Source organism: Numenius arquata, chromosome 6, assembly GCF_964106895.1.
Source record: "Numenius arquata chromosome 6, bNumArq3.hap1.1, whole genome shotgun sequence".
Taxonomy (NCBI): Eukaryota; Metazoa; Chordata; class Aves; order Charadriiformes; family Scolopacidae; genus Numenius; species Numenius arquata.
The window spans coordinates 31760238-31885992 of record NC_133581.1 but is presented as its reverse complement, the minus strand read 5'-3'; the positions used below and the strand labels follow the sequence as shown (position 1 = coordinate 31885992).

The window sequence follows — 125755 nt, the reverse complement described above, 5'->3', positions numbered from 1 at the left end:
AGCCAAAGCAGGAAATACAAGCCCTGGGAGTCTTCCTGCCCTCTCTCTCACTGTAACTCAGGTTTGAATATGGGGTAAGATATACTGATTTCTGACACAGTCGGTCTGGCTGGGCACACCAACTACAGCACAGGAGCAAGGGAAGCTGAGCTTCAAGACTCAGTCATATAACTTTTCCAGCCTTCATATAACAGGAAAGTATTGTCGGAAATCAAAGCATTGCAGGACTGTTCCAATTGCTGTTCAGGTTAAAAGAGCTACAACAAACTTGAGAAATTGGGTGCTGTGCAGAATACAGATATGACTCATCACAAGGAACCTTGCAGCCTATACGCTCCAAAACACACCAGGAAGAAAAAAAAAAAAATTCAACTGTATCACCACTCCCGGCGTCCAGAAGGGAAATCGAGGCACAAAGAAATCCACTAATTTGCCCCTGCTCACCTGACATGTTTATGGCAGAGCCAAGAGCCAAGTATAGTCCCCAAATTGTATGATCGTGCCTTCTCCATATCTGCACCTTCTCCTTTCTGAGCAGGTAGATGCAACCATCTTATACATGTAGAGTAAAACTCCTTTCCCTTGTTTTTAGGTAGTGAACGTCGTGCCAGATTAAATGTGCAATGGCAAGTGACACATTTAAGAGGTCCATATTGCAGTCTGTGAGGATTTTTGTCTGGTGCTGGTGGTCAGTGTCCAGGTAAAGGGGACAACCAACGTGCTACAAAAAAGCAGTAGGGGTTTTCATGGGAGACGCGATAGCCTCTGTGACAAACACTCCTTGCAAACTTGAGCACCAAAGACAGAAGGGCTGTTTAACTGCTTTGGACAGGTGGGATGGTGAGATTTAAATCCGTGGCTTTAAAGAGCATTAAAATGCCCTCAAGGAGATGAAGGTTGCCTGGGAAGGGGCTTCTCATGCTCTGAAGTGTGTGGGCTGTTCTGACTGGCTGAAGATTCTGAGCAGGACATACCATCCCAGCTGAAGCATAAAGGATGCATAAGCCAAAACACCTGGTCACAAGTATCAAAATTGCTGGGAATTCAACAGAATAAAGACCTAGTAGTGTAAGGACTTTTGGAAAAGACCCAGATTTGCAATTACCAGAAGCAGGAATGAAGTTGCTTCCTTGAAACTCACTGTGGTGTGCCCACCTGTGGGAATCCAGCAGAGCTGGACAAAGAGGGGTTGGCACCAGCCAAACGGGTTGGTGGGCTCTGGCGTTGGCTGTATTTTGTCATCCACAGCAAATCCACAGCACCTCCATTCACTTTAGCTCTCTTCCTTAAAAGAGCATCTAGGCGCGTTAGCTTGGTTTCACTCAATACATCTTCCCACTCTCCCTCTTCTGCCTCCCAGTCTGGCTGCTACCGCATCAGTCAAAACCCTCCTTCATACCCAGCAGCATTTCCTTCTGAACACTTTCACTGAATTTCACTGAATTTTTTTAGAGTTGGAAGGGACCATATAGATCACCTAGTCCAACTCCCCTGCTGAAGCAGGATTGCTTAGAGAATGCTACTCAGGACTGCATCCAGGCGGGTCTTGAAAATCTCCAAAGAAGGGGACTCCACAACCTCCCTGGGCAGCCTGTTCCAGGGCTCTGCCACCCTCACCGTGAAGAAATTCTCTCATATTCGAGTGGAACCTCCTATGTTCCAACTTGTGCCCGTTGCCCCTTGTCCTGTCACTGGGAACCACTGAAAAGAGTCTGGCTCCCTCCTCCTTCAACCCACCCTTGAGATACTTATAGGCATTAATAAGGTCTCCCCTCAGCCTTCTCTTCTCCAGACTAAAGAGTCCCAGCTCTCTCAGCCTTTCTTCATAAGGGAGATGCTCCAATCCCTTAATCATCTTTGTTGCCCTTCGCTGGACTCTTTCCAGTAGTTCCCTATCCCTCTTGAATTGGAGAGCCCAGAACTAGATGCAATACTCCAGTTGTGGCCTCACCAGTGCAGAGTAGAGGGGGAAAATGACTTCCCTCGACCTACTAGCCACACTCTTCCCTATGCAGCCCAGGATTCCGTTGGCCTTCCTGGCCACAAGAGCACACTGCTTGCTCATTGTCATTTTGCTGTCTACCAGGACTCCCAGATCTTTCTCTTCAGAACTTGACTCCAGCAGGTCCATACCTAACCTGTATTGGTGCCTGACATTCTTCTTGCCCAGGTGTAGCACCTTACACTTTTCCCTGTTGAACCTCATGAGGTTCTTCCTTGCCCAGCTCTCCAGCTTGTCCAGGTCTCTCTGGATGGCAGCACGGCCCTCCGGGGTGTCAGCCACCCCTCCCAGTTTGGTATCATCAGCAAACTTGCTGAGGATACACTCGGTCCCCTCGTCCAGGTCGCTGATGAATATGTTGAACAGGACTGGACCAAGTATTGACCCCTGGGGGACACCACTGGTTACAGGCCTCCAGCTTGAACCTGCTCCATTAATCATTACCCTTTGGGTCCTGTCACACAGCCAGTTACCCATCCACCTCACTGTCCCCTCATCCAGCCCACACTTCCTTAGTTTCCCAATGAGGATGCTATGGGAGACAGTGTCAAAAGCCTTGCTGAAGTCAAGGTAGATGACATCTGTTGCCCTCCCCTCATCCAACCAACCAGTTATGGCATCATAGAAAGCTATCAGATTGGTCAAGCATGATTTACCCTTGGTAAACCCATGTTGCCCACTTCCAATAAACCCCTGCTCTTCAACTTGTTTGGAGATGACATCTAGAATGAGTCTCTCCATTACCTTCCCAGGGACGGAGGTGAGACTAACTGGTCTGTAGTTCCCAGGGTCCTCTTTCTTGCCCTTTTTGAAGGCTGGTGTGATGTTGGCCTTCCTCCAGTCTTCAGGCACCTCTCCTGTTCTCCATGACTTTTCAAATATGATAGAGAGTGGCCCAGTGATAACTTCTGCTAGCTCTCTCAGCACTCGCAGGTGTATCCCATCTGGGCCCATGGACTTATGAATGTCCAGTTTGGCCAAGTGGTCCCGAACCTGGTCCTCTTCTACTGAAGAAAAAACTTCCTCTCTCCATATCCTCCCCGTGGCCTCCAAGGCCAGAGATTCATGAGGGGCAGCCTTAGCAGTGAAGACCGAAGAAAAGAAGGCATTCAGCAACTCTGCCTTCTCCATGTCTTCCACCACTAGGGTGCCCATCTCATTCCTCAGTGGGCCCACATTATCCCTAATCTTCCTTTTTCTGTTTACATACTGGAAAAAACCCTTTTTGTTGTTCTTAACTGTAGCGGCCAAGATGAGTTCAGCTTGAGCCTTGGCCCTTCTAATTTTCCCCCTGCATATCTTCACTGCTTCCTGGTATTTCTCCTTGCCTACCAGGCCCTTTTTCCAAAGATCATAAACCTTCTTTTTGTTCCTGAGCTCCAGCCAAAGCTCTCTATTTAGCCAGGCTGGTCTTCTTCCCTTCCCGCTTGATTTTTGGGACTTGGGTATGGCTCTTTCCTGCGCTTTTAAGAGTGCCTCCTTGAAGTGCGACCAGCCTTCCTGGGCACCTTTGCCCTTCAGGACTGTCTCCCAAGGGAGACTTTCAACCATGCTCCTGAAGAGGCCAAAGTCTCCCCTTCAGAAGTCCAACGTGGCAGTTTTGCTGGCCCCTCGCCTTGCTTCAGCAAGAATTGAAAATTTTATCATTTCATGATCACTCTGTCCAAGACGACCTCCAACGTTTACATTCCCCACAAGACCTTCTGAATTAACTATCAGCAGGTCCAGTATGGCACTTTCCCTAGTCGGTTCCCTCACCAGCTGTGTTAGGAAGTTGTCTTCCATGCACTCCAAGAATCTCCAGGACTGTTGCCTCTCTGCTGTGTTGTATTTCCAGCAGATATCTGGGAAGTTGAAGTCCCCCATGAGTACAAGGGGGAGTGATCATGAGGTCTCTGTCAGCTGCTTATAGAATATTTCATCAGTCTTTATATCCTGGTTTGGGGGTCTATAACAAACTCCCACAACAAGGTCTGCCTTATTGGTCTTCCCCTTGATTCTTATCCATAGGCACTCAACCCTGTCTTCATGTGTATTGCCAAGTTCTAGGCATACAATACTACTCTTAACATAAAGGGCCACCCCACCACCTCTCTTTCCTTTCCTTTCCCTTCTGAATAGTTGATAGCCATCAATCACAGCACTCCAGTTATGCGAGTCCTCCCACCACGTTTCTGTGATGGCAACCAGATCATAGTTTTCTTGCTGTACGATGGCCTCCAGCTCCTCCTGTTTGTTGCCCATGCTGCGTGCATTCATGTAGATGCACTTCAGCTGGGCTAATCGTCCCACTATTTTTCTGGGAGGGCAGGCACTAATTCCCACCTGTCCATGTGCAGACATTTCTGCAGTTACCATCTTATCACTACTCCTTATGGCTTCACAGCTGCATGTATCTTTCTCTCCCACATCGACTGCTGCAACAGGCTGCAAGGCCTTACTGGCACCTTTACCCACTAGCACACTACTCCTGGGCACCACTTTAGTAACCCTGGTTCCAACCCCGTCCCCCTTCAAATCTAGTTTAAAGCTCTCTCAATGAGCCCTGCTAATTCTTGTCCCAGTATCCTTTTTCCCCTTTGGGTTAGGCTTCCCCCACCTGCTGCCAGCATGCCTGGTGACCTGTAGATCAGCCCGTGATCAAAGAATCCAAAGTTCTGCCGTTTACACTAGTCTTTTAGCCACGAATTGATCTGTTGAATCTTGCTTTTTATCCCTTCATCTATCCCTGTGACTGGTGGGATAGAAGAGAACACCACTTGTGTTCCTGACCCTTTGACCAATTGTCCCAGCGCTCTGAAGTCCTTTTTCATTGCCTTTTGGCTTCTGGTGGCTACCTCATCGTTGCCCACTTGAAATATCAGTAGTGGGTAATAATCTGAGGGCTGAACCAGGGAGTGAATTTTCCTCTGTATATCCTTAATCCTGGCCCCAGGGAGGCAGGTGACTTCCCTGTGGGATGGGTCTGGTCTACAGATTGGGCCCTCTGTTCCACTCAGAAGGGAGTCACCTATTACAATCACCTTTCTTTTTTTTTTTGGTTGGTGAGGTCCTGAGGCAAGGGGGTGGGTGACTAGTCCTGGGTGCCTCACTGGGTAGATCGTCCTCTCCGTTCTCATTTACCTCGTCCCCAAAATCCAGAACTCCAAACCTATTATACAAATGCAGCTGGGAAGGTGAGGGAGGCTGTTGGGGGTTCCGCCTGCCTCTCCGAGGAAGGACCAGCTTCCATTCCCCCCTTTCTATTAAGTCCCCTCTCTCTGCCCGGTGACAGGGTGGGAGGGGATCATCTACTTTTATTAGAGCCTCTTCTTGCTGCCTTTGCCTCAGGGTACGGCTCCACCAGTCTATTTCACTTTCGCATTCCCTAATGCTTCTTAACCTTTCCACCTCCTCTCTCAGTCCCACCACCTGCCTGAGCAGGTCGTTTATCTGCTCACATCGCGCACAATGGGTGTCTCTGGGTCCCTGTGGTACCACAGCCAGGCTCAGGCATTCGGCGCAGCCAGGGCCCTGCACGGACGCATCTTTGCGCGGGAGCTCGGTCTGAGTTCCCACATTCTTCTTCACAGGGGCTTTGGGGCGATTCGTTGCCATTTTCTCTCTTGAGCCTGAACGGACCGTTTGCCCTCAGCCTCGCGTTCCCCTGTGAGGTTCCTGCCTCCTTTCTTACTCTCCGCTCTCCTTTGGCTTCACCGTCTCCGGGAAGCCCCCTCTCCGCCCTAGTCTAGCTCTCCGCCTGCTCTGATGGCTGCTTCCCACACACTCTGTGCACGTGCGCCTGCGCGCTAATATACTCACCCTTGCGCTCGCGCGCGCCCGCCTCGTGCTCTGAACCGCTTTTAAATTTGCCGCGGCTCGCCCGGCCCGCCCCGTCAGCCTCTCGGCTCCCTCGCGAGATTCCCGACTCGTTTCGGGTCTCTCCGCTCTCCCTCGGCTTCTCCGTCTCCGGGAAGCCCCCTCTCCGTCTCGATCTAAATCAAATTTAAAGCCGCAGCACTCACCCCTGTCGCTCTCCGCGTGTACCCACAGTTGGTTTTTTTTTTTTTTTTATAGCCTTCGGCCGAGTTCCAACCACGATTCAAAAAAATCTCTTCTGCCAAGTGACTACTTTTTTTTTTTTCCCCTCTGTGTCGCGCGCCGCCTGCCAGACCGGTGCCGCCGCCTCGCCGACCGATCCAGCGTCTGCTCCGACCGCGTTTAAATCCCCGCGGCCGCGCCCCCTCCGCGCCTGATTGGCTGACGCGGACTTCCGGGTTCCGGCTGGGGCTCGGGCTGTGAGTGGGGGGTGTCCCTGAGCTCGGAAACCCCTCCGTACAGCGCGGTCCGACCCTCCCCGCCTGCTCACCTCAGGCCTCGTCGCCGGTGCTGCTGCCGCCGCCTCGCCGACCGACCTTGCTGAGGTTTCTACTGTCTCACCATATCTGGGTACAGCCCATATTTCCTGTTGGCTGCACAGGGAGGAAGTTTGCCCCTTTCTAACCCTATTTCTAAGGCCGAGGTGATAGCACAGCCAGACTCGGTGAGAGAAATCCAACCGAGGAAGTGATTGCACGTCAGGATCGAGGAGGTATTTTGCAGGTGTTCACAGCTCTAGCAAAGAGTTTGTAGGAACTTATATGCATTCTACATAAGAAACCTCTGTGCATAAATAAAGAGGGACACATTGCTTTAAATTGCTTTCATACTCCAATTTTGAGGTTTATTAAGGACAAAAGATAATTTGCAGGTTTCCCATAATAGTTGTGATGCCAGTTAGAATAACAACAAGAACAGATGGACTGTAAGATGCAATTTGAAAAAAAAAAAAACCAAAACATAAGGACTCTTTTAAAGGCAGCTAACAGCAGCAGCAAACTGCTCCTTCTGCTGCTTGACACAGCAGGATCTATTCAGAATTACAGAAGGCAGAGTGATAAAACCACCTCCTTCCTATCGAACCACAGTGCAGCTTTCACAATTCCACAGGCAGAAAAAAAAAAAAAAAAGAAAAAGTGACAGCAACTAATAAACTACAGTTTAAATTAAATCTGTCTCAGTGAGGACAGGGCACTTGGGGAAGGTTCAAGCACGTATCCTTGAAATGAAGACCCAGAAGACAAGGCACTTAATCTGGGGAAGGCAGGTGCTGGTATTACTCTCAGCAGCAATCCTCTCCTAATGGCTATCTGAGAAGGTGCCTTTGTTGTGTAAGCTCCTGCGAGCCCCTCTCACTTGGCAAATCTTCCTGTTTTCACATAAATTCCCATTTTGTTCCGGGGAGGAATGAGATATGAACATGGAACTTTCCTCCTCCAGGTGGGAACCAGAGGACAAAGGCACTTAGGTGGCTGTGGTCACCAGGGGGCTGTTGCTGCGCCTCCCAGGTGTCCCCTAGTTTGTAAATAGTGCATCTGAGGAGGTGTGAACCACTCTTTAGTGTGTCTGCTCTCATTTCTGTCCTGGGCTTGTCTCACCCACGTTGACTACGTTACTTGGCCACTCCACAGCTTTCCTGTGAGCACATCTAGCTGCCCCCCAGCTCTCTGCACATCCCTGGAGGAACAGGTCTCCACGGAGCTGAGCAGCGCAGGGAAGAGTGGGAACACCCTCTGTAGTCCTCTGTTTCCCACCACCTCAGCCAGGGGCTCACTGGAACCGGACCATTTTGGCTTGGGCCCCTGAACTCTGGAAATTGTCAGGAGGGCCTCCCTGTGCTCTGCAGAGTCTCTCTGTTTTTGTATGAAGTCAATTCCCCCCCTATCCCTAGACAAAATCAGACGGGAAAACATGCAATTTTGGGTTTACGGATTTAATGGGTTTCTCTCTTTTTTTCAAGGAATTGTCTCTTGCAGAGCAAGATTTTTTTCAACAGAATAGCTCCAATTAAGCAAATCACTGGAATACGTACTTAGCTGTGAAATTTCCACTGATGTTAAGCAAAACACTTAATCATGAGCTTAAGTACTTTGCTGGGTCAGGGCTGAGTATGCATTCACCCTACTTTCAAGTTAACAATCTGGATACCTATTTCCATTTCATTGGCCTTAAGGCTTTTTCTTTGACCGTTATTCCTGACAGAGTTCAGGGCAAGAAGAACTAATGGCAGGGGCGAGGTGGCGGAAACGTTGGCATTTACACAGCCAGGAAGGAGCTAAAACCAGACACAAATAAAGAGGCTGTTACACAGGGTGCAATGCCTTTGCGGCCAGTTTTCACTCCCCGCAGTGACTGTTTAGTCCATTGTGCTTTGGACATGAAGAAAGGCCATGCTGTGTGAAAAGCCGGTAAGGAAGGGAAACTACATATATATTTATTTTTTTTTCCCCCATGGGATTTGCTATTGTAAGGCTGTGTATTACATTTCTACAGCAATAACACTTTGAACAGCAGGAGGAGAGGGGATTAAGCCTCGTCTGCCCAGAAAAGTCAATGATTAGGAGCATTACAGGGTGAGGTCAAATTCTGGACTGACTTACACCCTCTGTAATGCCTGAGGGGTGTGAAGCCAGGGAAGAATTTGGCTCTTCCTTGCCTGACCTGGGAAAGGAGAGCTCAGGCAGTTTCACACTCGGTCGTGGCAGTGGAACAGATGTCACAGTCGCAGCGGATGGCCACCGGGTAGGTGTACAAGGGATCCACGTCGGGGGCACACTTGGGCAGCTTCACTGTCATCATCTTGGTCTCGTTGTAGGTGCAAACACGGTGGTAAGATTCAATGTAAGGTGGTTCCAACACTGGCTTCTGTGGGGGAGAAATGCTGGCCTCAGGCAAGAAGCCTCAAGTCACGCCAGGGGAGGTTCAGATTGGATATTAGGAAAAATTTTTACACTGAAAGGGTTATTAAGCCTTGGAATGGGCTGCCCAGGGAAGTGGTTGAGGCACCATCCCTGGAGGTATTTAAAAGACGGCTTGACGTAGTGCTCAGAGACACAGTTTAGTGATGTGGGGTTTTTTTTTAATACAGTTTTCTTTTGTTTTTTTATCAGAGTTAGGTTGATGGTTGGACTAGATGATCTTAAAGGTCCCCTCCAACCTAGACAATTCTATGATTCTATGATTCTAAGACAAACATCTGGAGTCCCCAGTTTCCTCAAGGGGATTTAGTGTAAATAGGGGAGCCACTGGATAAGGCAGAAGGGGCCGTGGATGGAAATAAGTTTTAGGTTACATCCTTCAACACCTGCATCTTGGAGCCCTGCCATGGAGGGGAGTGGGTGTCTGTGCATGTTTCTGTTTGTTTAAAGCACAAAGCTCCAATTAAAGCTGCCTGAAGGAAGACAAAAACCTCTCCAAAAAGCTGGTTTTCAGCAGAATACTAGTGTTTTGACCAAATGCGTGTTTGTCAAAAGCAGCTGCCTTCTTCCAAAAGGTTTGATTTTCCCTCGAAGAAAATGTGTTCTGCTGGAAACCCTTCCATCTGCATGAGCTGCCTAAGAGCAGAGCTGTGTCCCAGTGCCAAACGGCTGTTTTTTTCCCAGCCAGACGGGTCTTCCCGGTCAGGCTGCACATCCCACAAACCCCCCAGTGGACGTACACCATGGGGGATGCACTCAGCGCAGCAGCCAACACAGAAGTCTGCAGGTCCTCATGAGACAAACAACTCGGCCAGAGACCTCAGGAGTCGATGGGAGCCTGAAGGCCCTGGAACCCACACTCCCTCATGGTATCACAGTGGCATTGCTTTTGCCAAAAAGTTTTTCCTCCACAGGAGCACCCGTTTTCCAAAGACCCCAAGAAGGGGCAGCGCAAACAGGAATGCCAGCCCGCTGTCATCCTCTCCCCTGTGCAGATGGGAAACGGCATAAGGTAAAACAGCCAGGAGACATTTTAATTTTTTTCTTTCTTTCCCTCTGCACTGTGTAAAGAGCCCACCCTGGGAGCTGAAAATGATGGCATGGAAAAGAACAGATGCAATGTTTCAGCAAGAAGATATCCAGACACTCTCCATCTTACCAAATCCCCCTCCCCCTGCATCCCAATATGTCATGGTGCTTTCTAGAAGCTGTTGAGCCTACAACCAGGTGCATTCAGTTTAACTACATCCCAGTGGTAGTGCAGTACAGTAAGAGAGCCTGCAAGGTCTGGGCTGCCAGAGGAGTTTGGATCCAAGTGACAAGAGGTCCCTCGAAGGAACCTTATCCCACTGGGGAAATCTGGCCACTGGTGGCCTTTCCCCTCATCCCGCCAAGAAGCGAGAGAGGGCAGTCAGAACTGGCATGCAGACCCCTTACTCCTCCTCTCCTCACTTATACAGAGCCCTTGTCTTCATGTGGACAAAATACCTCTGGAGTCCCTAGAAGCTTCCCTGAATAAGTTAAACTGGGTCTGGCCCCTTGAGCCTTCTAGTGGCAGAGAGAAGATGACGGTCAGAAGCTTGTTCTCTGAAGTGTGTGTAGATGTACTTATGCTCTTTCGTTCTTCCCCTGTACCCCCCCTAAATCATAACTACTTCATATTTATACAGGGATGTGACTCAAAACAGGACCAAATTAGAAACAGACATTACCTTTGGGATTTGCTTTTTGGAACAAAATATATTACCCATCAATTGGGAGCTCCATCTTGATCTCAAAGGATTTTTTTCCAGTAAAGTAATAAAGGCCTCTTCTTCTATGGTGGTTAAGCTGTAAGAGGCTTTCAAATTGCATAATAACAGTATTACATAAGTGATTAATTAATATCATCACTTGATGTGCACCCCCCTTCGAGGCAGTGGAAGGAGGGAGGAAACAACCTGCAGCAAAGCGCTCTGCCGCCGACAGGGGTAGCGAGGAGGTCGTGGAGTGGGACACAGCCCTTGCCTGTTTATATAGACAGCTTCAAGCCATTATTTAATGTTTAGCAGGTTTCTATCGAGGGCTTTTCTTGGTGGGGGAAGCACCATTTGGGGGATGTCGGTGCCAGCCAACCACCCCCCCCACGTCCCCCCCCCCAGCCCAGGGCACAGCCTCACCTCCCAGGTCTCGCAGCGTCCCCAGCACGCGTCTGTCGTCACCCGCAGCCCCCTGCAGCCGGGTTTCTTGGCCAGGAAGGTGAACTCACGCACAGCGCAGCCCAGGAAGGTGCGCAGGTCGATGGCGGAGGTTTGGAGCGGGTCGTTGCAGCCGGCCCGCGGCAGGAGAAGCAGAGCGCCCAGGATCACACAGCGGAGCTTCATGCTGAGGCAGAAGGGAGAGGAGCGGAGGGATGGGAGAGCCGGCACAGCCCAGCAGGCAAGAGTTGCCCCTTCCTCCCCTCAGACACACTGTTCCCCATCCTCATTCAGCCAGAGAGAAGGCGGGCAGGCGTACGAACGAGGGGTCACCTATTCCCAGAAGGGGAAAGTCTTAGTGAAAAGGTCTAACGGAAAGCAAACCTTTCCTGGCAGAGCAGCAGGGTTTGCCTGGAAGAGACAAAGCCACCTGGCAGTGCCTCAGATCCACCGAAATTTCCATATTGCAAGTTTACTTTGCAGCAAATGCCTTCCCAGCGCCCCAGCTGGGATGCCCTGAGCTTGTGCCCACTGGTGGTTGCGTAGGCCTTTGGGTTGGTTGCCCTCTCGGTGCACATACATGTTGTTGGCTGAAGACCATGGCGTTACTGGCCCTGGCAAGGTCAGTCTGGAAGGGCTCTGTCTGTCTGTGTGTCATACACACCTGTGGGAGGTGCCAGGTTCCCTACTTTGCTGCGTGGGGAGACAAGCAGCACAGCTGCAGCTCCATGCATTCGTCAGGGTTAGGTCTGCAGGTAACACCAGCATTTTGACAAGGACATCTAATTCTGGACACTCGCCATTAGCCCAAGTTAAGAGCCAGGCCTCCCTCAATTTGTGCTATAATCTCTGGAAAGGTCAGCATCTCCTGAAAACGTTACTGGACTTGCCATTACCAATACCCTGAGTACTGGACTTGTGCTGGTCCAGTCCTGGGGCTGCAGCCAGAGAGGCAAATGCAACCGTTGGTTGTCCCTCCTGCACGCACTGCCCTACCAGCCAGCTCAGACACAACCAAGGCTGCTAAGCTGGTGGGGAGAGCTGGTTAGATGGGGTGGACATGGCCAAGGTGACCAGAAGAGGCTTGAACTCACATTTTCCGAGCAGCCCAGCATTGGCCAAGTCCCTTTGACACTTGCTGCCTTTCTATATCAAACCTTTCTTCACTCCTCAGTGAAGAAAGCAGCCAGCCTCTCTGGAAAACTTTGTCTGTCACAAAAAAAAAAAAAAAGAGAGCTGGAGAGCAACTCTAAGCCATCAGATCTATTTTGCACCTCATGTGCTTGCATTGCATTTAAAAATGCCAACCTCAAAACCCCAGGCTTGACATCTAACTTTGAGAACGTCAGCTCCTGCATGGGGCACACAGACTTGGACGCGTTGGCCTGTGTCCTCAGCTGGGTAGACTTAAGTTCAAAGAGCTTGGCCTGCCTTTTGCCTGACTGATGTTTGAGTCCCTAGGTTCCTGTTAAACCAAAAGCTTTAAATTTGCTAAATCAGAGTTTTAGATCAGCACACGAGCTTTGCTACAGTTTGCCTTCATAGACACGGCCACTATAGTCTCACATGTGATTAAATGCTGATTACATGTATATTTCTATATAAGCTTCAACAGAGAAAAAAAAAAGCTAAAATTCCTTATTTTTAAAAGCAGACATTTGAGAGCAAAAGAGACAAACTTCAGAAGAAATGGAACATTTATTCTTTGCCATTTTAGCAAAAGCTGCTGCTTTATTCATGAGCCAGACCGATGACCCGGGGTAAACACAGAAGCGCACTCACCTAACTTGTTGGAGTCCCATCTCCTTTTGCAGTTTTAAACTGCAGAGGGTGTTTCAGGATGTCAGAGTGAGCAGCAGGAGACCTGCACAGCAGTCTCTTTCAGCTTTGTGCTCAGTAGGTCTCCCTAGCAGCTGCTAGTGGGTTGCTTAATTGTGCAAATTTATAGAAAGGGTCTTGTCAATCAAGACAAGACAGAGGCAGATCCTTACTTGAACTACCCAAGGCATCAAAGTCATTGACTGTGAATTAAGCCTCTCCTTTCCAACAGTGATTATCTTAAAGGGTATTGTTTCATAACACCAGCCCTGAAACAAAAGGAGTATATTCCCGAGTGAAGTAACGAGCACGCACTGGGGCAAAATGGGTCGTCTTTTCATGGTGGAATTGAAACACCTTTGTGAGGAGATCAGGAGGCTCAAATCATCATTACCTCCCTGATCAACAAGCCCTGAGTAAACACCCTGAAGGGAGCCTTTTCAAATATTTCTGCTGAATTTTTGTCAGCTGCATAAGACCTTTTTTGACTCGATTGCAAGTAAGGGCAAAGGGATGGGGGGAGGCGGAGGTGTGAGTTTGTAAGACAAGCGAATGTTCTCGTGACGAGCCAGGCAGATGTCACGCAGGTAAGCACCACTGTGCAAAAGAAATTTGGACATCATGACCATTGCCTTCACCGTGCAAACACTATTTTCAGCTATTCATAGGACAGAAAGAAGCCGAGGAACCTTGTTACTATGAGCAACTTGCTGGTCGGTGAGTTCATAAAAGATGAGCATAAAAGAGAAGTCCGGACACAAGCTCATGCAGCAACCTCAGGGAAGTCATCTCCCTTCCCTGCCACCAGCTCGCAGCTGGACATGTCCTGGACACGTATTTCTCCCATTGAAGCCAGTGGGGAAAAGCAGGAGATTCAAAGCCAAATCAGATCACAGCGAGGTCAAGAGGAACTGCCAAAGTGTTGTGCCGCTGATCTAAAAATATCAGCAACTTTCAAAAAAAAAAAACCACAGCAAAGCAAAACAACCCCCCCCCCTTTTTTTTTTGCTGTAATTATCACTGACCAGAAATTAAGCTAGAAAATAAACCTTTAAAATCTTTTAAAAAATGCACAGTTTAAAAGTTCCTGACTTGCAGAGAGACCAGGTAAAAGTGAAAATACTGGTCATAAGTTCTCTTTGTTTGATTCTGGAAACGTGCCAGCAAAACTCAGACCAAGATTAGAGATAAGTACAGGAAATCCATGCCAGATGGCAGATCAACCTGCTTTGACAGATCCTTCTTCTATGGATTAGAAAACCAGGTGCTAGACTTTTGGTTTGTTCAGTTCATTTTGGATTTACTGACTTCAGCTAACCGAGATGGTGTTCTCTCCTCTCCATTTATACTGAATAACCTCATAGAGTAAAACAAAAGGCAAATTGCAAACTGACCCCTCTCACTTGTTTTCTCTTTTGGAAGTCCTGTCTATTCATGGGACAGACACTTATTTCTGACGGATTTTCATTATGTCTCATGAAAAGCACGAGTATTGGCTTTTTCCCAGGCAGAGTTTTGTTGGCGTATTGTTTTGTGCGTTTTCAGAAATTTAAAAGCTGCCTATGTTTTCTTTCCCAGGATCTTTTAAATTTATTTGAAATAAAAGGTGACATACAGATAAAACTTCTAAAGATTAATATGTCCACCATGTACCTGCCTGTTCCCTTTTTGAGACACACAGGAGGCGGCAGAAACAGATTGACCAGGAGACCACAGCTCATGAGGGTTGTGCATCCACTCATCCGTTCAGGCTTGTGTGGCTTTTCTTCTGAATTCTGGACAGACAGAACACAAACATCAAGTGTGATTTTCAAGGTGTCAGGGTTATGAGCGCTTGTAGCTTACTGCCTTGAGTGCTCCTCAGCCACGCTCAAGTGAATCTCACCATGGGGGACTCCGTAGCTGCAAGAGACCTCATAGGCTCGTCACTGCCTTCTGGGTGCAGCTTCATGCTGTCTTTCCCCCTCTTGCCCCCCATGCACAGAAAACAGAGCAATACTAGGTGCTCTTCACATAAAACTCCCAAATTAAAGTTATCCAAACAGATTATTAACATGAACACCCACATTCTCAGCTATTCAGGGAATTTTTAATTCCATCCTTGTCCTTCAATGACAAGCCTCTCAACTTCAAACATGCCCTAATGCATTTTTCCTAGTGTTAAACATCTAAAAGGACTATTTATATTTCCATAGGTCTCAAGATACTCCAGGTACTACAAGCAATCTGTCTGTATACTGATTAATTCACAACTCAGGAGAGAGAAAAGCAAATAGTGGGGGGAGGTGAGACCTCATACACAAGCAAAGCAGTATTATCAATGGTTATGTCAGTATTTTGTGTAGCATTTGGAGTAAGTTAAAAAAAATCGGCACTATTTTAACAACAACAACTGGAAAAAAACAAAAAACAAAAAACAAAAAACCCCACCAGGTTTTCCAATGAAAAATTATTGCGTTTCATATGAGATTCCAAACTTCTTGTTTCAGATTGAAAACATGGATATTTTTTTCAGCCTAGTATTACAAAAACCTCTAGGTTTTACCCCAGATGTCTAGGTCTTTCTGGCAGAAGTGAAATTTCTCACAAAATTTTGAGGAGGGAGGAACAAAATGTAGGAAATGCTTCCACATCAACTCAGTTCACCTGCTTCTTGTGGACATCAACGGCATTGCTGAGTTTGGAGGAGGAACTGAAAAACAAGAGTTTGTGGAAGTCTTACTCTTCTTGGATGCCTTGCAAGAAATGGAAGAAAGTGTGGAGGGGAGAGGACCACGGATAACTGAGGAAACACTACTGTGCAAACAGAAATGGGAGGAGGAAGACTGTAGAGGTAGGCAAGGAGGCACAGTAAGCAACAGGGAGTTAATGCCTTAGAAGTTTGAATCATATCGGTCATGAGAAAGGAGCTGAGATGTGCTATTTAATGAGACCGACCAAGGGAAATAACAAAGTTGAGTCACTGCACATCGTAAGTACTGCAGAGAACTACATAGACAGCTGGCAGGCCAAGAAGAAACTGGTAGCCATTCAGGCAAGTCAAGACAATGACTGGACAGGAGATATTTAATACACTGCACACGAGAGGTCAGGAAGGGTGGTTGTAGCTTCAAAAGTAACAGAGAAGGAGAAATGGATGAAGAAACAAGGTGGTCTGGGTTTACTGGCCAAGTTCATGGGAGTAGGAGTCATCCAAGAGAGATGAGGATTCAGGTTAGAGCAGAGCTAGTTATAAAACTAGGTAGGAAATGAAGCTATGTATGCTAGCTGTAATTTGATTAACTCACTGGAAGAAATAGCAGCAGAATCATCTTTCCCTGTATGAGCCAACATTAGACTTTGTCTCAATACGTTGCTTACTCTTTGCTGATAGTTCTCAAAGAAAGATACGTCCTGAAAACAGCATTACAAACAAGTATTTTAATATTCTTTAATCTGTCCTCACAGCTGCTGTGTATTTGTCTTGGAGCGGGACTTTCTAAAATTTGCTAAATTTCTAAAGACTGTGAAAAATTGATTTGCAAGGGGACAGACAAAGTAGGTTTAACCTTGAGACGGCGTGGCTGATCTGCAAATTAAAATCAAAGGAAGTGAATAAAGCTCATAGAAATGCTATGACAGAAACACTGCCAACTGTAAGTACAGAAAGCACAATGCAGTAATCAGGAAATGTGTTCTCTCATGGTAACTAGATAAATGTGGACTCTCCTGACTAACAATGGGACACCACTCCTGGCTGAAGGTCTCGGGCATAAAAAGCCACTCCTCCAGCTTTAAAAGACTTTCATTTCACTTCTTGAGCTTAACAGAATACAAACTGGCACCAGCTGAACGAGCATTGGGATGAGAAGAATGAAGTCAGGGAAGAGGATTTGTCAAGGCTGCTGTGGAAGTAAATCACGCCACGCTGAGTACTAACGGGAATGACCTGTCTTACAAAAAAGATGGGGTACCTGCGCTACAAATGGCCCAATGAGCAGACCTGCAAAAACAGAATCACAGAATGATATGGGGTTGGAAGGGACCTCTGGACATCATCTAGTCCAACCCCTTGCCAAAGCAGGTCCACCCAGAGCAGGTTGCACAGGAACGTGTCCAGGTGGGTTTGGAATGTCTCCAGAGAAGGGGACTCCACCACCTCCCTGGGCAGCCTCTTCCAGGGCTCTGCCACCCTCACAGGAAAGAAGTTCCTCCTCATGTTTAGGTGGAACTTCTTAGATTCAAGTTTGTGCCCATTTCCTCTTGTCCTGTCCCTGGGCACCACTGAAAAAAGACTGGCCCCGTCCTCTTGACACCCTCCCTTGAAGTATTTATAAGCATTGATCAGATGCCCCCTCAGCCTTCTCTTCTCCAGACTAAAAAGCCCCAAGTCCCTCAGCCTCTCCTCATAAGAGAGATGCTCCAGGCCCCTCATCATCTTTGTAGCCCTCTGCTGTCCCCTCTCCAGCAGTTCCCTGTCCTTCTTGAACTGGGGAGCCCAGAACTGGATCCAGTGCTCCAGATGGGGCCTCCCCAGGGCAGAGCAGAGGGGCAGGATGACCTCTCTCCACCTGCTGATCACACTCTTCCTGATGCACCCTAGGATGCCATTGGCCTTCTTGGCCACAAGGGCACATTGTTGGCTCATGGTCATCCTAAACACACCTCTGCTTTTCTTCAAGCATGCTTTATGTTCAGCAGTCTTTGTAAGCTATCTCTACTTTAATTACATTAGACAGATAAATCCTAATAAAACCAAAAAGCTTTTGTCATGTAAAGACACTTTCGAACCAGAGATTAATTTGTGAAGATCTAACAGTCTAACAAGACACATTTCATACTTCCCAGGGTTTTATACTGTATTGGATTCTGATGATGTCTGCTATATCCTTTTATGCTCAAAGGTCAAATATGTAAATCATGGCCCGGTATAATAATTTCTTGCTTTGCTGGCAGCTGGCATGTGGCAAACAGACGCTGAAATCCAGCTGTTTAAATCCTCATTCAGCCATTTAAGTTGAAACCCAGCAGCGAAACAACTAAAAGGTATGTTTTCACAGCAGTGTGCCAAACTGTACCCCAGGGATTCCTACTCAGCTTGAAATACTAAAAGACTCTGAACCCCTTTGATACATAAAGAATACATACAGTTGCTTTATAAGGAAAACGTATTACAAATAGCTCATAGGTTAAGCTGGAAAGATAACAGAATATTGGGTTTGACCCTACAAGGGTCAGATACCTACAGGTATCAGGTGCTACAAGTATAGATCCTATAAGGCTAGAAAATTAAAGTCAAGGTTTGCCTTTTTAATTAGTATCAGTGATGACTGTATGAAGGCATCAGACAACTTGCAGACTCCAGCTGTATGGAACTGAACTTCTGAGCCTGTGGCCCTTTAGTGTCACTCAACAGCAACACACCTCACACTACAGGCTAAGTTTTCAAGAGTTCAGCTACGGTCAAGCCTCCAGACACCGAAAGGGGAAAACTATGTTGGCCTACACTCCTTTTAGAAAACCCACCCCACAGAGACTGGTCCCGGGGTGCTGAGAAGGCACAGGTACTAGTACAATCCCGAGGGCCACAGTCCAACAGTTATTAATTTTCCTGCTTTGGGTGATACTCTCTGCACAGCACGGAGAACGGTGGTAGACCTAGCAGTGTGCCTCAGTAACAATGACAGCTTCTGTACGTCACAGTTTCACAGTCTTTTTCAACTGAGAAAGCACATCTTTTTTTCTTCTTTTCTTCTTAATCCCATTTTGGTTGGTTGGTTGCATGTCAGGACTGTGTCCGTGCAGGGGTTTCTGTTTGAGGAAAAGGTTCCCCAAACCTCCTTCTAATACACAGAAATAGGCAGTGACTTCAAGCTGAGCAGCAAAGATTTTGCCCTGCCTGACCCAAGGGCATCTCTGGAATCAGAAGGATTCTCCATGTCACAGCAATGTGGGAACTTCAAACAATGGTCCAAAGAAACCTGCTTTGGGGGTTGTTTTTGTTACCATCATTGTCAAGGGGTTTTTATCACTGAAGCCACTGGGCACCGAACCTTCATACGTCCCTAAAGAAGGCTCGTGGCATTTCATCCAGAGATGGTTTTATTCAGAATCTCTCTTTTGCCAGACCTTTTCGGTGCATGGAAGGAGGAAATGACTGGACACGATAAACACAGCTGCTCCTTCTGTAACCCTGTCTTCAGCACCGAAGAGAAGGACCCAAAGGAGAAGGTGCTGCAGCACCTCTGCTATGAGGACAGGCTGAGAGAGCTGGGGCTGTTCAGCCTGGAGAAGAGAAGGCTCCAGGGAGACCTCATAGCAGCCTTCCAGTACCTGAAGGGGTCTACAGGAGAGATGGGGAGGGACTCTATCAGGGAGTGTAGCACTGGGACGAGGGGTAACAGTTTTAAATTGGAAGAGGGGAGATTTAGATTAGCTATTAGGAAGAAATTCTTTCCTGTGAGGGTGGTGAGACACTGGAACAGGTTGCCCAGGGAAGTTGTGGATGCCCCATCCCTGGAGGGGTTCAAGGCCAGGCTGGATGGGGCTTTGAGCAACCTGGTCTGGTGGGAGGTGTCCCTGCCCATGGCAGGGGGGTTGGAACTCGATGATCTTTAAGGTCCCTTCCAACTCTAACCATTCTATGATTCTATGACCCCAACCTCCCTAACTCCCACACAGAGGCCAGCTTAAAGGAGTCACACACCTATGGAGATTGGGGAAGGACAGGTAACATCTCAGGGTGTTCTTCCTTCCAAACTCCTATCATATGGCGTGATGTTTCTTTAGGGCTACTGCTGGGGAGGTGTCAGACGCACTAACCTTGTATCAGCGAAGTGCTCATTCATACCCAATAAATTGCTAGCCTGTGAGAAAAAACTGTAGTGTCCAACCACCAGAATAGCACACACAGTCAGAGCAAGAGACCCAGACTGGCTATTGCAACCCTACCCTGAGACACTGGGAGGACTGGAGTTAAGCCTTTTCCTGGACACAGATTTGACATGTTCAAAAATGACTTGTTTCCTTAATTTCTTAAACATCTGATCATCCCTGAAGGAAGGTAAATGTTGGAACGAGTTTTGCCTGGTCTTTCTTTTCACCTTATTTTAGCACTCCCAATTACAAAACTTCATTCCAAACCGCTGTTTTTCCCCAGTGTCCCTTCTCCTCTGCACGCGTAGGTCAGAGCAGTGCACTTCACGCAAGCTACCTTCTTCCATGGTCTACAAAATGTCAGTCCACTTCCACTACAGGCTGCCAAACCAGACAGTACAGACCTTGCTTCTCAGCATCACACTGATGTTTACTGCAGCCCGTACAAAATACCTCTCCTGTATGCGATTGGTATTACCCAGACAAAGAAAGTCAAGGTACACTGCTTAATTTCCTTTTTTTTTTTCTCACATCAGAGACTAGGTAAGCAGAAGAAAAACCAGTATCTTAGTAACACTGGTCATGAAATGACAGCTGCACCATGAAAGGGTAGTTCCCTGCCCTTGAAAGCAAAAAAAAATTGCTTTCAATTTCCCCAGGAGCAGAATATCATCTTGTGAACAATGGTGCCCTGTTCATAACCAGATTCTTTTGTACGCAGACATTGTGTCTAGACAGCCTTAGAAAAACCTGTCTCTACTTAACATCAAGGGGATGGATTTTATTGTATGGTCCTAAGCTTTTAACTGTGTGCTCACATATTGTTCACAAATAATGCAGCATAAGTTTATTTGTTTTTTTCTGTAGAACTGATGGGTGCATCATTGTAAGACAGGCAGGAAGCAAATGGGGACCACACATTCTCTCTAAAGCTTATATTCATAAAAGCTTGCTAGAGGTTGTCCAGCTAACACACACACAATAGTAGATGATATTTATAGAGTAAGTTTACTGCAGGAAGAGGAAATGAGTCCACATCACTCTTGTTAGTACTGACCAGTTTCCCATATAGACACAGCGGATTTGTCCAATCTCCTCACAGATCTCTCTTTTACTTTTGGTGACAGCCACAGGACTTCCATCATTGACTCTAGCAGGAAGAGAATGCAGTTTACAGAAGAGCTGTACTTAATCTGTCTCCTCATGTTTCTGTGCTTAGAAGAGGGAAGATCTCCATCATTTAAGCAAGTATGAGTGAGCCTAAGGTACAAATAATAATTTTATTATTCCTTTTAACATCCATGGGTAAGAAAAACATGTTTTCTATTTTTGAGATAAAACCAGAATCTTCTCCTGCACAGGGCCAAATTCTGCCCTGGACTAACACACACCTTTTTTCTACACATCCTCCCCTCTAAGCATCTGATTGATTTGGGGCCATTACTGATTTGCTGTGTCCAGGTCTTTCACATCCTCGTGTTAGCAGAGGAGAGGATGTCTTTCTTCTAGAGGAGCCAGGTGAGAGGCACAACTTGACCTGCCAAGGGATCCCACAGACGAAAGAGTGGCTGAAGAGGGTATGAGCTCTGGAGGGCATGAGGAGCCACCTCAAACAAAACAACTGGAGCCTACATGAGGTCAGAGGCATGTATTTTGGGGCTGCAGTGGTTTTGGCAATAAGGAGTAAGGGTTGCCTCTCGAGGGAGAGGGAAGAGTTTAGGATGGGATGAAAGATGGTCTGTGATGAGGTGAAGAAAAGGAAAACTGTGAACGAGAGAGGGAACATGCCAGGTTGGGGCAACTGGGACAAGGAGGGACCAGGAGGTGACCAGTCCCTGAGGTGCTCAGGGAAGTGATGTGGGATGGAAAACCTAAGAATAAGGGAGCCCAGGGGGAGTGGGTAAGGGTTACCTCTGGACCTGGGGCAGGGAGGAACCATGCCTGTACAGAGTGGCTATGTCCTCCCTGCATCGCTCACACTTCCATCCCACCAGCACGGGGATACCAGAAACCCTTTCTCCTCCCCACCTGCCCAGTCCTCATTTTGTAGGCAAAAAGATGACCACCCCAACTCTGCAAAGAGACATCTCCAACAGCAAGACTTTGCTTGGAAAACATATTAATACGAATAAACTGATAAGGATAATGGATGGGGATGACAGAATGCGAACACACGGAAAACAATTCAAGGCTACAGCAAAGGAAAATACATTTCAAAGCTGTGTTTCGGGGTCTTCAACTCCTGCCAAGTCAGGCAGCACAGAAGGAGAGAAGGCAGTATTAAAGTAAGGTTTTAACTTAACTGGCTGCTAGTATTTCCTTCCATAGCAATCTCGAAATCACTGCTCCTCAGCCTTACCCGTATTTTGCACATCCTGGGTACTGTTGTAAGGGGAAATGTTCCCCTTTCTTCTGTCTCTCCTGTTGCTGTTGTTCTGTTCAATAAAGCACTGAGGTATAACACTTTTCCCAGATCTATAACACTTTTGCCACATCTGCCTTGCAACTACCCTTCCATAAGGAACGAAGGCTGCTCAAACAGCCGTCCCACGAAATCAAGCCTATGCAGAAATGACAACTTAAGCACCGGAAATCGAGTTGTCTGGATTGAGACCTGGATTTCACGCTCACACTCCCTGCTGCAATAATGGTACACCTGTAACAGGATATTGTACATCAGTGACTAACTGAAGCCCAATCAAAAGAAAATACCAGTATGACATTAAATGGCTTATGTAAAGGTTCTGTTTTCCTAGACAATGAATCCAAGCATTTACATTTAATTATTAGATTTCAAATCCCAATAACGGGTTGGATGTTGTTCCATTAAGTTACATACTGCATACATTTCGTTGCCAAAGATTTGAAACTGGTTTGGCAATTCAAATGGAAAGGAGAAAGCAGTTTAATGATAGTGGATTCAGCAGGGATATAAATTACGCTTGATTAAAAGGGAAGAGGGGGGGAGGGGCGTGTCTTAACAGTCTAATTAATGTGGTTAATTTTCATAGGCACTGAATTAATCACAGAATCTTCATAGTTGGAAGGGACCTCTGAGATCATCGAGTCCAACCATACACACAAAAAAAATAAACAACCCAACAGTCTCGGGCACTAGAGCATGCCCTGAAGTGCCACGTCTACACGTTTCTTAAATACCTCCAGGGATGGCGACTCCACCACCTCCCTGGGCAGGCTGTTCCAGTGCCTGACCACCCTCTCAGGAAAGTCATTCTGCCTAATATCTAATCTAAACCTCCCCTGCCCCAACTTCAGACCATTTCCTCTGGTCCTGTCATTATTCCCTTGGGAGAAGAGGCCAACACCCACCTCTCTACACCCTCCTTTCAGGGAGTTGTAGAGGGCAATGAGGTCCCCCCTCAGCCTCCTCTTCTCCAAACTAAACATGCCCAGTTCCCTCAGCCTCTCCTCATATGACTTGTTCTCTAGAGCCCTCACCAGCTTGGTGGCTCTCCTCTGGACACGCTCCAGCAGCTCAATGTCCTTCCTGTAGTGAGAGGCCCAGAACTGGACACAGCACTCGAGGTGTGTGTCGAGGGACAATCACCTCCCGAGTCCTACTCACCATGCTGTTCCTGATACAGGCCAGGATGCCTGTGATTCTGTTATGTATACCTGACTGCTGGCAGTCCACTCCACAGCTTCTGTTCCAGTTAAGTTCAACCACGTGTCAGAGGAGCCAGTGCCTCAGACTTGGCTCCTGCAAGCCATACCTACGAAGCCATGCGGGAGAGAGGTGGGAACCCAAGCGTTGGTGGTTGTGCTGCTCCTGGAACTGCTCGATCTTTGTTACTGAAGTGCATTTGGGCTGCACAGAAAGTCACTAACATGCGCTCACTGAGAGAAAAACAGATGAAAATTCAGAGTAAAAAAAGAGAAAGATGACAGTTGGTGGACTGAAATGCCATGGGACAAGCAGCCATCTCTGCTCTCATGGAATCACAGAATCACAGAATGATACGGGGTTGGAAGGGACCTCTGGACATCATCTAGTCCAACCCCCCTGCCAAAGCAGGTCCACCCAGAGCAGGTTGCACAGGAACGTGTCCAGGTGGGTTTGGAATGTCTCCAGAGAAGGAGACTCCACCACCTCCCTGGGCAGCCTCTTCCAGGGCTCTGCCACCCTCACAGGAAAGAAGTTCCTCCTCATGTTTAGGAGGAATCTCCTCTCCCAAATTCTGATAAAAACCTGGAAACCAGCAAGAATTCTGTACGTGCTTGGCCTGTATAAATAGTACTAGCAGAAGAGTCAAAAAAGCTTACGCAGCCTGTGAGGATCTGATCTTTGCAGATATTGACCAGAGATCCCTAAATTAAGGCAATACATCTCCAGGAGCTTTGGAGGATGCCGATTTCCATGCATAGAGGAAAGCATGAGGGAGGAGCGCTGAAGGTTGTGGTGTAAAGGGGACTTACATGGCCCTTCTCTGGAAGCAGAGCTCCTGAAAGCATCTCCTTTTTTCTCTCTTTTGGCATCTGTGTTGCACATATTCTAATTTACCATCAGCAGAATTAGCTCTGGAGCAAGAGAAAACAGAAATAGGTTGTGGGAGAAAAAAAAAGAGGAAGGAGGAAAAAAAAGTAATTCCTTGGGTGATCTTACATTAGGGTGTCAAATCCAAGCCCTTATCTCCTATATCTTTAGCTATTCTGCTGCGTTTATTGCAGAAGCATTTCTAAATATTGGGGCAGATGTATAGATTTCAACATTTTCAAAGGACTTTATCAACAAACTCAGAATAACCAAATAGACAGCAACAGGATTTGAAGCAGGGGAGGGGTCTTTTAGCGATTCACATTGGAAATTCTAGGGGGATTTAACAGATTGAAGGTTATTATGGAAATAGAATTGCACCTGAAAAAAAGCTTCAACACAGTTCCCGCTAAAGCAGAGTTACACTGCGAGGTCTGGTGAGAACAAGGCTCCACAAGACCTCTAAACCCCCCCCAGTCCTTTAGCGTACCACAAGGTGAGGCATTTGCTTGGATGAGGCTAAAACACCCACTGGTCCATCGTCACCAAACCTGTCCCCCTTAGGAGAATTTTTAATAGAATGACAAATTTTGCTTAAATTTAGTCCATCGCAAGCCTTCATGCTTGTGTTTGTGGGGCCTTGGAGAAAGGGCGGGGGGGGGCATCGTGGGGTACCACACACAGGAGGAAATCTTCTTTTCTTTGTATCCCTGAGAGCAATTTTTGTCTGGCCAGAATTGACATTTGAGATCTAGTGCATAATCACTAACCATGACAATTACCATCCGAGGAGAGTCACGGACAGCAAATAACAATAACATCCCTTTGCGTGTGTGAAATAGCCCATGGATTAATAAACTAATTACCAGTGTCTGGATTCCCCGTTTCCTTGCTCCAGACATCAAGAGCGTGTTTTGCCAAGTTTCAGTTTACCCTGAGATCTGACAACTGCAGACTTTAGCCTACTGCCCCCGAGATGCCTGAAGTGACTGTATGATCATAGAATCATAGAATGGTTAGAGTTGGAAGGGACCTTAAAGATCATCAAGTTCCAACCCCCCTGCCATGGGCAGGGACACCTCCACTAGACCAGGTTGCTCAAAGCCCCATCCAGCCTGGCCTTGAACCCCTCCAGGGATGGGGCTTCTACAATTTCCCTGGGCAACCTGTTCCAGTGCCTCACCACCCTCACAGTAAAGAATTTCTTTCTGGTATCTAATCTAAATCTCCCCTCTTCCAATTTAAAACCATTACCCCTTGTCCTGTCACTACATTTCCTGACAAAGAGTCCCTCCCCATCTCTCCTGTAGCCCCCTTCAGGTACTGGAAGGCTGCTATGAGGTCTCTCAACCTGGGTGAACAACCCCAGCTCTCTCAGCCTGTCTTCATGGGGGAGGTGCTCCAGCCCTCTGAGCGTCTTCATGGCCCTTTGCTGGACCTGTTCCAACAGGTCCATGTCCTTCCTGTGTTGAGGACTCCAAAGCTGGACACAGTACTCCAGGTGGGGTCTCACCAGAGCAGAGTAGAGGGGTAGAATCACCTCCCGTGACCTGCTGGCCACACTTCTCTTGATGCAGCCCAGGATGCGGTTGGCTTTCTGGGCTGCCAGTGCGCACTGCAACATGATGCAGATGTCCACCTTGGTTTAAGATAGTTAAGTATACAGTGATTTTCTACTTACCTACATTATGTGCATAGCCCAAGTAATCTCTAGAAAACCACGGGAGTCATTGCATAGTCATAGGGACTACAGAGGAGCATAAACTGTAGTCCCACCTGGTGTATTTCGCAGAATTAACCCTGAAAAGTCCCTAAAGCTGAGCCGGGCTGTTCGATCGGTTTGCTTACGCAGAGAAACCCCATCTGCTTCACCAAAACGTGAAGATTCCAAACCAACCCAAGCCTGCCCAATTCAGAAAAAAGGTTCACAGGCAAGCCTGCCTTTTGTCACTGGAGGTCTGCAGGCATCCTTGTACAAACGCCATGTCTTTGACCTTCCTTGCCCCCGTCAGGACAATTACACTGGAGCTTCCTTCTGCCTGGGCCGGCAGGTGGGCACGCGTGTCCTGAGTGCAACGTGCCACCAGCCACCTGCCCTATGAACACTCTTGGCTCGCCGCCTTCTCTGTCGGCGAAGTTGGGAGGCTTTGCACACAACCAAACACTTGTCCCAGCTTGTGGAATAGTAAGAATTTTGAAAACGAGATTCAGAAGTGGTATGGAATAACTTCGCCGTACTCCCTTTCTCCTTCTCTTTTTTGGCAGAGCTTCCCAGATTCAGGGATAATACAAGTTCCCAGATATTTTCAAGTGTGTATCAACGGTACGAGCCTCCGTCCAGCAATGCAAAACACGTGTTTCTTTAGACAAGTTTTCCATCCTTCCTGAGTGACCCCTAACTTCTCACACCTTCAGCGACTTTGGGGGCAGGGAGAGTACTCTGTAGACAAAACGAAGGCGGGGGAAGACCAACGAACCAGAAAAATAGTCAAAGATAAAGTTTCAGCCTAACATTTTTTCGGGCGACGCAGCCTTCCAGAAAAGCCTGCAGTCACTGCTCACAGTGGGTCAGTACAATTCCCTTCCACGTATTTACTAACAAATTCAGGATATTCCCTTTGGCTTCAGCATTTAATCTTTAAAACTACAGATAGCTCTTAATTCATAATGCGAGACCTTGCATCAGTTTTCAGTTTAATACCCAAGTGATTGCTTTACTGTCTATTAAAGCCATAACTGGATACAGACCTGGGAACAGCCTTTACCCGCACACAAATCTGCTTTCGATGGCCACAGACTCGTGACCTGGGGACCACGCTTAATGCAAGATAAACAAGGCGCCCTGCTATTACTCAAGAAACCAAAACATTCCCGAGAAGAAGGAAAGATAAAAGATGAAAAATCAGCAATTATCATTATAAAAAGTAGAAAACTGATTTAATTTTTTTAATTCCAAGCCTTTAAAGGTTTCTTTTGTTAACTTGCAAGTTCTGAAGACAAATTCTACCCTGAAGGCCAACTTACTGCGTGTTCCTATTTTTTTATTTTAATCTTCTTCAGAAAATACTTGCCTTGCAATAAGAGAGTGAACAGACATGAGGTTTTAAGTGATCTGAACATTGTCTTACAGGTATTTAAAAAGATTTGGGATAATGAGCTCTTCTAACAAAGGCACGCAGGATCCAACTGCTGAAAATTTAATTCGGAAAAAAATCAAAATGGAAATAATTTTTAGGAATTAGGTTACTGGAATAATTCGCATAGGAAACTGTCATTTTAAGACCAGGAGTACACGTTTACTATGTCTCGTCTCCAGTTTTACTGCAGCATCCCTATCTACTGTGCTTTCGCTAAAGCCATTCCACCCCTTACCAGGCTCTATCCGTGGCACTCTCCAGAGGGTGCTCCCCACATTCGTAACCATCTTAAGCCTTTGGCCTCACTTCCACGAGGCAGAGCAGCACGAGGACTGAAAGAGTAGAATGATGCTACACAAAAAAAAAAAAAAAAAAGTTCCTTCACCAGTTGCAGAACGGAAGGCTCAAAGAGTTTATAAGGAATATCACGTGGATCTAACGCCTCTTCTGTATCTGCTGCTCTTTACCTCCCTCCCAGGCGTGGCTGTGTGCAGTACGAGGATGTTCACCAACATGAGAGGACCTTTAAAAAAAGAAACTTAATGAAAACTCAGCATTTACTACAGTAATTCTGGCAGCAACTTACGTTACCACCTCATTGTTTGGGTGGTTTTTTTTCTTAGACAAGTGGCCTTACGTTTAACACGTGCAAGTGGGTATCTGGGGGCTGGGAGTTCACTTGTTGAGAAGGTACATGAAGTTTAGAGCGGAGGAGTTGGAAAGAAAAGCCAAGCACCTGGAAAACACTTCATTGCTTCTTTATTTAGATGCACCCACAGTACAGAGCCTCTTGAGCATGTGCAAAAGAGGAGGATTACACATTTAGAGCTGGGAGCACCATTGAGTTCGAGTTTCTTTGATACCATTTTTAAGAAAGTAAACTATTTCCAAAGAATGACATTTGAATCCAAGAGCTTAAGACCTGCTTGTACTTTTTATCCAGAGGTGGAAGGTATTTTCCTTTTATTATTACTTTGATGTAGAGTAGAAGACATTTTCACAGTCTGGTTGGACCAGTCTATATATTTTCATATGCACTTTTTAATATATATAAAAAATGCTTCATTTTTCCCCCCTACGCACAAGATAGTTAAACGCATCGAAGTTAAAAACAGTAATGGACCAGAGCATTCCTATGGGGAAAAATGAACTTTTGCTGCCCTCTCCTGCTTAAACAATGAAATGCTAAAATATTAAGATCTATGAATCTAATGCTAACCTTGAAACAAAAAGCATGACAGGTCATTCGCTACACTACAATCAAAAATAGGACAACAACAAGAAATGTATCAGTACTATTTATATTTGAAAACTCCTCATGGTTACATGAGGCTATGAATACAACATATTTACAGTAAGTGACCCAAGTAACAAAAACTTGTACTCAGAGAGGTCATGATAAAAAGCGTGTGCTTCTGTGGATGGGAAGCGACACTTGGATAAAAGTTTTTAATCAAAATCGGCTCCGTTCTGTTTCAATATGTTTCATAAGACTTCAAAATGAAAAACTGGGCTATACAAAATCTGCTGCACATTATCAACTAGAAAAACTAACCGGGGGCTCACGCCAGAGCTGCTGAGGGAAGCAGGTGAGCCAAAATTAAAAAGCCACGTGTAAATAAGAACATTCTTCAATCTTGCACATTGTCACCTTTGTCTTGCTTTAGGGCAACTGCTTTGGGATGATATTGTCACACAATTAAGAGAAAAGGCCGTGCTTGTTTTCCAAGACAGAACTAAAAGCAAACTATTTCATTTTTATCTGGGGAGGGAAGAATCTAGTGTTTTCCCCTCCTCACGAAACAATACAGAGGTTTTTAAAAGCTCCTAATATTTTTTCCTTTCCATAGTGAGAGAGCCTAAGGCTGTACTCAGGCGTGTACAGTGTAAGCACAGCTGCTACGTTTCTTACTCAGGCAGTTCTTGGCTCCAACACCGTCGATTTTTCCATATAGAGGAGGAGATAAAAAAAAATAAATTAAATCCTTTTATTTATGCTAATAAAACCAAGATTTAAATTTACTGTAACCCTGCTACTGAATGCTCCAATGGCATTAGAATACTTTCATGTAAAGCATTCTAACCTTTGGAAAAGAGGCAAAAAAACGCTCAAAAGCAATGAAAGGAAAACAGTAAGGGAGACTTGCAAGATGAAGAAAGCAACGTGTGCTCAATTTAAAGTATATGAGAGGAACTTCACTTTTACAGTTGTTATATCCCCATGACCTGATGCAATGCCCTAGTACCTTTTACCAGAGAGCATTCAATCCTTTCTCCTGAAACCAATATGGTACAGGACACGAGCGACCACCCAACAACTGCTGCACGAGTAGTTTAATAAAAACATTTACACAAAGAAAGGTAGTTCCTGGAACTCAAGGAAGCAAAGGAAAGCATTAATTAAATAGACGCACTGATCGCACTTGGGCCCGTACGCTGTTGCCGCCTTTGCCTACAACTCCAATCGCCAGGGATGGGAGCTCTGCGGAGCGGCAGGACATCGCGTTTGGGTTGTGGCCAACAGTGGATCCCGGGGGGGGGGGGTATGGTCGTATCGTTGTGGCAAGTGCTTCTTCACGTACATCACACAGTGCAACCTAGTGTCGTATCAACCTTTTAGAGTCAAGTGACTAATATCACATCGTCTCATTCGCTTTAAAGAAACATTCCTTCTTGGAAGTGATAAATCGTCTATAAACTTTAGATACTCCCCACTATCCCCACATCAGAGGTAACATCAGAGGTAACAAAATATTGCAACCCATCAGGTTCTCATCAGCTTTGTATGATCAATACCAGAACGTCATGTCAAAACCAAAAATAGTTATGAACAAACAACACTCACCTAAACTCTAAGTACAGGACAAGGTGCTTTTTCTAATTTCACATTGTTGTGTTTTACTCCACCAGGTGGAAAACATTAATCTTTTTTCTTCCATACTATCTCAGTTTTTTCACAATTGAACATAGTCTTTGAGCATGAGGTTAAGTCCACCCTCTTGTAAAGTACGATCATTTCTCAAAGAAATCACACTAGCAAGTATTTTTTTGGTAACAGAAATAAAAGACTGTCAAAATCAATGGGCTAAGGGACATGATTTGTTATAAATTTATTTAATCTTTAGTATTTCAGCTTGCACCTTTGCTTCAGCACTTTAAAATAAAATGTTTCAACTATGACAGTAACTGCCTAATTTACATTGCGTCCCAGTCAGTGTTCTTAAAAGAAGCTCATATTAATCCCATTAAACCATGTCATGTTTGGTGTTGCATATGACTAGTTCCACTTTTTTTTTTTCCAGAATTAACAGTGTCAAGTTTTTACAAAATTGTTGTGTTTACAACATTGGTGTGCGCAGACCCAGGAGTACAAACTGTGACCTGATAATCCTGAAACAGTCAGTAGTCTAGGAGGGAATCCACTTTTACCTCTTTTCCATGCCTGAAAACAAGAAAACTTCAAATCCTACTGTATATTTAAATGGTAGGAAGAAAAAATATACAAGCTTGTATTTATACTGTATTTCTATCAATGGCAACAGGTCATAAATTTATGTTTGCAACTATCACAAAGACTCATGAACACCAATTCAGTTTTATACTGTAAATACTGCTGGATTGATGGTTTAGGATTATCAATTCACTGTTGTCATATGTCTATAACAGTTCAAAAGCATCCTGGAGAAAAATCCTGAAACACATACCTTTCGGTATATAATAATGCAACTGCATTAGCTAAATATATACTGTACATAAGTCTTATCAGCATTTCACCTACCAAAGATGTAAGATTCCACTTTCAAATACAAAGCAGATAGTCAATAATGTGTACTTATAATACAGCCCTCTTCTTTTTGTTGGTTTTTTTTTTTTTTCTCTTTTGTTTTAAACAATTTGGTCACAATGCACCTTTGATATAAAAGCATTTTAAACTTTATTATTAATACTCAGAACATTAGGATTTCCAGAATTTTTTTCAGTAGCATTTGTAGAACCACTTTTGGTAACAAATACAGTAGTTAGGAATGAGCATCCAGATGAGAATGCAGAAGTAAATTATCCAGAATCCTTTCCAGCTAAGACCATAGGGCTGGTACTGTGATGAGTAAGAACCACAAAAACACTATAGTATGTTTCTTAGAGGCTACATCCTCTTTTGCTGGAACACTTTATAAATACATATTAAAAAGTAAGGCAACAACTCCAAACAGTCCAAACTGCTACCTCAACTCAATTTCCAATTAGATCCATGACGACTGGAGATCAATTTCATGCTTGCACTGTTTAGTGTTTGTCTTTATTCTTTCAAAATGGTCCAATAAAAACATACTGTAGTAATTTAGCAATTAGTATTTCTAAAACAACTCCAGTATGTGTGCCCAATGCCATATCGCTAATACTGGTTAGATACTGAAGTCCAGGATGTTACCACTGCCCATTTTTAAAGGATTGTGGACATGAATTTGGATTTGCAATAAACAGGTGCATGAATCCAAAGCTCCCTTTCCTACTATGTTTATCACCTACTTGTTTTTTTAACTCCTAATGTTCAAATTAAGGAAGCACCAGAGACAGCCTGGTACTAAAAAAATGCTCACACAAGTAAACAAAACTTTTATTCAGGACCTATGTTTTTCATGGCCCTGATCTGAATGGACATTCAACTTATGAAGATGTGCAAAAGGAAATAAAAGTCAAATTACAGTAAAGTTATCCAGAGAAGGAGGATGTTACACAAACTCATAAGGAAATGACAGTCTTTTCTCTCTTTTACTATAAATACACTTAACAGTTTAGCAGAAAGACAAGCTAAATTTTAAGATTGTTCACATTTTGTCGTATTATACTCTCTGCTAACGATAAATAAGGAAGAGGTCCTGACAATGGAATTTGACATCGCAATTTTCATCAACAGGTCTTTGAAGACTGGTTTTAAAGAAGGGTTAAAACAATTACTATGTTTGCAAAGTTCTGAGAAGTCCATCTGCTGTCCAAACTTTGGATTAAAGTCCTTATTTTTTTCCTTTACTTAGAGACAGGTATATACAGTGCTGTTGTAATAATGAAACAAATGTGAAATCTACTGTAAAGTTGCACAATACAGAAAACTGTTGCTCCATCTTCTACTACATAAATGTGTGACTCCACAGGTTAATAATGCTGTTTTGTTTTTTTGTTAAGTTGGAATTATCCCATCACGTCTAAGACCTCTCTTTAATTCCAAATCCTCCAGTTTTTTCCACAGTTCTTCACGCTCTTTCTCTTTCTTCTTCTCACTGACAGATGAAATAAAACAAAGAGTTAGGGGGAGAGAAGACCGTAAAATATTTATGTTAAAAAATACATAGTTGACATTAATTAGCAGGGCTAATTTTCTTGAACACAACTAAAATTCTACTAACATACATTTCATTTTTATAAATATTTTTCTTTTTCTTTTCCCCCTTCCATTACCTACATAAATATCACTAAACAAAGCAGTAGGAAAAGAACATAAAAAGCAATCTGAACCAAGTGACAGTGTTCCTAGACATGAATTTGTAGTAAAAAAAAAAAAAAATAGCCACGGAGTTTTATTATAGAACAAATATATCATGATTATAAAAATGAACATTTCGGGATTAACTTGCATTTAATTATTGTCAAGTTTATTTATTTAAGCAAAGTATTTCTTTATCTTATAAATAAGTCACTTATTTAAACAAGCATTCCCTTATCCTTTCAGAATCACTGTTCTTATGTACGTTGACTGGTGGCTTTCATATAGTTTAGGTATGAGCCAAGGGAAAGCTCAACTTACAAGATGTGTCCTTTGTTCAGTGATTTACTTTTTTTTTCCCTTTCCAAATTCCTACGGGAAGACCTATGCAGCATTTCCTTTAACAAGAGACTTTAATGGCTGATTTGATAGAAGTATACAGCTAATCTAACACTTGCTTTACCTGCATTATTTGCTTTCTAAATTTCCTGCCTCTGCCATAGTTTACTTTGAATAAATCTCCTTGATGCTGCAAGGTACAAAATGCTTTCAATTTCGATTACATCACCTTGTAGGTTCAGATGAAATGGAAATCTAAGAATTACAGAGATACAGATTCTCTGCCAGTCCCACTGGAGAATTCTTGAAAAATATTTCAGCAAGTTAGAAACATTCCTACACATCTTGATTCAGTCAAAATGCCAACATCTGGCTCATCGATTAGAAATTTTAATTTCCCAAGAGTTCTTTAAACATATTAAAAAATAAAAACAACTTTCAAATAAATCCCTGAAAAAAGGTAAAGAAAAGAAAAAAAAAAGAGCCCACTGTCACTTAAAATTAAATATAAGAACAAGTGAAATAGCCTGACATTTTCAGGCTACTTACCGATATTTGTCTTCTAATCATTACGAAATAAAAGCCTTCTTACCTAAAAGACTGGTCGAGGATGATCACCTCGTTCGACTTACCTATCTGACCTACCATAGTCATTAATATTGAACAGATTTCTCCTCCAGCTTTAAGTGGTATCAAAGCTGCTCTTTTGAAATGTGGTTTTATTAAGATGCTAAATGCATGAGGGTGAATAACCCAGTTTATACATTCAGGTATTTACATGTTTTAAAATCACAGAATCATAGAATTGTCTAGGTTGGAAGGGACCTTTAAGATCATCTAGTCCAACCATCAACCTAACTCTGATAAAAAAAACAAAAGAAAACCGTATTAAAAAAAAACCCACATCACTAAACTATGTCTCTGAGCACTACGTCAACCTGTCTTTTAAATACCTCCAGGGATGGTGCCTCAACCACTTCCCTGGGCAGCCCATTCCAAGGCTTAATAACCCTTTCAGTGTAAAATTTTTTCCTAATATCCCATCTGAGCCTCCCCTGGGACAACTTGAGGCCGTTTCCTCTTGTCCCATCGCCTGTGACTTGGGAGAAAAGACCGACCCCCCCTGGCTACACCCTCCTTTCAGGGAGTTGTAGAGAGCGAGAAGGTCTCCCCTCAGCCTCCTTTTCTCCAGGCTGAACACCCCCAGCTCCCTCAGCCTCTCCTCACGAGACTTGTTCTCCAGACCCCTCACCAGCTCCGTTGCCCTTCTCCGGACCCGCTCCAGCACCTCAATGTCTTTTTTGTGGGAAGGGGCCCAAAACTGGACACTGCACTCGAGGTGGGGCCTCACCAGTGCCCAGTACAGGGGGACAATCACAATCACCTCCCGAGTCCTACTCACCATGCTGATGGTGAGTAGTAAATAAAAATAGTGAAATGGTTAGCACCTGCCTTGACAGAACATACAGCATCAATAGCTGCAAGAAAAACTTTGTGCGGTTCAGTCAATAAACCTCACCCATTATCTAGGCATAGGACATACTACTACAGTGTCAAGTCCTTTTACGGGCAGAGTTTCGCACCTTAAGGTGCAAAGTACAATCGCAAACTGATTTAAGTCACTGAGGTCCCTCACAAAATGGCAGGACTAAGTTTCTGCTACAAAACCACGCAGTGTTGTCTCAACTGCACTAGAAGATTCAGCCTTACTTCTCAATGCCTATCTGGAATACATCTGGCATCTTAGCTCAAATATATATCCAAGTCTTGAAAGGTAAAATACAACATTAATGACCTAACCTGTTAAGTTAAATTTTTTTTCTGTAAAGAACTTTGTATTTTACAACAATCAAGCAGAACAAAAGGACTCCAGTCACACACTTCAAAAAACTATGGCCTCCAAGAGCCTTCAGAGACTCTATTAACCTAACGTGATCTGATGACACACAGTAACCCTGTGCTTTGCTCGAGGGAACCCTGAGTCACGGAAAAGGTATGACTTAAATGAAGCTGCAAACTGTGCACAGTTCCTGAAGTTTCCTCCTTTTTTTTCACCTGATGCTTTCGACGAGCTGAAAGTTTTGAGAAAAGATGCTGCACTATAATCGGGAAATGAAGATTAAGGAAAACAGGAGAAAAGACAAAAAACATTTTACTAGGGTGGAACTAATGACTGTATGAATGGTGTATCTAATGGATCCTACATGCTAAAAGACTCAGATACAGCAAGACCTCTGAATAAGAAATGAAAGGATTGAGGGATGCCTCTTGGCTTTAAGACCACATCTAGCCTAAGAACAGCAGTTTGGAAAAGCAAATCTTAGGTTTTTCCCTCATGTCTCTTTCCAAACCTCAGTGAGACTTTGTTGAAGTCTTTAAGCAAAGCGTTATGCTTAGACCCTTGGTTGTTTTCTTAATTATTAAGATCTTGATACATTTAAGTCTTTTGCAATGCGGCGTCAAAAGGAACTCCATGAGGAATGCAGATTCCCACGCGGCTCAATGGATACTGAGTTTCATAAGGGGTAAAGACTAACCTGTACATGATCTTATCTTACATCTTGCAAAGAGAAGGCTAAAGAGTATGAAGAGGGAAAAATAAGGCATTGTGTCTATTCTGTGTGAGATTATGCAACTGCATCGGAGTGTAAGGAAAAAACTAAACAGCAGGCCCTATGCACAGCTGACAAAAAAAGCTTTAAAAAGTTACCGCTGGCGATCTGACTTGTAAGTGGCTGTCAGCTCGTCAAACATGGTGCTGTTCATTTCCATAAATGCCTTCAACACGTTGTAGACTAAAGCCACAATAGCCCTGTGAAACATCAAAAAAAAAAAAGAAAAAAAGAAAGGAGTCTATTAGTTTCAGGTGAAATCAAACGTGAAATAGAAGTGTCTCCTCTTACCAGCATATCTGCGACCAATTCTGCTCTTGCAAGTATGATAATGTAAATTCTTTGATTTCAGTGAAACTACTTTTAATTAACATATTTAAAGGTGAGAATCAGCTTTCATGTCTCTACTGAGTACTTAAATGGAGCAACCCAAAACTCTAGGGTAAAAGGTAACAACAGAAAGCTATTACATATAACTACAGACTCTCCCAATTCTGAATGCAACTCCTGGGATTTGAATCATCAATCATGGCAGAAGGAGTAGAATTTAAAACACAAAATGGGAGTGATTCATATTTCCTTATGATTTTCCTATGAAGCTGAATATTCAGTGCACCTATGCAAAATACAAGGTCATATTTCAAGAGTGATTTCCTTGTACTCATTCTTTTCATATTCATTTTCACTTTGGTACAGCAAAAAACTCTTTAAAAACCCCACAAATCCTTCAGAGGAGTGCTGCATTATCAGTGTAAAACTGTGTGTGTGTATATATATTAAAAAAAATAATTATATATTATATACATATAAATATATATATATATAGTATCTGTATCTCTCTCTCTCTGCCTCCGCCTACTTTGCTTATTTCTGTTCCTGACCTTACCCAAGAGCCAATAATACACCACTGCTTATTTGAATTCGAGTTGCTTAATTGCATGAAATATGATGGGCATGATATGTTCATACAGGAAGAAATGATGTATAATAATAATAATTTCAAAAAGGCTTCAAATGCATGCTGTCCCACAAAGGTTCAAAAAAGGTAGAATCAGTTTGCTCTTTTATACCATCTGACTGGATAACTAACCTAAAATATACTAGAATTTCCAAAGTAAGATGGGTTTGCCAATAGTCCGATTATCTAGAGGGCAAAATTCCTTTCTGGCAGAGTTGAAGATAAAGAAACAAAGCAACTGAAAAGGGAGAAGGGAAAGAAACAAATCTAAAAAAACTTTCAAAGAATTTGGAATAGATGATCAATCAAGAGATCCCAGTTCCTGATCCACTATTATGGTTGTCATACACAGACATGAGGCTCCTTAAGAAACAGCTCTTCAGCCAGGAGGCAGTGAATCAACATTACAGGGGCCAGGAACCTTTGGAGCAAACCTACAGAGCAGACAAACTATGTGCCGTTGCCCACACTCTCCCTCCTTCCCCGTCTATAAATCATAGAATCATAGAATAGTGTGGGTTGGAAGGGACCTTGAAAATCATCCAGTACCAACCCCCCTGCCCTGGGCAGGGACACCTCCCACTAGACCAGGTTGCTCAAAGCCTGGTCTTGAACCCCTCCAGAGATGGGGCAGCCACAGCTTCTCTGGGCAACCTGGGCCAGTGTCTCACCACCCTCATAGTGAAAAATTTCTTCCTAATATCTCAGCTAAATCTCCCCTCTTCCAATAAACTTTCTTTTTTGTTGCCTGCATTTAAAAATGTTCTTATAAATATAAAAATTCTTTAAATACCTTCTTTGTTTTGCACTCAACCTGGCTTGGGTGTCAAAGGTACAACATTCCTGCGGGTATGAAAACTCTGAGAACTGGGATGCTGGAATACTCTCATGACCAGAAGCATCCCAGGGCATGGTACAGAAGGTTGGGCAGGAGAATGGGCAGGTTGGAGGCTGATAATGCTTTACTGTGCCATGGAAAATGTCTTTTTTTGATGAGGGTTAGTTACAGAAGCTTTCCAGTAGCATTAGATTGATCGTGAAAATGCACAAACTTGAGGTTTAACTAGATTCAGAACAAAAAGACTAATGTTTTAAAAGATGAAATATTTACAAATACTTTACAGTAAGGTCTTAAAGCACCTGGGGCCTGAACGTAGCACAGATCATTAAAAATACTGGGTTTACTAACTGGTAGCCAGCTTGACTTAGAAAAACTTTTCAACTAAAGTGTAGAATACATGGCATATAATTGTAATAGTATTTTCCATAAAAACGCTTTCTACTAGGTCATTCAGTTTAAAAATAAAAATCCCAAATTAACAGGATATATACTCTATTACTGTGCATAACAGAGAACAGCTGTATTCAAATAAATTTAGAAAAAACAACCCAAGCTAAGAATATACTGATGTCTATATGCTTCAGAGATGTTTAGAAAAATGCTAGTACCAGAGGTTTTAGTTTTACCATTAGTTTTACTAATGCCAAGTGATATTCTTCGAGACAATTTGCCATCAGGCTTAAGACGTTAACCAGTTCATTAAAAAGTGTGTAGGAGAAATGCCTGATGAGCAACACTTTCTTCAGTAACAATGTAACATCTAATTTCTCTTTTATCTAACTCGTGAGAAGGTCTATTTTTATCTCATAAGGTACTGATTTTGTAGACATACCAGATGATTAAAAACATTTTGAGACAAGCTCAAGTATAGACTAATTCACATTGGCATTAACAGAGTTGCACCTGCTCATGCCAGCTTTGAATTTGGATCTCTCCCGTCCAGATGTTCTTCAGCAGACACTCCCTAAGTTTATCTGTGGTATGTCAAATGGTAAGATAAAGAGTCATAGCAAAAAACTTACGGATTCCAGTGCTCTTTAGAAATCCTATAAAGGCTGGAAAACATGATGGGAAGTATAACGTTCGAATTCTCCTCTATCAAACTCATGATGTATTCGTTATTCCAATAATACAGCGCTCTTTCAGCCACCTTTGAGTCAAAAGAATAAAACATGAACAGTAATTCAGATACCTATAATTTCGTAATTTTCTGAAGGAAAAACAAATTACAGAGGAATTTCACAAAGATGAATCAACAGGAATCATTAACTTCGGAATTAAAACTCGACTTTAATCAGTAGCATAACATGCATTAATGGAATTAAGTTTTTATCCTATAATTCAGATCCCGCAGCATCCAATCTCTTTTTCCCCTGAGCGATATGTTGTTACTCACTGAGGCCCAGGTGCAGACACTGCATTAATGCTGCAGCTGTGGAGGGGAAGGGAGAGCAGACAGATTTCCCATCGCCCCTTATCCCTCAATCCTGTGACTGCAGTTGGAAAGAAGAGAGCAGTGCTGGGGTACTGCAGGAGGGAGACAGGGAAAGGCCCAGTAGTTGGGCTGAATAAGGGGGAAGAGATCTTAAGTGTGGGCAAGGTACCAATCATCATAATCACCTTGGGGAGGAGATGGGGAGGTAGGAGGGAAAACACTGATCTAAATTATGCTAAAAACAAATGAAGTCCAAGGAAGAGCCTAAAAGTCACATCTGCCTTTGTGCCAGAATAGGTCACCTAGGTTAATAAGGAGACACTACAGGCCATAAATCCTATCTCCTCTTCACATATGTTTCAACTTAAATCCTATTCATTCCTCTTCTTGTGAAGAAAAGAGGGTCCAGTTTCTATCACGCCTCACCAGGCATCTCCTTGCAGAAGGAAGTAAGAAAGAAAACAAGAATGCTGCACAATACCGCGCTAAAAATGGGAGCGAATACACCCTACGTGGTCTATCAGCCTGAAGGCGATACGGTGAGTACCTGTCACCTACAGTCAGAAGTGGTCACAGTCTGCTTGGGTACAGTTTAAGGCCTCATGTAGCTCAGAGCAGCAAGTTCTGTGCTGTAAACCCAGATACATCTAACAAGTTAATCGTGGAGCTCAGAACTAAACCTCCACTGCAACATACACTCTTCCATAGAAATCCAGAAGCCGAGCACTTAAAACCACATAACATAAAATAATATTTACATTTGGGGGGCGTTATGTTTGATATTGAGACTGTACATTTCTATACAAGCAATAACCTCTACCACTGACCTGGAAATGAGGGCTAGAGACGCACTTGGCAATTTGTTTAAACAAGGGTTCCTGGATTTTGACAAATTGTGATGGTTCGATTACATCCAAGATTTCCTCCAGCTCTCCTAGGAACATGACCTAAAGACAAGGAAGGAAGCATTGAATATAAAACCTCTGAATCATCTTGATCAGTAAAATGCTGGTAATCCTGAAATTCTACCCCAAGCCTCCCTAGCTCAGCAAGACCCTCTCTCAAAAAATCTTATCAATTCTATCTTCAGCAGCTTCTGGATTCAGTCTCTTAAAAGGAGGAGGACAAGTATGTGCAAATGCTGTATTTAAAGTCATTCCTTTACAGCAAAAATCAGAATTGCACCAGTATATCCACGCTGAAAACCTAGCCTCATACAGACAAAGGATTTGGCCAAGGTTTAAACTTTGTTAACTAAGGAGAGTCTCTTAATTTTGTCTCATTTTTGGGAACAATATTCAAAATAACAGTTTTGCTGTGTCACAAAATCTCATTAGAGAAACTCAGATTTACATCAAGAATTTGAAATAAAAATGCAAATGTTCAACTGCATGTTTTACATGTTTCGTAGGTAAACGTTATCTTTCATCCTCCCTGGAAAAATACTATCCTCATATATAAACAATTCCAAATCTAACAGACTTTTCCAATTTATCCTCAACTATGTTTATTTTCTCCTTTCTAAAACGAAAAGAAATACCCTGCAGAAGAGCCAGCGCTCACTTTGTGAATAGAAACCACGGTTATCAAATGGTTCTCTTCATTATCAAAACTGTCCACAAGTATAGAAAATCACCTACAGGAATTCATATTAAGATCCACCGCAGCACATGCTGTCTACCTGGAAATATCTAAAGATTCCCTGCCTATTATATTATAGAACAAAGTAACTGATGTCTTGTTAATACTAGCATATCACTTACCTCTTTCTGACTGCAGGTTTTTGGCCAGAATTTCATTAATCCTCTAATGACCTAAATTAGAAGGAAAAAAAAAAACAAAAGTTAGATGTTTTACTCTTCTCTCAACAGGGTAAGCCATTTATGATGTAAAAAATAATGCATGAAAGAACTACTTACTGGTTCTGTGAGTGAGGGGTCTTTCTCCAAAAACTGTACTATGCAATACGCCAGCTGTGAAGAGGTAAAGATTTGAGAAGTTAGAACATTTCTATAAAGAAACCACAAAGAAACTTTTTTTTTTCAAAAAAGAGAGACTCGAGGCAAGATGCTATACAGCTATCTCACACTGCATCCAATTTTTAAACTAAGATTTGCACTGTGCAAATCCACTCAAACTTCAGTTCACAAGAAACAACAGAACACATTACAAAAAAAAAACCAGTCAGGGGGACAAAGTAGCATATACAATAAAAATCAGAGCAATATGGAATTCTAGATAGAGTCATACAACCAAGTTTTGAAGATTCTGTTATACTCTGAAAGTACATCTTTTTAGACATTTTATACGTTGGCTAAACCATGAAAACTCTTGCAACATGAGCCAACACAGCTAAAACCTGGAATAACAGGTTGAATGTATAAAAGGATATGAGAGCATAAATGCAGTATTAAGAAATCTGCGAGGAAGAATGTTAAACATTATGCAAAATGTGGGTATTAGTATTCAGAAAGTTGCCAGGGTGAAGAAGAGCTTTGACAGCACAAGACTAAGGGAACCCAAACATCCTCTTGGGAGAGAGAATGGGAAGGGCAAGCTCATGAAAATGAGAAAATAGCAGAGAGGAAAACCAAAAAAGATAGTGTTTAACTACTAAATGGAATCCCCCAAATATTACAAATGTATGTTACACTTAAGCAAGACATCTATCACACAAAGCACGTTAAATGAATTTTTAAAAAATCTATTGCATTTTTTTCACATTTCAAAACTTTCCCCCCACCTTTTATGCGCTACACAAATTTCCACAGCAACCTTAAAATAAAATATATCATTCTAAGCGAGCAGAAAATATTTTTATAATTTCTACCTGTGCATGGAAGAGCGATAAACTCCTGACAGTATGTAAAGGAATCAGCACCTTCACCAGAAACTGTTTATGCTCTGCCTTAAGAGGTAAAGCAAAACCATTGATAATACTGGAAATTAGAAGAGAAATATTTGTTAGTGTTATCATCACAAAAAACATTCCTGAGGTCATTCAACAGGTGCTGACTTTTGTGCTGCTTTACTGCAGTACATATCTAGACAGCAATTCGACTCCAACTTAGGAATAATCATATAAACAGCCGCACAAACCTGTTGCCAAACAGGTAAGACCTTGCCTATGTGGTCTATAAATTCACGGTGTTCTTGAGTAATTAACTTACAAGAATTAGATTTAGTCTAACTTTACTTAAAGACGAGTCTTTTTTCAGTGGTGCCCAGGGATAGGACAAGAATAAATGGGCACAAATTTGAATCTAAGAAGTTCCACCTAAACATGAGGAGGAACTTCTTTCCTGTGAGGGTGGCAGAGCCCTGGAACAGGCTGCCCAGGGAGGTGGTGGAGTCTCCTTCTCTGGAGACATTCCAAACCCGCCTGGACATGTTCCTGTGCAACCTGCTCTGGGCGGACCTGCTTTGGCAGGGGGGTTGGACTAGATGATCTCCAGAGGTCCCTTCCAACCCCATACCATTCTGTGATTCTGTGATTCTATGAGCATGCGTGCACATCTGTTTTCAGAATCAGGGCTTATAGTAATACTTTCTCTGAATCTGACACTACTCTGAAGCGTCAAGAAGGGAAGTTTGAGATAGATAATAAATTTACCTTCCTAAAATTTCCAACAGTTCAGCTACGCCATTGAAGTGTTCAGTTTCATAAACAAATCTAAAAAAAAAAAGAAAAATTAAGTATAAGTAGAATATTGGTTGCCTAAAATGTTCATAAGCAAAAAGTACCTTCTTCCACAACTTACCGTAGAAAAATATTATTAATCTGTTTTCGGATAAATGCTCTAAGACCCAAAAACTTGCCATAAATTCTGTGCAAGACTGTTTTTAGGTAGTCTCGTTCTCGAGGGTCTTCGCTGTCAAACAGCTCCAACAGCTGTGTTTAAAGAAAAAAGAGAACTGAAACAGTAGACATTTGACAAGTGGGACACACAGACTTCTATAGAAAAGTTAAATTCATGAAAGCACGTGCATGTAACAATGCGATATCCGTGTTACCCAAGGTGTAGAAATACAGTATTAAAAAATCTGTGGTAATGCCAATACATCATGAAACTCAGTTTATTAATTTCCACTTCTGACATAACAAAACTTTAGAAATCTTCAAACAAGTAATAAACTTTTGATTAACTGGCTCCAAAATGCCTCCTTCCTTCTCCCTAAAAATAAATAAAACTAATTCTTAGATGCGGTCATATCTACAGTATAAGACGGTTTGCCTCTTACCATCCACCATTCCTTCACTCTGCAGAAATAAAAGATTGTCATTTGCTCTAATATTTCGTTTCCACAACATTGTGTCAAGGTCACGTTTTTCTAATTGCTTGTTATTTATATTACGAGCTCTTAAGCCTTCCTAGTGATTCGCATAGCCTTCATTCTCAATGGTGAAGCGTATGCCAGCACTGGATCTGCTGTTACAGGATCTCCACCAACCAACACATATCAAAGCATGAGGGGGAATTAATCCTCCAGGTGGAACAAAATGGTAACTTCAATATCCAGTTTTTTTAAAAAATAATAATAATAAAAAAAAGCATCCAAAAACCCCAACAACGGAAAACCCACTTTTACTAAATAACTCTTAAATAAGATTTTAAAACAGCAAAATGATTGTGTGGTACTCAGTCAAAAGAGAACGCCATCTGGTGTCTTGTATTGTACAAAATATATCCCGAAACACGGACATTTGAAGTTGCCTCTAAGATTTAAGGCATGAAATGAGCAGCAGGAATATCGCCTGCAGATCTTTGTTCTATTCCCCTTGAATCCTTTACTGCAAAAGGATGAGCTTCCCTCTACCAATTCTTCATCTTTTTTTGACACCACAACATTGGCTATTCTGGCAGACATTTGGAATATGTTAGAAGGTAAATTTTATTTAAAAGCAAAAAAACCAACCAACCAACAACAACAACAAAAAAAAAAATCCCAAACCAAAAGACCCCAACCCTCCCCACCACATCCCCCCCCGCAAAATGCACAGAAAATAGGGAAGTTTAAGATGATAATTATAAGCAACCAGTAATCTCTCTTGCATGAAAAAGAAAGTAACTGTCAAACTGTCAAACTGTCCGTGAGAGAAAGGAAGGCAGTTTGCCAAAGAGGTCTTATAAATGTATAAGATGCTGTCAGAAAATTATTACAGGGATGGTAGAAACCAAAATTATCTCAGATTCACAAATAGATATATTATAAATACCTATTATAAGTAGGTATGTCAGTGTATGCATGCTATGTGATCTCTGTTAAAACTGCTACACAACTCTGAGGAGGTGAAAAAGAAGAAAAGAGAGAAAAAAATGATTAAAAGTTGGTAAGCTGCCTGGGATTTTGCTAATATCCAGGTTTAGGACGGGTATGTATTCTTCTTCATTGTTTTGGATGTGTCTGTAGCTTGTACTAAGATCTCACTATCTTTTCCTTGCAGTAAGTATCTGTGGTGGGAATTTCACGAGGAAACGATGAAGTTTGTCAGCTGCCCTCCAGAGGTCAGAAACACATTGCTTTGTTCAATTAGTTCTACGGTTAAATAAATAAATAGTCACCTCATCCTTCCCCAAATAGCAAATTTCACCCAAAGACAGCAAACAGCTGGAAACACTTATGTTTTTTATTTTCTTACTGGATTGCTTTTAGGAGCAAAATATTTATATTTCCAGTTCTCTTATACAGATCCTCTGTGGAAACATTGCTGAACTCAGTCTCTTTCTTTTTTTTTTTTTTTAAAAAAAAGACAATTCTTTTGATATGTCCAATTGTTACCAGGTTTCAACAATAAAGTCTTATTTTTATGAATAAGCTGCAAGACTCCCCTGATGTACGTGACCGTTCTAACACTAAACATTACATAGAAAAGGGAAATAAATTTTCCAGAACAGCAACCTTCGTAACACAGACACTTGTGGATGTATTTGAATAGTATGTCTCTTAGCAACCACTGCCAACCAGTTCAGACTGTATATAAGCAGGCTTTGGAAATGAACAGCTACACCGTTTAAGTACAGCATTTTATCAAAATATACAGCTGAAAGCCAAAACCATATCTGTATTTGAAAAACAAAATCCAAAAGCAAGCAAACAAGAAAAAGCTTGAAAAACGCTCCTCAAAAAAAAACCTGGATCGTTTTTTTCATAAAGGCATTCTTACTGCCACGAAACACTTCACGGAAGTTCCCCAAGTTTTAAAGAAACAAACAAATTAATTTAGAGAGAAAGCTGATTTCAAAGCTGTCACACTTGTGCTGTCAGTGTCATGAAACACCAAACATGCTTCATGTTCTTAAGTCTCAAATTGGTTTTCTACGGAAGTGATCTGTAGTCCCAGATTCTCAGGCATTATTCCAGGCACAGGGGAAGGACTCCCCGGTTCCTACAGGAGAAACACACTTAGACACACAGAAATACACCTACTTGCACACAGGCTCAAGAAAAATGTGACTTTTGAATTGACACATTGTGCACAGCAATATATAAAAGTGCATCACCTAACTGTGTGGCAAGAACTTACAAATTCTTAGAATTCTTATTAACTCTTAATTGTCTTATCCTACATTCTCACATACACAGGTTTCAAAAGGTTATATTTCCCTCTTTCCTCATTCTTCCATTTAGTAGACTTATTAAAGACTAATAGGATTAATAAAAAGAAAGAATCCTTGCTTTAGACCCATTCTCCTGTGACAAATTATAACAGGTTTGAAGGTCCTGAAAGGGCATTAGTGGGACACTACAGTCATGACCAAGTTCAGCAGCATCTGAACACATAACAGGAGCAATCTAGGAACTATTTTCTCTAGATTTTGAAGTAGAACACGAGCATTCCTTCTAATGCGTTCCTGCTATATCTAATGAAAATAAAATCACTCTGGAAAAAGCTATCAAGAGTGATTACCCCCCCATATCAAGAGTGATTACTCAAGACTTACAGGTCTTGTGATACTAAGAAGGAAACCGAAGTCCCTTCTTTCAGTCTTTGAATTTAAGGATAGAAATTGCTCTCTTAGCTATGTCTTTCAAGTATTCTTCATACGAGTAACATAGAAGAACAGTAAAAGCACTACTTTTATTGCCTGAGCACTAGAGGGAAAAATGAAAGCTCCAAGACAAGGGGGTGAGAAAAAGGCTTTTCTTCAGAAAAGCCACTTCTAGTTGGGCTTTTATTCAAGCCATAGCCTGTAAGGAAAATCCCTGTTCTAACTAAGTAGGAATCTTTCTAAATTTCCCTGATGTCAAAAGCAAGCTACGGATGGAATTAAACACGAAGTTCTTTCTGTCTTTGTGTTTATACAAAAATTCACAACGGGAAGAGAAAACACAAGAACAGGCCTATTCCCAAAAGCTAAAGACAAGAGTCATATCTGTCTTTCCTGGCTTATCATATCTTTCCTGGCTTATCCCAGAAAACATCTTCCTTCAGCCATCTCTGTTCTGGCATCTGTCAAGGCCTGGATGAAAATTCCTCAGTAGAGAAGACCAACTACTGTAGTTTCAAGTGAAATAACAAAGCACACAAAAAATCTAGCTTGTAGACAAGGACGAGAAAGACAAAAAACATGTAAAATACCTGGCTACCAGCTGACAACGGACAGAGGCCACCTCTTCCATTTAGCCATAAAGATGGCAAGCAGACTACGAAAATAAAAAGCGACCCATTCTTCCCCAGTTGTTGTTTATTATTGATGCTACTTCTTCTTCCATGCTTTTAATAGAGCTTGAACTTTATATGGCCTTTTGATTTACTTCCTCCCTGACCACTACAGCATCACTGTTTTCAGGACTGTGCTGGGAATGGGTTTGTTAACGAACTTCTGCCCCTGTTGCCAGCTCTCCAGCAGAGGTAGAAGGCAGAAATAGTCTCCCCTTCCAAGAGAAATATTTTAACAATATTAAGACACATTAAAACTGGTGTTTAAGTAGTCTCTCTAGATAGCAGCATTTTTAGACTACTTGATAGTAAACCTTTCATTTTTCAACAGTTACTGTTTCAGCTCCCTCTCATAATCAGTAAGTCAAATATTTTGATTAAGTTATCAAAACTGGAGCCAAACCAACTATTTTCTACATCTATAGCAACAGAGACTGAAATAAAAACACACACACACATATTTCCTCTACCTCTGTAGACTGAAAACTTTCATTGTATATGCTTGTTTAGCCTTTTTACTGTTGCAAATAAAGTTACACTTTCAAAATCTAAATAAAATCCTTTTAAAGAAAATTTTTTTCAAAAGGAAAATGAAGCCTTAAAGAAAACAGAACAGCTTACCTGCAATACAAATTTCTGATCTATGTACTTTTTGGCAATGCTGGGCTGAAATTCTTGGCTTTCCAAAAATCGTATGAAAAACTCATATACAAGCTGCAAAAGAAAAAAAAAATAATCCATGGTTTAGTTTATGACTTGATTACTCTTTATATTTTTAAGTATTTCCCTAAATTCTTTTGCTAGAAAATAAAATACCTGATTTTCCACAAAATTTTAAAAAAATGAAAAATATTTTTCTCTTTTATGAAATTGCTACCTTAGAGTTAAGAATTAATTACATGAGGTTTTTCAGCTAGTTTTGCTTATTTAACTCCAGTGAGACATTTCATCACCAAGAACAGGCATTGCCATCTCGTAATGCTTGTTATCATCTTGTAAAGCTTCCTGGAGTAACTGGAAAGCACATTTAAACTGCCCTCTGAACTGGTGAAGTCACATCAAATACAGACATTACAATTCTGAAAGGGTTGGTGAAACAGTTGGAAATACTTGAATTAAATTAGAAACTGCTTAGAGTAGCATTCTACTACAACTTGAAAGACAGAAGAACAATACAAACTGGAATTCATTCAGAAGTTTCTAACTTAACTGCAGAGCTTAGCCTTGGGGCTGGAGAAAACCTGCTTACTTTTCATGCAATTCCATCTCTGCCTAAACTCTTCAGTGGGACAGCAACAGACTTTTCATTTAGCGGTGAAAAAGAATAGTATAAAAAACAGGCAAAAAGGAAGTGAAGTCAAACAGGGACTGCCGTGGCCTTGTAAGACAGCGACTGTGACCTGTCACCGATCAGATGAGCTACCAGCTGGCTATTCTCTTTGCTGAACCTTTTAAAGAAGAGCAGCCATTGCAAACTTTTTTTCCTTTCTGACTTCAGTGAGCACGAGTACTGATACTGAAAGGAGAAAGGAAGCTAAAAATTACATTTTCAAACCATTTTAAACTTTTCCACGCAAACACTAATATGCTGCAATACTGCCGCTTTGTGTCAGTGTTCTCTGACTTCTAAAAGGAAAGGATAGGAAATCAAAAAGGAGAAGAGAGGTTTAGAAATACAACATGGAAGAAGTGACAGCTTACATAACTAATATTAAATCATCAAGAAATCAATTCCATCAACTCCTGACAAATACTTCAGTGCATTTCTTCCTGACAATGGTAAATTATCCACTGGCTAAGAAATTCCATCATTTCCACGTAAGTAATGACTTTTAAAACTACAGAACTAGTGTCAATGAACACAAGATAACAGACGTATGCCTCTGCTGTTTCCAGGCAGGCAGAGCTCTTCAGAGCTACCTTGAAGCTTTTAAGATTCTTGGGTTTTGTGAAATTTAAATGTAAACGACAGGCGAAACCTACATTTCAACAGATTTTGAGAGCACAAAAGAGCCAAACAAACTGCTCACAGGCAAGGATCGTGCACACAACTGTCAGATAAAATCCTCATTTCAAGCCAAGATCAATTATGCTCCTTTGCTCACAGAAATTCCCAGACTCCCCAAACTCTTACTCAGGCCAGCTTCTCCTAAATTTACTAGTGGTGTAGTCCTGACTAACACAGACGGGATCTGCATCAGTATTTTCTATAAAGGAATATACTGCATTAGCATCAAAAATGCTTTCTCCGAAATTAGTTTATGTTCTTTGTTCGAAATACCTTGTGTTGACACTTTTGAGGTACAGAGGAAGGGATGATACACGGCGATGAGCATGCCCCCTGCTACAAACACCTGAAAGCAAACCTTGACCCGGGGAGAGGAAGAAAACTTAGGGATGTAGCTTCTCAATTCACTTTTCTGATCAGCTGCCAACACCTGTGTACTTTTGTATGACAATTAACTGCCCTTGGCAAAGCAAAACTGCTAGCAGTATCATCCCCACAATGCTCTTGCTGAAGTTGCTGAGAAACACTTGTACATCAGAGCAGTTTGGAAAACAAAACAATTTTTAAATCTGTCGTGGTTTCGGCCGAATTTACCAAAACCAGAGTGACAGATGGCCCTTCCCCCCTATCCCCCCCCTCAGAAAGAGAGGAGAGGGAGAGATAAGGAGATTCAGAAGTTTAGAATGAACTAAACTACTTTAATGAAGAATTAATATTAAAATAAAAAAAAAAAGAAGAAAATAATGAAATAGATACAATACATACAAAACCATGTCAAGCTCCCAGGATGACAGTCACGTCACCGGCAGGCACTGGGGAAGTCCCAGACTGGACTCAGAGAGGGATGGGAACTGGGTTTCAGCTCTGGAGTCAGGAACACACGGATCGGGATCAAAGGCAGATGAACAGAGTCCTCTCTGGACGTCAGCCATCGCAGGAAGAGAGATGACCCTTTGATCCCTCAGCTTTTACACCGAGCATGGGGCAGATGGGATGGAATACCCCAGTTGGTCAGGTTTGGGTCACCTGTCCTGTCCACTCCTCCCCACAGATGTGACCCCTTTACGTTTTTTTCGCTTCCAACCCTCTAACGGGGCAAATAAGGAAATTAGCTGACCTTGGTTGTTACAGCAATAAGTATAAGCAAGGGCACCTCTGCACACCATCCCTTGGCATGGAGCACAAACATCGGTCTTATCATTCTGAGAATGAGCAGTTTTTTCCACAATATACCATTAATTTCAGACAGTTAGAAGAGGCCTGGCTAAGATGTAAAATTACAGAACAGAAAGTTGGTTCGGTTTTACTTCAAACCGGGACAAAATCAATGAAGGAAAACAGGAATATGAGGGGCATCATTAAAACAACTTTGGAAGAAAGCATTAACATTTTGCAAATTTCACAAAGTACTTTCCTGTGTTTGTAAGTACTATATTTTAGCCATGAACAATATTAATACACATTAGTGTCTCAGGGACTAGTTCTGATTCACAGGTTAAAAAAACAGCTGAGAAAATGATTAGATACATTAAGCAATGATAAGCATTTCTTCTGAGATAAATGATCAGAAACCTGTAAATGTGGCCATGATGCCTCCAAGGTGGGCTCATCTTCCTCTGGATCAAATTCATTGCTGTCACTAGGTGGAAGGGTTCTGAAGATATTGCAGGATACCTGAAAAGCAAAGCAAAGAACGATGAGATCTGTTTTTCAGCTGGGGACTAGATTTCTGGACTCTGTATGTCTATCTACCTACTCCATCCTCCATCACATAAGCAGTGTTTCTTTTGCCTGCCGTCTGACAAAGATCTTTAGCAACAGCACAGCTCTAAGGAACCTGTCACTTTACAAACCTGCCACCAGCCTTGGCTTTCCCTCTCCAAGTCTTTTTGTTTCTTCTTTCCACTGATATCCGAGCATTACCCAGTCTGCCACCATTTCTGTCCACCACATTCCAGATGAGCCCACCAACACATAATTCCCAATCCTGCTGGGCATCAATGGGCTGAGATCCACGACTGTTTAGGAATTATAGGAAATGCCATCAACATGCGTTTACATGTGTTTTCATATAACACTTGGTTATTTTCCTTTGCACAGGGAAAACATTAATAATATCTGCTTAAGGTCTCATCTCTAAGTACTTGTTCAGAGTTGCCAGTGCTATTCACACATTATATGCCAGGACACCCCGTGCCAAGTACAGAACTTGGTACTAAATGCAAGCAACAAATAGTATTTGCTTGACACTTAGCCTACATTTTATTTCATGGTTTGTTCACTTTGCTTAATCTTATTTAGAGGTATTTTGCTGAGACTGCTTGGCTTTGTGAGGTTTATGCTATCAGCAACGATTGAACTGGAGTGCTTTCCCGGGTTAATTATAGTGCTGAACGGAGTGTAGAGCTTATTACGCAGCAAATCTGATAAACTGCAAACACGGTGTAGGGCTTTTTCTCCACTTTGAAGGTGATGTCCCTTCTTTGCGCTCTGCTACTTTATTTGACCCATCTCTAAGCTGGTTAATCAAACAGCTGGGAAAAGCAGCTAAAATCCCACCTATACCTGACCCCTTCATAGCAGTTCAGACAAACTAAGCTATTTAAGAAACAAAACTAGTATGTTCTTCAACGTCCTTATTTATTTTTCCAGCCTTTTACTCCTGTAAAAGTTTTAAAGTTAGTCTGTAAGGCATATTTTCAATATGTTGGTGACTTAGTAAGAAAGGGTATTTTAAAGCCAAGAATTTAAATACAATCCAAGTACTGATAAAACCAAATTGAAACAGATAGTATGAAGTGTTAGAATTTGCAAGACAAACAGAACAGACTCAGGTACTGCATAAAAAGAAAGGTGAAACAACAGAAAACTGTAGGAAAGCGCACATGTGGTGCACACCAGTGAGGAATGTTCACCCAACACAAGGGAAAAGACAAAAGGAGAATAAGGCAGGCAAACCAGTGAGCACAGAAAAAAAAAAAAAGGTCACATGTATTTCTGCTTGCACTTATTCCTTCTTGCCACAAGAGGGTGTATTTCACTACAGTTACAGTAAAACGCTTTTACAGAAGCCGTCACTGTATATGTAAATCTCGTGTTTTCAAGTTGCATGGCTTTCAACCTTAACAGATACAGCGTTTATTATAACCTGTGCTGATAGATGCTGAACTCTGCTTCCCCTCTATGCATACCTGCTCACTGATTCCTACCATTTTCAGAAGGAGATGATACTCTTTTTCTCCCTTCTCCATCTCTTCCCCTGACTTCCCACTTCTCTCAAGAGCCCCTGCATGAAAAGACTTTTCTAAGTCTCATGAGGAGAAGTCAAATAACTATTCCAGAAATACACAGATTATTGTTTGTCTTTCCTCGAGGATTCCTGAGCTCCTCCTTCTGCTATCCCTGATACGGAAAAGCAGGGAGAGATGAGAATTGCCAGGACAGAGTTGTTTCTGTGATAGAGCACAGGGCAGAAGAGGGTAGACAGCCCAAAGGATTCCCAAGTAAAAGGGGGAGATGCACCTATTGGTGCCTTGGATGCGAACATCTGGGATTCTGCAATACTTACTGTAATCCCAGCTTTCTCAGGATTTGGACCAAAATAGGGAATTTACAAAATCCAAGGCATTCCGCAGCTATTCTTTTTCTCTGCTTTAAACTTCATGTGAAACAAAAAAGAAATTTTTCTGCAAATTTAACCATACATAAATTAATGGAGCTTATACCAACAGCTCAGAGAAAACATAAGTATTCATCAACTGTTGTGTTTAGAAACTAGAACAAATACTGAATTATGGCACGAGCAAAACCTGCAAGGAAAAGTACATACTTTCAGAACGAAAAGCTGAACTAAGACAAATTCCTGTAAGACTTAAATTAAGTCAAACCAAGCCTCAAGCAGTTAGTGCCAGGGCCTTAACAGCGTGACAGAAATATGAAGTGTTCAGCAACAATTAGTTAAATGCCAACACTGACACCTGAATCTTGCGCTTGTAACAAAACCAGTACGATTTCTGGAGACTGCCTATTAAAAAAAGGCCAGTCCCAAGGCAACTCAAAAGCAAGTTTTTTTGCATAAGAAAATTAACATGCAGGAGTAAATGCAATGTGAGTTAGAATAAGGTCCTAGTATCCAGTTTACTCTCTTTAATTTTCTTTTTTGCATTAGGATTAAAGATAAGCTTTATGGAGCCAAAATGCAGATATTCTCTTGAGAAAAACAGACAGAACAGGTTATCTTTAAGTGATTTCCCCAGGTTGTCATAATTTTAAAAGATAATGTGCACCATTACAGTTACATTAATCACCACAACACAGCATGATAGCTCATTTACATGTGGTGACAATTTATAGCATGCTTATCTAAATCAGTAGCCTCTGGGTGGCTCAGGTTTATAAGCCTCTAAGGGAGTACTGAAGGCAACAAGTTCTTCCATGCATGAACTGCCCAGCTGTACATTAGAGACTTTGACAGCCACCACACAAAGACGGGAATACGCTACAGCAAATACAGAAAGAATCATTTTTCTCAGATAGGCATAAAGTAGCTATTCAGTATTTATCCCTGGGCTCAAGCATCGTGCCAGAATTCCTTCAGCTGAATCACTTCTCTTCTGATCTCTGTTGGACCATCCAGCCAAAGGCCAGCCCTGCCAGCCTGCGTCTACAGTCCCTGATGATTCCTCTCCCAGAGCAAACACGAATGACTAGAGATCAATACTGACTTCGGTTTTCCACTGATTAGGAACGCCTCCAAGCCCAGATGATATTGTTGTAAAGAACTCCAAAACTCTAGTGTTCTAGAAAGTTGTATCCTGACAGATCTGCCCTACGATGTCCTCAAAGACACCTGCACGCTGTCCTTCACAACTGTCCCTTTCAGAACCAGGCACCAAACTGGGTGTAGAAAAGCACATCACTGCTCCCTCGCTATGCAGAATTTGAACACCTGGGTGCCAGAAGAGACCAGTTTAACAAATCAGTAAAATCTACCCATCAGCATTAAGCCTAAAATTTTCAATGATCAAGCTGGAAATGCTGAAATGACAGATTTTTAAATTGGAGATGCCCAGACATCTCGAGGCTCCGTGTCAGTCAGGCACAACTCCAACTAGAAGCAATAAAAAAAAAAAAACTTTTCCAGGCAATTAAAAGTCACCGTTGATTCATTGAAAAAAAAAAAAAAAAAAAAAAGAAGCCTAGGGAGGGCTGCTCTGATACTCCCACAAAGAATCTGGGATCAGTGCTGGATCAAGCACTGGCTGTCTGAACGGTCCCAAAGAGTGGTGCTCAATGGAGTTAAATCCGGCTGGTGACCGGTCACAAGTGGTGTTCCCCAGGGCTCAGTGCTGGGACCATTTCTGTTTAACATCTTCATTGACGATCTTGATAATGACATAGAGTGTATCATCTGTAAGTTTGCAGATGACACCAAGTTAAGCGGGAGCGTTGATCTGCGTGAGGACAGGGAGGCTCTACAGAGAGACTTAGATAGGTTGGATCGATGGGCCAACATTAATGGTATGAACTTCAATAAGACTAAGTGTCAGGTCCTGCACTTGGGCCACACCAACCCCAAGCATCAGTACAGGCTTGGGGAAGTGCGGCTGGAGCTGCCTGGTGGAAAACGACCTGGGGGTTCTGACTGACAAGTGGCTGAATATGAGCCAGCAGTGTGCCCAGGTGGCCAAGAAAGCCAATGGCATCCTGGCTTGTATTAGAAATAGTGTGACCAGCAGAAGTAGGGAGGTGATTGTCCCCCTGTACTCAGCACTGGTGAGGCCACACCTCGAGTATTGTGTCCAGTTTTGGGCACCTCAATACAAGAGAGATATTGAGGTGCTGGAGCCGGTGCAGAGGAGGGCAACGAAGCTGGTGAAGGGCCTGGAGAATAAAGCTTATGAAGAGTGATTGAAGGAGCTGGGACTGTTCAGTTTCAGGAAGAGGAGGCTGGGGGGAGACCTCATCACTCTCTATAACTACTTGAAAGGACATTGTAGAGAGGTTGGTGCTGGTCTCTTCTCACAGGTAATTAGCGATAGAACAAGAGGGAATGGATTCAAGCTGCAATAGGGTAGGTTTAGACTGGACATTAGGAAGAAATTCTTCACAGAAAGAGTGGTCAGACACTGGAACCAGGGAGGTGGTTGAGTCACCATCCTTGGATGAGTTTAAGAGTCGCTTAGATGTGGTGTTGGGGGATATGGTGTAGGGGAGAACTTTGTAGAGTAGGGTAGATGGTTGGACTCAATGATCCCAAGGGTCTTTTCCAACCTGAATGATTCTATGGTTCTATGAATGAGCTGCAAGTTCTGAACAGATCTGAAGACTGGTACCTGGCAATCCAGAACTACGAAACTACGTACATACAGTTTAAAGTAACAAACTTCAAGAAAGTTCTGATTTTATCGCCACATTTATGATTGAAATAACTTTTTAGAAGAGAAAGTACTAAGAGGCTTAAGTCTGAGGTCAGGAATAAATATTTTGAGAAGTCCTCTCTTTGTCCCTCAGTGGAGCCCTATAAAAATGACAACGCTGTAAAGAAACGTTCACCAATTCAATTTCAGCCCAGCACTCCTACTCTGTGCTGTTTGAAACAAAGATTTTTATCAGTAATAGTTTTCCCAAATGGAGCCTGAAATGAAAACAAACATACACGCAGGGGTGCTTAATACTTTAGCTATATATAAAAACAGGCTAAGGGGATACAGAATTAGCTCACAGGGAACACCTGCTCTTCTATTACCGGTACGAGGAACCATCTGAATAAACCCCATGTACATATGAAATTGAAACCCAGTATCAATGTATACACAATAACGTATACACAATACTTAAACTACCTGCATATTAACAACATACAGTAGCATTAAAATGCAATTAAGCCATAACATGAAGCCGTGCTACCTGGGAGACAATAATGGCCCCTAGAACAGACACTGTGCTTCTCCTTCTGAAATACATCTGCGTATGTGGTTTTCTTAATATTGTTTATGGCTTTACATATTTTAGAGCCTGAAATGACTACTGCAGTCACTCAGCCATCATCTCTCTATATAACCCATTGAATTGTTCCCAGAAGTTTGACTAAAGTAAATCTCACAAAAAGAAATATCCGATTTTATCTTCAAAGATTATAAGTGATTCCACCAGCTCTCCTCTCCTAAAGTTTTACTGCTAATTTAAGTACAGCACTGCTTCTGATTTCAAAGTTGAATCTGCCTGATTCCCTGATGGTACTCATTAAACCACCAGATCTCTTCTAAATCTGTATATATATTTGCATAGGCAGTATGTACCTATCTATATATAGGTATTTTTATATAGATATGACACCTCTCAACCTCTGTGTTGCTAAATGGAAAGACAAGAGTTTCTGAACCCAGGCAACTGTTGGTTTCTTTGTTTGTTTTTAATCCTGTGATTATTTTTGCTTCCTTACCTTGAGCTCTCACCTGGGCAGAAGTGTACTGGGGCAAGTTTAAAAAGCCAGACCATCTCCCCCTTTTCTTCTGCACGTTGCCTTTTGAATTTATCAACGTTCACTTATTTGAACATTGCCCTGTATCAGAAACTCCTATGAAGACAGTCAAGGTACAATGCTCGGGTCCTTTTCTGCACCACTGCTTGCATGAATACAGTCTTTCAGGGCTCAACATTATATGCCTTCTTTTTCCCCGGCAGCACTACATTTGACTTGACTGCATTAAAATGAACTATGTTGGACTGTGAACACAGTCAACAATCCAGATCACAGGACGGATGGAAATTAGGCTTTTCTCATCTTTTCTGACCTTTAAGTCTTCTAAAAATTCCATCAATAACCTGCAAGAATTTAGCTCTTGATCAGGGCTCCTAAACTTCTTAGCTTACCATCACCCACTTCAGCGGTGGTGGAGGCTTCCATAAAATACATATGAGCAAGCAGCAAAATTGAGATCGTTAGGCCATGCTCCCGTTGGCAGAGAAGGGCAACAGGAGAAAGTTTGAAGGCAAAAGGGGTAGTGCTCAGCTGCAATGTCCACACCATGTATGTTTGGAGAGAGGAGTTCCCTTCTAGTGATCTCTTGCACTGAAGCCCATTAGCAAGTTGGAAAGAATTAGGTACGCTCCTGGGGTAGACATTTTGTCCAAAAGGAACCGAATTTATAAACCCTAAGACTTCAGAAGCATCGAAATGGTGTGAGAACAAATGGGAGATCTGCTTCCAGACCACAATCTTACCATGAGTCAGAACTGGGAGCACAGCCCCATCCCCAGGCAGCCCCCCGGGGTAACACCTTCTCACTGCCAGAAACCGGAGCTCTGACATTCCCCTTATTGCCCTCTACAACTCCCTGAAAGGAGGGTGTAGCCACAGGGGTGTCGGTCTTTTCTCCCAAGTCACAGGCGATGGGACAAGAGGAAACGGCCTCAAGTTGCCCCAGGGGAGGTTCAGATTGGATATTAGGAAAAATTTTTACACTGAAAGGGTTATTAAGCCTTGGAATGGGCTGCCCAGGGAAGTGATTGAGGCACCATCCCTGGAGGTATTTAAAAGATCGGTTGACAAAGTGCTCAGTGACATGGTTTAGTGATGGGTTGTTGTTTTGTCTTTTTTTTTTTTTTTTTTTTATCAGAGTTAGGTTGACGGTTGGACTAAATGATCTCCAAGGTCCCTTCCAGCCTAGACAATTCTATGATTCCATGATTTTAGGTCCCCTAGACCTGAACCACAACAGGGTACCCTATTGCTAAGAACCCTGTTCATCGCTATCTCCATGGAACTATGTTTTGAGATGATCCAGTGGAACAGGTATTTATTTAATGTGCGCCCAGCTAATTCTATACAATACAATCTAAAAAAAAAAATCATGGCAGTATAGCAGTAACTCAAGTATCTTGGACAAATTAAAGCACAATACCAGCAGAAAGAGCCTCTCATCTCTAGAGCAGGCATCGGATCAAGTGAAAGCCTGCCAATACATGAACTTGAACTCTAGACAGCATTACAAAACTCATACTGTCTCGGGCTCCATACTGAAGAATAAAACAAAAAATTCAAACCCCAAGAAAACAGTCCCCCAGAAGATTCACATTATGCGTATTTACAGACATAATGCTTGAAGGGTATTTCAGAAGATGACACAGCCAAAATGGGGGGCGGCGGGATGTACACTCCTTTTAAAAAAAAACAAAAAACAAAAAAACCTGCAGTCAACACAAATACTTCTTGTAAAAAATACGTTTTCCCAGTTTATTTCTTTGCTTTAGAGTCACTGTACTATTATGCAGATAAAGTCTGACGAATGAAAGGCCCACGTAACCAACAGGAGGAATAATGGATATGGGTAAATGTAATTACATACTGTCGGGAAAAATTATTAGGGACAACTACTGCAAGAGGAGCTGCCTCCAACTGATTTTTTGAGAGGAGTACAGAACATTGGAGCCTCTTCTGTTAATAAGCATTGTGGGTTTTGTACAAACAAGGTGTATAAAGAATGTGAATAATAAGAAGCATCTAACAGAGGAATTCAGAAATAATGCCTCTAAGAAACCAAAGTTAAATTCTTTTCTTGCTTCTACAGCATTGATAACTCTAAATTGATTCATACTAAAGAAACGAGAACAAAATTTAAAATACAATGTGACTTTTATATATTTTTTTTTAAACTTTGATAGCATACTTGTTCCATCATGGCTGCACGTACATGACAATTTTTAATCAAAGTCCATTTTGGGGGTGAGGGGTGGTGGTGTCAAAGGACACTGCATCTTCCTTTCAGCATTTCAGATGGTTTCAAAACTGTGGTTGAACTTGTACTGATTCAAGTTAAGATTAATTCCTAATATTTTACAGAATTCCCGAAGTTAAATAAAATTCAGAAGAGACATTATTTGTCAATTCTTGTAAGAGTATATGATTTCATTTATTCCTCAAATTCAAAATGACATTCAGTGTTATATATTTATATCTATAATACAAGAATCAACAGGAACATATGCACAGGGTTTTTGCTAAATCAAAAAGGTAAGACTGAATATAGGGACACTTGCATAAAAATCTCTATCCAAGAACATTTTAACACAGAAAACCCTAAACAGGATGAACATTTCGCAAGCAGGGTGGCATACTTAGTCATAAGCTATAGCTAAAGCTATAGAAAATAAGAAATTCATAAAGCCTATAAAGTCTAACAGCTAGCAAATGTCCTAAAAATAGGTTCTTTAACATGCTAAAAAATTCATGGCTTAAACAAGACATTCTTTATGTTTAAAAGGTCTGTAGCAAACAAACTCCTGATGAGACTCTGCCCTCACAAACCTGAAGAAAAAGGAATGCAATCCCTTGAGATTTGTCAGTAGAAAGAAGAAAGAAAAAAAATATCAGAATCTGACCTTTCAAATGCAATTTTTGGTATTTATTTGGATATTCATTTACCCAAGTCTCTTTCACTCTGTTGCTCAACACAGCTTCTTAGCCACAAGACATTTAATATGATGTTTCATTTTGGCTGTAGAAGTTACACTCTGATTTAACTTGATTCGTCATTACAGAAAAGATAAACACGACAACAGGAAGCCAAAGGCATTTCTTCACTTACAAGAGAGGAGAACAAAGTAATACTATTTCATTCTAAAAGGCGTATCTCGAAATTAAGTTTCATTAGCCATCCCTTATCAGCTGGCAACCATCCATGATGTTGCATAAACATCATGATGTTGCCCACCAACAAAGAGCTTCATCCAGACTTCTCAGTTTAACAGCTTGTCAATTTTTCTCATCCAATTTTTTAAATTAAAGAAATCAGTTTCCTCAGTCTATGTCTTAATACCCAGAAAACACAAAAAGCTCTACTACATATACCCTTTAGGATACAACGGATAATAACAAACATTCATTTCATTCAACTACTACTGCTTAATCTACCAGGAATATCAGCATCATTAGTTTAAGTTTCCCCATTTTGCTCAGACAGGAACAAATTTTAGATTAAATGTCCAATTATTGGCTCATAAAGCCATATTACTGGCATTTCCTTCTGAGCAGAGCGTAGTTTAATTGGCAAGGGCCTTTTTTTCCTAAAACTGGCCTATTCTAAAGGATGTCATATGCCCTTCCGAACAACACATCCCGCTGCAGGGGAAGCACACCGAGCAATACCCTCCTGAATAAATCTGTCCAGCTTATGGACATTAACACAAATCCCAACCGCTCTCTTCCCATCAACTGACATTGATGACGATGACGAGGTGACTGCGGGCTTGCTTTGGTGGCCATTAGTAAATCCAATTTTTTTTTTTTTTTTTTTTTAAATAACCAATAACATGCCAAATGCTTCTGTATATATCAAGCTAAAGAGAGTGGTTTAAAGAAGCGGGCTTGACAAATAGCCACGTGATTTCACATTTAGCTCTACACAGCAACACATCATATGCTCAAGAGAACGAGATGAAAATATGTGATATTATGATTGGGGATTAAGGTTTTAATGGCATGAATTTAGGATGAGTGGCAGTAAAAACAGCCAGGAGTTGTTACGCTGGCTACACAAATGACTGTTTTTCAAACTCTTACATCACAACACCACCACATTTTAGAAGTAATTAAAAATACCAAGAGTTTCTGAAGAATTTTACTGGCAACCTTTTTCTGTCCTAGCACCTATAAAGCCAAACTCCTTTTGGGTCACGAACAGAGAACTTTAATCCGCATGTACGTCATAAAACTTTAAAACAAAAAAAAAGCTCTTTAACAGGTATCACTTTTTTTGGACATTTTAGATTTACAAAAGCATTTTAGCCGTTAATCCTTCTCTATAAATATCAGCAACTTTTTAAGTATCAGCTTCAGACTGCTGCACCTTTTTTTCTGGTTTTAAATGATGCCCAAACTTACAAAACAGCTTTTCTTTTTTCCCTCTTTGGAATACTTCGCTTCACCTCCAAATCACAGTAGCCCAAAGGGCCAAGTGGAAAATATTAAATCCTGGATCCATAAACACTAAACATAACGGGGAGGAGACATCCCAAAGAAGGTCTGGTGGCTGGGGAGCTGCCTGGCAGAAAAGGACCTGGGGGTGTTGGTCGACTGTCGGCTGAACATGAGCCAGCAGTGTGCCCAGAAGGCCAAGAAGTGGCCAAGAAGGCCACCAGCATCCTGGCCTGTGTCAGGAACAGCGTGGTGAGTAGGACTCAGGAGGTGACCGTCCCCCTGTACTGGGCACTGGTGAGGCCCCACCTCGAGTGCTGTGTCCAGTTTTGGGCCCCTCACCACAAAAAAGATATTGAGGGGCTGGAGCGCGTCCAGAGAAGGGCAACGGAGCTGGTGAGGGGTCTGGAGAACAAGTCTTATGAGGAGAGGCTGAGGGAGCTGGGGGTGTTCAGCCTGGAGAAGAGGAGGCTGAGGGGAGACCTTCTCGCTCTCTACAACTCCCTGAAAGGAGGGTGTAGCCAGGGGTGGTCGGTCTCTTCTCCGAAGTCACAGGCGATGGGACAAGAGGAAATGGCCTCAAGTTGCCCCAGGGGAGGTTCAGATTGGATATTAGGAAAAATTTTTACACTGAAAGGGTTATTAAGCCTTGGAATGGGCTGCCCAGCAAAGTGGTTGAGGCACCATCCCTGGAGGTTTTCAAAAGACGGGTTGATGTAGTGCTTAGAGACATGGTTTAGTGATGTGTGGGGTTTTTTTGTATGGTTTTCTTTTTTTTTTTTTTATCAGAGTTAGGTTGATGGTTGGACCAGATGATCTTAAAGGTCCCTTCTAACCTAGACGATTCTATGATTCTAAGAGACAAAAAACACTTCTGCACCATTTTGACCAGTTTTAACATACTGGTCTTTCAATCATGTGCTCCGGTGACAACTGTGGCAGGCAGTCCATGGGGACGCTAATTCGGTCAGGACATAGATACTGCTGTTTTCTTCACTATCATGACAGGTCAGAGATTGTCAACTTGACAGCTGCTTTGTGAACACAGTTGGAGACCTACATAAAAATCCTCAAAAGCAGGAAAAGGTGGCAGTTGCACTCATGAAGCCAACTGGGTAGAGTTAAGTCTGTCTCGGCATAGGATTATGAGCATGATTCTGTGTGAAACACAAACATACACTTACTGCAAAGAACAAGATACATCAAACGTGATGCTTCAGCACAAAGTGACAAAGCAATGACCAAGCACTATGTGCTGAAAACTTATTTTATATAATTTTAAGACTCCTAACTTTCCCCTCTAGGGCCTGTATACCTGCACTCAAAGCGATGGAGATGTCTTGCTTTTATAGGCAAAGACCAGGAGGAAAAATAGGACTTTTACCACATGGCCTACCTGTAAAATACAAAATACCTGCAACGCACAAAGGGCCTGATGATGTGGTTTTGTAGAAACACCACATTAGCATTCACCGGGACGATCAACAAAAATCATTCATGCATTTGCCATGGATTCACTCGCATAAATTCAATAGCAGAGCACAGCATCCTGCTCACATGGGAATTCTACCACCAAAGTTTTTTTTCCCAAGAGCGCATCCACCAAGCACACTGCTGGTTCCAACAGGCACAATTAGGGTACACCAGCTTTCCAATTTTGAAACTTTCTAAGGGCTTACACTGTCAGCACTGCACAGGGGTCTGTTGTAGGCTAGAATTTCCCACAAAATGTAAATATTACAACTTTCTCAGGAAAGTCTCCAGGAAAAAATATGTCCAAAATCTTCCCTAATTACTTATGTGTCTTTTTATTTAAAAAAATCCAGGTTTGGGCAGTCAGGAACCACTGAGTAGCCAGATATAGGACTTGAGAACATTCTTAGTCTTCCCCTGCTTAGGTACCTTGGCACTGAAGAGAAAACACAGGTCGAGTTCAGTACTGGAGCTCAACCACAAGGCAGAAGAAAGTAAGATGAAGAAGGGCACGATGCAATGAAAGGATACAGGGAATACTGGAGAAAAGAAGACAACTGTTTTCCACCAAAAATGAGCTAAGCTGAAATTGGAGTTCCTGAAGCTCCGTTAGCAAATAAATATCTGTGATATCCACTGGAAAAATTCATCCTATATCTTTACTTCCGGTGGCTCCTTCATATTGTAGTTATAGACTATATCTAAGTATTTAAAACCAAGCTTTTCTAACTATTTAGGCAATCAGTCCCTTAAGATAAAACCAGTTCTGTGAATCAACGTAAGTGACTGCAGGGACAGCAGGACATGCCAGTAAACAGGGTTTGCATCTCTTCTACAGTTTAAATTGATTGTTTCATAGGTTATGATCTATGATTCAAATTGAATTTTATGAGCAGTTATAGATCAAATTCTTCTTGTTTCTTGGGGCCCAACCTAAGACAACACTAACTTGCAGAGTCGTTACTCTACAAACATTGCCACAGTAAAAAACCATAACCAAAGTCAATGTAAGACTACAACCTCAATAACAGAAACACTAAAAAAATAAAATGACAAACCCAGCCAGATTCTCCCAGGAGGTGAGTTTGGAGGTGTCTTCTACACACAGAAAAAGCAACCAATTTTACTGACGTTACCTGTGCACCACTGTCCTGTTTATACAAAGAGTATGATATAATTTGTTCATCTCAAAAGGGTACAAGGCAGATTAACATTTGCAAACCATTTCGATACTACAGTGCGGCACCAGCAAAAGAACTCGGCAAAGAGCTAGTAATTCTGTATTCCGACTGGGATTTGAATGGTGCATTAGACCACATCCTGAACAAGCAACAACACAGCAGACTGAAAAGCTGTTCATTCAGAGTCCAGTACAGGAGGGAGAAAGGGAGGGTGGGGGAGAAGGGGAAGAATCTGATCACATAATTATAGGCTTTCTGACAGACAATGCATACACACAAAGAAGCCATATTAAGATTTTTCCATACACCCTTAATTCTGGTGGTTTTCTTCACTATTAACTGCTCGATGATTCTGTCTCACAATTTACAGCTATTTTTAAATATTACAGACAAGCAACACAGCGTGTATCTGTGTGTCAGAAAAGAAATAAGGAGCATATATAATGCGATGTAAAATCTACTCATGTTTTTCTTCTTACAGCACATAGCCAGTGGGTTCCATTATCATACAGTACCATTAGGAAACCAACATCATCAAATCTGTATTTTACTAATTGCTTTCTCCTTTAGATAACAGGTTATAAGGGTTCCAGATGCCAGTACATAATAAACATTTTAAAGGAGTGACTGATTTTGCAAATCACAATGCACATTCCTCACCATATAGAATCTGGTACTGTTTCCATTTTTACACTGAAAACACTATGATTTGACAATTTATATATACAAGGTATGGCTTTATTGTTGAGTAATCCTGCTTAACAGCAGCTGCTCTGAATCCACATAACACAACCAGGAAATCTTCGCACTGATCCTATACAACATTTTTAGCATTTATTATTTAAAAATCATTATCCATGCATACTTTAAGCTATCTCCGCCTAAAGTACATGCTTAAAAGCTTGGATAAAGTTCAAAGAAAGATAAGAAACTTGCAAAAATTATTCCATTATTTATACTGGTAGGGAGAGGGAGTAGGTGGGGGGAAGCGTAAAGGACTCTGATTTTATGGCTGCTGCCTTTCTCCACCAGGAAACAATCCAGGTTTCCTTTCATACATTTGTGACACTATAATCACCACCATCATCTACATGACTTTAATTAAGCATATAAAAAAAAAATGATATTTTTGTCTTTGGAGATTTATTCTCAAGTGATGTCTAGTAGAAAATACAAACCACAGGCCTCATTTAATCCACCTACTCCTGGGTTCAATTTCGCCCACAATGCGTAACTGGAATTGCAAGTGGATTTAAAGAGACCATGAGAAAGAAGGAACTCACCATTCTAACTACTTCAGGGTAAGTCTGCTCTGTCAAACAGCCTCTGCTTATTGTAATGTAGTCCACCAGTTCATTAAGAGTGGAGCGCTTGTATTCTTTCATTTTAAGGTCTGAAAGCGTGTCCATGAAGTCAAAAATGACACAGCACTGTTGAAGTTTCTTTAGGAACAGTTCAGGCTGCTCTGAAGATGGAACGTCTATGAAACAAGAAAGGAAATCTTTGTGAGTCTGGCATCTTATTATACAAAACAGATTTCTTTTTGAAGATCAATTTCAAAGGAAAGCAACATTCATACAGTATTTGCAAAACAGCGCTCAGATGAACAAACGAACCCCTTATAGAAACTGTATTACTATTTTGTGTTTGGGATCTTGAACAACACATTGTAGAAGGAATTGAATCATCACCTGCTATTAAGAAAATAACATTCACCAAAAGAAGTCCAAGCTGAAGTGGAGAATGCAAATACAACAGCATTCAAGACTTGATTCCACAGTATACCACCGCTTTTGCCAGAGACTGACCTTCCCCACCATTAACTTATGCTCCAAAGAAGGATGGAGGAACTGTCAAATAGATCAAGCTTGATTAACTTGTATTTCTAAAAACACTGTGTCACTTAGAACTCTATATGAATATACATGAATAGGTATATAAATACACAGCAAGACTAAGTCTACAGACAAGTTTCAGATTCAATCATTACCCCCATGTTGACACTTTCCATAGCAAAAGCAGTTTTACTGAAAACCAGTGAGGATCTTTTTCTGTACTATGAACTCACAAAATGCATTAATAGGAACATTTTCACACAAAATAACAGTATGTGCTTGACCAATAAAGTAAGCAGAATGTACTACTTTTGCTCTGCTTTCTTAATTGTCAGCAGATAAAAGATGTAGTAAAATAATAAAAGAAATGTCAACTTCTTAGTGGTTTGTTAGTTTGCCAAGCACATCAAAAGAGTGTACAGAAAGCTTAGCTTATCCGATATTCACGTACACAACAGGCTAACAATAGGAGAAAGTTGCAGGAATTAAATACGTATTTTTACTCTGAAAGTATGCCTTAAGACTAGAGGGCACTGCACTTCCTTTGATCTACTTTTTTTTTTTTTTTTGAAGGCACATCTGGCAGCACCAGAATCCAGCAAATGACCTTCCAAGCCACAATATAACATGTATTGAAAAATTTTGCTGATTTCAACTAAAAAAAAATTTAATAGTAAAGAACTGATGTTTATTTCTTAAAAATTGGACATACAAGTAAAAAGCCAACCTAAGATGAAACAACTTCTTGTTGACATGAGTATGTCAAGTTAAGGAATACTTGGTAACCACTGGAAGCTGGTAGTAACCACACAGAAGTTTTAAGGACAAAGTACCATGAATCTGTTTTAATTAAAACCACATACACAACACTTACTATTTTCAAGTTCAAAAGATCTATGGAATATTACAAGGTGACAGTATATAGCTGCATAGTTTTAAAAAGTACTGATAGAGATGCAAGGACCCTATGGCACTCCACATCAACTCTACACTGCTTAAACACTGAAAAGAATAAATACGGATTGCAGCACAAATAAAGATGCTACACACTTTCTCACCTGACATGGTAAAGCACAACGGTTTAGTCAACCTTTTTTTTGCTTACAGCACTGTGGTAGTGACAGGATTCAACAGGTTAGCAAACTGCATCCCACAAAGAACCACCAAGATCTCGGTGAAGTTTAATTGATACCAGACTGCACACCCCAATCTCACATTCATTAGCCTTGGGTAAGCTCTACCACACCTTTGTCTGAAGGAAATTGCGGGGACACAAAGTGGTATAGTCATGACCCCACGCTTTGTATCATTTGCATCCCATTCATCTGTGGCAGAGAAGATGCAAGAGATGTGGTACTGCAGAACCCCAACAAGAAGAGCTACGTGGGAGAACACCTCTGGAAAACTGAAGGTCTCAAAACCAGGTCACCCTAAAGCTGTTTCACTGGCCGGGTCACTCACACACATTCAAATGCCCTACAGCAGGCAGTGCTGAAACCTAAAATAAGCCAGGGAGTCACAGAAACTCATTAGCCTTCACCCATTACAAAAAGGACCACTTCTATTAGCATCCTTTCTAAGACGAGACACAGAAGATAAAGGGCCTGGGGAACCAAAGTACTTGTGACTGCTTTCTTGACTACCTGCCTTCAAATAATACCAAAAATTCATAATTCACTGTTATTAGCAAGCAGGAAACAATTAACTGGTTAACAATTTCTTCCAAAAGACATGAAAATATAGGCTGAAAAGAAAAAAAAAAAAAGAGATAAAAGTGCAGTTGGTTACTTTTCAAGAGTATTTATTTTAACTAACTTCCACTCTTTCTTATGCTATCTATAATCCACCCCAGAACTCGATAACATGTAAATGGTACCAATAAAATCTATGTTACATGACTCTACTGGGGTTTGGGTTGTATTGCTGTACATGGCTTGCGCACATTTCCTTTGACCAAGGAGGACATCAGTGTCTAAGGAAAACACAGGCTGAAATCAAATGGGAATCCATGAAGGTCCAATACAGCTCAAGTTCTAACCGGACTCATAAGATTACACTCATTTTAAGGTAGGGTTGGTATTAAAGAAAAATTTAAAAATAACAAGAGCATTACAATAAGTAACAAAAGTTTGTTTTCTATTTTCCTTCAGTTAAGTATCCGGAGGTGTGAGAAAAAAATGAAAAAAGTAATTAAGCTCTTCACAAGAAAAACCATTCTAGAATACTACGTGAAATTCTTGCCAGCCTTACTACATCAATGAGCCATGCCAACTACAGCAGCAAACCAAAACCGCACAAAAAACCCCAACCAAAAAACCCACAAACAAAAAAAAAATCACAAAAAAAACCCTCCACACAAACCAATTCTTCTGGTCATAGCTGCACTTCTTCATTAAGTAAGTTTGTATTCACACTACAAAATAAAACTGCAAGAAGTTTTTCAGGCAATAGTATTTCTCATTGTTCTTGGGAATTACCTTGGGAACAGGGTAACACTTAATGCCTAGGTTTTCTCTACTTGGAAACCGGAAAAGTGTATGAGAGTAAATTTTATGGGGCCCTAATACGCATAGCACAAGAAAAGGGCAGCACAAATCAATAAATCAGTATTCCATGTTCCCAACCTTCCCACAAAGACATTACCATTAGTTCATTCCTGAATGCCATGACTTGAAATGAAACACGCAGCTCCTTACAGATGTTCACAGTTAGTTGATGAAAAACAGCAAATCATTTTCTTCTCAGCAGACGATTACTCAGAGCTTTCAATGAATTCTGCAACATTTTACTCTTGTGCTAACACGCTGCCAAACATTTAGGCCCTAAAATTTAATAACCTGCAATATTACCATTTTATCTATTTTGCAATATTACTACTGTATCTACTTTCAGTCGAAAGAACTGAAAATTGAGCAACTGCTTTACTAAATCTGTGTAAATACCTATAATACTTTCATAATCTATAAAATAAAATCAAAATGACACTACAAAGCGGCATACCTAATTTATATCCAACGCACAGGAGAGCATATGTTTATTAAAATCAAAATTTAAAGAAAGATAAACTTCCATTTGGATGACTGTAAGAACTCTCTGCATTTTCAGAAGGTTCTTTCCTACTAGTTAACTTTCCGGCTTGCCAGTTTTCTCTTTAGCCATTTAAAACTGTACAAAGCTTTCGAAATACACTAAGTATTCACAGATTCGAAGAAAACTGGCTTAGTGAAAGCAAGTACTAATACTCCTGAACAGTGAAAATCAAGATAGAATCAGAACCTTTAACAAAATCAAGTGTTTTATAAAGTTATCAGAAAAATTGACAGAAAGTACTGTAATATCTTTTTTTTTTAGACATGGACCAACAATTGTTACTGCAAAGGCTGAAATACTAGATCTAAAATGGCCAGAGCAATTCAGTTTCTCTATTAATGGCCTTTTTCCAAAATAATCCTAATCCAACCAGCCCATCCCTTCTAATGAGTCATCTCTGCCTTCTGCATCCTTTTATCAAATGAAGACATAAAAATCTGATAGCATACTTTTACTGCAAGTCTCTAACATATTAAAAAAAAAAAAATGTTTATACTATGTTCATACTTTAAAGAAATTTACAAGTAACTGATTTTGGATGAGAGAAAACTAAAAGTATGCAGCAGACGAGCAAAACTGCATCCGGAGAACTGAGCTATGGTTTTCCTCCCAGTGGTAGGGAAAAGCCAAGAAGGGGGAGATGCTGAACACCTGGATGAGTTCCCTGATCCTCTCCAGCCCGTAGTTTTGCAATGAAGGGTACGATGCCAGGAAGTGAAGAAGTGAAGACAGGGAGAAGGATTGAGCTGCTAAAGCCGCTAAGGCAACTGTAAGGACAAGTCACGGGATTCCAGATGCAAGACAGTATAGGGTCCAGAATTAGACTAAAACTAAAAAAATTATGCAGATTACATATAAAATATTAAGCAAAACTAGGATATGCTCACACGTGATACCCTGCACCCACATATGTACTATCAGAACATTTATTAATAACACAAAAATCAAAGTGCCTTCAGAATAACTATAGCTTCCAGTATGTACATTACTGTTATTAAATAGTTTGATGATGACATTTGCATAAAGAACTAGCATCATCTTTCTATACAATAGTAAAAGCAAACAACACATTAAGCAAGAAAAATAAAAACACGTATTAAAACTAAAGTATGTCCAGAATGGGGGACAGAGAGATCGACAGTAACTTTTTTACTCACATTAAGAACTTCCCTATAATTTCCCAACCTCTAAGAACTCTGTATCCAGTCGCCTCTGCCCTTTGAGATTCTCTCCTATACTTTCCCTATAAACTTAATGGCAAAATAATTCCCCAATTTTTCTTCAGTTTTCATATCTACCAGGTATTTAATAAGCTCAGGACTACGATTCTGCTGGTTAAGTAAAATCTCCTTGTGACAAAAAAGCTCTAAAAAACCAAACCAACCACTCCTGCTTAGCTGTCACCAGCTATCGAAGCAAGGACATACCTGCACAAAGCAGGCAGCTAGGCATAAATCTCTTTATGTCCACATCTATTCCCCGCAGGTCACTATGAAGGCTCTATTTTGTAAGAAGCTAACTTTCTAGTTTTTCACGGAATCACGGAATTGTCAGAGTTGGAAGGGACCTCTAGAGATCATCTAGTCCAACTCCCCTGCTAAAGCAGGATTGCCCAGAGCACATCACTCAAGACTGCATCCAAGTGGGTCTTGAAGATCTCCAGAGAAGAGGACTCCATGACCTCCCTGGGCAGCCTGTTCCAGGGCTCTGGCACCCTCACCAGAAAGAAGTTCTTCCTCATATTTGAATGCAACTTCCCATGTTCCAGCTTGTGCCCGTTGCCCCTCGTCCTGTCACTGGGAACCACGGAAAAGAGTCCGGCTCCCTCCTCCTTCAACCCACCCTTTAGGTACTTGTAAACATAGATAAGGTCTCCCCTCAGCCTTCTCTTCTCCAGGCTAAAGAGCCCCAGCTCTCTCAGCCTTTCCTCGTAAGGAAGGTGCTGTAATCCCTTAATCATCTTAGTTGCCCTACGTTGGACTCTCTCCAGTAGTTCCCTGTCTCTCTTGAACTGGGGAGCCCAGAACTGGACACAGTATTCCAGTTGTGGCCTCACCAGTGCAGAGGGGGAGAATGACCTCCCTCGACCTACTGGCCACACTCTTCCCTATGCAGCCCAGGATCCCATTGGCCCTCTTGGCCACAAGGGCACATTGGTCTTCTTTGAGAAGTTCACTTCAAGAGAAGGTCTAGCGACACCCAGCACCGAAGTGTTGGTTCACTCAAGGTCCTGTCATACACATTCCCTGGTACCTAGCAAGTCACAATTCCATAAGCCACTTTTCACAGTAGAATTTTGGTACGAAGATGCCAAGAAGTACAAATGTTTGCCCTCTCTCTCTTTCTTATACACGCTTCTTGAGAAAAGTAATCACTATCCTGATTACAGTCATTTAATTTTCCTGACTGGCTGTCAATATTATGAATGCTTTGTAAAGTCACTAGTCACTCATTTGTAATAGGTGCTTTTTTCCAAGCTGTTTTCCCAACCCATTCTCTATACTTAATAATGACACAGGCAGGGCAGCAGTTAGGCACCGGGTTCCAAATCTATAAAGTCTAACGAGTACCACCATTACGTACACAGCAACAAATACAGTGGGACAAACGCAAGCTGAATTTCAGGAGTGAACACGCGCAAAAAGAAAAGCACATTAACATAGTTTCCAGCACATTCTAAATGCATGATTAGAAGTGTACCACTGGCCATACTCCAGCACTTTTCCTGATAATCAGTGTCTCTTCAGATAATCAATCACAAAACTGAGAATTATTTCCCTGACCATAAACTTCTCCCTGATCAACCCAAACAAGTTCTCACCAAGTGAGTCTCCTGGATAGTTTCGCAGGGATCCTGGACATTCCATCTGGAGCACTGGGTCCAGTTCTGGGCTCCCCAGGTCAAGAAAGACAGGCAACTGCTGGAGAGGGTGCAGCAGAGGGCTACAAAGATGATCAGGGGCCTGGAGCATCTCTCTTATGAGGAAAGGCTGAGGGACTTGGGCCTTTTTAGTCTGGAGAAGAGAAGGCTGAGGGTGGATCTGATCAATGCTTATAAATACCTCAAGGGAGGGCGTCAAGAGGATGGGGCTGGTCTTTTTTCAGTAGTGCCCAGGGACAGGACAAGAGAAAAGGGGCACAAACTTGAATGTAAGAAGTTCCACCTAAACATGAGGGGGAACTTCTTTCCTGTGAGGGTGGCAGAGCCCTGGAAGAGGCTGCCCTGGAAGAGGCTGGAAGAGACTCCACCACTCCACCTGGAGGTCTTCTCTGGAGACATTCAAACCCCACCTGGACACGTTCCTGCGCAACCTGCTCTGGGTGGACCTGCTTTGCCAGAGGGGTTGGACTAGATGATCTCCACAGGTCCCTTCCAACCCCATGTGATTCTGTGACACTTTGAATCCCCTGCTGCTTGCCAGTACTCCCCGATGAAGTTACAGAGGTTTTCAACAAACATCATTTACTGGGATGAGTAGTCTGAAACCAGTGTAGATCTAGCATTTGATTTGAGTGCCTTGAGTGCACATGGAGTAGCATTACAAGCAATAGGGGATACTCCTTAATAGAAGTACTCTTAGTCATATACACCAACAAAATTTTATAGTGTAGATATACTTTTAAATATATTAATCAAAATTCTGCCTTTACTCACGTATGGAAAATCTTACAAGCTTCAGCCCCTTAATAGAACACATGGATGAAAGACTTTCCATTTCTTTCATCACAAGACCAAGAATTAAAAACAAACTGACAATAAAGCTTATTTTTCAAAAACTTACTTTTAAAGTTTATGAAACTCCATCTAAACTGCCTACCTTCCACAGCAGACATTGTGCAGGCAACAGTTTAAGCCTCCTCACTTTCACCCATACAGCTCAATCCAGAGCCACAGCAGCCAAGGTTTCAATGAAAAGATTCCTTTAGGCTACGCTTTGTCAATCTGTGACCAACAGTGGTTCATCCCACCACTGACCACACCAATGAACGGTGTCTGTGCTGCGAACATCTTTCAGCTTGGAGATGGACCAAGACCAAAAGCTTAGCTGTCAAAGCTACTGATGAGCCATAGCAAAATACTATTACAGCCATACTTGTTGCAAAAGGACTGGATTAGTGCAAATTAGCACCGATGATGTGTCACCGTCAAGTGAGTAGAGAGAGCTTCCAGGATGCCCTAGGTTTTACAAGTTTGGGTACTCTTACTTATCACTAAACTAACACGAAGAATCTGTTATGAAACAGAGTTGTATCAAACAGGTCGGATAACAATAAGCAATCAAGGAAATAAATAGTGGACAGTGAGAATTCATGAGCAACTAATGGAAGACAAGATTAGCAGGGTATTTGGGTATACCAATTGCTGGTCTAGGTTCCACAAAAACAGAGGCTCACAAGCTACTTCATAGCATATAGTGTCCCTCACACTAATATTAATAATCACCACTTAGTAGTAACTGTGTCTTTTCATAATCAAGCAGCGATGCCTTCTTCCTTAGGTAATTTGACAACACATTTCAACCCCTCCTCGATAGTTCTTCAATGAATTGGAAGAGTTTAGACTAATGGAGTCATCCAAGACAGTCAAAGTTTACCTATTGTACCTACAAGCATATTCAAGCCAAAAAAAACCAGTCAAACCAGAGAAAGTACAGAAAAGGACTCAAGTGACACAAATTTTAGAGAAAAAATGCTCGGGGGAAAGCAAGTGGATGAGTGTACAAAAAATATTCCAGGAGAGATGTAAGAACAGCAAAGCAGCTGTGATTAGAAGGGGACGGAGTGGGAAGCTAAAGAAGGCAGAGCAACAACATTTAAAAAGTATTAAAATACCAAGAGAGAAAAAGAGTAAGATAAAACATGAGCAGGAGACTTAGAAAAGACAGAGAGGAAAAAATTGTTTGGGGAACAATACGTAACAAAATAAAAGTAGCAGAATATTTTAAAAGGAAAAAATAGGAGCTCAAAGTGTTTAAGCAAAACAAGAATGAACCAAGCTGATCACAGGTTTTGTAGGTTGCTTTCTCTCCCTCCCCCCAAATTTTTACTAATATTTCAAAAACAATGATTAGCAATTTATCTTCTATTAAGGGGAGCAAAAAGGCTGGCAAAACCACACAAAAATGTTATTTCAATTTCCTCAATTGCATACGTGGCATAAAATCCCAAAATAAGCTAAAAATACTTCGTTGAAACACTGAGAGTTATTGTGGCCAATTCTCCTGGGCCGACTCAAGTTTCTTTCATACTGGCGCAGAAAGTTTAGGCTACTTGTTTTAAATAGGTTATTACTGAATTGCACTTTCGAAGTACAAGTTAACCTTCATTCAGAAGAGTTAATAGTCACTAGGTTTGGGGAAGAGTCACCAGAGAGAGCTGCTGTCCATGCTTGTCCTGCCGCTTGAGAACACTGACCTGAGGTAGCGAAGAAATTATCAGGATACCTTTGCTGCACAACTTCTGCCTAACCTTCCATTGCCAAATATAAAAGACATAATTGTTACTTTTCAAAGTCTTCTCCAAGGGGAAGGGGGAAAAAAACCCAAAGAAACAAAACACATGGATTTTAAATGTTCTTAAAAAAAAATAAAATGGAGGGGGATGACATACACCCAGAAACTCTTCATCTTGTACTTTTTTTAAACATAAGCATATGTCCACTTACAGAATTTGTGGTTGTTTTGGGTTTGTTTATTGGTTGGTTGGCTGGTGGTTTGTTTTGTTTTTTTCTTAAGCACTGACCTGGTAATTCAGCTAGGTGTGTAAAAAAACCAACCCAATACTATGCTGGGAGACAACAAGAAAACCCAGTAGAATCAGCTCAACTTTGGAACTCCCAGAGCTGTGTTAGAACGTCCTTAGCCCAAGAATCAAAATATCCACAAATTTAAAGATCTCTGAATCTTAACATCATGCTCCATTACAAACACAAGACTGACTTCACATGAAAAATCTTTGCTGTTGGGTTTTTTGAGATTCCAGGATTAGTAATTATTACTCCTTACAACTTTTGCTCAGTTCTAACTGGTAATGTCTCCAGTGCTTCATCATCCATTGGTTCCTTGCAGCTGTTACCAGCAGAAGCTGTACACCAGAATTAAAGTCAGGCTTTGCTGTAGACATTTGAATAGCAAAAGCTCCAGGTAGAGCAAATTCAAATCCAAAATAAGCTGTCCTTGCCTGCTTGCTCAGCTCCTCTACCCTCAAACACATTACGAAGACCGGAGACGGGTACACCATGTAAACAAAGATACCTTATTTTCCAAGTGATTTCTCAAATTACAGGCTTAGAGCAAAGCTACATAATAGTAACAGTGCTCCACTGGGTCACCCTACTGCTGTCATCCTCTCCTTTAAAATCATTAACAGGTCTTCAGGCTGCTTTTTCAGTGTATTTTTAATTGCCTGGCTAGTCTCTAGGACCCTGCCATCCTCCATCCATTCCTAAGTTCTTAGCAGAGCACTGGAATCCCAAACACCAATAGAGACACAAGTCTTGGCTCATTGTTTCAACTTTGTCATGCTATGCTCATATCACTTTTCTCTTGTACTTTGTTTCTGTTAATTTTAGAGAGAATGACGGATTACACTGCAGCTTAAACTTTATCTTGCTACATCGTGTGCAATTATTTTTTTGTGTGTTATAAATTAATGGCAAGTATCAGAAAATGGCAAGACTAGCAATTTATAATGAACATTTCATGGTTTCCAGGTTCCTCAGACAGCAAAAAATCTAAAACCCAGAAAAATGTTTACAAGTTCCAGGCTACTAAGAAACACCTTTGCAAGAAAACCAAAATGGCCTGCTGACCTAAGACAAAAATCCTTAAGAGATTATCGTTTTCCTTTTTATAAGATTCTTATTAGATCATTTTTTTTTTCTGCATGAAATGAGAAGCTTTTGCTCTATAATGATCATTAAATATAAGAACACAAACATGTCACAGCAATCTTACAGTTACCTTCCGTTCTACTGCGGTCACAAGGCAGTTCGGGATTTGCACTGGAATTTATTTGTTTGATGCATTAAGTATATAATGAAATCATGATAAAATTACAGAGCTGTACATGCTTCCTGCAAGAATGCAAAAATTATATCTTGCTTAGTAAGTGCTCTGCAACTGCCACCCGTCCAAATAAAAATATGCAATAATCATTTTCCTCAAACTACAGAGTCGCTTTATGAAATTTATTCGGAAACACTTACACACTTGCCGAAAAACTGAACCAAGAGCGTAGGAAACCCAAAAAAGAACTCTCATTCAACTGGGCTCATAACAAGTGCCAGGATTGCTACTCTGCTTGATACCGACCCACTAATTTATCCCAGAAGCCACAGGAGTAACTTCATTCTCCAGTGAAAGAAGTAATTAAGGGAGAACTGTTCTACATATGCAACCCACTGTCTAAGAGCTCAGGCTTATGTTTAAAAATATTTACATATATTAACTTAAATAATATACATACATATAAAATACAGATTCTATAATCCTATTTATACATTTAGAAGAGTTTAATTGAACCCTGAAAACGTGACTTCCATTCCCTTCTCATTTGGTAGGATAAATTTAGTCAAGAACATATTCTACTCTATGCTAATTTACCACAATAGTGTCCCAGCATTTTCCAATAATGCGCTACGTCATATGACTGTCCATCATGTGTTTGCTCTCTCATTCTCTCTGTAGAGGGAGAAATGTGCATAATGGGATAAAAATTTTATGGAACCGCACACATGCAAGACGGTAGGTCTGTTTAAGAAGACAACAAGATTTAACAAACATACCCCAAAGTCATGATGGAAGATGCAGAAACAAACTGAGAGCTCATTCTATAGTCCCCGAACAGATGCCCCCCAGAAAGCTCAACTTCTTACACCCTTCTCCTCTTTACTGCAGAAGCTCCAGCACAACAGAAGAACAAAACTATTGGGTTTGGACTTCATTATTCGTTTAGTCTTCTAAATACCAGTTTCAGCCCACTGAAATCCTCTGAGATCAGAATCCACACCTCAAGCTGGATTCAATGTCATGCTGAAAACAAACTGGGGCTGGAGGGGGAGATGGGTCTGCAGAGACATGTCCCTCAGGAAGACCAGCCCCAGCACTCACTGCTCATCTGTGTTTCCTGAGCACAAGAACATACATAACCCCCACCACATTCCCTCTGAGCCATGAGGAAACACGGGAAAACCTGAAGGTACATCCTGACCTACACTGGGACGATACCTCCTTGCCCACTGAGAAACTAGAAAGCATTACTCAAAGACACTACGTGAGGACTTAACATCTACAAGCAATCCACGTGGTGTATTTGTCAAGAAAGGACACAAGGTCCCTTCCAAACAAGAAGATTCTGTGATTCCCTCCTTCAAGACCTGTTCCTTGCATAAGGCCTTCTAGTGCTCAGGCTCAACCAGCTGCCCTGAGATACGGTCATCTGTAAGGCTCAGGCTACGTTATTCAGTATCTCATGATAATAACTCAAACTAGTCAAGCTGTTAGTTAAGCGAACATCCTTTCTCATATTGCCAAGACCAGTAGATCTGTCTAAATAACACAAAATAAATAAATAAATCCAATTCATCTTGTTCTGCTTTTGCAATTACTCTAGAGCTCTCCCATGTTCCCTGATGCACAGAAATATAACACCGCTTTAGACCATTTCTACAGCAACCTCTTGATCTTGAGACTATTCAGGATCTGGGACAATTCAATAGAGGAGAAAAACATGACATTTATATAATATGCCCCTATAACCTGCCAAGTTAGTCTGTGTTATGCTGGATATTTTATGTTATCTGTATTATCGTTACATATGCCTATGTAAAAATACCAGCTATTCCTTTAAAAGTAAGATCTTCTCCATTACAGGTCAGTTTTAAAACAATGTAAACGAGAGACTCATTTGCCAGTAATTATCATTCACCTTTAAAGTCCAGTGCTCTGTTATACCTAAACCATCTGGTTTTGCTAAAACTTGGAAATTCGAGTGATGTAGAGTATTAGGCCACTTTTCTATCTTTTAAACAGCAACTTTTTTTTTACTGCTTGAAACCAAAATGGGATAGACATTTTATCTCCCCAACACAAGGTTCTAGAAAGCAAAGACCTCATTTCTGAATATTTGTAATTGTCTGAAGAACTAACCTTACAGCAGCCTTGCATTACCATAACGTGCGTGGGTGTTTTTTCAGAACATCTCATTACCCCTGACCTATTACAAAAACACCAACTAAAAAAATGCCATTTTGCTTTGGCAGAATACATTTACCTGCATGCATGCGTATCAATCAAAGGTCTTCTTGTCCCTCAGAAATGCCATCTGCTACTGGACAGACAAATCTCTCAAATCATCACAGGGCCTTGGCACCTGAAGTGAATTTCTCTACACATTGCTTAGCCCCACAGCAGTATGACTATCAGTCTACAACAGTATATTACCTTTAAAAATAAATATTTGACCAATTACAAACAAAGACTTTCATATTAAGTTCTTCTCTGGGTTCCCAGCCCCCTGAGCTGGAAGACAGGGATGGGGAGCAGAATGAAGCCCCCACAATCCAAGGGGAAATGGTTAGAGAAGTGCTACACCACTTAAGACACACAGAAGTCTATGGGGCTGGATGGAATCCACCCAAGGGTACTGAAGGAGCTGGTGGAAGTGCTCACCAAGCCGCCTTCCATCATTTACCAGCAGTCCTGGTGAACTGGGGAGGTCCCAGGTGACTAGATGCTAGCGGATGTGACACCTATTTACAAGAAGTACCGGAAGGAGGATCTGGGGAACCACAGGCCTGTCAGTCTGACCTCAGTGTCTGGGAAGGTCATGGAACAGATCATCCTGAGTGCCATCACGAAGCACGTACAGGACAACCAGACCATCAGGCCCAGTCAGCATGGGTTTATGAAAGGCAGGTCCTGCTTGACAAACCTGATCTCATTCTATGACAAAGTGACCCACTTAGTGGACAAGGGAAAGGCTGTGGATGTTGTCTACCTAGACTTCAGTAAAGCCTTTGCCATCATTTTCCATAGCATTCTCCTGGAGAAACTGGCTGCCCATGGCTTGGATAACCATGACCAAAGGTTGCGGTGAATGGAGTTAAATCCATTTGGCAGCTGGTCACAAGTGGTGTCCCCCAGGTCTTGGTTTTGGGGCTGGTTCTATTTAACATCTTTACCAATGATCTGGACGAGGGGATCGAGTGCACCCTCAGTAACTTTGCAAATGACACCAAGTTAGGTGGGAGTGTTGATTTGCTTGAGGGTACGATGGCTCTACAGAGGGATCTGGACAGGCTGGACCAATGGGCCAATTATATGAGGTTCAAGGCCAAGTGCCGGGTCCTGCACTTGGGTCACAACCACCCCATGCAGCATCACAGGCTTGGGGAAAAGCGGCTGGAGAGTTGCCTGGCAGAAAAGGACATGGTGGTACTGGTTGACTTCTCGTTTAATATGAGCCAGCAGTGTGCCCCGGTGGCCAAGAAGGCCAACAGCATCCTGACCTGGATCAGGAACAGCGTGGTGAGCAGGACTCAGGAGGTGACAGTCCCCCTGTACTGGGCACTGGTGAGGCCCCACCTCAAGGGCTGTGTCCAGCTTCAGGCCCCTCACTACAAGAAAGACATTGAGGTGCTGGAGGGTGTCCAGAGAAGGGCAACGGAGCTGGTGAGGGGTCTGGAGAGTAAGTCTTATGAGGAGAGGCTGAGGGAGCTGGGGGTGTTCAGCCTGGAGAAAAGGAGGCTGAGGGGAGACCTTCTCGCTCTCTACAACTACCTGAAAAGAAGTCATGGCAAGGTAGGGGTCGGTCTCTTCTTCCAAATAACAAGTGATAGGACAAGAGGAAATGGCCTCATGTTGCACCAGGGGATATTTTCACTGAAAGGGTTATCAAGCATTGGAATGGGCTGCCCAGGGAAGCGGCTGAGCCACCATCCCTGGAGGTATCTAAAAGATGTGAGATGTAGCACTTAGGGACATGGTTTAGCAGTGGACTTGGCAGTGCTAAGTTAACGGCTGGCGTTGATGATCTTAAAGGTATTTTCCAACCTAAACAATTCTGTGATTCTTAAGATTCATAAACCAGTTTGAGAAAAAAGAAAACTATACAGACAAGGTTATGTCATGCAAGTAAGGTAACCAAAGGTATTGCTCTGCTGCGCATCCAGTCACTTTGCAAAACTTTATTAGTTTAGACTGTTGGAAATATTAACTGGACATAACAGTTTAGGCATTAAATATAATTAAAACATTTCCTCTGTGGTTACCAAACAATACTCATCATCAACTGCTACCCTCTACCTCTTCCAAACTGCTTATTAGTTAAGGTGCTTCTCTATTGAAGACAGTAGGCTGAAATTAGATTACTGACAATATTTGTCCTCAGCTGTACTGCGGTCACAAACTTCATCTTCAGTTGGCATCCTGGCCAAATTGAAGTCAATGGGAGTGTTACACTGGTTCATTAGAATTGTGATTACACCTTTGCTCTAATTGGCAGAAAGTTCATTGCTTACTAATCAAGAAAAGGAAGAGCAATCTCATCAGTTATGTATTCCATGAAAAATTAATGGAGAAAAACTCAGCAGGAAAAGTGTGTATTTTGCAGGTTTACACATACACAGGTAAGTCTGAAAGCTCCTCCTCCTAAGCGAGATGATCCAAATGCACTATTGGTGAAGTAGCATAACTTTTAAAAGTCATTTTAAGAATCTCTGCAGGTATTGATCAAGAATGCATGTATAGTGCAGCAAACACGCTTTGCATCTGACCATACACAGAACATACGTTCTCTAGCTTGCCCATACTTTTTAGGAGGTAGCAGGCTCACTACTAGACCACTAGCAAGAGCTCTTAACTGACACACATCCTTCGTGTATTTAAAGATAGGACTTCAGGTGCATCCTTTCTTACAGTCTTTATTTTTCATGAAATATCAAATTCACTAATACATTATTAAATGATGAGTAGAGCATGCTGTTTACAATAAAAATAAGTATTTTAAGTAATTACCTCCACTGGACTGAAGTTTATCAAGAGAAGGCACATTCAGGCTGTATTGGCAGGCATGTATACAGATGGCCCTTTCCCAATCCAACAGCTAACGTGCAGTCAAAGTAGGCCAGTGAAGAACAAGAAGTGTTTTAAACTGTACTAATCCAGTGGCTTCAGTATTCTACGGAAATGACAGAGTAAGGACTGTCGAAACTGTTGTGGTCAAAGGACGAAGGTATAACTGTAAAGGCTAGAAAGCAAAATATAATCCCATGCCATCAAGTTCTCCTCCCTGTACCTGGTGTATTACTTAATTATTTGGACTCAGAGACTCCAGAAGCAGTCAACTCATCGCCTTCAAGCAAACCTACTGAAGCAGCAGTTCTGTGTGCCTTACTCCTTCCTCTGTCAGAGGCATTAAAGTATCAATCCTTAACGTAAAACCTAACAATCTAGCGAGCTTTACACCCACTCCCCTGGTTCCTGTCATTTTCCGAGGATGTTACAGCTTGTTTCATTTTCATATCAATGCCAGCATTCTCTCTCTTGACAGAAGGGAACGAAAAACCCAGCTCAGGCATTCCTTTGGCAGCAGAGGCTCTTCAGTTTGCGGGTCCAACTTGGTACTGCTTCTTGCTGTTTTTCTCTGCGCTGCTCCTACCTTTGCCCGTTCATGGAGTTTCTCACAATCACGTCTGTAATACGCCTTTCTGAAGCTTGCCTCTTTGTCTTGCTTCTCTCAGTCTGTCTGCAGCTGAAGACCTTCTCCAAAACAGCCCCCAGCTCCTCCAAATGCCATCTATTTTTACCTAGGCGTTGCAGTCTCATTCCGGATGCTGCTAATTGGCCCCTTAGTCACAACTGGAAAAGTAACCCAGTTGAGTAACTCTTTCTGAGCTGCTGCACTAAGGAATCTCTATGCCTCACGCTTGCGTTAATTCAAATGAGGAAGCTTCCAGTAAATTTGTTCCCATGCAAGATGGAGCCCAGAGTTCAATAGCAATTAATCAGATTTTAGCTTCTAAGACCCCTATAGCACCTTCATTCACACACTTTCTTTTTTATTTTTTTGGAAGCAATGACTTTCCTGCATGAGAGTTTTATGCATTTAAAGCTCTAAATCTTGTAAGGAAGCACCACATAAAATAGGACATAACTGCAGCCCTAGAGATCAACTGTACTCTGTCTATTCACCAATCTATTTTTTTTTTTTTAAGTATTATCTAGACCAATCTATAAACTTGCAACCATTTACTCAAAGAAAAAAAAAATGACAGAAAACACACATAAATTTAGATTTTTAAAGAGTGAAACATGTGATGACAATAACTTAACCTGATGAACTTCAACAAAGGCAAGTGCAGGGTGCTGTACCTGGGGAGAAATAACCCCATGCACCAGGACAGGTTGGGGGCTGACCTGCTGGAGAGCACCTCTGAGGAGAAAGACCTAGGAGTCCTGGTGGACAATAAGATGACCATGAGCCAACAATGTGCCCTTGTGGCCAAGAAGGCCAATGGCATCCTGGGGTGCATCAAGAAGAGTGTGACCAGCAGGTTGAGAGAGGTCATCCTGCCCCTCTGCTCTGCCCTGGGGAGGCCCCATCTGGAGCACTGGGTCCAGTTCTGGGCCCCCCAGTTCAAGAAGGACAGGCAACTGCTGGAGAGGGTACAGCAGAGGGCTACAAAGATGATCAGGGGCCTGGAGCATCTCTCTTAGGAGGAAAGGCTGAGGGACTTGGGGCTTTTTAGTCTGGAGAAGAGAAGGCTGAGGGGGGATCTGATCAACACCTATAAATACTTAAAGGGAGGGTGTCAAGAGGACGGGGCTGGTCTTTTTTCAGTGGTGCCCAGGGACAGGACAAGAGGAAATGGGCACAAACTTGAATCTAAGAAGTTCCACCTAAACATGAGGAGGAACTTCTTTCCTGTGAGGGTGGCAGAGCCCTGGAAGAGGCTGCCCAGGGAGGTGGTGGAGTCTCCTTCTCTGGAGACATTCCAAACCCACCTGGACACGTTCCTGTGCAACCTGCTCTGGGTAGACCTGCTTTGGCAGGGGGGTTGGACTAGATGATCTCCAGAGGTCCCTTCCAACCCCATATGATTCTGTGATTCTGTGAATACACACATATAAGCAACCCACTCTGAAACAGGTATTTTTCCACACAGACTTCTTTCTTATATATATGACATAAACCAGCTGGCTTCAGAGCTACAAAATGATGTTTCAGACAACTAAGGAAGCCCCACTTGCTTCTTAATCGCTTTGCTAATGAAAAGTTAAGTTGAAGCATCTTGGAATTTCCTCCCAACAATACTGCTTCTGCATATTTATCAACCAAATTGGTACAAACAGGAAAAACGGAACGTAAGACAGACAGACTAGTTAGACAGGAAAATACTGGGAAAAGTAAATAACTAAATGATCTAAATTCATTCTAAATTACTTTACAGTCATTGTAATACTTTATTATTCCACCAGAAAGGCAAATTTAAATGCTGAGGATTTAAAAACCATTACTTCAGAAATATGAAACGTAAATGAGAAAATTACCATTTTATTAAGAGAACTTGCTCATTTTTACTAATGAAGACCGCAATCATTTAATACTAACATAATGAATCCCTTCTAGAAATTCTGAGGTTACCACAGACAAACACAGCATGCGTTTTTGACAACATGAATGCAACTATCAGATGTCCTGAACATCATCTGTAAGAACTAAAAGCAGAGCTTTTCGACATACTAGTAATCCTGGACTCAGTTAAGTACTGGCAGGATTAATACTATTTCCTAGGACCAAAGAAAGATCCTGTTCCACCCCATAAAGACTGCATAGACTGCCAAGAGTAAAGGGAAGGGCCGTCAGCTGCAGATAATTAAGAAACGACCATTTTAAAAAATGGGATTTTTTGGAGAAGGCAGCATCTGGTAAAACGGTGGAGTACTTTTTCCACGTGGACCCAAAAGAACTTGAAACCATTTGTTCTGCAAATGAGAAACTCAATGCTTCTACGATGGTTTGTTTTGCTGAGAAAGGAACTTCTTTTCACTGGAAATGAAGGCAAAAAGGATCAGCTTTAAATGTGATTCTGCCCAAAAGAATGAGCATGTACAGCAGCCAGCAAAATTCTTGCCCTGCAAACTGCCTCCACTGTTAGCCCTGCACATACCTACTTCCCACTTTCACATTAGTTTTGTTTGGTTGGGATTATTTCTGCTTTTAAAGAAACATTTCTGCACGATTGTGTATAACTTTGGTCCAGACTGAGACACAAATAATACAGCAAGAACTGAAGTTAATTATATTCTAGAAAAGGCATACACATCTATTTGGGTTCAAATGTACGGTGCCTCAAAACCAATGAGGAATCCTTGCTTCCCACGACAGCGCCATGAGAGACATTCAGTGCCTGGAGGCAGTGAGGAACCAGCACAGGGAGAGCAAGCTCCCATAGGACAAGCAGAGCCCACCACGGGACCATTAGGCAACCTAGGCCCCAGAACCCAGCTCAAGAGCATCCCTCTCACTCCTTCTCCAACTCCCAAACCCCATGCTTGTTGATCAAAAATGTTGGAAAAAAGTAGGGAAGCTTCCAACTGTGGACACAACTGTGATAGGACAGGAAACGGTTATTCCCAGTTACATACTCGTATTCTCCATGGGATGTTCAGGCACAGCCAAAGTAATTTTTGCACAGACCAAGGCCTGATGGTTGCTCATGATGGTTGATCCTGATTTTACAGGAGGCTCATCTCCTCCGATCTCCGAGGCAGATGTCTCGGGCAGGTGAGTCAGCTTCAAAGCTACGATAATCTGTGACAAGCCTCGAGACTCAAGGAATCTCCGGTGGTACTCAGCTCCAATCAGTCCAAGTGGCCTGGGCTGGGTGCAGCCGCAGGAGAGGACATCACTGACTTTCCATTACATGCCTCCAACCAGCACGCTTCCCTCCCAGCCTGGACTCACAGGTCCTTATGCCCATGGGGCTTTTCTGCCATTTCAGAGTCATCTCCTGTACTCAACAAGAGTGGATGAGATGGAGTACCAGAGATGGATGAGCTCTCCTGAGCTGTTTTTCCTCACTCAGATAAGGTGCGAAGAGCAGCCCGGTTTGCCCTCACTCACTGCACGCAGCCTTACCTGGTCACACAGGTTTCCTTGGCCTAATGCGAGGTTTTGATCAGGAGGAATGGCAGAGGAAATGAAAAAAAGGCTGCTTGTGCAATGAAAAGGAAAATGGCAGGTTCTTCTGCTTTGGGCACTACTCTTCCCACCATGAGATAATCCTTCCTTGAGGCATCGGCACCACCTTAGGGCACTCATGGTGCAAGTATTTACTACCGGCCCTCCCTTCAATAGCTCAGATCACCTGAAAATAAATCAAATTGCTCCAAAATTCAACCGACTTGTAGACAGATGCAAGTTTATGTATCAGTATTTTTTATTAAAGTACTCATAAGGCAAAGAAAATTGTATTATTGTACAATAATGTGCTTCACCTGTTCAGGAATAAGATTTTATTATCATTTCTCCATATCCTGTCTCCAAGTAACAGCATACTAAGTAATCCTTGAATTTTCTTCTTTTTCCAATGTTATGAAGCGCCCGGCGTTTAAGAAGTTGAGGGAAAAGTGGTTTAGATACTAGAGCAAGGTCAGATATCACAGTTTGCCTGCAGCAGCACTTGCCTCCTATCTCACTTGCAGAACAGAGGAGCTCAAGCAGAGCTCTCTCCATCCTCTGTACTCATCCTGTTCCAATATTCAGGAGTTCTAATTCCCCTCCTGCACCTGTTACAGCCTAGCTCCTCTTATACCAAGAGGTCTGTCCAGTTCCTCTCTGCTTCCTGATTCTGTGACCCAGCAACAACTTCCCTTGGGTTACCCTCCTCCCTGATCATCCTACCTTTTCTTGTCACTGCTTAGTAAGCTGCCATTAATCCTTTACTTTTGGGTAGGTCTAAGATTATAGGTCATTTTACATTTCTCAGCTTCCTGCACCACAAAAAAAAAACCAACCATAAAAAAAAAAGGAAGATTTTTTTTCCCCTTAATATAACAAATGAACTCACTGAAATCTGTAGGAAGAAGAATTCTAGAACTATTTGAAAATGTTTAGGGAAAAAAAAAAACAAACAAAAACCCAACAAAATAACCGACCTGATGATGGGAAGAAATAACCAAATTATAAAAATTCATAGAATCATAGAATAGTGTGGGTTGGAAGGGACCTTGAAGATCATCCACTACCAACCCCCCTGCCATGGGCAGGGACACCTCCCATTAGACCAGGTTGCTCAAAGCCCCATCCAGCCTGGCCTTGAACACTTCCAGGGATGGGGCAGCCACAGCTTCTCTGGGCAACCTGGGCCAGGATCTCACCACCCTCACAGTAAAGAATTTCTTTCTGGTATCTAAACTAAATCTCCCCTCTTTCAATTTAAAACCATCAACCCTCATCCTATCGCTCCACTCCCTGACAAAAAGTCCCTCCCCATCTCTCCTGTAGTCCCCCTCAGATATTGGAAGGCTGCTATAAGGTCTCCCCGGAGCCTTCTCTTCTCCAGGCTGAACAACCCCAGCTCTCTCAGCCTGTCCTCATAAGAGAGGTGCTCCAGCCCTCTGATCATTTTCATGGTCCTCCTCTGGACCCGCTCCAACAGGTCCATAATTGAAATTCCTGATATTTTCTGAATGTCCAAGGGGTAGAACACATGGACTAACAGGAGGTGTATGAAATTCCCGCTGGACTGGTATTTTGAAATTAAGCTGCTTTTTTATTATGCCTAATAAACAATGCCAGTGTCCTTTCTTAAACCAAACAGAAACATTTTCTTTTCCCTATAGAAATATTTAAGAACGTGACTGGTACGAAAGCTTCTGGTTTTATACCTTTCATGTAAAAACTTGGAAAAGTGGACTTCTAACTTGTCTTTAAAAGTCCATTTTACATTTATTCTTTCTACCTCCAACCGGAGGAGAACCAACTCAGGCCCTGGCATGTTCAATGACAACTTAAAAACTTGTCTTAGCTTCAGCAAAAAGATGTACAAAAAATAAAATATACTACAATCTCTCTTTTGAATTAAAATACAAATACAGTCCCCCTTAACATCCCTCAAGACAGAGATCAGCCCGTGCCTCGTCAAAGTTACCATATAACACACTAGCCAGAGTAACACAGACATTAGCATCCATCTCCTTTTACGTGCCCTCCTTTCAAATAGTGAACCTGATTCAGCAATTGTTAATCAGGCAAAGTACTTAATATAATCAAATTAGACTTGTTTCTGAAAAACAAACAAAAAAACGGTCCTAATTCTGAAATACAGGAAAAACTGTTACAACGTGGAGACTGGTCCTACGCTTCCTCAGATTTTAGGGCTCTCAAGGCTAGAAGAATTCTAAATATAGGATCAGAGAATAAGTTGATCTAATTTACACTGACCGTCTCATAAAGCTCATCATACATCTGTGAATACAAGCCAAATAAAAGTATCATTTAAAAAATAAGCATTAGCTTTCCTACAGCATGCATAAACGGAATATTTTTAAGTGATACCTGTAAAGGGAAGTTTACAGCTGCTAAAGAAAGCCATCTCAAGTTACAAAACAAACCAAAAAGCATCCTTCTCAAAACTTAGAACCTAAAACTCAATTAGAAAGACAAAACAACAACAAAAAAAACACCAAAAACCACCAGCACTTCATCCTTAGACTACACATGAAAATTTCAGTAGTCACTCCAAATGATATCTCAAGAAATCCACCTTTTACATACAGAAGAACCTATAACAAAAAAAAAAAAATTCTAATTTTTTCTTATTTTTTCAGACTTGAGGAACCTTACCTTCATTATATTCACAAGAGTCATGTTGCTTCTTTCCACCAACACAGCGCTCTAAAGAACATCCCTCCTTTTAATCTGAGCGTGTACTTAAGGTAAGCTTGAGTCCAACACTAGCCTAATACGTGTAATTCACTTGTCTAACAGGTGAATTATATCCGTAACTGGATGGTGATTAACACTGAACAACCCAACAGTCACACAAACAGCACAGCAAATCATTCTTTTCAAACTGCCAATTGTTGAGGTCAAAACATTCATGCTTTTAAGTCAAATTACAATCAACTTCCTCCCCACCCATTCTATTATTTGTTATTCATGCATTGACAAGAGCACGGAAACCACTTCACAAAAACTCCTGGGTATCTTGGAAGAACCTACACTACTTAAAGATGAAACACTATTTAAAAATCAAGAGAGGGAAAGGGCTTCTTGAGGTTAAAAAAACCCAACCAAACAAAAACCAACCACAAAACAACAAAGAACAACAAAACCCAAAACGAAACACACCCAAACAACACCCAACCAAACTTATTTTCCCCCTTCATTTTCTTTAGGTACTTCCTTTTATCCTCTCATCATTTTATCCATTACAGTGCCCCCCCCCCAACTACAACCACCTTCAGTACCAAGCCCAGCAATTGCTTTCTACTCCAAAATTTTAAAATAATAAAAAAAAAAGTTATCCAGGCAAAGACAGAAATGCTTTGAATCACAAACAATTCACTAGGTCCAGTGCTAGCCTCTGGGAAAATGTTAGATTGAGATTTTAAAACTGTAGTTATTAACAAAAAAAAAAAAAAATTAAGGAAAACAAACAAAAAAAACCCCAGTTTTCTGTTTGAATTGCATTCAGATTCATGCTATAGCCCCTCCTTTTCTTTCTAACCTACATTAATGTCCAAGAAACTGTTGGTTTATAAATCGTATACTTTCCAACAAAATGCTAGCAACCTCCTCGAAATACTACTTTTGACAGCAGCCACAGCATACGGAAGAAATCATTACTAAAGACTGGTAAGAGATTAAAGTTTCTCGTGGCGGAAACTTGAAGCAACGCTGCTGACACGGGTTTCCGAACCCCAGAGCGCTCTCAGTTTCTGCTTACCCACCCCTGGATCTTTAAAGCAGCCGTGACGTAGGAGCGATGGCCATGGTCCGGCGCAGAAGGCGGCTCCCGGGCTGTTTACTGTCCCCAGCTTCACTCCAGTTTTTCCAGGGTAAACACACGCTGGCCAGTCCTTTCATTATCTGCATAATCCCAGCCTCTTTGATTACTGGACTGTAATACCAGCACCCGAGTGAGCTTTCATTCCTGAATTATGGCCACGCAGAACACGACCAAGGGAGTGCCAAACAAGATGATTAAGCAGCAAAATATGACAAGGCATGAATTATATTATTAATATTCCTATCTATCATTAGCTGCAGAAACAAGGGTTTGTGCAGCCAATAGCAACTACGCATAAAGCAAGCTCCTCCACTTTGACACGCTTTCAAAATAAGAGCAACTATTTATTTTCAGTAATTTTATTCTTTGGTTGCTTTGACACCAAACTGTATTTCAACGTTTTACAAATTACTTCCTTTTTCAAGCAGCCCTACCTTGAAACAACACTGGAGGAAACTCTTCTTTTAAAAAGGCAGGCTCAAATTACGATCCTTTATTTTTAGAGAATGAGAGCATAATCATTTTCCCACAAGATATGCTGATCTGATCAGCTTTCATTTCAGCAATTCACTGCCTGTATTTAAGTATATATCAAATCCCCACAAATTTTTGATTCGTCAGCATGTTGTGTTTCATTTCCCCACATTCATTTTTAAAAAAAAATAAATAAAAAGCGAGTTTTAAGGAGTTTGTATACAACAGCCATGAAACCTCCTTCTTTTCTTTTTTTTTTTTTTTTCAAAAAACACATCATCAGCATCTCTGAGGTTCCACTCGCTTCTGTAAGGGCAGCCATTCCCTTTTACTTTCAATGATCTGCTTGACTATTTTTAAGATATTTGTTTGGAAATGGAAAGGGAAATGCCTAGGAAGGGCAAAAGTTAGCGTAAAACCACGGAACACATCATAATAAATTACTGTATGTTACACCACAAAATTAGCAGAATAAACATACCCTAAATCCATACAGGTGGACTTTTTGACACTGTAAAATATCAGTACTGGGAGAAGTACTTCAATATTCCCTAAGATTTTGAGCTAAAGAAGGGAATACCAGGCGAATATACAAGGCATTTGCCACCGAACTGTTTTCAGGTGACAATTAAGATGACAACTGCAGGTCATATCAGCATCCTCCGCAGCAGCAAACACAGAGGGGAGAAAAGGCATGGGAAGATAGTTGGCTCAGAGCAAGCAGAAGGAAGTGAGAAAAGAGAAGAGCTTCAGCAGGATTGCACTTTAAAATTATTTTAAACCTACAGCCCTACTTTAACCCGGTGAGAGTTGCTAAAACGTGCTAATGAGAAGAAACAGGTCTGGTAAAGCAACAAAACGAACTATGGATTTCAGTTTAAAAGAAAAAAAAAAAAAAAAAAATCACAGCACACTACTCCTAGGAAGAAAAATTAATTTTGCATCATGAAATATTGAATTATTATACTGAATTCAAAAACCAAATCATTAATTTAAAAGTTTTATTACTTTAGAAAAATAATATAATCTGTTTGAGAAGGAAGGGAGTTCACACTCAAGTGACACTGTACCAGTCTGGATCATACCTGAATTTCACTAGGCTGCATCATTACCTTTAATTGAGACTTTTCAAAAAGTTTGTGACAGTCTCTGCTTTTTGAAAAGACAAACAAAAAGAATTCAATCAGATTTATTTCTATTAAAATGAAATTAGAGCAATCTTTCAGTTACTAAGCTGTAAAAGCAGTGAATCTTAAAGAGTTTGTATAATGTCATATTTAATGTTTATCTCTTGTTTTTCTCAAATCAAACAGGACTAACATTTTTAAAGACTGTCATTTTTATGCTCTATTACTCACAAGATATTAATTTAAAAGAACACTGATAAATAAAAAGGTTCAGAATAAAAGCATGCATGAATTTTCAATGCCCAATTTGAGATATCCTGATTTTTCTGAATGTTTCCATAGCGCTGTGTAGTATTCAGGACTAGTTCCCACCAAGTTCACTTGCATTTTGAGTCATCATCCGTTCTGTAAATCATGACCCTGTGTCTCAGGCTGAGCTGCAGAAAGAGCAAGCAGTTCTGAACAACTCACAGACTATCACTCAAGACAGACAGAGCAGAGGAAACAACAAAGTCTAATTCCACCAAGGAAATCACAGAATCATATGGGGTTGGAAGGGACCTCTGGAGATCATCTAGTCCAACCCCCTGCCAAAGCAGGTCCACCCAGAGCAGGTTGCACAGGAACGTGTCCAGGCGGGTTTGGAATGTCTCCAGAGAAGGAGACTCCACCACCTCCCTGGGCAGCCTCTTCCAGGGCTCTGCCACCCTCACAGGAAAGAAGTTCCTCCTCATGTTTAGGTGGAACTTCTTACATTCAAGTTTGTGCCCATTTCCTCTTGTCCTGTCCCTGGGCACCACTGAAAAAAGACCGGCCCCGTCCTCTTGACACCCTCCCTTGAAGTATTTATAAGCATTGATCAGATCCCCCCTCAACCTTCTCTTCTCCAGACTAAAAAGCCTCAAGTCCCTCAGCCTCTCCTCCTAAGAGAGATGCTCCAGGCCCCTGATCATCTTTGTAGCCCTCTGCTGTACCCTCTCCAGCAGTTGCCTGTCCTTCTTGAACTGGGGGGCCCAGAACTGGACCCAGTGCTCCAGATGGGGCCTCACCAGGGCAGAGCAGAGGGGCAGGATGACTTCTCTCCACCTGCTGGTCACACTCTTCCTGATGCACCCCAGGATGCCATTGGCCTTCTTGGCCACAAGGACACATTGTTGGCTCATGGTCATCTTATTGTCCACCAGGACTCCTAGGTCTTTCTCCTCAGAGGTGCTCTCCAGCAGGTCAGCCCCCAACCTGTCCTGGTGCATGGGGTTATTTCTCCCCAGGTACAGCACCCTGCACTTGCCTTTGTTGAAGCTCATCAGGTTAAATACGCAACTGGTCCAACTCACGAAAGTCTCGCTTTTCTTCCCAAATCTCTTACTGCCTTTCCCTCAAGGCTTCTGAAATGGCCAGGGGTCTTACGGCCAGAGATTTAGAAAACTGCAAGCTGGAAGGGGCTACCAGAGCAGACAGTCCAACCTAAATAAAACACTCCTGGAGATTTCATAATGAAGCAACCCTCTATGAATTAAGTCCGGTAACTCATGTTCAATTAAAACATAACTTTTCCAAAAGTTGTGACTCTTGACTTGGAAGCATACAAGCAGAGAATCTAACATCACTTTAAGTAGTTCCCACCAGCACATATTTTTCCTCATTTAATAATGAGGCATGCCAGATTTCTGGCTGACAGCTAAAGATCTTCCTGTATTTGACCGGTATTTTCCTCCCCATAAGACACAATAATCATATCTGCTCTCAAGCTTTTTTGATAAACTAGTCAAATAGCTATTAGCTATTTAAAAAAAAAAAAAAAAAAGTATTGCATAAGGCATGTTCTCCGAGTCTTCGATCATTTAATGGGTCTACTATGGCTTCTTCAGGTATGCCAAGTCCCAGACCCTCCAATGCACTCTGGTATTGATCTTACCAGTACCACAAACAGAAGTAACGCTGATGCCTCTGTCACACCTAAGAGGAAACAAATCATCCTCGTTTGCTCTGTGAGGATGACACATGTACACTCTGGTTAATAACAGATGCTAAAATGCCTGATCGTTCTGAATTATGACAACCCTATCTAGCTGTTACCCACAAAATAACCTGCCGCCGTCTCAGAACTCTGCCGGATTTGGGCTGGTGTTTGCAGACAAGGCAAAAGGCTGATCCAGGGCACAAAACCCACCCCTGACAAACAGTAAGGGACAGCTGGAAAAGTTCTAAAGCAACCATTTCACATGGGCAGAAGCGCACTCTTTCAGAAATAAATTTTTAGAAACTCTACAAGAAAATTTGAAAGTTTATGAAACTGTGTGTACAAAAATTTTAGACATGTAACCATACATTGTTATAAATTGTATATACTGTATATTGTATATATATTATTGTGTGTTGTATATTATATATACTGTATATTAGGTATATATTATACATGTAACAAACAAAATAGTAAACAAATGTCAAAGAACCTATTTATGAAAATTTAAAACCCCTATCAGAAGCAGAACTGGTAGCCAAGATAGATCAACACCAATTCTGAAAAAGCTCTTGCTATTTCTTTACCTCACTTTAAACGAGAAAAATATTTTTTCTTTCAGATACTTTTGCGGAAATCTCCTAGGTTTCGTTAAATATGCCTACAATGAAATGATCATTTCTGGAATAATGAGGCCACAGAAAACTGCGTTTTCCATTTAGATTCAATCAAGAGATTCTTGTTCATTTGAATATTATTTTGTGGCTCTATGTGAAGTATGGGTGGGACATGTTGAAAAGATTTATTTCCCCCCCCTCCAGTTTCTAGAGCACCTGCTAGAAGATTCAGGCACACAAAATTAAACCTATTCCAAAGGTACAAAACATTAATCACCTCTTTTGACTTTTTTCCAGGTTAAGTATCAAATGTGTTCTACTGGAAATGCTTCTACCCAAACATGTGCAAATCTCAGCTTCTGAAGCATAAATATCTCCACTGATGTTAACTATTTAATGACCCAGCACAGAGATCCTGTAATCAACTCTCCCCATGGAACAGGTCATAAAGGGAACCGCACTTCGAAATTAATTAGTTCATACTCCCTGCTTAAATTAACCACCCTGGTCCTGAGCAATGGCTTCCTTAGGTCTTTTCTCTGTGTTTAGTCACACAGCACAACAGCTTCACACAACTTCTTTATCTCTACACACTACACTTGATCTTAGACAAAAGGCCGAGAAGCGATTGGCCTCCCCAGTTCAAGAAGGACAGGGAACTGCTGGAGAGGGTACAGCAGAGGGCTACAAAGATGATCAGGGGCCTGGAGCATCTCTCTTAGGAGGAGAGGCTGAGGGACTTGGGGCTTTATAGTCTGGAGAAGAGAAGACTGAGGGGGGATCTGATCAATGCTTATAAATACTTCAAGGGAGGGTGTCAAGAGGACGGGGCCGGTCTTTTTTCAGTGGTGCTCAGGGACAGGACGAGGAAACGGACACAAACTTGAACATAATACGTTCCATCTAAACATGAGGAGGAACTTCTTTCCTGTGAGGGTGGCAGAGCCCTGGAACAGGCTGCCCAGGGAGGTGGTGGAGTCTCCTTCTCTGGAGACATTCCAACCCACCTGGACACGTTCCTGTGCAACCTGCTGTGGGTGGACCTGCTTTGGCAGGGGGGTTGGACTAGATGATCTCCAGAGGTCCCTTTCAACCCCATGTGATTCTGTGATCTCCCCTCTCCCCCCGTCAACAGGAAAAAAAAAATTACTGGGGTATCTCATTTATCAGGGATCAACCTGGTCTAGTGGGAAGTGCCCCTGCCCAGGGCAGGGGGGTTGGAACTCGATGATCTTTAAGGTCCCATCCAACCCGAACCATTCTATGATTTCATGCGTCCCACTCATCATCTCACAGGTCAGAAATGATACGGCTAAAGAGCATTTACACTCCAGCTCGGTAACAAGGCAAGAAACCAGGGCAACTCCCAGGAGCATCCAACCTGCTGAAGAGGCCAGAGCAGGGACGAGGAAGGTGCGGATGAAGAAAGCTTCCCCTTCTTGGGCCACGCACGGAGCTCTGCGTGCACCTGGTAGAACTTCAGGCCCAGTCCCACCACCTCACTTCTGGCTTCCTTACAGCGCTCACAAAGTTGCACCACAAAACAAACCCTTCAGGTAAATTATCAGAGTGTTAAAGCTTAGAAAACCATTAATAGCAGCAGACACGCTGAGCTTTCCGAAAACTTCAGAAGACAACACTCCACAGCTTTCAGCTCAACTTAATAATCAGAAACAGGATTACACCCTTTGAAAGTGAAAGCCAAAATGTTGCATGAACCGACATAGTTTACTAAAAAAAAAATAAAATGGTAAGACAGGCGGGAAAATGAAGCAGGGCTGGGGGTTAGGGCTTTTTTCCCCTCTCATTAACCCCAGCAAAATATTTGTAGCAGAACTCTACTTTTTTTTTTTTATTCAACACAAACAGCAAGTAAGTACAGTTTTAAACCAAAAACTCCTCTGTCATATTTTTCCCAGCAATTCTTCCAGCCATTAAACGGTTTTTAGGCAAAACCTACTAAACAGCTGCTTAATATTTTCAAGTAGTTTTTGTCCAGGTAGCATCTGCCAACCTCTCAGCTACATTTAGTATCCTCCCACAGTTGAAGCCTAACAGACTCCTCTATTGAGACTTAAATCAGCAGCCTCTTTGTCTCCATGCAACTGCTCTTTTTACTGAAAATGGTACGGCAGTAAAGAAAGCACAATCTGAATTTAAGCAGCAAAGCTGGGAGAAAATTTCTCGTCGTCTATAAGGAAAAGGTGCAAATTCCGACTTACTTCCTCACGGGAAAAAAATAAAATGCAGGCCCTCCCTCCCTCTCTCCCTCCAGCCACATGGATGCCATCGCAATGGCACACGCGGGTGCAATAATAGGCATTTTTGTGCTCCGATTCTCTTCCTGCCCAGTTATAGCCAGTTCCCGTCCCTTCCAGGGAATGGATTAGATGGAATAATTTTTAAGGGCAAGTAACACAAAAGGACCATGCTGCTTTACATGGTATCTTTTTTCTTTCTATAAAGGAAATCTCTACTCATGTAAATAAGCTTCCTTGCAATTTACATCTCCTTGAAGGATTCTCAGAAGTTGTACAAATGCAGAATGCTCAAATTCCACACTGACTTTTCCCTTCTATTTAGTGTTATAAGAATGTTGGGTTTCACTGTTATGCATGTTCCTAGCCATTTGCAAAAACAACAAACATGACAACAAACTGAATCTGCCAGGTTTATTTAACATTGCTGATCATCATCTTCTTCTAAAATACAAAATCAGAAATATTTGTGTCTAACACCAACTATTTAAAAAAAAAAAAAAAAGAATAAAAGTACTGGTGGTGTTTGAACCCAGGCCTGCTACGTAGTTTGGCTTCATTTAAAAAAAAAAAAAAAAAAAAAAAAAGCTGTGCTATGCAAGTTTGTTATTTAACACAACTGCTATTCCAAGCCCACCTCCCAGACCCAAAGACCTTGTAAAATCAGGTCATTTGTCACCAGGCCAAATGAGAAATCCATCATCCCTGGACAACGGGTACCTAATACCTTAGTACTAGACAAACACAGAAACGTGACCTTTGACAACTTGTTTCATTTAATGATTTTCAATTGCTGTCAGTTACCAAAACCCACAAAAGCAACAACAAAATAAAAGTTTTCTCCAAAGAGAAAAAAGTCAATTCCATTTGCATCCAACAGTTCCATACTCACCTAATCAAATACTCTACCCGAAATTTACAGACAAAATTAGTGGTTTTAAATAAAGTTCGTTTATTGGGGTTAATTAAAAAAAAATCTTCTGAAATTTTGATAGCTGATTGTTTATGACTGGTTTTTCCTTATTCTCCTGCTTAAAAATGTAGATTTTATTAAGTCATCAAAATAGATGTTGCCCCCACAGCACCACTAGTTTTGTTGGTCACGTTTTGCCTATTAATACATGTAGGCTACAGGCAATTTTTTCAAGTTCTTCTTCTCCATTATTCTAATGAAGGAATCACAACAGAAGCTCTCTGTGCAATCCTTAACTAAAGCAGCGCGCCAAATTCTCAAAACCACTCCTACCCAACACCAGAAGACACTCATTCTCCCAAGGACAAACTTCTAAACACACATCTGCACGCACACCCCCCTCTCCTGGAACCCCCAGCTAAATTTGTTCCAGGTTAATGCAGCCGCTCAGGCTCAAGCGGTCAATGCTAAGAAATGTGCACTCCGGTTTCTACCTTAGTCATGCATAGAAAGGTAAACACTTTGAAGTTCAATTTGACTTCACACAATAACCACAAAAAAATCAAAAGAAATTAAATCAATTCCTTTCCCTTAACACTGTAGGAGATGCTTAAAATTAGACAGGTGGTAAATTCCATCTTTAATTTTATCATATTTCCAGATACAAAATTCTGTAAAACTTCTTCGTTATTTATTATTTTTTCATTCCATAGGAATGAACATAAGAGTAAGTAGGATTTAATTTTCTTAAATAGTCATTTAAGACTTAATAGTCTTTTCTTCTATCTGGTATTTGCCAAAACCTATCATCAATACCGACCTCAGAAATGGATTTAATCTTTCCAAACTTTATACCCTTGAATTCTATCTATCACACTATGGTCTTCCCTATTCCAAAGATGTAGTTCTGCAGGAGATAAAGTGGATTAAAGACATATTGAGGATTATAGATTATGCAGTTAGAACACAGGCAAGTATTTCAAATAGCTGACCCTACAGAAAGGAATCACATTCTGTTCTCAAGATGATATACAAAAATAGAAAGCACATTCCACTAGGAAAATATTTACTTAATAATTTATCATTGAAGAACTACTACTGTACAAATTAGAGTACAAGGACAGCATATTGAAATCAATGTGAAGATATCTATGCAATTATTATAATACAGCTTCAATTTCAATTGTGATTGGAGTTACAAAGTTTACTCCAGCATGAATCACACTTCTTTTTTCCCTGAAAGTCCTACGTTTAAAACTGATTCCAGTTTTTTTGGATAGGAGAGGCTGAGAAACACAGTACTGCTGAAAAGTCTAGTAATAAAAGGATAAAAATCTCAAAGTATCCAACTGGAAAGAAACGCCAGTGAGATGTAAGAATCAATTTAGTCCAGACATTAATAACTTCCTTAATGATCTATATGATTAAAATAGCATATAGATAACATCTTCTGAGGATATTAAATAGGCAACTTTGAATAGCAGTAAAGTCAGAAATAATACAAAGGAACCTAAGCAAAGTCCTTACATGTCCAGAAAATAAAGTGAAATTCAGTCTGGAAAAACACCAACTTATACATCTGGGAAAAATAATCCCAAATATAGATATTCAATATGGGCAAGAAACCTGGGAAACAACAATGCTGAAAAACTGCATTAACCACAAATGCGGCATGAGCTCAAAAGAGAGGGAGGCACTGTCTATCTGGCCACTGAATCTAGGAATTGGGGGAGGGAGGGGGGGGAAGAAGGCTGAATTAATTCCCTTTTGCTCCTCTCCCAAAATGAAGCAGGCACAAACGGGCACTCTATTCAACTCTGTGCTGCAGCTCTAGACACCAGATAGGTTCTGTTGCTCGAGACATTTAAAATTACATGGGCAAAAAATTATCAAGTACTGAATGCTTTATCTAAAAAGCCCAACCGTAATGAAAAAACAGTCTGTGCTTTATTATTGTATATTATAGAGCTTTTCCGTTATATTTGAAATATCAGCGTTTTTTAATCCAGAAGTATACTTATCCAAAAACAAATAAACATGAAAATATGTTCATTTCCAAACCGTTTGCTTTTTATTGACCATGAAGTTTTGGCACATTTCAGCACAAGTGAAATAACTTTGAAGACGCTGGCTCTCAAACGAATTTTTGCTGCAGTGCAATGCCTGTTCATGCTAGGATCAACTGTGCAAAACAAGGGGAGACCAACGATGCACTCATGTCAAATGAGGTCATCTCTAGAATCTGTTCTGAAGGGCATGTCAATCCTCCTGTCTGCAAAATCCTTCATTAGAATGTTTCTGCAACAGGAATGACTATTCCAAGCAGTGAATAAAAGAAACCGGCTTAGAGGTACTTCAAAACCTGCTTCTAGCCACTTACTTCTGTTTCTAGATATTATGGCATTCCTTCATCAGGAGAACTTCCTGAAAACTTAAGAAAAATACTTTTCCATTGCTAATATTAATCAGAATCTCTCCAATTCCCTTACATTCTCAGAACCAGCTTGGAAGCATATATAGAAATTCTAAGAATGGTTTGGGGTTTGTGGGGTTTATTTTTCCTTTGGTAGAAGGGCTGCTTTGAGGCAGGGATGTCCCCCTCGAGAGTGTTAGTTGGAAGAATCTGTCGCACCTGAGATTTCGAACTACCTGAACCAAACCTTAAACTTGGCCCTTCTTGCCCAAGAAGCAAGGTGGTCCAAATGCTGTTTGTTGAACTTGATTGTGCGCATTATGGATGTGACGGTTTAGGGACAACAGGACACTGACAGAACAGGAAGAAGAACAGACTTGTCCTGGGAAATTCAACACATTTCTCCTGCCTTTGGAATTTCCTACCATAGGGAGGAGACAAAATATTGAGACCGCTGACTCTGTGGTTGTCTTTTTCTTAAAAGATCGCATCTTTTTTATTTATTATTTGGAACATTTATGTGTTTTTCCTGATATTTAGGAAAAGTGAGAAATTTCACTCCACGACATGAAATTTCACAGTTAATGGGATGGGGTAAACATAACCTCAAGCATTTCGTTCCTTTCTCCTTCCTTGCCAGGGCTCCTTTTGACTCATCGCAATGAAGTCTCTAGAATTTTTCCAGGAGCCTCTTCACTGCTTAATTTATGCCTAACCCACAGTACGGATCCCATTTGCTCATTTTTATAATACTAAAGGACTCGCTGCAGTTCTTTTTACTTGTGGCTAACGAGATTTAATCTGGCAGCTCAAGATGAGATTCTAAAGCAGTTTACAGGAACGGACACTTTTTTTGAGTTTATGGTATCCAAAATATAGACTAACAACCCCCTTGACAGGCTGTCTCTTCCTCAAAGTGTATCTAAAAAGCCCTGCATCACACACCTAACGGGTCTGCTCAAGTATCTTTGCCATCCAACATACCCTGAGACAATCGCACCGCTTTGCCAAGAGCCAAACCCAGGAGCCAGAACCATAGCCACAATCTCCACCAATTCAGACAGACAATTCTGGAGCTACTCTTCTCAGAAGGACCAATAAGCACTTCTCTGCATCATCCTTTCTAGCCCCCAGAAAAGAGAAACTACAGTGGCTTTTAATCTTGAGTAAAACACTTGTTATGTCTATGTTTTGCCAAAAGCAGAGGCAGATTTGTACTAAGATCCTCTATCACAGGCAGATCACAGCGGTGGCTATTTTCTCTCTTTGCCATGCCTTTTCAACCTTTCCGCACTTTTTAAAGATGAGCAGAAGTCTCAACCACTACACTTCCTTAGCACTGGTGGGGAAGGACGTTCCGTTTCTTCTAATAATAACCAGGAGGGCAGGGGGGAAGAAACAAAAAAAAGAAAAAAGCCCAAATAAACAAAACCATACAAACCAACAAACCAAATGCATGGAAGAAAAAGGACGGGGAAAATGATTGCATGAATAACTGAAAGGGAAGACTGTCTTGCAGTAAGGCCTGATTACTGCAACAGAGGCAGGATGGTGCTGGCATGCTCTTCACAGGGTGGATCTCCATCCTGACAGGACTAGTCTTGACTCCATCGAATGATATGGGGTTGGAAGGGACCTCTGGGGATCATCTAGTCCAACCCCCTGCCAAAGCAGGTCCACCCAGAGCAGGTTGCACAGGAACATGTCCAGGGGGGTTTGGAACATCTCCAGAGAAGGAGACTCCACCACCTCCCTGGGCAGCCTCTTCCAGGGCTCTGCCACCCTCACAGGAAAGAAGTTCCTCCTCATGTTTAGATGGAACTTCTTAGATTCAAGTTTGTGCCCATTTCCTCTTGTCCTGTCCCTGGGCACCACTGAAAAAAGACCGGCCCCGTCCTCTTAACACCCTCCCTTTAAGTATTTATAGGCGTTGGACTCCAGAAGTGCAGACAACCAACCACTGCAACACACTGACGGAGCTTAGGAAGACAAACAGACCATTTTTTTTTCTTTATAAATATAGCTAATTTTATTATAGTGAGATTTTTCAATAACCCTCTGCAACCCGCTCCACCTGGAGTGCTTGTTTTTGCATGCATGAGTAAGTTTTATCACCCTCTTGTGGAAAAATAAGTGAATTGTATCCGTCAGAGGTTATAGGAAGAAGTAGAAAGTGGGAGTAGGGAAGGCAATGACAAAGAACAAGCAAAGCAGCATGAAGAAGTATGGGCTGGGTAGGATAAAGGAAGGGGAAGTGAAGGAGAACAAAGATGACTAATAACACAGTACCACCTCAAATTCTTCAAAAAGCAATCCCAAAAAATGTTATTTGAAAACACCAAAGATAACAAGCTGCCAAGTTTATTCTTGGTAACACTGACAATATCCAACAATTAAGTTATGTTCTCTACAGCGATTCAAGTACTGTCTCAGCTGTAATCAACACCTTTTGCGCCTTTGTTTCCACATAAAGGGGAAAATACGTTCTCTATAAACACACAAGGTTAACTGTTCAAAACTGAAGTCAGAAAACACTTACTGGATACTTTCTTATTTAAAAACAGTCCACATATAGCATCTACACCTTACTGTTGGAATGTGAAAGTGGAGAGCACAGGAGCTAAACTTGCAAAGAAAACCAATGGAAGTTTATGCATTCACATTACATCGTACTGGGTAACATAAAAGAAAAATAAGAATATTTAATTTAATTCCTCTGAAATCTGGAATCGTCCTTTCCTCAGTTTCTGCCTATTCCCAATATCAATCTGTAATATGAGAAATTTAACTTGCAGGAGCCTTCCTTTACAACGTAACCCACATGACAATATATTCAAAACCTTCAAAGCAACAAACAAATCTACTGCCACCTGCATTTTAGAACTCAAAAACCCAAATTTGGTACAAGTGTACATGAAAAAGAAGCCAAGAAAATCATGATAGTATTAAATTAAGCTCATGACACTGCAAAGCAGTACAGAAATCCCAAACAACAAAAGGCCAGCTCAGATTAGGTAGATATCACAAGCATGGTGAAAAAATAAGAGATGTCACACAATGTATCCCTAAAACTTTCTGAAAATCTTCCAGGAATCCCACAGAAAACTACAGACTACATCCAATACAAACTACAGTTACTTCTTCTTAATGACACTAAATACTTTTTCTGGTGCTCCTCAAAAAGAGTTAGAAACCCATTAAAGATAATAATTCTAATAACAGATCTTCTTAACTTTATGATAAAAGAACACCTAAAGAAACTCTTTCCTCCCATTACACGAACTGTATTTATACAGAGCCTCTACACTATTCACAATGAAAAGCACAAAAGGGATAACTGTACAAGTTACATTTATTTCATTGTTTTAATCAAAATCTGACAGTAAAGTACTTCTCCAGACAACATAAAATTTCAGCTTAGCCTTATCTTCATCAAAGTATTTTGATTTTTCTGAATAAAAATTACGGTGTCCGAGTACTTAACCATTATCTCCAACTGGGGGGTCAAGTCCTAAAATTAATACTTTTACCAGTAGGTACACACAGTTATCTGCATTTATACATCATCCCTGAGATATTACTGATGATTTGCTTTAGCTTCTGCAAAATACCCATCAAGTAAAGAATGTTAAGTCTGTGATTGATGTTTTGCAGTAGATATATCTTTTTAAATTCATTTCAATTTTTAAATCTTAAAAAAATGCCTTATTATGGACAGATTTTTATAATCAGAATAACAAGCTGCTCGCCTCCACCTCTCTTTTATAACTTGGTCAGTTCTGAACTCCAACGTGAAGTTATTAGAACAAGCTCTTCAGATCAGGGAACACAAGAAGCTACTGTTACAGATGAGCTAGCAGTATGTCCAGTGATGTTCAACAGGCTTTCCAGCAATCTGCTATTCTATTTTTTCTTTTAGGAAGCTACCCAGAAAGGATCCCTTTCACTTTCTCACCTTCTGCCCATTCAACCAGGTGCATCGACTCTGTTAGACTGCGTTCCTTCTCTGCCCCAGACTCTTGGAGATGCTAGTCCTTGGAAGGACCAAGCACTTTACATGCAAGGAAAATACCACAGTTAAGAACCCATCCTACAGATCAGAAAGGAGAAAACAGCGGTAAAAATTAATAAAGGGCATAAACGCAAAATAATGATCCTTTTTTCATAAAAATGTATTAATACAAGTAATATAAACTTTCTACAGGAGACTGAAAAAATACATGGTTATATTAAACAAATTAAGATTATATACAATTTTTGAAGTTATACATGTGTCTCCATCAATTAGAAAAACCTACTGGTGAAAAATCTTCTATTATTGTAAATCATTATTACTCCTGATCAAAACTGATCCCCCTGTAGCTGGACTTCAAGACTTTGTTCAAAACAGACAATTTTTTCAATTAAGTGCAACAAGTAAGGGCACAAAAATACTTTACACTGGTTCTTTGGACAGCTGCCTTATCTTTTGAAAACGCTTGATGAAGAGCTTCAGACTGAAGCTGCAGCATTTTTTTTCTTATTTGTAGGCAGAAAACCACATGCACAGAAGCTACTAACCCTACGTAACAGTTCACCACCATTTCAGTTCCGCTGAATTAACTGTTTGAGAGGACGCAGGATCAAGCCCGTAACTAAAATTAGGAGGAGGCGAAATGGTTTTAACAATCTGGTTTGCATTGTGGCCCCACAGACACTTGGTTCAGCCCAGATGAAAGGCAACGCACTGGGGTATATGCATGGGGACTTCTCAAAGAAGATTTGCCACTAGAAAAAAAAAACCCTTGATGTAACCACACCTTCAGTGAAGACTGACACTTAGAACCAGCGAGGTTTCAAACTAAGATAAGCCCTGCCATATCCTTCTGAAAGAAGAGTCTAGTGTTTTACTAACAGATTTTCCTTAACCTTTCATTAATGTGTGCCCATTTGCTGGCATTTGTCAATTAGACAGTTACCAAGACTACACAGTCCCACCACTAACCCAAAAATGTCCAACCCTACCAAAACTCATCGAGTCCCCTCGTCTGTTACTTTTAAGGATTTTCGCCTGATTGAGTCAAAGAAACAGCAAAACTTGAATGAAAAAAAAAAAAAAAAAAAGTAGGTGAAAGGAAGTTACCCTGAATCTAAAAATAGTTTTCTGTCCTCCTCCCACTCCCCAGAAAGCATAAATGAAAGTGCTCTTTTCTCAGAAAGGCAGTAGCTTACAAGGGATGAATGTGAAAGGGCTGCTTCCCTACTATAAAGCTTTAACAATTAACAGTAGTAGTACCCCATTATAAGTATTGAATTTTAAAAACAAACCAGAAAATAAAATAAACTCAAAACCTAAACTTTATACATGACATTAAACATATACACAACAACTTCTTTATATACACAAATATATATTATACACAAACAGATTTTATAAATACGCCCACAATTCCTGAGATATGGAAAATGTACCTTTCATAACAGTAAAACTCCAGATCATAATCATAATAATAATGAAGGTGGCACTATACTTCAACAAGCATGTATGCTATACAGAAATAATTGCACGGCTAAACCAGAACTTACATTTGTCAAAGGTTCTTTGGGAAAGGAATACAAAGGAGGTACTTATTACAGAAACAGGAGGTTGTATTACAGACACATAGGGTGACGCTCGGACACAGAAAATTCTAATATTATTAGATAAATAAATAATACTGGGCAACATATTATAGAGACATACCGTACAAATACAGACCGAAAAGTTTCTGGTAGTAAAGTTTTAACCATCCTGCAGAAAATTATCAAGATTTTAGACTCCATCTTGTGAAGAGCACAGAAACACATTTTACACCGTGATTACAAGTTACTTCACTTCAAAAATAAACAAAAATAAAAGAAAAAGGAAAAGGAAGAGGAAGGAATGATCATCACTTAACATTTCCAGAAGGTAGACTGAGAAATTCAGGAAGTAAAACAATTACACCAAAGGTTTCAGGTTAAAAAAAACAAAACAAATCTCCCCCTCCCCAAAAAACCCCCACCTTTACCACCATGGCTATAAGAAAATCGCTAGACCTAAATAAAGAAACTTAGAAATAAAGACAGACAACTGAACATTAGAAGATCAGGGCTAAGCTGACAGAATTTCTCACCAACTGCACTTTCACTAAGAGACCGTTAAGATAAGGAGGTATTCTTTTACTATGATCTTCACTTCAAGTCAGCATTTCTACATATGCCCATTCCCTCCAAATACAGCTTTACAAAACTAGGTTCCAAATGTGGGAGACAATAACAAGCAGAGAAAAATTCCAAAATACAGAATGCAATTAGTATATGGCCCTTTCTTAACATCATCAAACAAATACATTTTAGAAACAACCAGAAATCTGAAGATTATCGGAAGGAATTATTCTACAACCACCAAATGTCAAAAAAAAATTAAAAAGAAACTTAAGCATATATTAAAAAAACAACTGCCAAGAGCACAAGAGAAAGTGAAGAAATTAATTGCATATGACAAGAACTCCATACATCTTAAGAAAAAATAATAAGTAGGCTAAATCCTCCTTCCTTCTGGGATTGTGGCCCTATTCCCAAATCTTTCACAGAGACTGCCCATTATGTCCAGATTTATTTCAACCAGAATGGGCACAAAATTCCTAGAAGTACTTCCAGGCTTGATGCCTGATTCACCATTGACTACGTACAGCACAAACCAAGTTCCGGGGTTTCTTCCACACAATGACTTTGGAGTCCTCGGATCTACTTCCAATGACAGAAATACAGCAAAATTTTACTTTGAAAAGTCATAACCACTACGAGCCTAACTTCCTGTTTATAAACTAGGAGAAAGTATTTAGCTTAGATATATTATTAACAGTTTATCGATACCTGTAAAGCATTTCAAATATCACAAATGGCGAGTAGCACAAAAAAGACAACCAGCCAACCCCCAAGGAAGTAAACACAAAATAGAAGCTGTATCTATCTTCTTCTACAACTCAAATCATCACTACTTCCCTGATGTACAGTTCTGAAGGCAGTATCCGTAAGTCTGAAAAAAACCCAGTTTTTATGATAAAGAATATTTTTTTTAAAAAATCAAGAGTAACCATATTTGAAGGAGGAAGTGCACATCTTGCAGTTCTCACTTAGTCAAAAGCCTTTTGGAGTTGGTAGGATTTTTTAGTATTTAGCCACTTCGCCATTTGACCTATAGATAGGATTCATAAGAAAAGCTTATCATAAAATCTCAACTACATGGAAATAATATGATGATCAAAAGCAAACAGCAAATAAAAAGAGATTTTTGCCTTTCTGACTATGCAATGCTCTTTTGTTGCCAATACAGCAATTCTTTAATGTCATGGAAACTATCTGATAATATATTAGAAGCTCAATACGTTTCATAATACTAAGGTAGCAAAGCAATGGGTATTGTTGACAAAGAACTTCTGTTCAGAATGTCTATTTTAAGGAAGAAAATATATCTAAAAATAAAAATCATACTTTGAGCTGTTTTCAACAACAACTATAAATAGTTTTAGAAAACCTGAAAGTAAACTACACTAACTACATTAGATCATTGGAAAATGTAGTAGAATGATAGGAAAAAATAGGCAAACCTTGAAATGACAAAAACTGGATACATTGATTTAAAATTTAAGTCTTATTTTTGGATGGTTTGCTTTACCTAAGTTATGTATTTTTAATGAGGTCAAGGCGGACAGGAAGAATCCCATGAATTACGTATAAGTTTTCTGTCCAATTTCTCAAGATGGTAAACATGAATTCATAAGGCATATGATCTTTTTAGTCATCTGCATGTATGTCTCTGGACACTCCCCTACCATTACAGATACTGGCAGAAACACAAATGAAGTCCTCATTCCCCTTTTACAGGTAATACTGAAATCATTTTGTTTTCACGTGTCCACTGCAACATACCCTTTTTTTCCAACCAACTGCTTTCCAACGTCACAGTCCTACCCATCTACCTCCAGAGACTTCTAAGTAAAAAGAGTATCTCTACAAAATGAAAGTAAAATAACCCTCTGATAAATAATACACTTATCTAATGCAGAACAAGCATGATTTGAGGCACGCCACAAGCTTGGTTAACAAACGTGGGCTGGGTTTGACGAAGGCACAGAGGTGGAAGTACTCATTCCCAAAAAAGGGCCCTTCGCCAGGACAGCTCTGCCACAAACCAGTTATCTAGGGGACCTGCCAACCTCGACGATACCAACAGCCTCTTTAAATGTAAAGCCAGAAGCAAAAGCCAGCTTTTTGGATTGTGGCTTTTGAAAGCCTAAACTCAGCACACCAGAACCTCAGAAGGCACATCTTACTTTCTGAGTACATTAAATGTTTGTTTACAAAAAGATACAATATACAAACTTCTGTTTATTTTTGGAAAAAAAAAAAAAAAAAAAAAAAGCCAGTAACAAAAACCCCCAAGAGTAACAACTTAATTTCTCTGGGGTTTTTTTTTCCTGGAATAAGCAATGAAAATTCTTACTGAAAATTGAAGTTCTTCTTGTTACATTTCCTAAATAGCAGATCATCCTTCAGACTTGTACGCAGCATCAAAACATAGCCTCTTCTATTTTTCTTTCCTGAAATATTTTTATTACCAAATGAACAACAACGACGCTGTCTTATCTATCTGGTTTTGCAATACAGGCATGTATGTTCACAGAAAGCAACAGACTGCATTAAAACACTACCAAAACAAGCCATTTCACTATATATGACTCTGCCCCTAGGGAAAGGAATGAGAGCAGATAAGATGTGACAGATGTGTAGTCATGTCACTTAATACACTACTGGAAGGTGCTCAAATCATTATGGTGACAGGCATAGTATAAAAACTTGCAAAGAATGGACTAAGGATTTATCTAGTTTTCTGCATACATGATTCTTGTAATCGAAGAAGATACTGAAGTCCATAAAAGTGCTGTTTGAGAGAAGGCAGACTGCAAATGTCAATATGCAACATAATCCTTTTTAAAAAAAAATAGAAAAAGAAAAGAAGAGAGCATAGCACATATGTTTTTGTCAGCAAAGCCCCTCTATCATGAATATGAAATATGTCTAAGGTTGAATTCAAAGTCTGTCCTCTAAAAGTTTCCTGTACTGAAATATTTCGTAAGAGGTTTAATTAAACTTGAAATTTACCCAAAACAAGAAGTTTAAATAAACTTAGCAAATCTCCAAACTGATTTCATTTTTTTCTGAGACTTCAACAAGCTATTTTGCTGAAATCTCTTCTCTGTTTTGGTTTGAAAGACCCAAACAGCAAAGATTAAATTAGAAATTATATGATTACTGGACTGAAACAATAGGACTAGTCACTTGTTTGAAGATAAGTGTAAACCTAAAAGTTTAAAAGGTTAGGGCATTCAGGCAACTGCCCAAGGAAAGCATGAAAAACGCAGGAGGAAATTGTTTCCTCACTTCTTTCAGGTTTGATATTTGTAACATTCAGGATTATTAATGTAGATCAAGAATATTTCCAAACAGTAGCATGATTTTTAACTGCCAATGTCCCTTCAGCAGGGACCAATACTACTGCTGTTTCAGACAGACAGTTAGGCCCAAATCCTGCAAATTAATCTGCCCCAGGTAGATCCCTGCGCCTCTGGGAATCCGCATTAAGTCAAAGAGGGAAAACTAACTCACAGGATCAAATTCTTAATTTGAAGCTGGACCACTGTAACTCATTATGACACTAATCATAAACGTCTCACCAACACTCTCTGCTCCCCATCTGTTTGTTTTATCTTATTATAGTTTTATATCTCAACCCATGGGACCAGCTACAGTAGTCAAATTAAGCCTATGTTTTTGCAGGACCAGGTCCTCAGATAAAGGCAACGTTTTCCTTACGCTTGTGCACATGAGTAGTTTATTCCCTGGACGGGACTATACAATAGAATGAAATAATTGTAATGTCAGTTTCTTCATTTATACAAATACAAATCTCAGTCTTTTCCAGTAATCCAGCCATTTAAGCCAAAGGATAAAGACCATTCACCTTCCAAAGCGTAGCAACTAGTATTTTCAAAGGATATAACCTGTGCATCAAAAATGACCCGCAAAAGTATAAAACTGAGCTTTCAAATTATTTTAAAGAAGCATTTGCTTCTTTATTGTACTGTCACAAAACAAGGAGAAAAATTCATAAAAGAATACCCATTGCAGACCACAGAGTCAAATCCACTGGCACCAACAGACCTTCAAAACTGAGGAATGCTGATGGGGGGGCGCATTCTGGTACAGCCTCCCCAGCTCCCCTACACATCCCAGTCAGTCACTGGCAGGCACAATGCTGCGGGGCCAGATGGACCTCTCTTTTGACCCAGTATGGCCATTTGTGCCATTCTCACAGGTATCCCACAGAAAGAAGCCTCAAATATTTTAATGACAACTCCACTAGAATTAATCCCAGAATCCTACTTTTAATTAAATTAAAAGAAAGACATTAAGATGTGAGTATCTGGGGGGGTGTGTACTTTGGCTTTGCTTTTTTACAACTTCTCTCTTGTTATGAAGAAGTGGGGTTAAGTGTAATTACACGTTTATTACATATTTCAATACTCTGATTAACAAATTTGTCAAACAGGCAGAGGAGGGAATGTGGGAAATATACTTGCTCCCAAAGCAAAAATGGGACAGACATAAGATTAAACCTTGCTATTTTCCAGAATGATCAGCACAACCCATGCTTATTTTCACTACTTTTGACAGAAAAGAAGAATAGTAATTAAAAAAAAAAAATCAGAAAACTAAATAAACCATTTGAGAATTCAGAGTAAAAGAAAGACTTCTGGAAGGCAATTCCTCCTTCCTCACCAGACAGCAATAATTCTCAGGTGCTGCTGGGCCCCTGGATTTGTACTGAAGTTCAGTAACTGGGATTTAGGGGAAGCATTTACACAGCATGTTACACGGATATTGGCATCCTTTCAAAAGTAGTATGCTGGATCATAATTTTCTTTCCCAAATTAGAGGTTAGATCTGCCAGCAGAAACTCAACCGGAGCTGGGATACACAGGCTCTCAAAACATTAGTATCTTGCCTAAGACCTGATTGGCAGCATCTTTCCTCCCGAGAGGCTGGAGCTCATGGGACCTTTCGATTTCAAAACCCAGCAGAAGCCAAGAGCTGGGAGTTACCTGTTCACAAATGCTATGAGAAGGGGTCCCATCTCCCCAATAATCTCTAGGGCATTGAAAATACGCCCATGGGCTGCACTTGGCACCAGTGGGACAGGCTGCAGACCCACACGTTACAAGCTAAGATCCTAAAAACCAGCTCCTCTCCGCTCACAAATCAATTTACCCTTACCAGAATTACTGTTCATTTAGGTCAACTGCTGAGGGTTCACAAACTAAAATACTCACACAGAGCCTGAGTGCCTTGAAAATTCAAGTCATGGTACGAGTTAACATGAGCATTTAAAACTTTCAAAAAGTATTGCAAACAATTACCACACCCTCAAGTCACAGATTAAACATTTTGTAGAGCTTAAATACATACATTTCTGGCATGAAACATTTCTCATTGCTGGCAAAATTTCCCTGCAATCTCTGGCAATAGAATACTTTTGAGTTTAGAAGTCATCTGTGGAGTAATATTGTTTTATTTATTAAAAATAATTCTCGATCTTACCTTTTAGCAGAGGCAGGGGAGTTAACTCGATAGGCTTGCCCTGAGACCTAAACTGGGAGGAGCTTTGTGACCTCTTCTGTCTGGCTTTTCTGACGGACTTCCGAGAAAATCCGTCTACTTTATCCACTGATGGAGGAGTAGTTGGTGCTGAGGACATATCCCTACTGAAGGAAAACAAACGTTACAAACATATTCCAAGTGGAAGAAATGGGTAAAGACTAACCTAAATTTTCAAAAAATCCTTCTCTTTCTGCACCGCTCTCCTGCTGACAAGTCACCGAGACAGACTGTTAAGAGAGTTAACTCACCAACGCATGTACAAATTGTATAGAATAAACATAATGGAACAGCTTAATAATTTTTCTCACTCACTTTTTCACCTGTGTCTCCCATTTGCCAAAAATCCTGCAACAGGAAAAACTCAGACCTAATGCTGACATCATTACATCAACAGAACTTCACACACCTGCAGATTTGACATAGGCCTTACACTATATGTTCTTTGGGATGAAATAATTTCAACTCATTCTGTAAGGCACAATGCATGCTAAAGAATGGGTCCACAAAAAGGTACAAATATTTTTTTTGGCATCAAAGTCATCAATATGCATAGGACCAAAAAAAAAATAGGACAGAAGAAAAATTCGTTTATTTGCCACACCTATAGGATAGAAATGTAAGAAAGTACGGCAAAAAGAGTATTGCTATTTTCACAATTTCACTAATACTGACAAATTTTGTACATTATCTCTTTATTTTCCTTTTTAGAAATACTCAGTTACTTCCTTGTAAATCTCTTTATACATAGTTATTCCACGTTCTGACATTTCTGTAAGAATAGCCGTGTGGTAGCCATAACTGTTCTAAGGGCATAAGCCAGAAAAGGTTTGCAGGGAGAGGCAGAGAGCCAAGAAAGATTTCTGCACGCAAAAGTTTGTTTGTTTCCCAACTCTACCAGCTGGTCTAAGAAATAAGCATTGCTTCTTCCTATAAAACTTGCCTTGGTAGTACTCCTGTAGCTGATTCCATACTTCTAAGGAATACCAAAAGGAAACATTTAAATAGTGAATTAATCCAGCCAGCTATTGTATTTACTAGTCATCTTCTCTCTGTTAAAAAGGCCCGTCACATCTTCATAAAATACATGAGTAATACTTAAGGGAAGCAACATAGGAGGAATTTAGGCCTACATATTTCAAGCAGCTCTGTCTACAGTTAACTTCACCAGCATTTTTTGACTGAAATCAGCAGAACTATCGGCATTAATAACGGGATCATTAACAAGAGCAGCTCTGTTGATTTCAGTAAGGCTACGCAGTGGTGCAAAGTTAAGCATCGGCATAAGCATTTGCAGGATCAGGGTCTTAGAGCACGTCCTTGGAAAGCATTACTCATCCTCAGTGTCTGTTGACTTCAATTACCAAAGTGACTCGTATGCTAAAAGAAGTTGATTCCACAATATAGAGAACACTTTCGAGTACTTATTTTATTAAAATAATTGGTTACTCATACGCTCCGTAAATTATTAAATCCATTGAAACAGACATTATCTGGGTTTGTCTTTTGCAAGAAAAGCTTTAGGAAGTATGATTTCTTGCAACAGTGTAAACAAGTTCCAAAACAGAAGAACTATTTAATGCAAAATTACATATACGTGCACTAAATCTATCAAAAATGGAAGTATAAACTCCATAGCTTCTTCGAGGAAGCATGTGGAGCACCCAGAAGCTGAACTGTGCAGCTGGCATTACAATAATGAAAAAACGTTACTCCATCTTTTTTATTTCTCCTGAGGTATTCTTTCTCTACCAGCTTAGGCTTTCTAAATATAATATACTATCAGCAACATGAACCTGTGCCTTAAACTGGTCTTGTTTATCATCCGGTGGAGGTGGGGGGAAAATCGCCACTATCACCAGGGCATTCAGGCCCCAGACAAGATTAATAAATAAGTCAGATAAACTGAAATAGAATGGCCTGTACTTCAGCAACCCACTTCTAAGATTTCAACAGTCCGCCAAAAAACATACAAAGTTTCCTGTTACATAAACCAAATGCTGGAAATATCAGCAAAAAAACCATATTCTTAAAACCTGAATCGGTTGGCCCCATTTCATCTCGTCAAAAAGATTCCCCTCCTCATCACGTGTATCATTAAAGTGTAACCATTTCTGCAGAAATGTTCGCACGCTCTCTCAAAATTAAATTACCAAAAAAAAAAAAAAATAAAAATAAAAACTAATAATGGACAGGGACTAAAGTAGATCACTTAAACTGCAGGATCATTGTGTCAGCAAGAAGCTTTACTGACACTTCTCCGCTGTAAATTTAGTAACAGTTTTCCCTAACCTGCTTTATAAATTATTAAAATCTCATTCTAATTCAACAAGACTACATCCAGCCTAACAACCTTACAGTAAACACTGATCTTTTTTTTTTTTTTCTTCTTCTTATTTTCCCCCCCAGTCTCTCCAAATGAACATTCCCTCCCCTGAATACACTACCGCCGGGAAACACAGTTTCAACCAGCTGGGGGGGGGAACCCGAGATTATTTATTGTGTGCGAGTAGAAAAGCTGCACACCCAGCCACTGCTGCTTGCTTCTTTCAGCAAGGGGGGGGGGGGGGGGATATCTTATTCTATTCCCGAAGCCTTTTGGTAAATACGAAGCCACGCACATCGGATCTGCTGGTCCCCCGGGGGGGGGGGGAGGGGGGAGGGTTTGGACGTGAAAATACCAACGGATATCACCGGGGAAGGGAGCCAGAGCCCTCGCTCCGCGCCCGGGGAAGCCAGAAGTGTAATTAGCCGCCTCCCGCCTGCTGCTGTCGGCTGTCATTTCCAGAAAGGGAGCCGCCGAGCACCGCAGCTGGAACATGTCCTCCCCGCAGCCCCCCGCGCCTCCTCACCGCCGCCCGGCCCGGCCCGGCCCGGCCCCCCCCACAACCTCGGCCCGCCCGCGCCTCCTCCCCGCACCGCCGCCTCGCCGCTCCCCCGCCAGCCGGCGCGCAGGGATGGAGTTTACCTTGACCCTCCTGGTAGAGAAGCCGGAGACGGGAGGGAGGCGGCGGCGGCCTGAGCCGGGCTTGGCGGAACGCGGCCGATGCCTGGCGGCGGCGGCCCGAGTGTGGTACGCGCCGGGCTCGGTCCCTGCCGCGGCGGCGGCGGCGCAGGAGCCTGTAGGCCTCGGCGGCGTTGGCGGCCTCCCCAGCGCAGGGCGGCGTTGGCGGCGGGTTCAGGAGCGGGCGGCTGCTCGGGCTCCGCTCAGTCCCATGCACTCGGCGCGGCCCCCTGCCTGCGATGGCTGCTGCCTCACTCACATTCCCGGCGGAGCCCTGCGGAGGGGCCCTGAGGAGGCGGCGGCGGCGGCGGGGGGGGCCGGGGCTGGGGGGGGGCGCAGGGAGAGCCGAGTGCGGGCCGAGCCGAGGGGGAGCGGCGGGCGCGGTGCGGGCGGCCGGTTGGGGGGGGGGGGGGGGGGGGCAGGCCGGGCGGGCGGTGCTGCGAGGGGAGGGAAGGCCTCTTCCGCCGGCGGCTGTCTCAGGTGAGTGGGGGGGTCCCGGTGGGCGTCGGGGTCGCGCTCCGGCTGGCTCCTATTGTCACTCTCAGCGGGCTCCGGCCATGGCACTCACTCACTCACACACACACACACGCTCGCTCACTCACTCACTCACTCACAACCCAGCCTGCTGCCACCGCCCCGCGGCCCGCCCCCCGCGCCCGCCCACTGGAGCCCGTCGCCAGGACGCGCCGCCTCATTGGCGCCCGCCGCCGCCGCCGGGACAGCCGGGAAAGGGGAGTGCTGCCGGGGGAGGAGGCGGTGCCGGTCGGGGCGGCGCGCAACGGCGAGCGGCTCCTCGTTGCCCTCGGCCTTCTCGTCCCTTTGCGGGGCCGGGGGAGAGGCGGACGAGCGCCGGCCGCCGCCAAAGCGAGGCCTGTCGGCTGAGGTAAAGTCCCCGGTAATGCTGAGGTAACGTCCCCGTCCCGCCGCTCTGGGCCCTCTTGGGGGGGGGGGGGGGGGCACAGAGCCCCCTTCCCGGGGAGGGCCGCGGGTGGGAAGGGCCTGAGTGTGTGAGGGGCCGCTGGAGGGACAGAGCCCCTTCAGGCACGGCCCGCAATTTCCTTATTTTGCCCCATAATGGAGCCGGGAAGCGGCGCTTTACTTCTCGGCGACAGGGTTTCTGCAGCCTTCCTTCCGCCCTCGGGTTTCTTTAGCCAGTGTATGATTGCTGTCTGAATCATTTACGCTTTTTTTTTTTTTTTTTTAAAGTGTATTTATATGTATAGGGGCCAGCACAACGAATGCTTGTAGATAGTATTGTTAAACACCTTAAATTCTATTTATTTACCTGATGGCTTGGTGTTTGGTGGTTTATTTTTGGTTCTTTTTCCCAAAATGCAACTAGTGGTGTTAATGTGAATATTTTGTTTGAAAATATTAATATATGTTTGAAAATACCATCCACTGTTACCCCTGTATTTCTGGCGGGGGGGGGGGGGGGGGGGGAAGACAAGACTTATATGAGCAGCAGTTCTCCTGTGGTGATATCACCAAAACCCTCTGAGGGTTTTTTTTCAGTCTTTTTTAAGAAATAAACTTAAGGACAGTTTGAGAGCTGGTTGTTTTGATGGGTCAGTCGCATCCCCCCAGTCTGTGCAGGCAGTGAGTGCCTGAACCCTCTGAACGTTACTCATCCCACAAAGGACTCCTAGTTTTTGCCCTGCTCAGCTTCTTGACTCAGCTCACCCTCCAGGTACGTGGGGCTGACATAAGGCAGGAGGTGGGACTGTGGCAGATTCGATTCTAAGCTGTCGTGAAACTACTTTCAAGACTGCTCATTTTCAGCCAGGTAAGTTCCCTGGTCCAGCTCACACCGAGGAACCTGGAACCTGGAAATTTTATTTATTTAAAATAAAAGCTTGCTGCAGCTGAGGTATAACTGTAATGGACGTGAACGGTTTTACCTCTTGTCTCTCAGTATGCCTCTTGGATATATTAAGAAATATGTCTCCCCTAAATATTTTTACCTACAGACTAAGCAATTCCACTTCATTTCAATCCTTCCTTGTGTGTCACAGTTTTAAACCTCTCAAGAAACTTATTTCTTCTCCCTGTGTTACCTCAAAATCATTCAGATCTTTTTTTTGAACTGCAGCACGCAGGACTGGGCGCAATACGACAATTAAGGGCTACACAACGCCAGCGTCTGCTGTCATGCCTGTCACAGACTACATTCCTGTTTACACGTGCCAATACAAATACAAATTGAGTCAGTATGATCTATTCACAGTTTTGCTGACCTGTTTTAGCCCAGCATCCATTTCTGCTGACCTACCAAGCCAGTTATTTCTCCCTCAAGTAGACAGTAATGCTACTTGAAGAAATTATTTACTGCAGCAGCCCTAATGCTATCCTTTCATTATTGCTGGACAGATGGACAATCAAGCAGCCAAGACATCTTTTAAAATAAAATTCCACATTATTTTAAGGCAGAAAAATGTAGAATTTGTCATCTTTGTAAATTGATTGCATCTCTCAGAAGAATTGTATTTAAAAATAAAACAACTAAAATTGAACTGTGCCACGGTTACAGAATGGTTGTGTAACTCTACATTTAGAAGAGATTTGTACATATTTGTAAATATTTAAAACTTTAAATTCACTTAAACCAAACCAGCTAAAATAGTCTGAATGCAAGCACGAGTTGACAATGAAGAACGTAGGTCAGGGGGGTTTTATATACCAATATAAGGTAAATTTTGGCAAAACCAGTGTAACTTCCTGTTGCCCCCATCAATGAGGATCAAAACCTGCAGATGCATGTTTTGCTTTGTTATATGTACTTAATTCTGTTAGTTGTGTTTGTCAGTGACATAGTGTAATTCTCAGATTTATTCAGGGTCCTGTGTGCTGCTTTTGATCTGGACTGAACAGTGCAGTGAGCAGCTCCTAAAGTTACTGATAGTGCATTCTGCAAAAGGGAAGTTCTAGCACAGACTGATGGCTAAACTGGATTTTTAGGTGAAGGTGAGCGTGTCATTTTACGTGGTTGTACTTTGGTCTTCCCAGTATGAATTGAAATCCATCTTTGTTAAAATACTAAAAATGTAAAACTGAAGCATGTGGCGTGGGTATTTATTAAAGTAACTGCCACAGAAGGGATAAAAATCCAAGTCCACTGTCCTGTGCACATGGAGTTTTTACTTTTCATTCTGTCTTTGTATAATAGCTATAGAATTAGTTCTTTAGTGTAGCTGAACAAGCTGGTAAATTATGCAGTCGGCTAGTTTATTTCTTATATGAAAAATGCATCATATGGTATGTTTTGTCTATTTTAATTGTGTACAGCATTTTGATGATGTGTTTTATGTCAGGTGATGTTTGTATGGTAACAGTTCAAGAAAAATACCAGCTTTCTCAGTGAATAAACAGAAATCTTACCTTTTCTTTATCACCTGGCCAGCAGAGTTTACGGAGTTGGCTTCCCTTTCATTTCCAGGTTGCTTTCTTTTTCCTATCTTGGTCTGTAAAGTCTCCATCTGTGGGGAGATTTAAGACCACAACATAAGATACGACTGTGAAACTGCTAATATTTCAAAGAGGCACTGTTACTTGATCTTCTCCTATTCTCTGTTTATTCTCTACTTTGTAAAAATTGCTACTTTAAAAATGATTGCATGAATCCCAAGCAGAGATGGAGAAAAAATAAGTACTACAGGTATTTTTACATAGATATGTATCTATATATATTTATGGATGTGTTTTGTATAAATATACATAATATCAGCTTGTAAGAATGAAAATTAACTGTCATCAAAGTTCACGTGACCAACATCTCACATACAAGTGTGTAGGCATATATATAAAAATATGCACACGTTCAATACCTGCCACCCTTCCTGACCATCTGCAAGCAATAATAAATTTTGGTCAGTGTTTCTCCACTGCTGTCTAAGGCATAAAGACAAGCCTATCCTTTTAAAAGTTATACTGCCTTACTGTCCTACAAAACGGATTTTTAAAAATAGCTTAGAAAGGAATTTTAAGGGCCATCTCTTCACCATTTAGGCGATGTCCTTGTTAGCACCCAAACAGTCAGAACAGCAGTCAGGAGTCTCTATAACAGAGATTTTTGTACCAGTGACTCAGATTTGTGCTGCTTCATGGTTTGATGGGTTTTTTTGTGACTGAAGTTCCACTATAGACCATCTGTTCTGGCCACCCAGGCAGGAGTACGGAGCTCTCATCCACACTGGCATTCTGCTCTTTGCACAGCAGCTTATCCAACAGGATTGCTACACAGATACCACTGTGGAAGTCCTGCCCCATTGAATGATAAACCTAAATTTACAAAACTGGAGCTTGTAAATGTTTCACGTAGCACATCTGACATGTATTTGTCTACAGTAAGAGTCACATAATGCTCCATGAAGGATCTCCTATACCTCAGAAGAAGCATTATCAATCGGGGCTACCATAGGATTAGTTCAGATATTCCCTGTTTTAATACTAGTAAGCAAGAAAATACTTAATCTCCCCAGAGAACTAATTATTCAGACCAGCAGGAAAAAGACCAGAAAGAGAAGGTGTTATGGAGGAAGCAGCAGTGGTGTTTGAGGAGGCAAATCGGCATGTGAACAAGGCTTTTCTGATACATCTTTTTAAAAAAATGAACACAGTGGAATACCGCATCAAAGTGACTGTCCTGCTCCATCAATTTGATTGAAACAGCACAATCTGGGATTTTTTGTTTACTTTTGAATCAAATTCATGTGTAACAAAAAAAACAGTCTATTTAGTCTGTTTACCCTCTGTTTGACTTCTGATTCGTACATTTTGCATTCTGGGGAGGAATGGCATGTCCAACTTTTGGGCAACGTTTGTAATCTCCATACCAAGTTTCTGCAATAATAAGCAAGTGCTTATTACGTGGACTTTTGCCTACTGCTCCCCCTTGTATCAGCTGTGCAGTAAGGCTGTCGGGTGCCCTCAGGAGCCGAATTCCTGATGCATGTGTGGGGTAAGGATTTTAGGGTCATAGACACAACTACCCAAATGGGAACTAATTCTTCCTCTCTGTATATAGACACCGCGCCGTTTGAAGTTGTTTCTCTAGTCAACGTGGCAAGATAAGTAGGAGCTTGCTCGCCTCTGCAGCTGGCTAGCTGCCACATCCTAGCCCAACGCTGTTTTCACTTACTCCCCAAATCACGTTTTATTCTTACTTTTTTCCCTTCCCCCAGCATCTTAACTTGCCTTCAGGCCCTGCGTGCTCCCTTAAGCCTAGTTTTCTGAATATTTTGTTAGTTTTCCTTTGCTGCCTGTTTACCTCTGCCTTCTTCGGGCTTTGCAGTGTCTTCCTCAGCCAACGTCCACTCCCCAACTGCCTCTGAAGGTTCCGGTGCTCCCCACCCCCGTCTCTCCACGGGACTGTCTCTAGCACCTGAAACTACACCTGGAAATAGAGCGCCTGCCCGTGTGTCACGTTGTCCACTGTGCCACTGGGTATGTCTGAATCCCAAGTGAAACGAGGCCTGTTTCCGTTTCTTCGCTTTGTGATCATGTCTCCTTGTTTCAGTTATTTCATGCGTTAAGATCTGTTAAGATCTCCCAGTGTAAAGCCGTCCTCTTCGGATGAGCACCCTCTGCCGTGGCCCAGCTTCCTACATCATCACACCCCAAAACAAACAAATAAAATGGGTAAAATACCAGTGGGTGGTTAAGGTGTCCAGCAGTGCTTTAAGTGTACGAACTTCTGCTCTCCTAGCACTTCCCACATCTCCAGTGAAGTACCTACCAGCTCCCTCCCAAGCTTGGTGCATCTCTCATGGTTATCGCAGCAGTTGATAAAACACTTGAGATTTTCCCCAAGTACAGAGACCCTGAGGACGGAGTGAGTAGGTTGAGATAGAGATATCTTGTTCTCTTTGTTATAAAAGACAGCAAGCAAATATTCGTGTTGTATTTTTTTCAACTTGCTTTATCTTTGTTATGTTATGGTACAGCTTTAACCTCTTAGATGGTTTTAAACTTAAAGTTTTCAAATTATGGCAAATGAAAATGTTCTTCTGTAGTCTGTAGCTCAGCTCAGCATTGTAGGGAATGCTTAACGTCAAAAGGAGTCATACAGCACTTAAATAAGTTTAAAATATAAGTCCTAATGGGTTCCAAAGCTTGTGGTAGGAAGCTGGGCAGAGGAAGGGCTGTACAGGTGCCGAGAGCACCTCCACTGAGCTTTTGAACAACTTGTTAAAAGATGTCGGGAGCAAAGCTACTTGGAAAGAAGTGGCCGAGTGTTAGTCACTAGGTCTAAACACAAATCCTCCTGGGAGTCTGCTGCATGAGCAAGAGTGCCCTGACACTGCAGAGAAGCACCGGAAAGGAACCTATGAATGCTGCTGGAATAGGGAAGACAGGGAAAGAAAGGTAACAAGCATTTTCTAAAATCTTCCCAGACCCACTGTCAGGGTTAAACAAATAGGATAATTTCGCCACTGAGAAAATGATGTGACTAAGGAGGTTTGCAGTTCTTTCATGACTCTGTACAGGAATTACAGATGCCCTCTAAATAACTAGTGAGAAAGGACTTCACATGAGACAGGAACTGGAGTTGAAATCCGAAAGCTCTGAATCCTAGAAAAAGAGAAATTTATTAGATTTAGACAGAAAATAGCAAAGAGCCACCTAAGCAATCTCCTGACTAAACAGACCACACAAAAATAGATAACTGGAACAAGAACAAAAATGGTGTTCTTTTGTGCAAATGGTAGAACTTTAAAAAATTAGTTGAAGAGATGAGAATGTCCTGCTTTAAAGGAGCACATTGATAGAATTGATTTTTAGGAAAGACTGAGAAGGAATGGCATTAAAGCCTCCCCAGTACCTGATGACAAAGACTAGAATGCTAAGTTTAGGAAAGGAATGGCAAATAAGACAGGAAGCATCATTATATGATTGTACAAATCCATCATGCATCCTTCCTTATCTTTAACTTTGTAATTCGGTATAGACTGTGTTTAGAAAAGAGAATATAGAGAAAGCCAAGATCTAAGATGGTTTGGTACCATTCCCACACAAGGAGAGGATTAATAGACTGGGGATCTTGAGCTTGGAAGAAAAGAACTTCAGGCTGAATTTGATAGAGCTCTTGTCAAGATCTTTGATGGAATGGAGATGGGTGAATGAGTGACTTATTTTTCAAAACTGCTTTGTATTATTCTTGTGTTATCTGGCAAGATGCAGTATTACAAGCTTTCACGTCCTCTTATAGAGACCAAAGGTATGAACAGGTTCAAATAAAAAAAAATTTTAAAAACCAGATGCCCAAGGACACTAAGGAGATTAAATTGTCCTTGCACTTTAACAGGCTGCCATAATTGCAATATACATTACGTATCTCAAAGGTCCCATCCAACCAAAAATATTCTGTGATTCTGTGATATGCAACACATTAATGAGTTTAGAGGCGTATTTGCCACCAAATAAAAATGCACCACTATCAACTTTAAAAAAATCTGTTCTATAGAGAAATCTAGACACCAGATTTAGGGTAAGATAACTCAGTTGAATATAAAAGAATTTGGGACAATATAAAATCTGTCATGTGTTATGGTAAGATTTGGCATATTATTATTGAGTGGCTTCTTTGACATGCTATCTAGTCCCGACAGTTGGAGAATTTACAACATTATCCTGTGTCAGGTGAGTCCTGGAAGAATTTATAGCAAGAATCAGTAGCCAAGACTTGAATGAGAGAAGATCAAAAATAGAGTTGAGAATTTTCAGGGGTTGCAAGGAGGAGTTGAAAACATGATTTGCCAAGGCACCAAGCAGCACCAGCAGACACCTCTGGAAAATTCATCTTAAGCTATATTTAGTGCATTCAAAGAAATTGTGGCTCCCACTTGAGCCATTTCAGCTCAAATACAGATAAACAATAATCAGATCGCATAGGCTGTTCGCTCATCTTGCATAAATAAATATTTAACAGAACTGTGCGCTTCTGAGTCATGTGTCTTTCTAAGGAAGCCCCTACCTCGAAGCAGATTAACTGCAGTTCTGTAGGTGTCCATTTGTACTTCATGTATTAAAGTCCATCAAAGATTATGAAATTATATTATTATACTAGATTATGAAATTCTAGTATTGAGAGCTCTCAGTACACAAACAGCTAATGAGAGCCCTCCCCTGCAAGTTTTTTTAAAATAATTCTTATGTCTTGTAATTACTGGGTTTTAATGATGGGGGCAATCAGTAACATTAATAATAATAATTAATAACATTCATAATGTTGGGACAATTTTTTTTAGTCCTGTAATCGTAGAGCTTAGTTCTTGAAATTTTACCACCGTCTTGTAGCTTGAGTGTGAGATACTCCTGGGCAGTGGTGTTCAATTTTTAAATGTGATTTTTTTTTTTCTTTTCACTGATTTATACCTGGGTCAAATTCATATGATGATCCTAGGCTTCTTTCTTGAAAACTCACATTTAGGACCTTGAAGTATTACTTAAGCCACATCCTGGAAAAGATGAAAATAAATTCTCTCCATCTTCTACATAAAACATCCTTTCCGAGTTACTGAATTTCTTCCAAAGTACACTGGTTTTGATCCAGAATTTAATTCATTGACATTCAAACTGTTCTGATCCCATCAGATTAATTCCACTGAAACCCCCCTCGGGCCTTTTGCCAACGTGATCCAGCTATTTTTCTTGGGGATGTTATGGGAAGTCACATACTACCATCCTAATACACAACAGTTCGTATGCTTTAGAGAGAATTCCTGGTAGCGTGGCACGCACTTAGCAAACTGCTTTGATACATAGATGTAAGCAATTTACCTTGCCTCCCGTTCCCCACTAGGACTCACGACTTTCCTTTTAACAAATTGACAGAATTGTAACAAATACGCACCCCAAAGCTCTCATGCAGTCCCATTGCCTGTCATCCCATTCAAATTCTGCCTGCAAGAAAATTACCATCTCGTGTTGATGCTGCTGGTGATCGTCTACAGGCTATTTCAACCAGAATGCCATGTATGCGGAATTCTTTCAGTTATTTTATTTTAGTTGCAAAAATATTTGCCATCTGAAATGTTATCTGCTTATTTATTCAAGCCATTAAACAGAAATATAAGTAAGGTAGTCTGCTTTCAATGGAGATTTACAAAAATACTCATTACCTCCTGGGAAAAAAAAAAGTGGTAAAAGACGCAGAAAAAAGTAGGGCATCTATTGCTGCTACATGTTTAATTTTATTTGATTTACTATACTTAACTTTTTCCTTTGTTGGCAAAAACAACCTTAGCTGTTGCTAATGCTGTTTGCCAGCATCTCCATCTGCATCTTTGGTTATTTCTTGGATTCGTTCTCTCAGCATTTGCAGAATTCTGCTTGCATCCTCTGAACTCTCTTGGGAATTTTCTCCCCTTTGGTGGTTAACATTCGCAGCAGCATGAAGTTATTCACGTTGCGGATGACATTTGAAGACACCTGAGCCCGGTTACCTCTCAAGTGTCTTAACGTGCTCTTGGCGATCATCGTCAGTGATAAGGGAATGCCTCTGCCTCATCTTGAGAGGTCTTGGATTCAACGCTGTACACACCCAGCGTTGCAGTTTTGTCAGTAACACCAAATCCCCTTGTGGAGAGTTTTATCTAAATTAATCTCAGCTCATAATTTTGCCGTGTAGGTTTATTTTGAAACTGGACCCTTCCTTATCTTACCTTTTGTAGATTATTTCTTTTTGGGAGTAGTTTCCACAAAGCACCTCAGAAAGCTGTCCGTTTAGTCTCAAAGTTAGTGCTGTATTTGTTCCGAATTTCTGTCTGGCCTGTTTTCTGCTGGCCTTTACTTAAAAGATTATGTATATGTATGTGTGCATGTGTATTTGTAATGCTTTCTATCTTGCTTAAGTTCAGTTTTATTAAATAAAACAAGCTATTCTCTTGAGCTTAATGTCCCAGTTGTGTTATTAGTATCCTAACAAGTCTGTTCGTACAAGGCACATCCACTGCACATCTGAATAAAAGTAAACATCCTGTGTTTCTCAGCCTTCTATAAACCCCAACAGATGGCTGCTACTTTTACAAACTGTGCTGAATAAGATGGCTCACATTTCCCGTGCAACAGGCTTATTTCTGGAATCCAAACCCAGTATACTTCTTGCAGGTGGGAACGTTGCTCGAGCCGCGAAGCGGTTGAGCCCAGATCATTCCTACGTGGTGACTCTTTGTAGCTCAGAGCCAGTCCCTGCTCAGGACACTGTCAGAATTTCGTGCAGGAGCCGGCGTGGGTTTTCTCTGCCTCAGCTAACATTCAGGAGGCACAGGCCACAGGCGTGTGTATTAACCCGATTTCCCTGCAGCAGCAAAACACTGATGTTTGTGCTTAACCCTGTCTCTGGAATCAAGGGTGGTTCGACGCCAGGGTGAATTAGCAGCAGTGCCAGCTTGAGACTTGACCCTGCCTGTGTGTCTGTGTCTGTGGGTTCAGGGACCCATCCCAGCTCAATTTTTTCCCTGAAAAAGAAGCAACAAGGGAGCTTCTTTGGCTGCAAATCCTGACAAGTAGTCTCTATTAAATCTTAAAACCAATGCTGAGGCTGTTTTGTCCTGAGGAAAAGGCAATTTGGGAGTGGGCTTCATCTTTTCTTGTTTAAAATTTTACTCCACTGAATAACAGGCTTGCTCTCAGCTACTCGTGCCCTCTTTCTGTTGCATGTTATAGTAGTAAGCATCAAAGGAAAAAGCTTTTGAAAGAGCACCTTGCATTCTTCTAGAACTTGTGTACTAACTTTTTGTGCATGGATGATCTTCCATGGGCTATGCATCTGTTGTGTTGTGTTCAGAGGCTCTACAAATTATGCCATTTGTTTGGGAAGTAATTCTGGAGAATTAAGAAATTTCTGATGTTTCTCCTTCAAATATACTATTTACCAAAGCAGCTGAGTGCAAGCTAATCTAGCGTTAGATTAATTAATCCTTGTCTACCTTCACCAGCCAGAACCTCTCGGGTTCGTGAAAACCTTAGACATGGTAGACGTATCATGGGATGCTTTCTTCCATCATACCCATGTAGAAAGCTCCCAGTGACTCCTGAATGCAGATTTTCATTAAGGATCCAGTAGACTGGACACACGCCAAAACCCCCCGAGTCTATATTTTTTTTCTAAATCAAAGTTATTTACGTTTCCAATTTCCTATACAATTCATTGCTTTTAAACAAACTATTGTTAAGACCAATTTCATTGTATTTTTAAGATATTTTTGTACTGCGCCCATTGCACTCTATCATTAGCCACCTTGCCCTTAAATTCACTATTTGGTTGTTTCAGAGTGATCCAGGAGGCAAGAACTGTGAAATCGGAGATTTTAGAGGTCTCTCACCAGCGTTCTGGTCACAATGATGATGATTATTTTATTTTTTTTTATAACTCCCCATAATGGGAACATTCTCTTAGAGCAGTTTTTCTGTGGTTAAACAGAATACACTGTTGGTCAAAATCCCTAACTAGTTTGAGTAAGAGATGAGACTGTTCAGCCTCTCTTCCAACAGCTTCTTCCGTTTCCTTGAAGAGAGACTCTCTAGGAGGTTATGTCCATTTCCCCACTAATGGGACTAAGTGTCATTGACTGGTGTACTCAGCCAAACAGCTTCTTGAGATGATGGGTTATTTTACCAAAGGTTGTGCTCAGAAAAATCGATATTACAGAAAATAAAAAAACAACCTATCATCAACATTTCCCATTATATAGAGAGGGGTTTCCATTTGCTTTATCTTATCGTGTATCCTGGCCACAGAAAGATGGGCACTGAAATCAGGTGGACAACCTGCATTCATTGAACTCTGATGATAATTTAATATATTTTGCTAATTGCAGTATTACAGAATCACTGAATCACATGGGGTTGGAAGGGACCTCTGGAGATCACCTAGTCCAACCCCCTGCCAAAGCAGGTCCACCCAGAGCAGGCTGCACAGGAACGTGTCCAGGCGGGTTTGGAATGTCTCCAGAGAAGGAGACTCCACCACCTCCCTGGGCAGCCTCTTCCAGGGCTCTGCCACCCTCACAGGAAAGAAGTTCCTCCTCATGTTTAGGTGGAACTTCTTAGATTTAAGTTTGTGCCCATTTCCTCTTGTCCTGTCCCTGGGCACCACTGAAAAAAGACCGGCCCCATCCTCTTGACACCCTCCCTTTAAGTATTTATAAGCATTGATCGGATCCCCCCTCAGCCTTCTCTTCTCCAGACTAAAAAGACCCAAGTCCCTCAGCCTCTCCTCATAAGAGAGATGCTCCAGGCCCCTCATCATCTTTGTAGCCCTCTGCTGCACCCTCTCCAGCAGTTCCCTGTCCTTCTTGAACTGGGGAGCCCAGAACTGGACCCAGTGCTCCAGATGGGGCCTCACCAGGGCAGAGCAGAGGGGGAGGATGACCTCTCTCCACCTGCTGGTCACACTCTTCCTGATGCCCCCCAGGATGCCATTGGCCTTCTTGGCCACAGGGGCACATTGTTGGCTCATGGTCATCCTATTGTCCACCAGGACTCCCAGGTCTTTCTCCTCAGAGGTGCTCTCCAGCAGGTCAGCCCCCAACCTGTCATGGTGCATGGGGTTACTTCTCCCCAGCTGCAGCACCCTGCACTTGCCTTTGCTGAAGTTCATCAGGTTCATTATTCCAGTTCTTGTTTTGGTTCTTTAATCCAGAAGTAAGATTTTAGGGCTGATTGTGCTGCCCCCTTTGCAGGTGGTTTGGGTTTTTTTGTGATGAACCATAAGGTCGTGTCTACTTCTTGCCTTCTTTTTTTTTTTTTTTGTAATTTTCCCAGAGGTTTTTGAACTGAACAAAAGCATCCGTGAACCGTTTTCCCTACTACAGTAAGACACATGTTTATGCCTATAGGCTTCCCTTCTCGTCTGGGAAGCTGGACAATACTATAAACCTCTGTACTACAAAACCAGACTAGCTTGTCCACCTGCAAAAAAAATTAGGGTTCCAGTACAAGTGTGTTTGAGTAAAAACGTCATGAATGGTATCAGTGGTCACATGAGGCTTCAAAATTAGTTATTTCTCACCCAGAATTCTGGATTCAAGTGTAAGCCAGGTCATGAGAGCACATAGAATTTCTACTGGTGTTTTCTTTATTAAGAAGCAATGGGCCGTGTGTACAGCCTGGCAAATTTGAAGCAGAGGAGAAGCTTCATATGGAAATGCTAAGCACAG

At 41.6% G+C, this 125755-nt stretch overlaps 2 protein-coding genes across 3 annotated transcripts; both read right to left on the bottom strand.

Annotated features, from left to right (window-relative positions):
- Nucleotides 1–8536: 8536 nt before the first annotated feature.
- On the bottom strand, nt 8537–11141 carry GPHB5 (glycoprotein hormone subunit beta 5). The gene is made up of 2 exons (XM_074149825.1): nt 10938–11141; nt 8537–8725 (listed from the first exon to the last, which is right to left on the bottom strand). The coding sequence occupies exons 1-2, from the start codon at nt 11139–11141 to the stop codon at nt 8537–8539; spliced, it is 393 nt and encodes a 130-aa protein (XP_074005926.1).
- A 20006-nt stretch (nt 11142–31147) lies between these two features.
- Nucleotides 31148–109691, bottom strand: PPP2R5E (protein phosphatase 2 regulatory subunit B'epsilon). 2 transcript variants are annotated; one of them, XM_074149922.1, is made up of 13 exons: nt 109535–109691; nt 64450–64646; nt 50168–50269; nt 47209–47301; nt 42686–42816; nt 42538–42597; nt 41755–41863; nt 40844–40897; nt 40688–40738; nt 39752–39871; nt 38512–38639; nt 35789–35890; nt 31148–32536 (listed from the first exon to the last, which is right to left on the bottom strand). In XM_074149922.1, exons 1-13 carry the CDS (start codon nt 109689–109691, stop codon nt 32437–32439), a joined length of 1404 nt encoding a protein of 467 aa, XP_074006023.1. In that variant the 3' UTR covers nt 31148–32436. The 2 variants fall into 2 exon arrangements, with proteins under 2 accessions (XP_074006023.1, XP_074006024.1); XM_074149923.1 differs by having other exon boundaries at nt 35804–35890.
- Between the last annotated feature and the right edge of the window lie 16064 nt (nt 109692–125755).

Bases quoted from the DNA above. Each gene is read 5' to 3' on its own strand.
- GPHB5 (XM_074149825.1), bottom strand. From the start codon at position 11,141: ATGAAGCTCCGCTGTGTGATCCTGGGCGCTCTGCTTCTCCTGCCGCGG. The intron at 8,726-10,937 runs GTGAGGCTGTGC...TCTCCCCCACAG, and splicing joins GACGCTGCGAGACCTGGGAG to AAGCCAGTGTTGGAACCACC.
- PPP2R5E (XM_074149922.1), bottom strand. From the start codon at position 109,691: ATGTCCTCAGCACCAACTACTCCTCCATCAGTGGATAAAGTAGACGGA. The intron at 50,270-64,449 runs GTGAGTTCCTTC...TTTGCTTTTCAG, and splicing joins ACCCTGAAGTAGTTAGAATG to GTATCCTGCAATATCTTCAG. The intron at 41,864-42,537 runs GTAAATTTATTA...TCTAATTTCCAG, and splicing joins CTGTTGGAAATTTTAGGAAG to TATTATCAATGGTTTTGCTT.